Here is a 144179-nt window from a genome sequence, read left to right on the forward strand (position 1 = left end):
ATAGAGTTGAGAGGGAGATGAAGGGATGAAGATTGGAGGGTGAGATGGAGGGCTCTCCAAGCTCACACCCCACCTAAAACCCTCATCCTATGACTTTGAAAAGGCCCCTTCCTTAAATGCTGACAACTTCCCTTTCAAGAGTACCAACTACTCTCCTTAAAATCCTCCTAAATTTTGGGGCTCATGTCTTTGCTTTTTTGACTTTTCAAAATCACCCTTTTTTTTTAATCAATATTTTTTTTTGAAGTAGCATGGGCTGAACCCATGCTAACGTTGGCGTCATGCCAACCACTTCTTAAATTCCCAAAAACCAAACCCCTTTTCAAAATTTTAGAAAACCTCCCATTGATTTTGTAAAATTCTGTTTTGACTCTTTTCAAAAACCTCATCATTTTTCATTTCATTTTTCTTTTTGAAGTTATGCTTTTAACCTTTGAATGTATCATTTCTAATTTGTTATTTTTTTTTTGAAATCACACTTAAGGTTTAAATGAATTTCCTAAGTTCCTATTATTCACAAACATTTGAAAAAAGAAAAACTCTTTTAATAAAATCAAATATTAAAAAATTCAAGGTTCTAAAATCAATTGAATATATATATATATATATATATATATATATATATATATATATATATATGTGTGTGTGTGTGTGTGTGTGTGTGTGTGTGTGCGCGCGCGCGAAAATCCTCGTAACCATACAAAATTATTTATCTCCGAATTCACATAATGAATTAAAGTTTTCTCAGAAAAATCGCGGGTCTTACAATATGTATGATGCCAAATGAAACATGCCAAATTGTTTTTTAGGTTTTTTATTTTTTTTTTAAATTCTGACCATACAGATGTCATGTATGTACTTGATTTTATAGTGATCAGCAATTGAAGCATTCGATTCTGACACATGGGTGGGTTTTATAATGTTCTAAAAATAAACGTTCCAGTAGAGGTTCCAAATAATTTTTTTTTATTAAAAACACATGATCAAGGTGTGGATTGCCAATAAATCTACTATACCCAACACATTTATGGGGTCAAAACAACGAAAAAGCAAAACAAACTATTTAGCATGTTCATTTAGCATTGATGTATATATATATATATATATGTGTGTGTGTGTGTGTGTGTGTATGTTTCATGTAAAACGAATCAAGCTAAGTCGAGCTTGCCATATTCATGCTCGACTCATTTTACCTAAGCCAAACGGCTCATAGCCCAGCTCACCGAGCTTAAATTTTGAGCAAAGCCGAGCTAAACAATGAGCTTCTCGTCTTGTATACAAGCTGCTAGGACCACAATCTAGTCATTATTAATTTCTTTTTCATTACATGACAAAACTGCACCTAGAATGCCTTAACCAACAAAGTAAAACTGTAGGAGCACTCCCTTAACCCCAAGGAGTCTCCTGCTTCACTTTGTGGAAGGAATCATTCACATAAAGACTGGAACTCTGAGTAGGAGGAAACCTTCTTATCGCTGAGCCTGTTTGCTAGATGAGCTAACACAGAGTCAATATAGCCTCTCTGTTTGCTTAGCGCAGCACCAGACCACATGGTTGATCTACTAATCCCAGGTCGACTTACGATATCACCTAATCTTGCTTTTGGTTTGGGCACCCATACAAAATATGTTTTTTTTTTTTTAAATTTTACTCGTAGGAATTACTGCCCCAGGCAAGGAGACCTAGCCATGCTGGCTGAGCCTGCTGTACTAGGGTCTCTATCCATGTTGGCGTAAAACTCTGAGGGCTTACCCCTTGACCCCAGAGAGTCACCAAGCTTCAGCTTACGCGGGGGTGATGCCCATGAGATTTGAACCTAGACTGTTCATCTAACAGTCTAGGCCCCATTCCACTACACCAAACTCCTTGGGTCTCAAAATATGTGGTTTTACAAACATAAACTCAAACATGTGCTTACCTATTATTGAAAAGTACATTGAGATTCATAAATCTTTTGGAGTGTGATTCAGGTCAAAGGTTAGTGCAGCCCAAAACAGCATGGATGTATTCTTTTTATCTTAGATGGGCCCCACAAGTTTTTTATAGTCTAGATAATGAGATCTAGATAAAAAAAAATTAAACGGCTGAAATCAATCCGAAAACCATGTGTTTGGGAGGCCTTTCCTTCTATGAATGGACAGTGTTAGAGGCAACACTAATGGATTATGGTCAGATATGCCTATGACATGATACACTCAATCTGTTGAGAGCGTATCATGTCAGACGCAGCTCTTACAGTAATATGCCTCAGATACCGTTCATCCACAATCTATTCTGATATTTTTTGTAAAATTTTGAAGCTACAAACATCGTTTTTTTCATAAAAAACACATGATCTAGGTGTAGATTCTTAGTAAAATAATCATGCTCAACACATTTATGAGGTCGGAACCGCATAAAAAGCACTGGAGAAGCCTGAAAACCCCATTTAGCACACAGTTTAGCACTAAATGGGTTTAACACCGACGCATTTTCCTATATATATATATATATATATATATAAAAGGAAAAAGAAAAAGAAAAAGAAAAAGAAAAAGAAAAAGAGAGAATGAAGCATAGTTTCATACTTTTATTTGGCTTAGGAATGAAACATCATAATCCATATGATAAGATGAGATCTGCTGTCAGATTGCATGGTCCAAAATTTTACTTCTGCTGAGCACTCTAAATGAAGTAGGCAGTAATATGATATTGTCATAGGATGCTCATGCTAGTATGGATTCTGATTAGATATTCTATTTATCCAAAACTGTTTAGTTTGGTGTTTCTATGTTCACAGGATGCACCAATGCAGGATTCAAACGCCCCCTAAAGCGCATGGTGAAGAGGGGTTAAGATATTTGGAGCTCCATCAGCTTCCATTCCCACTCAATAAACCAGGTTTACCTGATCAAAAGTCACAATATAGACGTTTCTTCAAATTTGCATTTTAACTCAAATTATTAGAGATTTACTGGCGCATTGTTTATTGCACAATGGTATAAAACTCATGAGTCATACTATGAAACTTTGGGAGAGGGTGATTGAGTCTAGGTTGAGGAAGGTTGTCATGATATCGGAGAATCAATTTGGTTTTATGCCTGGAAGATCAACTATGGAAGCTATACATCTTCTTAGACAACTTATTGAAAGATATAGAGAGAGGAACAAAGATTTGCATATGGTTTTTATTGATTTAGAGAAGGCATACGATAGAGTACCTAGGGACGTTCTCTGGTGGACAATGATGAAGAAAGGTGTTTCTCTCAAGTACATTAGTATAATTAAAGATATGTATGAAGGAGTAGTAACCAATGTCCGCACTTGTGGAGGGGTGACAACCAATTTTCCGATAACGGTTGGGTTACATCAAGGATCTGCTTTAAGCCCTTTCCTATTTGCGATAGTGATGGATGAGCTTACGAGATCAATTCAAGAAAATGTACCGTGGTGTATGTTGTTTGCTGATGATATTGTTTTGATTGATGAGTCTAGAGCTGGGGTTAATGCTAAGTTAGAATTATGGAGACAGACATTGGAAGCTAGAGGTTTTAAGTTGAGTAAGAGTAAGACTGAATATATGGAATGTCGGTTTAGTAAGCAACGAAGTAGTGATGGGAGTGTAGTGAAGCTTGGTGAGCAAGATATACCGGTGAATGATTATTTCAAATATTTGGGATCCATCATTCAAAAGTATGGAGAAATTGATGGAGATGTAAATCATAGGATAAAGGTTGGGTGGATGAAATGGAAAAGTGCTACTGGAGTGCTGTGCGATCGTAGAATGCCATTGCGGTTGAAGGGAAAGTTTTATAGGACGACTATTAGACCCGCTTTACTATATGGTACGGAATGTTGGGCTGCCAAGAGACATCATATTCAAAAAATGAGTGTAGCTGAGATGCGGATGCTTAGATGGATGTGTGGAAATACAATAAAAGATAAGATTCGGAACGAAGAGATACGTAAGAAGGTAGGTGTTGCACCCATTGAAAATAAGATGCGAGAGAATCGTTTACGGTGGTTTGGACATATTCGGCGAAGGCCTAATGATGCTCCAGTTAGAAGGTTGGAGAAATGGGAAAATATATTAGTTAAAAGAGGTCGGGGTAGGCCTAGGAAGACTTGGATGGAGATGATAGGAAAGGATATGAATGCTTTGAACCTCACCGAGGACATGGCGTTGGATAGAAATGATTGGAGGAAAAGGATTCATGTGGAAGACCCAAAATGAATTTCTTTTTTGGTTCATATCGCTGACCCCAATTGTTTTGGGATGAAGGCGTAGTTGTTGTTGTTTGTTGTTGTTGTATTGTTTATTGCACAAGTGAAAACTAAATTTTCTAGTGCTAGGCCATAAAAACCGTGTTTTACTGACGAGTTCAAATTTGCGCTAGTAAAAGTATATTTTTACTTGCTCATCTCCAATTTGTACTGCTTAAAATGTATTTTTACTGGTGCATCTCAAATTTGCATCAATAAAGCCATTTTTATATACCAGATTCGCGGGGGGCAACCTCCCTTTTCCTTTTCGTTCCCTCTTAAGAAAACCCATCGGACCCCGCTCTTGATTCTCCTGTATCGTCTTCTCTGTCACTCTTGCTTAAGCCCCCTTCTCTCTCTCTCTCTCTCTCTCTCTCTCTCTCTCTCTACTGAACCTTGCATCCTCCCACGCCAGAATCGCATCTCCTCCCCCACCCGCGTCAAGTGCATCCGTTGCTCTCTCTCTCTCTCTAGGGTTACTCCCAAAACTCTTAAAAAAACATAACCCCTTGACTGAGAAAGTGAAGTTGGGGTTCTGATTTCACAGGGGTTCTGTTAAAAAAGTGAGAACCCCTTGGGGGTTTTGGGTTTGCTAAATCGGGTTAGTGCTTGGGATCTTTTAAGGGAAAATGGAGTTAGGGTTTCCTAAATCAAAAATATTTTTTAGGGGTTTTGCATTTTAATCTGATTTTTTTAATGAATGATGCAAAAAATTAAATCCCTTAAATTGTCTTTTTATATCTTGGGTAGGAATACGATGGAAAAAGGGAAAATGAAGTATGATAAGAAGGGAAAATGGATTCGGCCGGTAGAGTCTCATTGATTTATAATGCTCAATATCAAGTTTATTTTAAGTTTATGATTGGCCTTCGTCTCAAACATAGAAGCCCATGGACAATTAGGTATTATTCTAGTTTCCTTCTTGGGATTACATATTTGTGTCTAGGATCAAGCAGTTTTCATGTTTCTTAATTTTGTTGGTGGTTTTTTTCATTGATTCTTATGGGCGTACTCAAACAAGTTCTTTGATTTTGTACCAATTCTTTATTTATTGGCTATTTGTTATTCTTTTCATACTATTGATTAAATATTTTATAGATGTTGATCCAATCAGCAGGGTAAAGGCTGGGTGGTCCAAGCTCATCTCTCTCTCTCTCTCTCTGTATATATATATATATATATATATATATATATATATATATATATATATATATATATATATATATATATATATATATATATATATATATATATATATATATATATATATATATATATATTTTTTTTCTTTTTTAATTTGGTAAAGACAATACCACATTCTTTTTTAATTTGGTAATTAAAAACTTTTATCTCCTTGTGTCGTATTTTTCAGAAAATCTATAATTTTTTTTCTTTAAGAAAAATATGAGATTTATATTGATTGAAAGTAGCGCACACAAAGAAAGAGTGATGAGGAATCACTCTTCATAAGAACAAGCTAAATTTGATCAGAACATTTATACACAGAAAGCAATCCCAGACTTTGAAAAAAAAACCAATTTCAATTTGAAAGCCACTTTAAGTTCCCATTTAATACGATTTTCAACTTGCATGACTGAACGAAAATCTTCTTTGAAGTCCCTATTATTCCTTACAATCCAAATGCATCACCATGTAATGAACAACTAACATCTCCAAGCAAAGCTCAATTTCTTACCTTTTTTTCTTTATAAGTTGAGCAATAAGTAATTAATTGCCTTAAACTTTTCAGCCTACCTAGCTCATTGGATGAAAAATGTCACATACCATTGAATAACAAAATAGATGCACAATATTATCCTCACTACACATACATAAGATACATCTACTTAAGGTGAAATCCTTTCTTCTTTAAATTTTGATCTGCCAAGGAATCAACCATCCCGTGAGTGAACGTCTTATCGTGCCTAGATGTTGTAATCGGATGATCTAAGAGCCGATTTCTAAACTAAACATGTAAATCACGTCTGTAAGGTAAGTTAAATGAAAAGCAACAAAAAAAACAAATAAATGAAAAAGAAAACTCATTTGTAGGTAATGTCGGCATGAGCAAATACTACAACAATATATATATATATATATATATATATATATATATATATATATATATATATATATATATATATATATATATATATATATATATATATAAAGAGAGAGAGAGAGAGTATGTGTGTAATATTGAGAATATACATGAATAATATTGAGAATGTGCATCGAGAATCTTGTTAAATTTTGAAAAACTTTACTTCTTTACTAACATTTTCAAAACTAATAAGAATTAATCAATTTGTTTTTTATAAAATACAATATTACATTGATTATAACTATAAAATTACTATAAAGTAGGTCATATTTTTATATAAATGAGTGCATAATCAGCTTATTTTAATCAGGTAACGCTGGGATAGATATGCCACAGTGGCATGACATTTTTAGTGTGATAAGTCAGACACAATTATATGCTGAGACAACTTTAATAGGTATATACCAACAATACTTTCATATTTTTAGTTAATTAATAAAAAATATTCTTAAACTTTAAAATATCAAAAATTTATTAGTTTTTATTGTTTAAAAGATTAGAAAGATATGTATCCTCGTGTCTTATTTTTCACATGTCGAACTCCAGTTGTTTATCACATTGCATCCACGTTAATTACTATGACATAAATTTTAGGTGATATTAGAAACCCTCACATAGGGTGAAAGAGGATAAGGTCAGGGGCACCCCTATCTGTAGTACCTCAGAAGTCCTTTTGATGCTGTTCGTTCTTGTGATGGACGGCATCCCAAACACCACGGCACTTAGACTGGTCGCACAACATTTTTCAGAGCAATTGATGTCCTAAGTGGATGGTAATGCTCTGTTTGGCAAGTCTTCAATGGTTTGGCTTTAATAGTGCAGTTGATGGTGGTTGAGCTCCATTAAAAGTCTTCAATGGTTTGGCTTGGTCAAGGTCAACTAGGAAGTTGTAAGCCACAAGTTCACGTATGGACCCAAATTAATAAAGTACAAGAGGGACTGCTGAGTGGCTCGTATGGACCCACATGATGGTCCAAATGGATCTGCACCACCCACCAATGCTTCCCCAACTATTTATACTCTCACTCACAGATCGAGTGAGAAGGGGTTCTTGGACTGCTGAGTGGCTCAGTCATGGGGAGAGTGAAATTGTTCACTCTTGTAGTTTTCTTTATGCAATATTGGACTCTCTTGCTGTCCAAAGACGTGGGTCGTCCACAACAACTGCGAGCCCAAGCTGAAGCACTTATCAATTTCAGGGACAGTCTCAAGTCTCACCATCCCAACCTGAATTCATGGTCCCTGCACATCAACTCTACCAATAGTGACCCATGTGGTAATTGGTTCGGTATAGTCTGCGATGATAATGGAAGGAGCGTCGTCCAGATCGATCTTTCAAACACAACTCTGACGGGTACGCTCCATTCCATTAACTTCTCAGCCTTCTTGACTCTCACAGCCTTCAATCTCAGCAGCAACAACCTTTCCGGATCGATTCCAGAGGGGATTGGCAGCCTCTCCAGTCTCTCCTACCTCGACTTGTCTAATAACCACTTCTCTGGTGTCCTGCCACATTCTCTTGCCAACCTCACCCACATTTCTATGCTCCGAATGGCTCACAACATGATTGGTGGAGAGTTGCTTCCCAACTTTTTCACCATCTGGAAAAATCTCACTGTCCTTAAACTAAGTGGCAATCAAATCACTGGAACAATCCCTGAGGAGATAGGAAAAGTCAAGAACCTGCAAAAACTAGATCTCTCTAACAACTTCCTCGTAGGTTCCATCCCTACTTTGATAGGAGAACTTTCAAATCTCACCATTCTATACCTTTTGGGAAACAACTTGACCGGGTTCATCCCACCTATAATAGGAAACCTCAATACCCTCACTGATTTACAATTGTCTGATAACCTTTTTACCGGTACAATACCCGCTTCTATAGGAAAATTGTCCAATCTTCAGATATTATACCTTTCTCACAACCATTTGACTGGACCCATCCCTCCAGAAATAGGAAACTTGAAGCGTCTCACTGATTTAGAGTTATATAGTAATTCTCTTTCTGGTCTAATACCTGCCTCTATAGGAAACTTATCCAATCTTGTGACTTTGTACTTTTATTACAACAATTTGATTGGACGCATCCCTCCAGAAATAAGAAACTTGAAGCGTCTCACTGATTTAGAGTTATCTAGTAACTCTCTTACTGGTCTAATACCTGCCTCTATAGGAAACTTATCCAATCTTGTGACTTTGTACTTTGATGAAAACAATTTGACTGGACCCATCCCTCCAGAAATAGGAAACTTGAAGCGTCTCACTAATTTAGGGTTATCTACTAACTCTCTTACTGGTCTAATACCTGCCTCTATAGGAAATTTGTCCAATCTTGAGAATTTGTATCTCGATAAAAACAATTTGACTGGACCCATCCCCATTGAAATAGGAAACCTTTTGAACCTTCAAATTCTTCAATTAAATAATAATCATATGTCAGGATCCATACCAGCAGAAATCTGCAATGGTGGGCGGCTATATAGATTTGTTGCTTTGGACAACAAGTTTTCTGGGCTTGGACCGAGTGGATTAACAAATTGCAAAAGCTTATGGAGGTTGAGATTGAATGGGAACCAAATCAGGTATAACATAACAGAAGCTTTTGGAGCTCTTCCAAGCCTAGCATATGTTGATTTGAATGACAACCAATTCTTTGGTGAGCTGTCATCAGATTGGGGAGGATGTCACAATCTCACACACTTGGATATCTCTAGCAATCATTTAACTGGTATCATTCCATCATCAATTGTGCATATGGCACAGCTACAGGAGCTACAACTTTCTTCCAATTTTTTGAATGGTGAAATTCCTGCACAAGTAGGTGCATTGAAATCGCTATCTAAGTTGAACTTGAGCAACAACCGATTTTCTGGGAGAATACCACCTGAGATAGGAAGGTTAGTCATGCTACAATTGCTTGATTTGTCAATGAATAATCTTAGTGGAGACATACCACAACAACTTGGAAGTTGTGCCATATTAATCAGTGTGAATCTGAGTCACAATGAGTTAAGTGGAACAATTCCATTTCAAATTGGGAATCTAGCATCTCTACAAATTTCATTAGACCTTAGCGGGAATGCACTTAGTGGACAAATACCCGCACAGTTGGGGAAACTAAGAAACCTGATGAACTTCAACCTCTCTCATAATAGACTCGCAGGTGTAATTCCCTCATCTTTGGATGGAATGGTCAGTTTGACCTCAATTGATCTCTCGTATAATGACCTCGAAGGTCCTCTACCAAGCAACAAAGCGTTCTTGCAGGCTCCACCAGAGGCATTTGAAGGAAACCATGGTCTATGTGGAGAAGCCAAACAAGGCTTACATCCTTGCAAGTCTTTCATAGACATGAATGATCGAAAGAAAACAAGATTTCTTCGAGTGCTCAAGATAGTTCTTTTTTCTGTTGCAAGTGTACTTGTGCTTGTTAGCATTTGGATTTATGCCAAATGTTGTAGATCTCATATTAAGAAAGAAGGAAGCTACCCAAGAGAGAATAATGATGAGGGCTTGTTTTCCATATGGAGTTATGATAGAAGACTTGTTTATGAGGATATCATAAAGGCCACAGAGAATTTCGAGGACAAGTATATCATTGGAAGAGGAGGGTTTGGGACGGTTTACAGGGCAAACCTTAAAACAGGTCAAACTTTGGCTGTTAAGAAAGTTGATCAATCTGAAGGAGATGATATGATCAATCATGAAAGTTTCATAAATGAGATCAGAACATTATTGGAAATTCGTCATCGGAGTATAGTAAAGTTACATGGATTCTGTTGGCATGTTAAAAACATGTTTTTGGTATACGAGTATGTTGAAAGGGGAAGCTTGGCAAGCATGTTATGTTGTGATGAACGAGCTGTCGAATTAGACTGGGCTAAGAGGGTGAATATTATAAAAAATGTTGCCCATGCCTTAGCCTACATGCACCATGATCACTTGGAACCAATCGTCCATCGTGACATCTCCAGCAACAACATTCTGCTCCACTCAGATTTTGAACCTTGCATCTCTGATTTTGGAATTGCAAGGCTGCTGAAGACTGACACATCTCACAGGACCAGGCCTGCAGGAACCTATGGCTACATTGCACCAGGTATGTATTTCAATATTATTTATTTACTTCAGCAAGGCTGATTAAAAAACACGTCCTATCACCGATTACACATACGCTAGACTTGGAAGGTGGAATCCACTATGCTTTAATTTTTGATCCGTTAGTAACTTGTTTCAAAGAATCAACCACCTTGTTGTGAGTGAACGTCTTATTGAAAGAGCGTTATCCCAACGAGCCTTATCTGGTAACATGGGGGACCGAGCATATTGTAACACGAAGCCATCATAAATTCTCCATTATTAGACTGCTTAGGAGCTCACAGGACCTTGCTTGTTACTCACCATCTAGTATAGAGCTTCATAATTATCTTGAAGAATAATATCCTCAAACCATAGGTCTTAACAAAAAGATGTATGCCCCCCCATTGCCTATTTTAAGCGGGATCGCCTATAGGAAATCATCAAGTAATTTAATCCAACCCTTCCAGACTCCCGAACTACTACTCTTTTTGTTGTTGGGCCCCACAACTTGGTATATGTAAGGGTGTCAACGGGTCGGGTTTGGTTTGGACCCAGGTGGAACCAGACTTGGACTAGATTTTCAGGTATGGTAACAGGTCCAAACCCAACGGGTCTAATCAGGTCTACTATAAGAGAAACCATACTTGAACATGATATGAACTAAATGATATTTTTTTTATCATTTTTACATTGAAAATTTGCAGATCTTAATCGGAACTTGGGTTAGGCCCGGGTTTGGTATAAAATTTCATAAACTATACTTGGGTCCATGTATTAGACCCGAATCTTAATTAGGTCTTCTTATTTGTCACTATACCCGGACCCTATAGCGTTTGATCCACGTCGGGTCTGAGTAAACCCGACCCGTTGACACCCCTAGGTATATGGGAAAGATGGAGGGTGCTCAGGCATCACAAATGTGCAGTGCCCCCCCAACCCCCGCCTCCTTTTATGGAAGGGGGCAACCACTGCATGGCTCCCCTCGGTAAGTCAGAGCACTGGATCTGCTCACACAGACTAAGAAAGGGAGCAGATCCCGTGATTGGGCCCAAGTATTTTGTCTAGAAAATCGATATTAATGTAGCAATTTTTTGCGTTTTACAAAGAAAATCGCTAACGCTGGTAGCAACTTTCTGTGTTTGCATTTTACACAGAAGATTGCATTTACATTAGTGATTTTCTGTGTTTTGTGTGTCGGGCCTGATCACCGAACCACACGCCTCGACTAAACATGGTTCTAACCATTTAGCATTTGCATGTAACAACAGCTGCAGGGTTTAAAACCCATGTTTTCATACTGATAGCCATCATCAAAATGTAATTAAAGCAAAAGTAATATGATAAGAATGTATTTATTCATTAATCAAAGATGATGTTTGCTTTTGCAGAGATCGCATATACCATGCGCATAACGGAGAAATGTGATGTCTACAGCTTTGGGGTGGTGGCACTTGAGGTCTTAATGGGACAACATCCGGGAGAACTCATATCATCCATATTAAATCAACAAGAATTAAGGGTTGGAGATATTTTGGATCAGCGCATTTTGCCCCCAGTGGGTGAAGTTGCAGAGAAAGTGACCCATGCAGCAACACTCGCGCTCATGTGCATACAAGTGAATCCAAAGACTCGGCCCACTATGCGTGATGTTTCACAGCAACTTTCTGCGAAAAGTCTGCCACTACTACCTGCATGAGAGCCTTCATTTTCAATAAACTTGTGAACCAACTGTCCCAGTTCATGCACATGTAGTTCCATTCTATTGCAAGTTTGAAAAACACTATTGCACAATACCATTGGGGTAGCCTGTTTTGTACTTAGTGTTGGACATTGATCTTGCACTGTCCATATCGATCTATCATAGATATTTCTTTTGGAGTACTTCACACTTTTCAAATACTATTATAGCAATCAACTCATATATGGGTAAATGAGCCAAGCTTGGCCTATTGAAACAGCATAGCTTTTAGACAGCGCTATGATGAATTGGTCGTCTCAAGATGAAAGTGCTGGCAAATGAGCCAAGCTTAGGTATGCAAATGGGTCGGATCCAAGATGGGTTTTTTTGTAATTTATGGCTGTTCCAATCTGAATTCGATTTGAATCTCCATGTATTTAGATATTCTGGATCCAAATCGTTTGCATCCCTACAAGCTTGGAATATTTATGTTATAGCCTAGCTCCAGTTCGTCATTAGCCAAGCGAAGACACCTCAGCTCTAGCTCGTGATGAGCCAAGCCAAGGTAAGCCATGAGCATATCCCTACATGTACATGGAAGACAGTGAATGTGATGTGCACTGTATTTTACGTTTCTCGATCCCTCACCTTCAGAGCTTTCTGACTCCTCGTTTTCCTCTTGAATCGGGCTGATCAGCCATTGCCTTTTGCTCTGCTTTTCTGTTTTTGGTTTTGTTTCTTTGGCTTTCGGGCCTGTTCTTCGGTGTTCTTGGGCTCAACTATGTTGACTTTTTATCTTTAATGTCGATGCTTGTTTTTGGCTCTCTCTCTCTCTCATCCTTCAAATTGGGTCGCCACTTATCTTACATGCTCTTATCACTGAAAGTTGAGCTCCACACCGTTTTGCAAATGGAGTTCAGGCTTTATCTTTTTTTTTTTTGGGGGGGGGGGGGCATGCGAACTAGAACACAAGTTTCTATGGCGAAAGTGAAAGTTTCTTGACAGTTTGACCCTCAATGTGCCTTCTATTTTGAAGGCAAATATTATTAAAAATAAGAATTATCAATTGGAGCATCATTTACCTCAGATTGCCAGCTTCCACACCCTCTCTCTCTCTCTCTTTCTGAAAAACAACCATGGTTGCCGGCCTCTTCTATTCAAACGCACCGGCAACCATGGCTGACGACTCTCATTTCAAATACGATGGCTCTCAAAAAACAGAAAGACAACAAGAAAAAAGAAAACAGGGAGAGGGTTTACCTCCGGTGGCCATCGGCGGAATTCCGACAACTTCCTCCCTCTCCCTTGCTCTTTCAAACTCTCTCTTAATCTCATTGTTCAGTAAGACAGGGAAACTCACCATGAGGGCTCACTCATGGTGGGTGAGGATAAGACTCACCCTCCCCATAATGGGGGATGCGATTTAACCTCATCCCCCTACAGATGAATCTATGGAGAGCATGGCATCTTTTTGGGTCCTCAGTTTTCTGTCGTAGGAGGCTAGACTACCTCGTATCCTACATGATATGTCTTGAATCTCTGCAGAGTTTGAATTGATTTTGTACTAAACAATTAGGAGATTCTCTCGATCGTGGACCACTCCCTGTGGGAGTTTGCAGATTCTTTTAATTGATGAGGCTAATAGAATATATGGCATAATAGATACCTCATTGGATTAGTTGAATCAGAGTTAGAAACCTATGAGTGTACCTTCAGGACAAGAAAAGAAAAATAAAAGATCAAGAATGAAATCATTGCAATATTTCAATTTATGCATGAATTGTTATTACATTGGCATGATGCATTATAACATACACTATAGGAAAAATGTTAATTAGCGACAAAAATTTATGACAGAAATAAACCATCACAAATTTGTGATGGACTAGCTAGAGAAAATGAGTCATCCCTAAAATTGGAATTAGGGACGAACTTAGCGACGGAACAATTCTGTCTCAAAATCCATCACTAATTAGTGGTAGAAAAATTCTGTCTCAAACTAATGTATTACACATACATCATATGTATGTAATTTGAAGTAAACACCAAGTTACAATCATTATGAATCTAAGTCTCTCTCTCTCTATATATATATAATGTGTGTGTGATGCAAACGTACAAATATTGAGAATATCCATGAACAATATTGTTAAGTTTTGAAAAACTTTACTTCTTTACTAACATTATCATAACTAATAACAATTTATAAACTTTGTATTTTTATAAAATATAATATTACATTGATTATAACTATAAAGTTGGTCATATTTTATATAATCGAGTGCATAATCAGCTTACTTCTAATCAGGTATTAAGTATCATAAATAAAGTATTTAAAATAGAAGGGGGGTGCATGAAGTAGAGAGTGATCTGGTTTTGGCATACTCAATTGCTTTAATTAGGTGGTAGAATCAGATTTAATCTTGAAGTATAAATCCAATTAAATAGATTCGCATTCTTAACACAATTTTAACAGATTCTTGAACATTCAAAAAGTAAGAAGAGAAAATGCAGCCATATATTTGGGGTAGCATGAATGAACAAGGAGTGATAACAAAAAGAGACAAGGGATCATGACTTGACCTCCTTAAGCCAAACTTAATTATTGACTTGAAAAGCCATTTGAGCCAATTGTCGATCTCTGTCAAAATCGATCCTCTCTTTCCATTATCCTGTGACCATTTTTTTTCTTATTTCACTTGAGCTGGTGTCAGGCTTTATAGCAATGTATATCGTATAGGACCTAATGGTCTGGTCAACTTCTCCAAAGCCAGTGCTGAAATTTCTCTCCATAGGGACAACTCATTTGGTTGGTATTTTCATGTGAGCCCCTATGACAGTGAAACTTTATTGCATATACGAGTGGGGTTCGAACTTACAATATCATATCACATGGTGACTTGCACAAACTGCTCCTACCAGATGATTGGAGCCCCCGTCGGAAACTTATTTTGGAATTTGAATCAAGCCTTGGTTGTTAAGGATATGGAAGTCTTACATTTTTTACATGGGATTAAAACTATTTTTCGATGTCTCACAACCTCATGGTTTCTCAAAAGAAATTTATATTATAATAGTGGGAACACCCCTGTCTACATCTCCCACTCTTTTAGTAGGTGCTCTCTATAGGGCTGGACAATGGGCCAAGGTAATTGGACAGATTTGTTAATACCCCCTCCCCCCCTCTCTCTCTCATATTTTACCTTATGCTGTTAATAAAGTCAGCTAAGTCTATGCAAACTCAGATCACTGGAACAATCCTCCAAGAGATAATTAAATGCAAGCTCCTTTAAATGTCTTCTTCAATGGTTTGGCTTGGTCTGGGTCTGGGTCTGGGTCTTGGTCATTTAATGGTTCTTTTGTTTCTTTGTGCAAAGTCGTCTTTAATCAACTTCGTGTCTGTACCCAAATACTTGAATTGAGCTCGGAATCTAGTCAGTAAAACATAATTGAATGCCTAAAAGTTTAAATGCATACCTGCATGTAATATAAATTATATTACAAAGACGATATGTTTTTCTTTTCCTCCGCTTTACATCATGTCCTTCCGATATTATATTTGTGCCAACTTCTATGATCATGCATATGATGGACCCACATGATGGTCCTATTGGATATGCACCACCCACCAATGAATTGACTCCCTTGCCTCCCCCAACCCCAACTATTTAAATTCTCACTCACTGAGAGAGAGAGAGAGAGAGAGAGAGAGAGAGAGAGAGAGAGAGAGAGAGAGAGAGCTTGGTTTAATTGGTGGCACTCAAATAACTATGAAATCATATTTTATGGTAAAAAACTTGGTTTGCCACTCAAAACAAAGTAAAAAATCTGTTCTCGGTCTATGAATCCCAGGTCGACTTACGATATCACCTAATCTTGCTTTTGGTTTGGGCACCCATACAAAATATGTTTTTTTTTTTAAAATTTTACTCGTAGGAACTGCCCCAGGCATGGAGACCTAACCATGCTGGCTGAGCCTGCTGTACTAGGGTCTCTATCCATGTCGGCATAAAACTCTGAGGGCTTACCCCTTGACCCCAGAGAGTCACCAAGCTTCAGCTTAGGCGGGGTGATGCCCATGAGATTTGAACCTAGACTGTCCATCTAACAGTCTAGGCCCCATTCCACTACACCAAACTCCTTGCGTCTCAAAATATGTGGTTTTACAAACATAAACTCAAACATGTGCTTACCTAATATTGAAAAGTACATTGAGATTCATAAATCTTTTGGAGTGTGATTCAGGTCAAAGGTTAGTGCAGCCCAAAACAGCATGGATGTATTCTTTTTATCTTAGATGGGCCCCACAAGTTTTCTATAGTCTAGACGATGAGATCTAGATAAAAAAAAATAAACGGCTGAAATCAATCCGAAAACCATGTGTTTGGGAGGCCTTTCCTTCTATGAATGGGGAGAGTGTTACTCTTGCTTAGGCCCCCTTCTCTCTCTCTCTCTCTCTCTCTCTCTCTCTCTCTACTCAACCTTGGATCCATCGACGCCAGAATCGCAGCTCCTCCCCACCTGCGTCAAGTGTATCCGTTGCTTTCTCTCTCTAGGGTTACTCCCAAAACTCTTAAAAAAACATAACCCCTTGACTGAGAAAGGGAAGTTGGGGTTCTGATTTCACAGGGGTTCTGTTAAAAAAATCAGAACCCCTTAGGGCTTTTGGGTTTGCTAAATCGGGTTAGTGTTTGGGATCTTTTAGGAGAAAATGGAGTTAGGGTTTCCTAAATCAAAATTATTTTTTAGGGGTTTTGCATTTTAATCTGATTTTTTGAATGAATGATGCAAAAAATTAAATCCCTTAAATTGTCTTTTTATATCTTGGGTAGGAATATGATGGAAAAGGGAAAATGAAGTATGATAAGAAGGGAAAATGGATTCTGCCCGTAGAGTCTCATTGATTTATAATGCTCAATATCAAGTTAATTTTAAGTTTATGATTGGCCTTCGTCTTAAACATAGAAGCCCATGGACAATTAGGTATTATTCTAGTTTCCTTCTTGGGATTACATATTTGTGTCTAGGATCAAGCAGTTTTCATGTTTCTTAATTTTGTTGGTGGTTTTTTTCATTGATTCTTATGGGCGTACTCAAACAAGTTCTTTGATTTTGTACCAGTTCTTTATTTATTGGCTATTTGTTATTCTTTTCATACTATTGATTAAATATTTTATAGATGTTGGTCCAATCGGCAGGGTAAAGGCTGGGTGGTCCAAGCTCTCTCTCTCTCTCTCTCCTTGTAAATATATATATACCATGACCAGTAAAGACAATACCACATTATTTTTTAATTTGGTAATTAAAAACTTCTATCTCCTTGTGTCTTATTTTTCAGAAAATCTATATTTTTTTTTCAAGAAAAATATCAGGTTTATATTGATTGAAAGTAGCGCATACAAAGAAAGAGTGATGAGGAATCACTCTTCATAAGAACAAGCTAAATTTGATCAGAACATTTATACACAGAAAGCAATCCCAGACTTTGAAAAAAAATCAATTTCAAATTGAAAGCCACTTTAAGTTCAGATTTAATACGATTTTCAACTTGCATGACTGAACAAAAATTTTCTTTGAAGTCCCTATTATTCCTTACAATCCAAATGCATCACATTGTAATGAACAACTAACATCTCCAAGCAAAGCTCAATTTCTTACATTTTTTTTCTTTATAAGTTGAGCAATAAGTAATTAACTGCCTTGAACTTTTCAGCCTACCTAGTTCATTGGATGGAAAATGTCACATACCATTGAATAACAAAATAGATGCACAATATTATCCTCACTACACATACATAAGATACATCTACTTAAGGTAAAATCCTCTCTTCTTTAAATTTTGATCTGCCAAAGAATGAACTATCCCGTGAGTGAACATCTTATCGTGCCTAGATGTTGTAATCGGATGATCTAAGAGCCGATTTCTAAACTAAACATGTAAATCACGTCTGTAAGGTAAGTTAAATGAAAAGCAACAAAAAAAAACAAATAAATGAAAAAGAAAACTCATTTGTAGGTAATGTCGGCATGAGCAAATACTACAACAATATATATATATATATATATATATATATATATATATATATATATATATATATATATATATATATATATATAGATAGATAGAGAGAGAGAGAGAGAGAGAGAGAGAGAGAGTATGCATCGAGAATCTTGTTAAATTTTGAAAAACTTTACTTCTTTAATAACATTTTCAAAACTAATAAGAACTAATCAATTTGTTTTTTATAAAATACAATATTACATTGATTATAACTATAAAATTACTATAAAGTGGGTCATATTTGTATATAAATGAGTGCATAATCAGCTTATTTTAATCAGGTAACGCTGGGATAGATATGCCACAGTGGCATGACATTTTTAGTGTGACAAGTCAGACACAATTTTATGCTGAAACAACTTTAATAGGTATATACCAACAATACTTTCATATTTTTAGTTAATTAATAAAAAATATTCTTAAACTTTAAAATATCAAAAATTTAATAGTTTTTATTGTTTAAAAGATTAGAAGGATAAGTATCCTCGTGTCTTATTGTTTATCACATTGCATCCATGTTACTACTCTGACATAAATTTTAGGTGATATTAGAAACCCTCACATAGGGTGAAAGAGGATAAGGTCAGGGGCACCCCTATCTGTAGTACGTCAGAAGTCCTTTTGATGCTGTTCGTTCTTGTGATGGACGGCATCCCAAACACCACGACACTTAGACTGGTCGCACAACATTTTTCAGAGCAATTGATGCCCTAAGTGGATGGTAATGCTATGTTTGGTAAGTTTTCAATGGTTTGGCTTTAATAGTGCAGTTGATGGTGGTTGGGCTCCTTTAAAAGTCTTCAATGGTTTGGCTTGGTCAACTAGGAAGTTGTAAAGTCATTTATCAACAAGGAAATTGTAAGCCACAAGTTCAGGTATGAACCCAAATTAATAAAGTACTAGAGGGACTGCTGAGTGGCTCGTATGGACCCACATGATGGTCCAAATGGATCTGCACCACCCACCAATGCTTCCCCAACTATTTATACTCTCACTCACAGATCGAGTGAGAAGGGGTTCTTGCACTGCTAAGTGGCTCAATCATGGGGAGAGGGAAATTGTTCGCTCTTGTAGTTCTCTTTATGCAATATTGGACACTCTTGCTGTCCAAAGACGTGGGTCATCCACAACAACTGCGATCCCAAGCTGAAGCACTTATCCAGTTTAGGGACGGTCTCAAGTCTCACCATCCCAACCTGAATTCATGGTCCCTGCACATCAACTCTACCAATAGTGACCCATGTGGTAATTGGTTCGGTATAGTCTGTCTGTGATGATAATAAAAGGGGTGTCGTCCAGATCGATCTTTCAAACACAACTCTAACGGGTACGCTCCATTCCATTAACTTCTCAGCCTTCTTGACTCTCACCGAAGCAGGTTATATGTTTCCCCCCGGAACACGCAGGTGCGTGTTCTCGGTCTGAATGAGCGCCACATATGTATGCACGTGGGGTTCGTTTCCCCGTGTGTGTCTGCATCATTTAGCATCGAAGTTCGGCATGTTTGCAAAGACTTAAGTATCCTTTCCCGCCATTGGCGCCATGAAACGGTGTTTCTAGTACAACAACAACAACAACACCTTCATCCCAAAACAATTGGGGTCGACGATATGAACCAAAAAAGAAAATCATTCTGGGTCTTTCACATGAATCCTTCTCCTCCAATCATTTCTATCCAATGCCATGTCCTCAGTGAGGTTCAAAGCATTCATATCATTTTCTATCATCTTCATCCAAGTCTTCTTAGGCCTACCCCGACCTCTTTTTACTAATATATTTTCCCATTTCTCCATCCTTCTAACTGAAGCATCATTAGGCCTTTGCCGAATATGTCCAAACCACCGTAAACGATTCTCTCTCATCTTATTTTCAATGGATGCAACGCCTACCTTCTTACGTATCTCCTCATTTTGAATCTTATCTTTTATTGTATTTTCACGCATCCATCTAAGTATACGCATCTCAGCTACACTTATTTTTTGAATATGATGTCTCTTGGCTGCCCAACATTCTGTACCATATAGTAAAGCGGGCCTAATTGTCGTCCTATAAAACTTTCCCTTCAACCGCAATGGCATTCTACGATCGCACAACACTCCAGTTGCATTTTTTTGTTTCATCCACTCAACCTTTATCCTATGATTTACATCTCCATCAATTTCTCCATACTTTTGAATGATAGATCCCAAATATTTGAAACAGACATTCACCAGTATTTCTTGCTCACCAAGCTTCACTACACTCCCATCACTGCTTCGTTGCTTACTAAACCGACATTCCATATATTCTGTCTTACTCTTACTCAACTTAAAACCTCTTGCTTCCAATGTTTGTCTCCATAATTCTAACTTAGCATTAACCCCAGCTCTAAACTCATCAATCAAAACAATATCATCAGCAAACAACATACACCACGGCACATTTTCTTGAATTGATCATGTAAGCTCATCCATTACTATAGCAAATAGGAAAGGGATTAATGCAGATTCTTGAGGTAACCCAACCGTTATAGGAAAATTGGTTGTCACCCCTCCATAAGTGCAGACATTGGTTACTACTCCTTCGTACATATCTTTAATTATACTAATGTACTTGAGAGAAACACCTTTCTTCATCATTGTCCACCAGAGAACATCCCTAGGTACTTTATCGTATGCCTTCTCCAAATCAATAAAAACCATATGCAAATCTTTGTTCCTCTCTCTATATCTCTCAATAAGTTGTCTAAGAAGATGTATACCTTCCATAGTTGATCTTCCAGGCATAAAACCAAATTGATTCTCCGATATCATGACAACCTTCCTCAACCTATACTCAATCACCCTCTCCCAAAGTTTCATAGTATGACTCATGAGTTTTATACCATGATAGTTTGCACAATCTTATATATCACCCTTATTCTTATATAAAGGCACCAAAGTACTATTTCTCCACTCATTAGGTATCTTATTTGTCTGCCAAATCTTGTTAAAAAGATTTGTCAACCATTCTAAACTTTTCTCACCCAAGTATTTTCAAGCCTCAATAGGTATACCATCTGGGCCAACTGCCCTTCTTGATTTCATTTTCTTCAAAGCCTCTGCAATTTCTTTCTTTTGAATCTTGCGCATGAAGTCACGATTCATCTCATAAAAAGGAATGGAGAAGTCTCCAAGATCCTGAGCATGACTTCCATTAAATAGCTTATCAAAATAATCTTTCCTTCTCTCCTTAATCTCCTCATCTTTGACTAAAACCCTTTATATTTCATCTTTGATACATCTAACCATACCCAGATCCCTCGATTTCGTATCTCTCATCTTTGAGACGTTTCTAGTAATGTACCCAAATCTCCTCCAACCAGAAAATGGAGGATAACCTTTTGTTTTCGCCCTAAGTAGTCAACACCTCTGCTTGAAGAGTCTCAACCTTGAAATATGTTGCCCTCTCTATTCCAAATCACCCTTACACTTCCGGAGGAGCACCCTTTGCCGCCGTCTGTTGCCGAAGCACTTTTTACCGTCGTCTGCTGTCGGACCACCTTTTACCATCGTCTGTTTTCGGATCACCCTTTGTCGTGCAACTGAGGATCCATCCGATATTAAATCAACAAGAGCAGATGCAAAAGTATATTCTGCAGCTGGTAGCTCCATGTTCTTCTACACAAGTTCTATTCTGCAGCTGGTAGATCCCACATATCCTTTGCAAGCAAATGAGTTCATTTCTAATGGCAGCCCACTGCACCATTCAAATCGATATAGTTTCTCATATGTTTATTACGTTCAATATTGTTTCAATTGGTGGTTGTACATAGTCATCGAAGAGAAATAATTGAAGATCTTTACAAAGAATGGGTTGACCCTGCCAAAGGAAAGGTGATTCAGTTATTTGTAATGATCTTCGAGTTATTATTTACCATGCCAATAAAAGTAATGATTTATAGTATTAGCATGTTTTGACGCAATTCATATGACAAATATCATATTAATTGACACTAGCAAACACATAATATCTATTTACAATGATTCATACTTCAAATAATGTGCAACGATTTTAATAGAAATTGCTAACTGAGCAACGATTTGAACACACAAATCAATGTACATATCACATAATATACTACAAGTTGATACGACAATTCAGCATAATCGCTTATTCATATTACAAATTGATATGATAAACGTAATTACTGTTATGCCTCACAAACCCTGGACAACAACAATCGTGATAACTTCATAAATCAAAAATACAAATCGCGACGCCTGATCCATCAGATATTGAAGATGAAAATCAAACGAAGAAGAATGAGGAAGAACTAAAGATGATGAAGAAGAAAAAGGATGACGAAGACAAGGAAAAGCAAAGGAAGAAGGAGGAGGAGAATGAAAACTTGATATACATATCACATAATATATTATAAATCGATACGAAAATTCAGCATAATAGCTAACAAATCGATATTAACAAACAAAACAATATCTCTCAAATCAATAGTATATTACTACAACCGTGATTTGCGTTATACTATTCTAATATTTTCTATACAAAAGCAAATCATTGTGGTCAACATAGACGTCATTGCGTAAATCTCATAAATCGTCAAGCGGAATACACGCCTCACAAGGCATATCAATTTTTGACAACGAGCGGGATGTGAAACAATGTTTCTTTTACAAATGAATGACACATATTTTGGTAATAAAGCCAAATTGACACAATTTATAATTTATACATTTAAAGCAACAACAATTTATATATTTAACGCAGTAGCGATTTATTATATATAAAGTTACCAAGATTTGTACTCAAGTTTGATAAATCGTACAACGAGGTTTACTGTTGAATCCCAAATGTTACAACGATATGTACCTATGAAAGGTGTGATTTATACATCAATTTGTAAGTTTGAAGCAACGATTTGTACATTTAATTCAGGGATGATTTATATGTTTGATGCAATAGCGAATTATAATTGTTGATGATAGCGATTCATGTGATCCTAAACCCTAACCCTAACCCTAAACCCTAAACACTAACACTAACACTAAACCATAACCCCTAAACTTGAAACCCTGAACCCTAAACCCTAAACCTTAAATCATAAACCCTAAACCTCAATCCCTACAACATAAACCCTAAACCCTTAATATATTACTAAACCGTAAACCTTAAACCCTAAACCCTAAATATATTACTAAACCGTAAACCCTAACCCTAAACCCTAAACCCTGACCCTAAACCATAACCCCTAAACCCAAAACCCTGAACCTTAAACCATAAACCCTAAACCGTAAACCCTAAAACCTAAACCCTAAACCCTAAACCCTAAATCATAAACCCTAAACCCTAAACCTTAAATCATAAACCCAAAACCGTAAACCCTAAAACCTAAACCCTAAATGATAAACCCTAAACCCTAAACCTTAAATCATAAACCCTAAATCCCAATCCCTACAACATAAACCCTAAACCCTTAATATATTACTAAACCCTAAACCCTAAATATATTACTAAACCCTAAACCCTAAACCCTAACCCTAAACCATAACCCCTAAACCCTAAACCCTGACCCTAAACCAAAACCCCTAAACTCGAAACCCTGAACCATAAACCCTAAAACCTAAACCCTAAACCCTAAATCATAAACCCTAAACCCTAAACCATAAACCCCAATCCCTACAACATAAACCTTAAACCCTAAATCCTAAACCCTAAACCCTAGACATTGTGTCGATTTGTTCTTTAGTAAGTCTAAACATTGTGTCAATTTATTTACAACTATTTTTTTCCACCTTTTATGAATCAGTCATTAGGTAAATCGTGATACGACATATCGTTCACGTAGAAAACCCTCGTAAAAGCAAATCATGATAGGATATCGTTCACATAGACAAAGCTGGTAAACACAAATCGCGATAAGACAAATCATTTCCGATTTAGGTTCGCTACTGTACAGATCTTGATATAACACTTCTTCTATAAAACAGTGATAATGATTTTCAACTTTAACTTAATGTTTGTTGCTGTACAGATCATGATAGAACACTTCTTCTATATAATAGTGATAGTGATTTACAACTTTTTAATAGTTATCAAGTTGTAAATCGATTTGTACTTTACTAAGTCTAAACGTTGTGTCAATTTGTGTATATGTGTGTAAAACCCTATTCTATGTAAAACCCTAATATAGATCTGTGTAAAACCCTATTCTATGTAAAACCCTACTTGACCTATTGTCCATGTCTAAAACCCTAATCTATTTAACCTCTCTTTCTCTTTTCTGCGGCAGCGCAACTTCTTCTTCTTTTTTCTCCTTCGTATTCTTCTTCTTATTCTTCTCTCTTGTAATTTTCTTTCTTCTTTGTTCTTTTGTGTTCCTTTTACCTATGCTTGATAGATGTGTTTTAATGCTGATAACGTAGTTGTTTCACGTTGTGAGGAAAGATCTGTATAATCTTCGATGATGATTATGATTGTTATCTTTTGTGTATACATCGATATATTCATGACACATATGACTATGGCATATTTGTTGTGAAGTATATCGAAGCTTACGCAGAATACAATGACTATAATCATCTTCAATTGTTGTCGACATAACGGAGCAAGCACAAATATTCTGCATGATAGACAGGGGTGATGTTGATGTTCATCTATTTGATCTATTCCTACTGTTGGACCCTCCATTGTTCGCAAACTGTAATTCGTAGTTGGAAAAATATCTGCCTACGTTCGATATACTTCATGACAAATATGCACATAGAATCGGTTCCTTCAAGGAGACAGTGCCTGAGCTGGTGTTTGTAAAGCATATTCTCAAGAGTGCGCTCATTTTTTGATGCAAAATGATTTTATGTGTCGATCACATATATACCTCTCTAGAGCTCTTGCTACCCAGAATATGAACTCTGTGCCAGAAGTGATAACATTAGAGGATCTCTGAAAGCAAAGAATGTGCAACACTCTGAAAGCAAAGAGTGTTCAGCTGAGGATATTTGCATGAGAAGCAAAGAATGTGCAACACTCATATATTTTGTAAATGAATGTGATTGTAATGTATCGTTGAAGTTAACTCGATTTATAGTTTACTATGCCTAAACATCATGTCGATTTTTTTATTGTATTTTCCTTTCGACCTTTTATGAATTAGTCATTGTATAAATCACGGTAGGACATGTTCACTTATACAAAGCTCGTAAAATTAATTCGCGAAAGGACAATCAGTATCAAGCAAAATTTTGTATATCATCTTAAAAATCGATACTAGAAAATACCTACTATCTTACACATTGATATACATATCGCATAATATATTAATCATTGATACGGCAATTCAACATAATATCGATTTCTATTGTGATTTTGTATATCGATTTAAGATATTGTTTTGATTATTAATATTGATTTAAGATATTATTTTGATTCTAAATATCAATTTTAAGATATCAATTCGATTTTTCAAATCGATTTATGATATTGTTTTGAATCTTAATATTGATTTCTATGTTGATTCTTAATATGGATTTAAGATATTTTTTATTCTTAATATCGCTTGAAGATACTGTTTTGATTATAAATATTGATTGTTAAGATATCAATAGGAATTTACATATTGATTTAAGATGTTGTTTTGATTCCTAATGTCAATTTAAGATATTGTTCTGATTCAAAATATCGATTTTAAAGATATCAACACGAATTTTCAAATTGATTTAAGATATTGTTATGAATCTTAATATCGATTTCTATGTTGATTCTTAATATCGATTTAAGATATTGTTTTGATTCTTAATATTGTTTTAAGACATTTTTGTGATTCTAAATATCAATTTTTAAGATATCAATAGGAATTTTCATATCGATTTAAAATGTTTTGATTCTTAATATCGATTTATGATATTGACTTGATTTAAATATTGATTTCTATCCTGATTTTGTATATCAATTTATAAGCTATCAATAGTAATTTTTATATCGATTTGTATGATATTTGATCATCCAATTACGTTATACTATGACAATATTTTTGCAACAAAGGCAGATCTTTGTAGCTAACAATGATGTCATTTTAAAATCTTTTATTATAAGACTCAAAAACATGAACTAACAAAAAATCTTTGGCGGGTCCCATAAGCATTAAACTACTCGGCTATAAAAGGAGTTCTTCGCAATATTTCCCCCTAATTGTTCCACAAAAATTCTAACGCTTCATCTTCTTTCGCTGGATCACCCTTTTCTATCTCGGTAAGTTTTTGTGTTGTGCAGGTAACCAATGGCTTACATTCCTAAGAGAAGAAACGCTTCGTCGTCAGCGGGAAAAACTCTTGACAAAATCGTCCAAGAGTATGCCTTGTATGAGCAAGTAGAAGCGTACTACAGATTAATAAAGATTGAGAATGATAAAGAAAGGGAGCAATTGCTGGTAAAGTATAGAGCGAAGCCTAATTCGTCAGATATTGAAGATAGTAATTCAATGATGAAAAAGAAGAAGAAAGATGACGAAGAGAAGCAAAATGAAAGGAAGGAGGAGGATAATGAAAAAAAAGCAAAGGAAACCAAGGCAAAGGAATGAGGAGGTGGAGGATAGGGGAAAGCAAAGGAATAATAAGGAGAAGGAGGAAGAGAAGCGAAGGCAAAAGGAGGAGGAGGAGGAGGAGAGGGAAAAGCAAATGAAGAATAAGGAGAAGGAGGAGAGGCGAAGGCAAAAGAAGGAGGTAGAGGAGATGAAAAAGCAGAGGAAGGAGAAGGAGGATGGGGAAGAGAAGGAAAGACAAAGGAAGAAGCAAGAGGAGAGAGAAAGGCAATTGAAGGAGGAGGAAGAGAAGGATAGGCAAAAGATGAAGAAAGAGTTTTTAGCACAACAAAAGAGGATAAGGCAAACGAAGGAGGCGAAGGAGAGAGAAAGGCAAAAAAAGAATAAGGAGGAAAGAGAAAGGCAATTGAAGAAGATGGAGGAAGAAGAGAAGGAAAGTCAAATGATGAAGATGAAAGCAGAAAGGCAAAGGAAGAAGCATCAGGATGAGGAAGAAAAGGAAAGGCAAAGGAATGAGAAGGAGAAGGCGAACAAGGAAGAGAAGGAAAGACAGAAAAGAGAAGGAGAACGAAGAAGAGAGGGAAAGGCAAAGGCAAAGGAAGGAGAAGGAAAACGAGGAAGAAAAGGAAAGACAAAGGAAGGAGAAGGCGGACGGGAAAGAGAAGGAAAGATAAACTAAGGAGAAGGAGGACGAGGAAGAGAAGAAAAGAGAAAGAAAGAAGCATGACGAGGAAGAGAAGGAAAAAAAGGGAAAAGCATACGATGGTCCTGAAGGACAGAAGGAACGAAGAAGTACAAAAGCAAAGAAAGGAAGGGGATGAAGAGGAGAAAAGTGTGACCAAGGTACGTTAATCACTACTGTATGTCGCGGTGTACTGTTATAGGTATTATTATCTATAGTGATTACTCTATATAGCGATTACTATGTATAATGATTATTATGTATAACGATTACTCTGTATAGCGATTACTGCGATAACGATTAATGTGATAATGATTACTTTATATAGTGATTACTCTGTATAGCGATTACTAGGTATAGCGATTAACTATGATTTGATATTTTGTGTTACAGGCAGGTCAGAAGAGAAGCAGAGCAACAGGTAAAAAACTGAAAGGGTGGTTTATGTGGCTTGTAGTTCTATCGTGGTTCAGAAAGTTAAGTAAATATCAGAATAATCGATTACGAAAGATGCACTTCGGCGGCCTTCTGGACCAACATTATTTTGAAAATTGTAGAAACACCATGACCCACATGGTCAATAAGTGGAACCATAAGACAAACACGTTCCAGTTTGGGGGTTTTGAGATGACCATGACCCTAGAAGATGTGGCACAGATTTCGGGTCTTAAGTGCCATGAAAGTGTTGTCCTACCACGGGATTTAAATTATAACCCAAGAGACAATTGCACGACCCTTCTAAGAATGTCGATGGAGGAATGACGTGAGTGTATTTCTGGTGGAGGCAATTCCTCATCGATGAAAGTTTATTTTTTCCCTAATAAATGGGAAGGCCGATCCGTTGCATGTGCATCTGAAGCAACTGACCAAGAGTTGAGCGACTTCCTTCTTTATTTTTTTGGACTAACTTTATTTTCCGATTGTTATGGTTTGAGAATAAGTTACTTGTAGCTACAGTTCCTGGAAGACTTAGATGAAGTCGACAACTGGGCATGGGGTGCGGCTATGCTCTCACACTTGTACAGTCAACTTTATCGTGCGAGTATGGGTACGAAAATCGTAGGGTGGTTTTGGCCATTTGTTCAGGTATTTGTTTATTACATATTTAGTATTTTTGGACTAAGCTCGTTAAAGGTCGTAGTCTTACTAATATATTATTTTTTGTAGGCCAGGACTTAAGAACATATTGTCGCCTTGCGTCCTCAAAGTGGCCCTGCGGTTTGTGGTTTTACCATAATCGGTGCGTGGGCTTCAATAAATGTCAAGTGCGAAAATACTCAATTCATTTTAGATGGGCTGCAATTAAATGAGGTAAATGGTTTAAAATCGTTGTAATGTTTAGCATTCTTAAGTAATCATCACTTTATGATTTTGTCTTCATTAGTGCAAATTGTTATCTCCTTTGCATCTAACTTTCATTAGTGTAAATCGTTATATGGTTCAATATTCGTAAGTAATCACCGCTTTAAGAATTTGTTTTCCTTAGTAAAAATCGTTATCAAATTTGCATCTAACTCTCATTAGCGTAAATCATTGTAATATTTAGCATTCTTAAGTGATCATCGCTTTAGGATTTTGTCTTCCTTTGTACAAATCATCATCGCCTTTGCATCTAATTTTCATTACCCTAAAGCATTGTAATGTTTAGCATTCTCAGATAATCATCGCATTCATTATATCATTTTCTTTAGTACAAATTGTTATCGCATTTGCATCGTACTTTTATTACATTAAATCGTTGTAATGTTTAGCATTCTTAACTAATAATCACATTCAACATTTTGTCTTATTTAGTACAAATTGTTATCGCATTCAACATTTTGCATGAATAATTATGTCTATATCTAAACCACAATTTTGATTGTACAGGTTGTGTGAAGACCTTATGGGGATGGGGAGGACAAGGACGATGAGGTTGTTGCCAAGGCTGCGAGACTGTCTGTCTACGATATTTGGCTCTTTAGCAAATGTGAAGCCGAGATGCAGCATGATAGTCGAGTACTCCTACAAGCTGGCTTGGGACAGTCGATACCAAAATTGCCTTTGGCATTGAAAATGAAGATGAATAGTGGTGGGGCCACAAACGTAAATTGGCACAAACGCTTCATGAAATAATTGGATAACTGGAACAAATGAAGTGTTTGTGCCATACCATATGATTATAAAGAATGACAATATGACCCCAACTATTTCAAACAATACTAGCAACCCATGCATGGAAATCGACAGATTAAGGAGAAGCAACCTGAAAGTGAGATCACTCTTGTCCCCAAGCATGTCGTTCTCTAGCATAGACGTAACATCCATCGTGTCCATTTGGCGGATACTATGATTCTATTTGTTGCAGTACACGATAAGGAGCAAACACAACTTTCAAAAGATAAGGTAATGTCCGACCAAAGGTTTGCGATGCTGGAGAGTGTGAATAAGGAGTTACGGAAGGATGTGCAAAATTTAAGTAAACAAATTGGGTCGCTGGTTGAGATGATTACCAGTGGGTTATATAAGATTAAGGGAACGAAGAGGCCACCGAATAAAGAAACTCCAACAAGTGCAAGCAAGAGACGAGTTTTATGTTTATCTAAGTCGTCAAGCTCAAGTGAATAAACATATGTGATTTGTGTATCTTGATAATTCTATGTTATAATTCTGACATTCTTTGTTGTAATTATATATTTTTTTCCTTAATAAGTGTAACACAAAAGTGACACTAACTCTTTCATGATTTGTACTTATGTATAGCGATTATTGGCTTAGGGTTTATTATGTATCGTGATTCCTGTGATAGTGATTACTCTATATAGCGCTTAATATGTATAGTGTTTAGGAAGTTACAACAATTTGTACTTACGTTTACTAAATCGTATAGCAATTACTAGCTTAAAGTTTATTACTTTCAGCATTTCTTGTGATAGTGATTACTTAATATGTCGATTACTCAGTATAGCGATTATGAAGATACCATTAATTGTACTTACGTTTGCTAAATCGTATAGCAATTACTAGTTTAAGGTTTATTATTTATAACATTTTTTGTGATAGCGATTACTTAGTTTAGTGATTAATAGGTATAGCGATTATGCAGTTACCACGATTTGTACTTCCTGTGATAGCAATTATAGCGATTAGTAGTTTTGAGTTTGTTATGTATAGTGATTCCTTTAGTTGCAAGAAACGTCGCATAACATTAGTATAGGGTTTAGGATTTGACACGCTACTGATGTTATTCTATATGTCATTCATTTACATGTACTAACATCGTGTCGATGATACTAGCAAATGAAACATCTTTTAATCAATGCATAATATAATTTATTTATTTGTTAATATTCTTTTTGTGTGATTTTTGAAAACTGACGGGATGTGAAATGACGTGAACAATAAATGAATGAATCGCCGTGCTCTGCAAGGCACACAAGACGTTTCCTTTAATAGAATGAAACAAGCGACGTTTCATTTAAAGAAGAAAAGGAGCCTTTCCTATAACCTTCTTCGTGAGCAACGAACAGAAAAACTGACGTTTCCTCTAACCTCCTTCTAAGTGCAAGCTGTATCGATGTCGAAGAAGAACACTACGAAACTTCTTATCATGTGCATCATTAGCGCACATATTCAATTCTTTAGGTGCATCGATGGTACGGATGTCCGTTGCGCCATGACTTCCCAATGATTGAGATGTGTCATTTTCACTACAACTAGCTAATATGCTCAACATTGTCATGTGCAAAATATCAATTTGCGTTAGCGAGCACATATGTTTACTACGATTTATTCAAGATGCATATAACAACGGTTATTGATTAATTAAGCATAATAGCTTACAAATCGATATTAACAAACAACACCATATCTAACAAATCGATACTCAAAAACATATAATATCTTACAAATCGCTAAACGACAATTCAACATAATATATTATAAATCGGTAGTAACAAACAAAACAATATCTCACAAATCGACAGTAGAAAACACATAATATCTTACAAATCGATATATGGCAATTCAACATAATATATTACAAATCGATATTAACAAACAAAACAATATCTCATAAATCCACAATAGAAAACACATAATATCTTACAAATCGATATACGACAATTCAACATAATATATTACAAATCGATATTAACAACCAAAACAATGTCTCACAAATCGTCACTATAAAGCACATAATAGCTTATAAATCGATATACGACAATTCATCATAATATTACAAATCGACATCAACAAACAAAACAATATTTCATAAATCGACAATAGAAAATACATAATATCTTACAAATCAATATACAGGAATTCAACATAATATATTACAAATGAAACAATATCTCACAAATCGATATACATGTTATTACAACTGCAATTTGTGTTATATTGCATATAATGAGTGAATGGACAATACCGGGTAGGGTAGAGACCCTTGCTCGCATCTGTAACCAAGCATTCTTGTCAACATGTCCCAGCATCTTATAAATGTCTTCAAGTTTCCAACCGTTTAAACGATATAATCTACTTGCAATAACAAAACAACGCCTTAATGACACTCACGATGACATATGTTCTTCAACAATAACATGATGACATGAAAAGATACTCACGACGCTTTAATGGCACTTGTTGGAATGTTTGTGCGTCATTGCTTTTTTCCATGCTGCCTAACAAAAACGAAGAAGAGAAGACTGTAAAAAGAGATGGCCGACAAATCCCCCTTTGACGCCCACCAATGATCGAACCAGTCGTTCGATTTATAGTTATCTCCACAAAGTAGGAACGAACCAAGTTAAGTTTTCTATCTAACACATGGTAGGAACGAAAAGGCGGCCATGTGTTGTAGCACAAGCTAAAAACAAAGGCGAAACGTGCAAATCTATATACGGGGAGCGGGAGGACATTTTCGTCCAACGCATATCTATCTTACAGGAGGACATTTCCGTCAAAAGCATATCAAACTTTTTTGTATGTTATTTTATTATAAAATCATCGTGGGCAACATTGCCATATGAATTATCGTGGGTCCCAAGATATTCTTCCGTACACACAAGAACATGTGAATTTGTGTTTCGGGGAGAACACACAACACCCTCTCACATCTTAGTGAAACATTCCTATCCTTCAGCTAAGCCGCAATGCACAGACTCTAGTTTTCTCAGAGAAGTCCTAACGGTACAGACACCAAGTCCCCAACTCTGTGAGCTCAGTAGAGGCACCGAGCGGCCACCTTCCAGTATACAAGTAACTTTTCTATCCCTCTTCCAACCGCATTGGATTAGTATTGAGAGAGAGAGAGAGAGAGATTTGATTGGTTCAAAGGGTGGATTAATAGTCATTAGTGATCTTAGTTTTAGTATAATAATGAGATGTAATAGAATGTGTAGTTTCAGTATTTACAGCATAACATATGCGACTTAGCACTGGCAGAACAAGATATATGATTGGCATCATGGTATGCTTTTTACGGATGGCCATAAAAATGATCGGTGATAATACTTTCTTTCTAAAGCTGAAAAAAGACTTCGTTGTCGGATCCATACATTGTTAAACTTGAAAACAAGATTCAGACCCAAAACAGGGTAATTGGTTTGATATGTTTAACACAAACCAACCGAAAAGAAAAACAGTGGCTGTAAATTTTGGATTGAAGGTCCCATGCAGCATCTGCAAGAGAACCATAACACATTTGCTGATATTACCAAGTAATAAAGGGTCGCACTAAAGTAAAGTGGATGCCAAATAAAGGCAGTAGTAAAAAGCTCAATATTATGATTTACATTATTGGCAAACAATTCAAGATAAAAAAAGGTCGAAGAAAAAAAAAACAGCATCTTTTTGCTGGATCATGCATTATAGTGTAACATACAAAATGGGATGCTCTTATATAATTCTCTTCCAGTCTCGCTTTTATCGCTATGCGGCTGCATAATGTACATGTTGCAACAAAAAGAATGAGGATCTATATAGAGATATATCCAAGAAATGCTTGGAAAAGGTCCCTGCAAAATATCCAAGTAGCACACTTGCCACCACCATGAAAATTCTCTGGCCTTGACAATTTCAGAATAAGCTTTGGTCTCCTTGGTCACTAGCTTGTTATAATAGCCACTGAATTACTCGTGCAGTCTCCTGATTCAAGCATTTCTACAGAAGATGTGCCCATTGGATGAACTTTGGCAGTTTAACTGTTTGCAGCACCGCTGGTATTTTGTGAGTTTTTATTTCCTTGAACTGAAAAAATTGAGTACAAACAATAACGACGTCGCAGGAAAATAACATCTTGAAACAAGAGCACTGGTGCTACCTATATGTGCTGATCAACCAAAATGCTGCCCCCAATATTATTGATTGGGTTGGTTTCCTGATGATGGATGAGGCGGAAGAGACTTATTCCATCTTTCATTACCAAACTGCCTAGTATCTCCAGGGCCCCACCCTAAAATTCCCACTGAATTCGGATCATTCAATCTATTATGATTATTAAATGGTTGCCTATATCCTGTGTTTTGGGAATATGCATCCATGTCATTTCTCCGCCGCCGTTTCCACGCTTCTGATTTCCCTGTCTCCTGATCCCGGTGGATGGTGCCAGATGTGTTTACGGTGTACTTTTGGAATGCTCTGTCTATTAAAGCACCAGCATCATCTCGGCCACTTGAACCTGGGGCAGAGCCACTGAACTGAACAGAGGAAACCATGTTTTCAAGCTGCGGTTCCTGCTTTAATTTTGAATATATCTGAGAAAGACCATCCCCTGGCAAGTTTGAAAAGCTAGCAACATAGTTCCACAGCCTTGTGGACATTCCTGTAATATAGAGTTATTTCATAAAGCACAAAACTACAGGAAATTACTTAAGCTGGGAGGTAAATATTTACATGTAGAGCAATTCTGTAAATGCAAGCATCTCAGAATATAGAGAAATTTGCCACATTCAAGACACTCGTTACCAGAATTGCCCAGGCTGCGACAATGAGGAAGCATTCCATCAAGACATCTGAAACTGCTATAGATACTAACGTATTCTTGTTTTCAAAATCACATGAAAAGGAAAATGATGTCTTGACCAAGCGGTATCTTTGTAGAAAGTCATGGAAGTACCTAAAGTATCCATAATCTCCTCAAAACTTTGGCCAACGCCAACATCTCCTGATTTTGTACAGCTGACAGCATGACATGTCACAGACTTTGACTTTTAATTTTAGGTTCTACCTGAATAATCCTATGACTGCTCATATATGGCACACAAACTACCCACGGTCTCAATGTTCCAGACAGCTCCATTCAATCGCAGATGATGTCAAATTAGATCATCAACTTTTCAGTGACTTTGAAAAAGAGACAATCACATAGTCTCAACATAAATCAGGAGAGCAGCAATGCTGAAGAAATTATGTTGGTGGTTATTATAAAGCATAGTCATTTTCTAATATTTGAATCTGTTTAATCTATTCATATTCAATCGCAAAGATATTGGAATATACTCTTCTACAGAAAGATGAGTATTTAGCATGGAAAAACATGCACCCCATAAATTGTGAAGTGCAGGCACACTGCAAATAAAAAATAGTGCTTCAGAAATGCTCCACAATCCATATATCCATGTTTATGCTGGTACTTCAGAGAGCTGAGTGCTTTTGGGTGCTGTTATATCTACATGCACTGCAAACCACATGCATTTATATTATAAACCATTATATATATAGGTATTGTAGTTTCTTATAATTGATTTGTTATTTACATTTTTTCTTCATTTACAACTATGTTCTCCTATCTAAAACTACAACCTAAATCTTCATATTTCTTCTGACAGCATCCCTCCATCTTCAACAGTGTTATTCTTTTCCTAACGCCTTTTATTGGCATGACATCAACTTTTCTCATTGATTCTGTGACAGGTCACTTTACATGTTAAGGTTAAATATTGTAAATGTAAATGTGTGTGTGTGTATATATATATATATATAGTAGCAAATTGCAGATGCGGTAGCAATTTATGAAAGCTGTAGTTAGCTTATGCGAGACCTGTCAAGTTCCGGCGCATACTAAAAGAAAGGGGAGTAAATGATGGAGACTAAAAAAGTGATTTAAGGTGGCATGGTCCACAGAGAAACCACCCCAAAGCCAAGTCACTATGGTATCTCCTACTACAGGTATGGTGCTAGATAAGCTTGTAATTACTGTAGCTCCCCAAAAAGCTCATCTGATGGCCACTCTATTAGTTAAGACATTAAAAAGATGCCTTAAACCATGCCCGTTAGGAGGAAGCAGCCTCCCTCTCGACAACATTCCGCTCCTTCTCCTCTTGTCCACCACTTATGAAAAGCGATCTATGGTCTCAAGCAAGCCCCTTGAGTGTCGGTTGGAAAAGTTCAACACAGTGGTTATCCATTTGCTTGGAGTGATCATGATTCGGCCATGTTCGTCTCAGTTTATCCTTGAGGACGTGAGGTAACACATGATCTGAATGACCAAGCAATGAAATCCTCCTTTGTCCGCCTGAAGTTGAAGTGAAGAAGGGAATGAAACTGTAAATCATCTTGGCTTTTGTGAATCAGCAGTCGCATTCATTTAATCCGGCAAAGCTGGCCTGGCCTATATCGGCATATTTCCCATATGCCTAAGAAAGGCCTCTATTCAGCTAGAACTTAGAAGCTTTTAAAGGACAAGGGCTAGATAGAAAAATATCTCCAGGGATACAATGACAAATTGGTCCTGAGTATGGCGGTGTTATCCCAAAAAAAACTTAGTTCACTCTGAGACCGATATATGGATGCAGATTGGGCTAGTCCAGAATGAGGATCCAGTCCTGCAGGAGGTGCTTGAAAAAGGAATTTTCCTGAGACATCATTCAAGTTGGTATCAAAGTATGCGTATGAGCTCACAGGAGTTATAAATTCCAAGGCCTTTGGTATTGTCCTTTATTTAGGCGAGCAGAAACATGAATGCTTATATGCTCATGTGGCATTAAAGCACAATGAGATCCAGAAAGAGTATCTATTTAGGTTAATGCTACGGTAGTAGCTCGAGGCCTAAATCCTATCAGAGAGGTAGCATGAAAAAAAGGTTTATGGATAATAACCAAAGAGTATCTCTGTGGTGGACTTGATTTTATAAAGGATGATGAAAACGTGATCTCCCAACTATTTATGCGTTGGAGACCGTTTCTTATTTTGCACTGAAGCTATTTATTAAGTGCAGGCCGAAACAGGTGAAATTAAAGGTCATTACTTGAATGCTACTGCAGGTACATCCGAAGAAATGCTCAAAAGGGCAGTATGTGCCCAAGAGCCGAGAGTTCCTATCATAATGCATGACTATTTAACAACAGGATTCACAGCAAATACTAGCTTGGCTCATTATTGCTGATGGCGGGTGAATAATCTCACGTGAGAAAATTCTTTTGGCTCGCAATAAAGCATTGTCCCGATCAAACAACTAGTCCTATCTATCTACCCCTCCAGACACAATATCTTGAGTACCAATGATGCCCTTGGGACGTACAACCACCCAGGTGGCGAAGAGCCGACATTGAGGTGCCAAACCTTCCCGTCGATGTGGACACTTGGGGAAGATCATCCTGTTATCCCTAGAGTAACTTTTATCCGTTGAGCGACAACCCTTCCACTCGGCACTGTCGGATCACTAAGGCCTACTTTCGTCCCTTCTTAACGAGTGGTTGACCTCATCCCTTTTTTAAGGGAAGGCACTTACTAGCCCTGTTGATATATATACACACACACAATACGTGATATGGCATAAGGAGAGATCTTTTAACTCTCGAGGAAGAGGTAGAAAGGCTTCTCGGAGCCAGACTCGAGTGGGAGAACTGATTGCACAATGGAAAGAATAGGCTCAAACATCCTAACTAGCAAGTCTCTCTAGCAACATCTGAAATGAATTGAGAAAAGTATGGTTGCCTAATATATGTTGCGGCCTATGAAAGGCTTCTACTGCTCGCCTTTGTTTGAAGCATTCAATTTGTACCAATACTAACTATAGCTACACCCAGGCCACTATAGAAAATAGAAGTAGCTTATAGTAGAGTAGTCAGCCTGCGAAAACAGAGGTTGTCATATCCCTTGAAGCCTTACCTTAAGCTAAAGATTAGAAAACCCTTTGCCCTACTAATAAAATCAAAGGCCTTGTCTTGGATTCCTTAAACTTTCACTCGAGCTTGAATCTTGCAGTCGCTTTCCGCTCCACCACTCGCTCGCTTCGTCTAGCTCTTGTAGTGGAGTGTAGACAATCACTCAGGGGGGGGGGGGCGAGCACATCTTTCATCATGACATTCTTCTCAGTATATTTCTCATTAAACTTGCATTTCATATATTATGTTTTTATTCCACCGAGTCTTAAACTATTTTTAACTATATTATATACACAACCACACCTGCACACTATTGATATGAAAACAGATTGTGTTGTACCATATGCCTATACCCACATCCATGTGGCATGAATGTAGACAAAGAAATACATACCACACACGCAACCACGTGTAGACATAAACAATCACACATATGAAGGGATATTCATAGAGCAGAATCTTGTTTGGACAGCAACACTTTGAGCTGGTCAACAGTCTAACAAAACCTGTGGAGAATTGGCAGATCCATTGAGCCCATGTATCAGGTCTATAATTCATAGTGAAAAAATTGATTATTTGTGCATTGAAAATATGAAGAATCCTTTTAACAGATGTAATCAAACTTTTCTTAAATTACTAAGATACCCTTTTTATGACAATCAATGTAGAGAACAACCTAGGATTTGAATGAACTATTTTAAGTGGGCAAATAGACGTTAACAAGTTTACCACAAATTTACATCCCTAACAAACATTTTGATAATTTTATAAAATAAATTTTCTATTTCCAAAGTCCAACTAATAAACCTATCGTTTGTACATAATAAATGTGTTATTTACTTTTATTAGCAAATAACACATTCATTAGCTGTATATGATACATTTATTAGGACTTTAAAATAAAAAATCAATTATATGCTCATGGTGGTGACAACTAATGCATGCCATTTCAAAATCTGTCAGGGATACAAAGATGTGGCGAACTTAATATCCACATATGGTCACTTTGTTGGTGATATTTGAAGACTTCCATAACTTGACATCTACCGACCTATATGTATTATTTATTAACACATAATATATGTATATATATTTATTTATTTATATTCATATATACATATATTATGTGTAAACAAATAAATAAAGAATATATAGATCAGTAGGTGTTAAGTTATGGAAGTCTTCAAATATCACCAACAAAGTCCACTAAGTTGATACAAATGTGGACAATCACCAAAAAGGGAACCCAATATAGAGTTCACTCACAAACCCACAAAGGGGCACATTCACAAAAGCCACACAAGGGTGCACAAGAGCATAAAAATAATAATATGTTATTGTTGTGCAAATGCAAGAAGCATTACATAGAAAGAGGGGGCTCACCCCTATTTATATACAACAAGGGAGCTCAATAGAGCTGTTGGAGCTGGTCCAACAGATCTATTTAGAGCTGTTAGAACAGTTCCAACAGCTCTATCGACTAGTCAACTTTATGTTGACTAGTTAAAAAAGAACCAAACTAAAAGAAAAATAAAAGGTAAAAAAAAAAACAGTTACAACAATAAATAGGAAATTAGGAATATATATAAATATATATATATATACATACATACATTGGTATGTATACATATAAATACACACATATTATATATATATATATAATATATACAGATATATACAATTTAACACTCCCCTTCAAACTTATGGCTGGATGACCGAAAGTTTACTTAAGAGAAAGTGAAATCTAAGAACGAGAGGTTCGTGAAGCAATCTGCCAACTGGACAGATCCTAGGATGTAGCATTGAAAAAGTAGTTAATGATATAGATCCTAGGATGCAGCATTTATTCCTTGTTCTATTAAATATTAAAGCTATGTCACAAGGATGTTCCATTTTCACTTGTGTGCCTTATCCTCTTATATAGTAGTTGTATAGAAAACTTCATAGAAATGGCTGTATCCTTATATCTAAAGCCATATCCATGAAAATTCGAGGACATACTACACGTCATAAACAGCTTCATCAACACAAATTGTCAGCCTAAAAGAACAGGTAGCAAGGTGCCCCAAGTCACAGACCAAATAAAACTGATTCCCTATAGAAAAGGTTAAGAGACCAACATCCACACAAAAAATAAATAACTAAAATAGAATAAAAAATAAAACTATAGAAAGGGTTAAGAGAATCATACTGGTATAATTTTTATGAGAATTTGCATGCTCCTCCAGAATAAGGTCTATTTTATGTCCAAGAACTTGTAAATATTTCCTAACCTTGGACAGCACCTGTTAAGGAAACACAGATAAGAAAAGACCAAGCATTTCCAACACCTAGTGAAATAGGTCATAAAACAAGGAAAACTGACAAAAAGAACTAACCTCTTCCTTTGGAAGATTCCCACTGGTAGTCTGCAATTTTTCTAGACGTCTAAGTGTACGCAACTCATCAGACATGACGTCTGCACACCACTCCCTCCACTTCTCTTCCTTTGTTTCTTGATCAATCTTTTCCTTGTACCGACAATACTTTTCAGGCTCCTCTGACTCAGAAATTTCTCCTTCCTCTTTGACTCTAGGTTCAGCTTTCAAAAGTTTTTGAGCTTTGTTTATCTTGAGATTCTTCTTAGCAACATCAGATTTCCCTTTTGCTCCATGAGCACTCACACTAAAAAGGCTATCTCTCCCTCTTTTTGAAGATTTACCAGACATCTTTGAGCTCTTCTCACCATCAACCTCAAATTCCTGAAAGAATGGATAAGTCATGGGCAGATGGGATTAGTTAAGTAAAATAAAATATGTTTCACCTAATTTGCATTAAATGAATAAAGAAATAATAGAAGATCACAGTATAATACAATTGAATGTAGTAAATTGATGACATCATCATGCAGGATACTTGACATCCCTTTATGAAATTTCTTCTTGCATGATCCAGGTTATGATAATAACATGGTAGGACTTGTACAGAATATAATATTTCATGGTTTATGAGAATCTGTTTTGACATAGCAGAAGCAAGAATTTCCAGATCCTCATTAAGGAGCAGTTCGCAATTTCATAAAACCTATGCCTCCAGAAGGATTTCGTGAGACTTTCAAGAAGACTTACTCATGGGAAAGCTTGAAAAATATTAAAAACAATAGGAAAAACATGGAAAAAGACTTCCTTTTGTTGGGAATACTACAGAGATAATATTGTAATATTATTATGATAATGGCATCCAATATATCATAAATTAGACTTGGGAAATTTTCAAAAACATTGGCATAATATTTTCTTTTTTTTCTTTTGTGAAAAAGTCAGCAGAAATATAAAAAAAATTCAAAAACATGGATAAAATTTTAGTAGAGCCTAAAATCAATGATCAATGAAGAACTAAAATGAACTAATGTGGATAATTATGATGACTAGCAGAAAAGAAAAGACAATGCAACTACACATGATGGACAGAAGAAGGATTTGAAGGTGTTACAAAGTGAGATGCAAAGCACTATCCAGAACAAACAGAAAAAAGGTGTACGCCATCAACACAAACTTGAATATAACAAATTTGTGAAAATTAAGTACCTTTCGGAGAAGAGCAGAGGCACGTGCATCCAAGCTGGGTGGGCGTGGAAGTAATGTTGCAGAAGCTGTAAGCCCTGCTGGAGCAATCTTTCTTGTTAGACCAAGCCTTGAGTCAAGCCTTATCTTTTCCCAGTTACCATATCCATGAACATGTATTCCCAGAAGCAGTCTAGCATCATCAACTACAGATAGAACGACAACACAAATCAGGTATTACTAAAAGCAATAGTGACGGTTGGTCAGTATAAACCCATCATATTTTACCTTTACCTGCATAAGTTTTTCACTAATCATTTTGACAAAGAGACATTGTAGCCTTAACACTAAGCAACAACTAGAAAACACATAATCAGATACATCCCCTTTTACCTTGACGCCAGCCACAAGATTTTGACCATGGTGGATCTCGTGGGTGTGTTTTCAGCCGAAATTGTGCAAAAGGATCTTGGTACCGTTTAATACGTTTAGCAAGGAGCTGAAGTTCTTGTGCACGGGCAAGGAGTTCATGAGCTTTTACAGGAACCCCAAAAAAATCCAATAGAGAGCCCTGAAGGTGAAAAAAGACAATGCAGTGTTGGTTTCAATGAACCAATAAATATTCAGAATAATATTACCTATGACAACATACAAAACACACGTACAATATGCACACACACATATGATCAGTCTGACCGATGACAAACCTTATTTTCAGTTCGTCTTACTACTTCCCTACAACCATCCATCAACAACTCAAAGAGACCTATCTTGAAATCAACAGAAGCAATTTCAATTCCCCCACCAACTTCAGAAACTATGGAACTGATACGGCTCTTGTCCCCAAACTTTTTAACCTAAACATACAAGAAAATTATAAGCGAAAAAAAATTTATTTTAGAGGTGATAAACAGATTTTCATAATAGCAGTTAAAGCCAACAACACTATTAACTTCTATAAAACCCTAACGATTTGCTTTTCAGTTTTAAGCCTGCCAAGAAGACGTGTTATTAGTAATTTAGTGGCTGCTGAATTTTAAGTCAAGAAAAAAGTCAAAAACTTCCACCATAGCATTAGAGAGTTTAAACAAAGATATCCATATTAATACATGGAATAATCTGTAGACGTTTGCGCACCAACAGGTCAAGTATTTTGACCTCAGCCATGTAGCATATCTTGTACACATTATAAAATGCTCTAGCAATAATTGTCATCATTTTTTACTGTCAAAATGCTGATTAGGTCTAATATACTTTGTGTGATAGTCATAATATGAGATTATCTCCAGCATCTTCATATATGCGGGATAACTTTGGAATTTAATATATGTTGCATGAACCAGGCCACTAACTAAAGAATATGTGATGCACAGCACATTTTGCATCATTAAATATTGAACTTATTCCAACGTGCATAGCTAACTCATGCAATGCCAAAAATCAATTTCACAATTTCTACACTTTTTTCTTTTGGGCTAAGCCAAGGGAAAACCAACACATTCCCCCCTGCCCACCGGGGAGTACACCCAGCTTCAACCTTGCGGCAAGGGATGCCCCCCATGCCAAACTGCAGCCATCCCATGTTAGGTGACAAACTACACATCACCCCTAGTGAGAAAGATGGAGCCCATGTGAGCAAAGACTACACATTTAGGCAAAACTAAAGCTGCTGTATTGCAATTCTTCTCTTGCAAACAAAAAAGAAATTAACCTGAAAAGCATGAGACAGAGCTCTGGTCATAATATGCCACCCAATTTTTATGTCGAAATGAAGTCATTTTTACTTGTATCCATATTTCCGATAAACTATTCTTAATCGAAAACTTCATAACAACTACATTTTGTATCTTGCAGACACGTGGCCTATTCTCATATTAGTTAAATACACAACTACGTCATTAGGCCTACTTTGCAAGTGTTTGATCTCAGTATAAACCTAACTTGGAAGGAGGTGTGAGTGAACTGCATTGTTATCATCGGCAACATGAGGCAGCAGTGGTGTGCGGACCTTGCTGGGTGGAAACTCAAGCCATTTCTTCTGCCAGCTTGCGGCTGGAAAGAAAAATGAAAAAAAAAGAACCATATATTACAATAATTTTTCAGCCATGGCTGAAAAGTGGCTTGGAGGCAAGGCTAAGGGTAGCCGCCACCTATCCACCTTTTGATAGCTTGTGGCTGAGTACTGTTTTCAAAAGCCAACCCAAAGACTCCCACCATTTCCATGCCGAGGAAAGTTCATGGTCTTCAGATAATGGCTTTCTAATGCAGCCATAAGATGGTCAAACAGCAGTGGAAGTCGATGCAATGCCACCCACCAAGGGCAACATCCATCAAGCTGCTTTTCAACCATGGGGTCAGAGAGACAAGTGGGATCCAACCAGAATGGAATCATCCAGTCTGTCCTACAACTGGACGATCCAAATCATATTGCAAATGTTAGATCAACCCCCATCTCTCCTTAGATTTGCTTCCCACTGTATATAGAGAAGAATGTTTGGCAAACAAAATAACCACCACCATAGCTTCAACTTTTATTACAGTACCCTTTTTTTGTTTTTTCAAAGTATCATGTTGTAAACACATTAAAAACATGTTCCTATGTTTTATGGCAATAGTTTTCTAGCCTTTCTCACTTAATCAGAATTGTTCATACGTTCCCAGCACTCAGCTGTTGTTTTGCTGCTATAGATGTGGAAAACATAAGTGCTATTCTAACTGCTTTTTCTGATTTGCTACTTTATCTTCGTTATAACATCCAGTAACTGGAGACTTCCAAAGGCATGAAAAACTCTCATCTTCGCTTAAGGATCTTAAAGCACAAATCTACACTTAAAAAACTTAATTGAAAAAAAGCAAAATGTCTCCTCTTTGTTTATGGAATATATAAAGTGTTTTTCATAAAACCTTAATTTCTAGCAAATATTGCAAAAGTATTTCTTTTACATTTTCATAGTTTCTCCTCTTACTCATTCATGCCGTCTTCCGTCTCACCCCATACCATTCTGCACCTCACGACCACCACTTTTGGCTTTGCACCACCAAAGCAACTATTCCACCACCTCAAAAATTGCACCCATCAATACAACTACCAAAGAACTTACTCCTGAGCAAAACATCGCCATCTTCACCATTCTCAGACCCACCATTATAATCATTACCTCTATCCTATTCATTCACAATCATTTCCTTGACTAACAGAGAACAGCTGTAACTATGCCTCAAAAAAATGTTTAACAAAACCACGTTATAAAGAATCAAATGGCCTATGCTTGCATAGGATTTCACATTGCAGAGCAATCTTTTGTTTCAGGAATCAAAATATAGATGAGCATTCTGGTTGTTCAGAAGCTTCGTCAATTGAAAGGTGCAAGATGAAGTATCCAAATCTAAATATTTAAAAGTACATTGAACTCCAATTCATTAGTTTGGACTCACAAACTAGAGCATATGCATGACTGAGCTCTAATTTGTGCAAAACCTACAAATATTAACTTTTTCTATGCAACAAGAAGCTATCTCCTTATACGATCAGAAAGACAAAGATGACCATATTAAAGCTACCTCCACCAAGACCTAAAAAAGACTGCAATTTATTTAAAGTCCCAAGGCCAAAAATTGGCTGGTTAGTATGTACAAAAAGATAATATTTCAATGGAAAGAGAAAGTTTGAAGACAACTTAAAATGAAGACTAAAGATATTTACCGCACGAACAAAAGCATTAGCATCTTTCTTGGAGACATTGCCACCAAACCACTCCCTAAGATGAGCAGTTGCCCCCTCAATTGCGGGAACCAAATGAGTTGACAAATCTGCAGTTTTGCTCTGCCGCTTTGGTACTTTGGTATTTAAATTGGCACCTCGTTTTTTTCTTTTGACACTTGTGTCATCCTGTCCAGCTTCAGTGTAGCTTTTATTATTTCTTGCAGCACGAGGGGCCAGTCCATCCTTAAAATAAATATTATGCACAGATGTCAAACAAGATAAGATATTAAGTACCACCATTTAGGCTTCGGAACTAAAGCATGCATAAAATTGGACAAATTAAAAGATGCATCCATGGATCCAGAAGACATACTTCAGCTTGAGCCACTGCCTCTGGTTGAATCAAACGACTCCAAAATGTCACATCATCTTCAGCATTGCAGAAATTGGCAACCTAATTAAGATTGGATCAAATAAGGGACAGTAATATATGCTTACTGCTAAGGTTAATATTGCTGACCAAAATTAAAAATCTACTAAACCAAAAGAAAACAAGCAATAGCAATTGAACACCAACCTTTTACAGAAACCCAGAGTCTTCAAAAAGATTTAGGCTCTGTTTGAGAGCCAGCAGTCGGAGGTAGCTAGATAGGCAACTACGAAATCCACAAATGTTATGGATTTGGTATTTCTACGTCACTTGTTTGGGAGCACCCAAAAATTTCTGGTTAAGGATTTTACAAATCCATCAGATCAGTTTTTTGGTAATCAATTTGAAACCCAGATTTTGCAAATGCCACTGGCTTCCAAACAAACGTCCTTAGCATGGTATTTGTGGATCTGGACCATGTTCTGCACTAACTATGGTCCAAGTATTGTGTAAGAGAGAGTGATTGAGTCCGGCCAAAATAACAAAGAGAGAGAGAGAGAGAGAGAGCTAAGCACTGTGACAGATTGGCCGGAAAAAGGCCAGACTCAAGCCCTTTTCCAGCCCAAAAAACGGGGAGAGATAGAGAGCGCTGTGCAGCCACCAGCATGAGTCCCTTTGGGCCAGAGAGATAGAGTTTAGAGAGAGAGAGGCCCTTTTTCGGTTAAACACAGTGATAGAGATTGGCCGGAAAAAGGCCAGACTTGGGCCTTTTCCGGCGAAAAAACAGAGAGGGCTCTGTGTGGCCTCTAAGGGCTTACAAGAGCACAAACACAAAGTACCACTTATGGGCAAAAAACAAATCCACACAAATCACAAGCCACTAAGGGCCACAACATAAAAATATAAAAGCTTTATTAGTGAGAAAATGCTTGGAGAAGCATAACCAATACATGGGGGAGGAACCACTTTTATGGATACAAAGAGGAGGAGGGCTAGTCCACTAGCCAACGGCATATATACACACACACACACATGACATACATATACATTGACAGTCCATTCTTGGATTTGGAATCGGTATTTACTATCTCAACACCATCTGTGACCAGTTTTCAACACTTCCAAACGGTGTTGGATGATGTGGAATCCACGACGGTGGCCTCCGACGGTCGGCTCCCAAACAGAGCCTAATAGAAAACCATTTCCCCCTTGTTCTTGAGAAATGTTTTCCCAATCCATTAAAAGAGCTATTTCTTATGCTTTTCCCTACTTATGGCTTCTTCATTAGGTGTTCATATTGGTCAACTTTTCCTATTAAAACTACATGTCCAGAAAGAACTTTATGCACTAAATTCCTCTTCATTTTTCTGCGGATCATAAAAAAATATCCAAACAAAATTCAAAAAATTTGACTGGATAATGAAAATATGTCCTTATCTTGCCTTAAAAGCATTTAGCAGTTCACTTTTTCGCTCCCCATGCTCTTCTTTCGACTCCACCTTCTCAGCCCTCTCAAGAATCTCATCAATATCCATATTTTCGAGTTTCTTTTTGTTCTCCTCGTCATTTTTTTCTTCCTTAAATAGTTCTTCTGCCCCAAACCTTAAGATTGCTGACAGCTCATTCTGCAAAGTATTATAAGCAGTCTGTAACTGACAAACCAGAAAAACCGCAAGCAAAAAAAAAAAAGAATCTCACAGAACTTTTAACACATTGAGTGACTAAAATTTGACTAAAGCAGACAGGTATAGATATGATGGAAAAGGAATTTCAGTTAGTATCCTCACTTTATCAAACATTGAACTTCCCTTCTTTGCTTCTTTTTTTTCAAGTCTACCATCTGTATTGAGCTTTTGAATAACTAGGTGATCAAGAACCTAAAAAAAGACATGCAAGTAAATAATAACACAAAAATGGGGGAAAGACTAACTCCTCTCTGACAACGTAAAATAAAAACAGATTGCCTACCATCTTTTTCTTAGCACGTTCCAGGATGTCTTCTTCAACACTTTTGCTTGTCACGAATCGATATATGTTAACAACTTCTTGCTGCCCAATTCTATGAGCCCTACTCATTGCCTGTGACATTATCAAACTAGTGAAATTAGGGATAACCGGCACAATGATTAAGGAGCATCAAGTTCAAACCTATGTCACAGGGATTCGGCCAACTAGGTGCCGCACCCGCATCGACGTGACGCGATGCAGGTGCGGCACCCGGTGCGGTCAACACACCCAGGGTCATTTATGTCCAACTTTTGGACTTTATAAATATATAATTTTTTATATTTTTGCCGCACCCCCGCACCCAAGTTTTTTGAAAGTGCCGCACCCCTGCACCCGCACCCATGTGACACAGGTTCAAACTATCTAGATTGCTAAGCTAAATCAATTCCACTCTTTAATTTTCCACAAGTTCAAAAAAAGCTGTAGCAAACATCCAGAGACTGACCTGCAGATCATTTTGTGGGTTCCAATCTGAATCAAATATTATAACAGTGTCTGCAGTGGCTAAATTGATTCCTAAGCCACCAGCACGAGTCGATAAAAGGAAACAAAAATCATCACTCCCAAATGCATTAAAATGCTCCATGGCCTGGTGGCGAAGGTCAGCCCTTGTACTACCATCAAGCCTTTGAAACTGGAACCCTCTTAAGGACAAATATTCTGCAAGTATATCAAGCATCCTGACCATCTGTAGAAACACATTAAACAAGTTATGAGAACAAAACACTAAATTTAAAATTCAAAACACATATTATAACAAATTAACAAAATAACAAAAAAGGAATATGTATAACATTACCAAAATTATCACATCAATAAATCACTTAATAATCAGTTCACATTAGCTAAATGTAAAATGTTCATATGTACTAATCTGATGTAGCCTAAAGGCAAACATACAACCCTCCCAGTACTTGGGAATATATATTGTAACCTAGTAAGAGATCTGCTTAAAGCCTTAAACCAAAGCTCAAAAATTATACACACACATGTATGTATGTGTGATGCTGAGAACATCGAATTGGTCATAAACCTCAAGAAGCAGGAAAGATTGTCATCAAAGGTCTCTTACTTCATTTTGGTTGGCCAACATTGGTACGAGGATCTAGTAGCCATGCCCCTATTGACTATGCCTACTTTTGTATTGGACGATATTATTTGTGATGCTAATCATTTTGCATTGTCAAATAATGGTGTTTGTCAGTTTCAGTTACCTGGTAACAGCATCATTGATAACCATGTAAAGTTGTCTGATAATGTTTTGTTCGGTGACTGTTTTTCAGTTCGGTTGATCACCTGGTTTTTGGTGTGGACACTTTTAGGGCAATGCATTCATGATCAAATGGTGCCTTTGATGGTACTTGGATCAATCTTAGATCTAATCGATCATGAATTTCATAAGCAGGAGATTTATTAAATGTTACAGAAAACTTCATGTCTTTTGGAACAAACACTTCTATCAAGACTTTGATGATAAGGCTCTTTTAAATACCCAACTGATGGAGAAAGAACCGGACATGGTGTATGTTTCCTTTGAGCATGCAAAACTTCAAAATCTATAAAAACTGAAATTCATGATACAGAAATTTGTCAAAGAATTTAGTAGTTTACCTTTTAAAAAAACAATAAATTCCTAACTGTTATTCAATTATCCAGGAACAAAAGCTCAAATGGATTTTTTTTTTGTTATTCTGGAAATGTTTGTGGTGGAGAATGATTCAATCAAATGATAGCAACACTTAATTATCGAATGATGAATGATCCAGTGTAAACTAAGAACTACAGACCTAGATACAAAGAAGAATAAGCATAAAATATATCGCTTGATTTATCAGTTTACTAGTATTAAATTTTATGGTTTTCAGGAACTGAAAGACAGTGAATGTTTTTCCAAACCTATGAACAATTCATTACCTTTCTCCTATTTCTAAATTTAGATGCTATTCAAGAAATAAGGAGACCACATTGACAGATTCATTGGGACCTTGTCTATGTAATGTTCAAGAACAAGGCACCAGAGATCATATCTAAGGCACTAGATCTTGATTAATTGCCTTCTTTGTTTTACGTTGCATCAGAAATTGCATTTTGAATGAGATGGTTCTCACATTACTACAGCTAATTAACCCTTACAAAAGAATAGAAAAACTAAAGTTAAAAAAGGCTACAAACAGACAGCTAAACATGGAAATATGCATCAAAAGTGGTGTGCAGGAAGCAGGAAAATCTGGTTGGTTAAAATATACCATAATAAAATAAAGTATATAAGATAATGGTTCTCATTTAGATGTAGGGGATGCAAGGCTGCATATGAAAAACTAGATCATTGATGATTTTACAATTTTAGTATTCAGACTTCAACAAGCAATATAAGATTTCTTTATTGTGGCTGGTTCCTATGCTCGAGAATTTAAAGAGTTTTAAATTTCAGAGGTAAGCATACAAGCACACTATTTTAAGACAAACCTGAGAAAATATCAAAACACGATGGTTCGTCTCGCGTAACCTAATCAGAAGTTTGTCAAGTATAACGAGCTTCCCACTGCTCATAATGATACGTTGAACTTTCTGATTGACATTAAGGTTGGCATCCCTACCATATCCATGGTCTGCACTTTCAAACAGGAATGGGTGGTTGCAGCATTTTTTCAACTCCACAACGATGTTAAGCAATGAAACCTGGCAGCTCATAATGTCGATTAACAAATATTTTCCAACAGATTATCAAGTAGGGGGCAATTGATATTAGACATAATTGAACTGAGACATACTTCTGATCCACTCAAAGAAGTAGCTAACCTGGTTTCCACGTACTCCTTTGTTTAGATCATGGAAATTCCTCTCCAAAATCCACTTGTAGTATCTTGCCAGATGCAACAATAAATAAACAGGGATGTAAGTTACCGGAAACAAACATATTTTCTACCTAGTTTTAGGCAAGCATCAGTCCTTACTGTTTTTGAAGGGGAGTCATTTCAACCCTAAGTATCCGTTCAATCTTTGGAGGCAATGATTTCTCAACATCTTTGATAACTCTCCGAAGAAGGTGAGGTCTCAATTCTTTATGAAGACTGGCAAGCTGGAAAGTGCCATGAAGATGGTAAATCAGAATATCTCAAGAAAGGTTAAAATGTCAAAGGACACAAATGTAGGATCATTTGATCAAAGTGTACCTCAATCTCATTGAATGAGCTCAAGTTCTTGTACCTCTCAACAAACATATCCTTATTCTTGAACTTCTCACGCTCAAGAAAATGTAGTAGAGCCCTACATGATCACAGCATTGATCTAGAAAGATTGATTCAAAGCTCCAATAGCATAATCATAAACTTGAACAAGAGAGCAGCAGTAAACCATGTCCTCTCTAAAAGAATTAGCAAAGAAATAAAGCCAGCCTGTCAACCAAATACAATGATGACCACTAATGACAGTAAAGCACCAAAAACTACAAAGTAGAAACACCATTGGAATATAAGCAAACAAAATTCTGATAATTTTTTTATTTGAAAGAATGCACACAGAGTTCCACATCATCTATGTCTCCACTAATCAATTACCACCAACACTACAACATGGTAAATACCTGTACAACAACAGGTATCCAGCAAATATCATGATCACAGCCAGTTGTGCACGAAGCAGTAGAAACACAAGGTCTACTGTAGAGGGCACTGACTCAAGATCAGCAGAGAAGCTTCAAGGATGGCATGTGTATAATAACCAAAGGAAAATGAGTGGCATGTAGACTCAGAGTCTGGTGTGACGTTTGAGGCTGATTCAAGGTAATTGATAAAAAATGAAACAGATCTACTTGAATATGATTTAGGTGCATTTCCTATTAGAATATAGAAATCACACTTCATCGTGATAAGCAAACAAGGAAAAGCATGGGAATATCATATCTACCTGAGTCGTGTGCAAGTGAGTATATGCTAAATATATATGTATATATATATATAGAGAGAGAGACAGACAGACTATGTCACACAAACTCTTCTAACAGGGGGCACCGCACCCGCGTCGCACCCAGGCGGGTGCGACACTTGGACACAGATTCCTTTGTGTTAGGTGAAGTCAGCCACACCGAGGTCCATTTCTATCCAAAAGTAGATTCAGTTAACCCTAATCAAGTCCATTTTTATCTATACTATATATATATAAATACATAAATGCACACAAATACACATAGTGTTAACTTAAAACTGTTAAAATGTATATATATATATATATATATTCCCCGCACCCATGTTTTTTTAAAGTGCCACATCAGCACCCGCACCTATGTGACATAGCAGACAGAGTGATGTGTAGCTGTGCAATCCATAGGTGCACGTGCAACTCAAAAACGGGGTGTCGTTGAGCGTCCATTGCGCGTGTGATGGATGCTCAGCATTTTTTCTGCAAAAAATGCTGAAAAGCGTAAAAAATAAAGCAAAAAGGCCTTTAGCTGCGGTTCTGAAGAGCAGCTAAAACCTTTCTACAAAATTATGTGTGTCCCTTAGTGGAAGTTAGCAGCGCTTCAAAAGTGATGCTAATTCCAGAAAAAATGCAAAAAAACATGTTTTTTAGCATTTTTTGAACCGTTTTTGCATGCTGGCCATCCATGACACTCGTGATAGATGGCCAGCGTGATTCCACTGTAGCTGCACACCTAAAGATTGTACAGCTACGAAATATATATATATATATATACCACTGTCACCGATATATATTGAAAATATCATGATATTATCGGCTATTTCAAGGTAGCTGATAATATTGAGAATATATCACGATATTTTTGGGAAAAATCTCTTTTTTATTTTAAGTATGCAGTTCTTTTTTTTGTTTCTTTTATATTTTAAAACCTTTAAAACATGTTTTGTTATATTTTTGGAAGAAAAATAATGCAAAACTTATTATTTTCTTATCTTTTTTGTTGTTATTTATAGTTTTTTCAAATTTTTAAACTCCCAAAAAATTCCCGAGATTTATCAACTTTTGAAAATCTCTCCGAGAAAAAACCTCGCCGAGAAATTACCTTTAACGATACAGGTGAATATGGTGTGTGTGTGTGTGTGTGTGTGTGTGTGTGTGTATATATATATATATATATATATATATATATATATATATATATATATATCTTCTTGTAATAGGTCATGCCCTCTAGGGTCATTTTGGTCTTTTTACTAATTGTAATAGGTCATGCCCTCTAGGGGCATTTTTGTATTTTTGTTTTTCTATTTTCTATTTTCTATTTTTTATTTTTATTTGTATTTTTTTACTGTTTCTAGCTGTTGGGACTCTAGGCCAACGGCTAGCAGGACTAGCCCTTCTACCTCTTTCTTCTCCTATTTAAATGGGGTCTTACTCATTGTTCAAGTATGTTTCTCTAAAGCATTCTTTAAGTGAATAGTAATATTATTTTTACAAATATTGTGCTCCTTGAGTGTTGTTTGTGAGGTGCGACAAGACCCTACCATTTAAATACACCTTACATATTCTTCCATTGAAGAAGTCCAAAAATTTAGGTTGGCACAAAAGGAAATTTGAGAATGACTAGTTAACTCTTGTTGGACAAGCAGCTAGAGAGAAGAGATAGCTGTGGAGGCATTTAGGCAAGCTCTAAAGAATCAGCAAGCTAAAGCTCCAAACGCCATGGAGTAATTTGGATGTTTACATATGTAAACAGCTCAGGTGATATCTTTACTACAATCGCAGCAAATATTTTAGAAATATCACAGCATTTTTGGCATGATTTTACACAAATTGCTGAGACTTGAAAATATCACCTAAACTGAATTTTAATAAAATAACATCAGATCATCCACAACAATCTATAGGCATGTTCCCTTTTTTAAAAACATGATTTCACAAAATTTTCCATACTTTTTGACAACCAGTGACAAATTCTCAAGAGAATCAATAAATTAAACCTTCCTATATCTTTTATAACCAGAAATCCCAAGAATGACAAATTGTCATCTACCACTCTATATCCCAATTTTCCTACATTCTTCATCGGAAAAAAAGTGTTCTATTACAGTCATTGTACAAATGCCTAGATATGGAAAATATGTAGGAATTCAACCATAAGTCCCCATCGAAAGTCTTAAAACTAAGAGTAATCCAAATCTTTTTCAAAAAATTTCAATATCCTTTTTTTATAGGCAAGCAGCAGGCTAGCGTCCACAGAATTCAATGTCAAATGCAAGATTCCTTAGTTATGATAGTGTGACTCTACCATCCAGCTATCTCATTTAATGTTAATGCCCACAGTAAACAAAATTATGTTAAAAGTTACAAGTGCATATTTACCTGAACTCTAGTTGCAGTTTATGGGACTATTAGAACAACAGGCTGTATAACCAAATTTTTAGTTCTCTGAACCACGGGAGTGCAGTGCAACTACTCTATGATGCCCAGTACATGAGTGTGATCTGAGAGCTGAGGGTGGTGAATTTTCCATATCTCATCCCCCGGTAATTGCCCCTGGTCTGAAAGCTGATCTGCTAACTCCAACCAAAACTATCTCATTGCCTGGTTTCATATTTCACATCCCTAGGGCGGGTAAACAAGCTGAATGGCCTAAGCTTTTGGTCATTCTGGCTCAGCCCCTTTAGGTTCAGATCCAGCTTCAGCACAGGCTCTTCTTGCTCTTGGCGGGTGGTGCCAAGCTCAAACTGGAGCTGACTTTATATATGTATGTGCTTGTGTGTGCACGTGGGTGTGTCTGTGTGTGTGTAGAGAGAGAGAGATGCAATCCTCCTAACCAGAATACTAAAAACTATCATGCCAACTGGCATTTTAAGGGTTTTTTCTTTTTCTTTTTCTTTTTGGAAATCTGACCAACAGGTGCTGGAATTTTCATAAATAACAAACCTAAAAAGATTGTATTTTTTCATAAAAGAAGCACAATCCAAGAGTCAATTTCCAGCAAATGGACCATGTGAAACACATCTTCAGGTTGGCTGAGAGAAAAAACAAGGAAATTCCAGTTCATACACAGTTCACATATTTGGTGGTTTGTGTGTGTGAGTGCGCATGCGCGTGTGTGAGTGTGTGACTATATATATACTTGAGCAGGGAGCTAAACCCTTTTTTCATGCTTGGCTCATTTATGCTAAACAAGCTGCTCAGAGCTCAGATTGCTGAGCCTACTTGACACACCCAAATGAAGTTTATGTGAGCCAAACTGAACTGAGCTGAGGCTTGGTTTATTTTTCCCACCCTGCATATCCTTATAGAGTGTATGTGCTCCATCTTTCCACCATTTGGACAACAATTCAAGTAGAAGAATCAAAATGACATTGTCAAGTTTTAATCTAACAATTTTAAATTGTGGAAGCTGATAGAAAACCAACAAAGTGTCAATAGGGTAGAATCTTCCTACACTTAGCTGAACATATCTAAGAAGTTTGAAATACGCTACTACTACAACAACAACAACAACAACTACGCCTTCATCCCAAAACAATTGGGGTCGGCGATATGAACCAACAAAGAAAATCATTATGGGTCTTCCACATGAATCCTTCTCCTCCATTCATTTCTATCCAATGTCATGTCCTCGGTGAGGTTCAAAGCATTCATATCCTTTCTTATCACCTCCATCCATGTCTTCCTAGGCCTACCCCGACCTCTTTTAACTAATATATTTTCCCATTTCTCCATCCTTCTAACTGGAGCATCATTAGGCCTTTGTCGGATATGTCCAAACCACCGTAAATGATTCTCTCTCATCTTATTTTCAATGGGTGCAACGCCAACCTTCTTACGTATCTCCTCGTTCCGAATCTTATCTTTTATTGTATTTCCACACATCCATCTCAACATACGCATCTCAGCTACACTCATTTTTTGAATATGATGTCTCTTGGCAGCCCAACATTCCGTACTATATAGTAAAGCGGGCCTAATAGTCGTCCTATAAAACTTTCCCTTCAACCGCAATGGCATTCTACGATCGCACAACACTCCAGTTGCACTCTTCCATTTCATCCACCCAACCTTTATCCTATGATTTACATCTCCATCAATTTCTCCATACTTTTGAATGATAGATCCCAAATATTTGAAAGAATCATCCACCGGTATTTCGTGCTCACCAAGCTTCACTACACTCCCATCACTACTTCATTGCTTACTAAATTTGAAATACGCTACTGACTTCTAAAAATATTTGAGATAGGCTGTTATCTGTGAAACATTGAGAATATTTTAAACAACTTGCACTTTATAGAAACACACAATATTCTACAAGAAAATAAAGAATTTAAAACCCAATTAGGCATTTCAAAATTTTAACAAAAAAACTAACTGAGCTTATAAAAGGTTCTTAGGTTCTATATGAAAATTTCCGCACAGTTAACCAAATTTGTTAAGTTTCAGTCTAACAATGTAAACAAAGCTTTGATCCCGTTTAATCACCAAATTAATAACCAATCAATCATCAGTTATCGAAGGAGTTCAACATTGGAGGCACCGTTGGAGTCAAAGAATCCTCTGGAGGAGCTAGGCAACCAATAAGTCCTCATGGATCTTGGCCACTGACCTCCCACATCTTAAGGTGAGGGATCTCGTGGAAGCAATTTGGGCATTAGGAGCCAACTGAAATTCAAATGTGAATAAATTGATTGTGAAAAACTAAGGACTTTGACCATAAATTTCCCTACAAATTTGATGGTTATTATCAATCCTAATCTATCGGGGATGGAAAGATAGTACCACGTAAAACAAATAGGTCTCTGTTCACCATAAACTATGTGACTTATGAGGTGACCTTAACCTTAGAAAAATATCCACAATTCTCAGTATTTCTTATTTCATTCTTTTCACCAACCCCAATTTTAAGTTTACATAAAGGCAATGTACACATATGCACACACACCAGCCTGAACACACGTGCATGCATATACTGTAATGAAATATGCAGAAATAAAAACAATGTCCTACAATGGACATTCACATATAGAAAGCAAAGAACAAGTCCAAAAAGGACATACACAAAAGCCAACAATGGCTTGCAAACATAAATTCTTATAAATGCAAGAAAGGGCTTCAAGAAGCCAATTACTTTACAAAGGGGGAGACCCCACTTATTTATAGGCAAGGAGGAGCGAGAGAGAAGGAGAAAAATAAGAGAGAGAGACCACATTGGGAGGCCCAACAAGATGTCGTTGGGCTCCCAACGGTCACAATTGTGACAGTTGGGGGCCCAACGACTCCTAATTGGGACCCCCAATGTGAATGCATTAAATGCATTTTAGAAAAAAGAAAACAAAAAAATAAAAGAAAGAAAAAGGAAAATAAAAAGAAAAACAAAAATAAAAAAAGACTACAATGCCCCTATTGGGCAGAATTACAGGAATACCCTTATCGGGTATGATTGAATATATATATATATATATATATATATATATATATATATATATTGATTACTTGTATTTTAACGCCCTCCCTCAAGCTTTACAGGGATATAACCGAAAGCTTGTTGAGAAAGAACATAAAACGAGGAGCAGCAAGGGCTTTAGTGAAGAAGTCCGTCAACTGGTACTCGGATGTAACGTAAGGCAGTGCTATGGTTCCTTTTAGGTATTCATCACGAACGTAGTGGCAGTCCATCTCGATGTGTTTAGTACGCTCATGGAAGGTGTGATTGCTTGTGATATAGATTGCGCTTTTGTTGTCACAACACATCTTCGAAGGAGTAGAGATGACTATGCCCATATCACTGAAGAGACTTCTAAGCCACACAAGCTCCATGGTTGTAGTGGTCATTGCACGATACTCCGCTTCTGTTGAAGACAATAATACTTTGTGTTGCTTCTTGCATCTCTAAGAAATCATAGTCACCTAAGAAAACACAAAAACCAGTAGTTGAGACTATCATTAGGATTTCCTTCCCAATCAACATCAGTATAAGCAATTAAATCAAGTGATGACGAAGAGGAAAGAAAAACTCTCTTAGTTATGGTGTTTTTGATGTATTTGACTATCCTTAAGATTGCACTCATGTGCACAGTTGTAGGTGCATGTTGAAACTGACTGAGTGAACTGCATGAGTTGTGTCTGGCCGAGTGATGGATAAGTAGGTCAGAGACCCAACAAGTTGGCGGTAGGGAGTAAGATCCTCGAGGAGTGTTCCATCTTCCAACATTAACTTTGCATTGATAACTTCAAGGGTTTTTGTCTTCTTATCATCGGAGATGCCAGACTTGGAACAAATGTCAGCAACAAGTTTCATTTGAGAGAGAATATACCCTCGGAGAGAGTACGCTACTTTAATTCCTAAAAAATATCTTAAGAAACCATGGTCCGACATGTCAAAATTCTCTTTTAAAACTTTCTTAATATCATTGATTCATTGCTCATCGCTTCCAGTGATGATCATATCATCAACATAAAGTAGTAGAATAACTACTGAAGACCCTGCACTTTTTACAAACAAAGCAGTGTCAGTATAGCATGAGCGAAAATTCAAACTTGTCATTACATTGTTAAATCTATCATGCCAAGCCTTTGGAGCTTACTTTAAACCATATAATGTTTTTTTAAGTTTGAGAATTTTATTTTCACCAATACATACTCTTGGAGGAGGATCTATGTAAACCTCTTCATTTAATTCACCATTTAGGAATGCATTCTTAACATCTAATTGATAAATAAGTTATTTTTAACTAACGCAACCGCAATAAGAGTCCTAACACTAATCATCCTAGCTACAGGAGTGAAGGTTTCTTCATAGTCTATACCGTATTTTTTAATGTATCCTTTTGTTACCAACCGGGCTTTATAGCGTTCTAATGACCTATCACTTTTAGTTTTAATTTTGAAGACCCATCTACATCCAATAAATCTCTTTCCAGTGGGTAATGAGGTTATTTCCCAAGTTTTTGCCTTTTCAAGGGCACTAAGTTCTAAGTTCATGGCTTCAACCCACTGGAGAATGTTTTTGGCTTCATTATAATGTGAAGGTTCATGAAAAGAGTGTAACGCAATTAGACATGCTTTATACTTTGGTGTTAGACTCATAGGAAACAAACTTATTAGGAGGATTGGAGATTCGGCCGGATCTCCTTAAGGAGGTTTCTTCTATGTTGGAAGAGTATTTTTCTAAGGCACTCATGGGAACTTGTTGACCACGCCTAACATACGTTTGGATGGATCTATCACTTTCATTTTCAGCATTGTTAAGAGGAATATCCTCTAGATCATTCAACAAATCATTTGAGATTTCCTTTTCTTGAGGAGTCACATCTTCTTGAGAGAGAAGATCAAATAAGAAAGCATATTCGCTTTTGTCAATATCTTTAGTTTTCTCAAAACCATTTTCATTTTCTAAAAAGGTTACATCTTTAGATACATATAGTTTGTTGTTTTTAAGGTCGAAGCATCTAAAACCCTTTTGATTTTCTCCATATCCTAAGAAAACACATTCAATAGCTTTAGAAGATAATTTATCTCTTTTATGTGTAAGGATAAAACATTTACACCCAAAAATTCTTAATCTATTGAAATCAAGTGTTCTTTCAAATAATTTTTCATATGGAGATGTATTTTGTAAAGATGAAGATATCATTCTATTTATCAAGTTGAAGTTAAAGCGGCTTCGGCCCAAAAACTTTTTAGAATTTCTTTAGAAATAAGAAGTGTCCTAGTGGTTTCCAAAATGAGTCTATGCTTTCTTTCGGCTAGACCATTTTGTTGAGGAGTCCTAGGACATGATCTTTGATGACAAATTCCATTTGTTTCTAAATAATTTTGAAATTCATTTGATAGATACTCTCCACCCGAATCAAATCTAAGAGTAGAGATATTACTTGAAAATTGATTTTTGACTATCATATGAAATTTCTTGAAGAAGTCAAAGACTTCGGATTTTAAATTGAGAAAATAGATCCACACATATCTAGTGTAGTCATCAATGAAAGTAATATAAGAGGAGTATCCTCCTTTCGATATGACCGGAGAAGGGCCCCAAACGTCCGAATGGACTAACTCAAAAAGTCTTTTGGATACAACAGTTCTATTTGGAAAGGAGTGGATTTCATTTTTCCAAAAATACAATTCTTGCAAACAAAATGTTTCTCATTACAAAATTTCTTTCCAAAAGGAAAGGAGTACATTTTTGAGAAACTTGGATGTCCAAGTCTTTGGTGTCAAGTTTCAATATTTTTATCTTGGACATGATTACAAAAAGAGTTTGTGGGAAGTTTCAAGTTGCTCATGTAATAGAGATCTCCCCTCCTATGGACTTGCCCAATCTGCTCCCCGGACCGAAGATCCTGTATAGAGTAATCCTTAGTTGAGAAGAAGATTTCACATCCATGATCACATATTTGAGAAACAGAAAAGAGATTTAAATTAAGTTGAGGTACCACTCTTACGTTTGGCACAAAGAAATCTTTGGAAAAATTTAAAGTTCCAAAACTTTTTACTTGTAAAGATGTACCATCGACGGTTGAAACATAAGAGTTTTTAGAGTTATTACACAAATCGGAAAGCCCATTTTCAAGAGGGGTCATATGAAAGGAAGTTACAGAATCAAGAATCCAAGAAGACATACCTGAAGGAGAAGAAGAAGCTATGGCGGCACACGAAGTTGATGGCGATTTGAGTAGAATTTGAAGTGCTTTCGATAGTTGAGCAAGAGAGGACTTCTTCCCTTTGATAGTCTGCTCCTTTTGAGTAATTTCTTCAACGAAAGCAACCTTACTTTTGGTGTTTCATTTAGCTTAGGGCAATTAGGTCTTATATGACCCGGTTATTGGCAATGATGGCAAATGGTTTTTCTATAGTTGCCATTATAGTTATTTTGCCTCCCAAAGTGTGGAGGCTTATAGGCTTTCACATGATTGTCGGGTTTAGACACGGCCAAAACTTAATATCCTCCCTTAATCATGCCAAGACGAGCTTCTTATTGGCATATTTCTGCTATGGCAGCTTCCAAAGGAAGAGGCTTAGATCTATGAAGTAGGAAAAATCTAACTTGTTCATATTCGGGCCTAAGCCCATGTAGAAAATGGAAAAAGTGTTCTTTTTTCATTTGTTCTCTTCTTAGTTCCACATCTTCACTAGAAACCCACTTTGGTTCTAGTAGAGATAGCTCATCCCATAAGGGTCCAAGGGTGCTAAAGTAATCTCTTACACCCATTTCCCCTTGCTTATAGTCTGGATTTTTTCTTGGAGAAAGAATTGATGAGCAAGGTCTTTTTAAGTATACATACCTTTCATAAAGAACCATGCTTCATTTGCCATCCGAAATTCAGCAATGTTGGCGCAAATTTTAAGCTTCACATTGTTCATGAACTAAGCAAGAATTTTTGTATGCTTGTTTTCTCAATCTTCCACTTTAGATTGGTGATCTTCAATGGCCTTCATTCGGGCATTTCCTTCAAGAGTTTTTTCTTAATCACCATCCATCTTGGTGAGTTGGAGTTGCGGTTCCGGAATAATGCCCATGACGTATCCCTAAAACTTTTTACCCTTGAGGTTGTTCTCCATAGCGGCGGCCCACATCATCTAGTTGGAACCATTAAGTTTGAAGGAGAGATCAATCTTTTGTTATTCTTCTATTTTAAACTCAAGAAGACAAACCAAGAAAGAGAAATACAAAATGAAAAATATAACTAGTCAACTAGCTATATCAAGAATCAAGAGCATACACTTGGCTCTGATACCATGTAATGAAATATGCGAAAATAAAAACAATGTCCTACAATGGACATTCACATATAGAAAGCAAAGAACAAGTCCAAAAAGAACATACACAAAAGCCAACAATGGCTTGCAAACATAAATTCTTATAAATGCAAGAAAGGGCTTCAAGAAGCCAATTACTTTAGAAAGGGGGAGACCCCACTTATTTATAGGCAAGGAGGAGTGAGAGAGAGAGGGAGAAAAGTAAGAGAGAGAGACCACATTGGGAGGCCCAACAAGGTGTTGTTGGGCTCCCAACGGTCACAATTGTGACCATTGGGGGCCCAACGACTCCTAGTTGGGACCCCCAATGTGAATGCATTAAATGCATTTTAGGAAAAAAAAACAAAAAAATAAAAGAAAGAAAAACAAAAACAAAAATAAAAAAAGCTACAATGCCCCTATTGGGCAGAATTACAGGAATACCCTTATCGGGTATGATTGAATATATATATATATATTGATTACATGTATTTTAACATATACACACATGCATAATTGCAAGAACTTAATAGGCATCACAGACAATGAAGACAGCTAGTATTTTTTTTTCTACCCCGACTTCTTTCTATTGATTTTGTATCTTTTCCTTATTCCCATTTCCTTGCTGCCCTAGTTCATTTATAGGAAGCAATGAATGGCAAATAAGTTTTTCTGTTCCCAACCCCTTTTAAATTATTTTATCTCTTCCATATTCCCCTTGCCTTGCTGCTTAATCTATAAAATTCCAGATATCACAATAAACAAGACCTTTTTTTGTTCTTATGAACTAAGATGGATCATCTACCATGAAATAGCACTGATAGACTCTACTCATTTCCCAGATAATCTTAGAGCTAAATGCCCTTTCAATTATTTGACTCCTGCCTGCCGCTTTACTCAAGTTAGCTTCATCCATTCCAGTAAAGGCAGGGCTTTCCGTGTACCACTATCCCTTCTACACATCATGCACTAGTGTTGATTCCATTATTGAGTATTCTGGCAGAACAACATCAAATGTGTAGAACAGTACAATGATTATTGTGTAATTAATGACAATTGATGGAACCTCTTGAAATGTCAATGTTTATATCTGTGATGATAATGCTTTATTGCATAGTTGGAAAATATGCTGATGTGGCCGCTATTAGTAGATATAAAATGATTTCTTTCATTGTAAAATTATAATCCCAAATGATAATGTCAGGAGTCATTACATGAAGATTTAGAGTCTTAGTAGATACGTTTTATGAACCAATTGTGCACTGCCATCACCTCACACACACACACACACACACACACAAAACAGAACAAAAGCCACAGAAAACACTAATGAAACAAGCGGAAAGCAAATACAAAGTGCACAAGCACAAACACAAGTCCTACTAAAGGACGATACAAATGTCAAAAGGCAATACACAAGCACAATAGTGCATACAAGGCTTACAAAGAGCCCAAAAAAGAACACAAGAACATAAAAATATATATGTATTTTTTATAACAAATGCTTGGGAGAAACCATCTTACAAAAGAAGTGAGAAGCCCCCTTTTATACACAAAGAAAGGGCCTTGGGGAGCTCCCAAGAGACGTTGGGAGCATCCCAATGGCTCTATGGTCATTTGACCAAAATGCCCTTTCACAAATAAAACAGGAAAAAATAGAAAAAAATACAAAAAAAATAAAACTGTCCCTAGTGGACAGTCCCTATTACACAGGTAAAATTACCAAAATGTCCCTAGAGGACATAACCTATTACAATACAAAAAGTATATTATATATACATATAGATGTATATATATACTTATATACATAAGACAAAGGTAAATACACACACACACACACACATATATATATATATATATATATATATATATATATATATATATTAACACCCTCCCTCAAACTGACGGTAAGATCACTGAAAGTTTGCCTAGAAGAAAGGAGAACCGGGGAGACAACAATGCTTTGATGAAGAAATCTGCAAGTTGATATTCTGATGTGACATACGAAAGTTCAACAGTGCCCTTCAGATATTCATCATGAAAATAATGGCAATCCATCTCTATGTGCTTTGTCTGTTAATGGAATGTATGATTGATGGTAATATAGATCGCGCTCTTGTTGTCGCAGCACATCTTTGAAAGAGTAGTGATGATGACTCTAATGTCTTTAAGTTGACTTTTCAACCAAACAATTTCAATGATAGTGGTCCCCATCGTCCTATATTCAACTTCAGTGGAAAACAGTGACACTTTCTCTTGTTTCTTAATCTCCATGATATTAGCGAATTGCCAAGAAAAATACAATAACCTATGGTAGAAATACGATCATTGGGGTTATCACCCCGATCAGAGTCGGTATAAGCAGTTAAACTAGGAGATGAAGATGAAGATAAGAAAAATCATTTTGTCATTGTCTCTTTCAGATATTTGATAATACGCATGACTGTCGCCATGTGAACAGTGGTAGGTGCATGATAAAATTGGTGGGCATTGTGAACCACGTGTTATATGTGGCCTGGTGATAGATGTAAGAGGCTCAATCAACTGGCGATAAAGAGTAAGATCTTCTAAAGGAGTTTCATCATTGACCCTCATTTTTACGTTGATTACTTTTAGAGTATTCACCTTTTTTCGTCAGTTAGTCCAGATTTAGCAAGTATATCATATGCTAGTTTCATCTGAGAGAGCACATACTCCCTAGGGGAATATGCAACTTCAATACCTAAAAAATACCTTAGAAATTAAAGGTCAGACATAGCAAAATTTCTTTTAACAATATTTTTAATTGTTTCAATGCATTTTTTATCACTTCTGGTGATAATCATATCATCAACATATAATAACAAAATAGTTATATTGTTTTCTGCATTTCTAATAAAGAAAGTTGTGTCAGTATAACAAGAAATAAATTCACTATCAATAACAATTTTACTAAACCGGTCATATCAAACCTTTGGAGCTTGCTTAAGAGCATAAAGAGCCTTTTTAAGTTTAATAAATTTTCTTTTTTCAATGTCAACCCCAGGCGGACGATCCATATAGACTTCTTCACAAAGATCACCAGTGAGAAAAACATTTTTGACATCTAGTTGATAAATAGGAAATTGTTTAATGGATGCTAAGGCAATTAGCAAGAGGGAAAAAGGTTTCATCATAATCAATATCATATTCTTATGAATATCAATTGGCTACCAGCCTAGCTTTATATCTTTATAAAGAACTATCACTTTAGTTTTTACTTTAAAAACTCATCAACACCCAACAACCTTTTTTCCGAAGGGTAAACTCATTATTTCTCATATGTTGGTTTTGTTAAGAGCTTCTAATTATTATTTCATGGTATCTATCAAATGAGAATGTTGTTTGGCTTCATGAAAATTGAAGGGTTCATGATAGGCATGAAACATCATCAAACAATCCCTATATTTTGGGGAAAAGGAATCGTAGGATACAAACCTTTGAGGAGGCCTAGAAATCTTAGGAGTTTTTCTAGGTAATGATTCCTCTAGACTAGATGTTTCACCTATGGGGAGAGATCTTGGGAATATTTTTCATAAGCACATGGTTGATCTCTTTCCTCACGCAGGGTATAGACTTGAATATGTTGGAAAGAGTTCTCAATTAAATTGTCACTATTAGGAGATAATTACATACTACCACTATCATGATTTTCATTAAGATCATCAGTGTCCAAAGCATGTTCTAAAATGACGCTATTATCATGATTCGATTCATAATCATTTGATTAACAAGAATCAACTTCTTGCCTTGACAAGAGATCAAACAAAAATTCATAGTCTACTTCTTTATTTCTTTCTTTATCAAAACCATTTTCATTTTCTAAGAAAGACACATCCTTAAGCACATAAAGTTTGTTGTTTTTAGGATCAAAACATCGATAGCCTTTTTGAGTTTCTTCATACCCCATAAAAACACATTCAACGGCCTTTGGTGATAATTTATCCTTTTTGTGAGAAAGCACAAACCATTTACAACAAAAAATGCATAATCGTTTGAAATCGGATGTCATTTTAAAAAAAAATCAAAGGGAAAAACTTTTTGCAAAAATGAAGAGGGCGTTCTATTTATTAAATATGTTGAAGTCAAAACAGCTTCAGCCCAAAATTTCTTAGGAATATCTTTAGAAATAAGTAGTCTTAGGGGTTTCCATGATATGTCAATGCTTTCTTTCTGCCAACCTATTTTTTTAAGGAGTTCTAGGATAAGACCTTTGATGACAAATTTCATTTTGTTTTAAATAATATTGAAAATCTTTTGACATATATTCTCCACTTGAATCAGATTTAAGAATGGAAGCATCACTTTGAAATTGATTTTTGACTATCATGTTAAATTCTTTAAAGAAAGAAAAAACATCCAATTTGAAGTTAAGAAAGTAGACCCATGCATATCTAGTAAAGTCATCAATGAATATAACATAATATGAATAGTTACCCTTTGATATGACCAGAGAAGGTCTCCATACATCTAAATGCATCAACTCAAAAGGTCTTTTTGAAACGAAAGTTCTATGAGGAAAAGAGATGGATTTCATTTTTTCAAGGATACAATCATTACAAGTAATATATTTTTCATTCCAAAAAAGTTTTCGCAAACAAGAAAAGATACATCTTTGAAAAACTTGGGTGTCCAAGTTTCTTATATCAAGCTTCAATATCCTTTTCTTGGATATAATTACAAAAAATCTTAGAAGGAAAAGATAAATTCATGTAGTAAAAGATCTCTCCTATAGCCTTGCCCAATCCGCTTTCCGAACCGGAGATCTTGCAGAGAGCAATCCTTAGATGAGAAAGAGATTTTGCATCCATGATCGAAAATTTGAGAAACCGAAAAAGGATTTAGGTTATGTTTCGGAACAATTCTAATTTTTGGAAAAAAGAATTTTTGAGAGGTTTTAGAATCTAAAATTTCAATACTTTCAATTTTTAAAGAGGTCTCATCAATGATTGAAACATAGGATAAATTTGAGTTAGTGCATATATCGGAAAGGGAATTCTTAAGACGAGTCATATGAAAGGAGGTCCCTGAATCAAGGATCCAAGAGTACATACCTAGAGAAAAGGAAGAAGCAATAGTGGTAACCGATGTAGATGTAGATTTGAGAATTTGTTGAAGTGTCTTCGTTAGATGAGTAAGAGTATCTTTAAGATCTTTTCTACTTTTGCTTGCTTCTTCCTTTATATATATATATATATATATATATATATATATATATATATCACATGAACTCTTCTAACAGGGCACCGCACCCGCATCCATGTGGGTGCGACACTTAGACAAGGCTTCCTTTGTGTCAGGTGAAGTCAACCACACTGAGGTCCATTTTTGTCCAAAAGTAGATTCGGTTAACCCTAACCAAGTCCAGTTATATCTATATTATGTATATAAGTACATAAATGCACACACATACACGTAGGTTAACTTAAAATTGTTCAAAATTATATATATACCCTACCCGCACCCCCTCACTCGAGTGCCGAATCGCTGCACCCGCACCCGTACCTATTGACATACCAAATCCCCTTGCTTGGTGGTTCTAACATTTTCTTGCAAGAAGTATTGTCTTGCAAGATCCTTTTGTATATACATGTCTTTCATAAATGATGGCCTTTTTAAATTTTGCAATGTTGACATATATTTTAATGTCAACATTGTTCGTAAACCATGCAAGAATCTTTGCATGATTACTCTCTCAATCTTCTACTTTGGATTGATAGTCATGAATGGCTTTAGCATGACCATCTCCTTTAAGAGCCTTTTCGAGATCTTCTTCACGCTTGATAAGCTTTAGTTGAGGCTCGGGAATCGTGCCCATCACATAACTCCAAAACTTTTTTTTCCTTTGAGATTGTTTTTCATAGCGGAGGCCCACATCATATAGTTGGTACCAATAAGTTTGAAGGCGAGATCTATCTTGGCATCATGATGCTCTATATTGAAGATGAGAAGAGAGAGAGAGAGAGAGAGAGAGAGAATGGCAAAGATATGTCCACCACAATCTTTGCGAGCACACGATCCCTTGATCACCAGGAACAACTTATTCTAAGGTCCTTCGGCTCTGATAACATGTAATGAAACAAGCGGAAAGAAAATACAAAGTGCACAAGCACAAATAGAAGTCCTACTAAGGGACGATACAAATGCCAAAAGGCAATACACAAGCACAATAGTGCATACAAGGCTTACAAAGAGCCCAAAAAAAACAAAAGAACATAAAAAATAGATGTATTTTTTATAACAAATGCTTGGGAGAAGACATCTTACAAAAGAGGGATGAAGCCCCCTTTTATATAAAAAGAAAGGACCTTGGGGAGCTCCCAAGAGACGTTGGGAGCTCCGAACGACTCTATAGTCATTTGACCATAATGTCATTTCACAAATAAATAAATAAAAATAAATAAATAAATAAAACAGTCCCTAATGGATAGTCCCTAGGGGTGGCAAAACCTGACACGACCCGCCAACCCGCCTCTTAGGCGGGTTCGGGTTTGGAAAAAACGAACCCGTTTAATAAACGGGTCAACCCGCCTAACCCGTTTATTAAACGGGTCGGGTTCGTGTTAGGGGTATGCCAACCCGCCTGACCCGTTTAATAAACGGGTTAGGCGGGTGGGTCGACCCGCCAACTGCCAACCCGACCCGTCAACCTGACCCATCAACCCGCCAACCCGACCCGCCAACTTGAGAACCCGTTTACCCGACCCAACCCATTTATTAAATGGGTTGGCGGGTCATGTCGGGTTACCCGTTTATTAAACGGGCCGGGTTCGTGTTTGCCACAGTCAACCCGTTTAATAAACGGGTCGGGTTCGGATTGAGGTATGCTGACCCACCAACCCGTCGGGTCGACCCGCCAACCCGACACGATTTCCACCCCTAATAGTCCCTATTACACAAGTAAAAGTACCAAAATACCCCTAGAGGACATAACCTATTACAATACAAAAGGTATATTATATATACATATAGATGTATATAAATACATAAGACAAAGGTAAATACACAAATATATATATATATATTAACAAACACAACATTTAACAATTTCTGTATATGCAAAACACATGAAGATGAATCAGATAAAACACATACCATAGTTCCTCCACATTGTTCTGCAGTGGTGTGCCAGTGATAAGCAGCTTGTTCTTGGTGCTCAATTCCTGTAGAGACACAAATATCAATGTTCACACACTCCCCATCCAGCATTCTAAACTGAGTTGGTGTGCTTATAATAAATTCTCAAGCATACATATAGAAAAAAATAAAAAATAAATAAATAATGCAAAAATCCTGATTGGAGGAGAAACTCACTGAAAGGGTGGTATATAACGAAGCTTCACTGTTCTTCAACCTATGAGCCTCATCCACCACAAGGTAATTCCATTTAATCTTGGAGAATACAGCCTTATCTTTCAATACTACCTCATATGTGGTCAATAAGCTGTTAAACTTGATCAGTCGGCCACTTCCCTTATCTGTGTAAAACTCATGCTGCTGACAGATCTGCAAACACCGCAAAATGGTGGGTTTATTATGAGCAGCTGAACTAGGCAATGTTTTCAAGCCCAAATCAAGGTTTCATGAACCACAACAGTAAGGAACACTGGATTACAACCGAGCTGCTAAGCTAATGAGGCAGCCCAAATTGAATCAATAAGAAAATAATATAAATATAGGAAAGGCATCTCTAATCTATAAATGTGTCAAAAAAAGAGTATTTCGAACCATCAGCAAAATCGTTTTCAATCCCAATTGACAGAAATATGCAGAGAAAGAGTAGGAACTATCAGAAAGTTGCAAAGACTAGGAGCTGATGTCCAAAAGCCTACATGGTTCAATAAAACCATAACGGTAAGTTACTTTACATCTTTCAAAGCCATGATTACTTCAAAATACAGCACACTGGGATAGGAATATTTCAGGTACCACTAAAGAGATGACGGTTGATTCATGAAGCTTCCTTACATGACAGAGTGAGGAACAATGAAATTCAAAGATTAACAATGAAATAAATGACAATTTATTAATGAATATTTGCAACGAAACAATAAAGACAAACACTAAGGGGCATTTGATATGCTGGAAAGAACCCATGCGAGAACAAAGCAGCCCCATGAGGGATTTGTCTGCATATGAAATACCGGGACAAAATGCTGCCCCACAGGACAAAGCGCATTCCGCGGGGTGTGGTTTTATTGATGCACAGCAGAACTCACCAGTTCATGTGGACCATTGTGTTCCTTTCTGTGTGTGCCCCACACTGAAAAGCAAAGAAGGGATGCAGGTGCCCAACACCCCCCCCCCACCGGGCGCATTACGCCCCTGTTTTTCAGGACAAAAGAACCACACCCCAGGTTGAGTTGTCCTGGACAGTGGCATGCTGACAAGCAAATACCATCTAAAGTATTGCTAGTTTATGAAAAGGATATTTCATATACTCTTCTTCATGATGGGATAGATGGCAGGAAAGATTGAAAACACTGCATCCCATTATATTACCAATCATATTATATCATACACACAATTTGCAACATGAAATATCTTCAGTCATCTCTTTATAGAAATGCATATACATCAACTTATGGATTACTTGATCCAATCTCCACTTTGTTATTTAACACTAAAATAGATAAGATTATTACAAACCCTTTTCATCAAATTGTTGTCACATAGAACATCTAAAAAAAGCTGACGATGCAAATACTTTTGCAGAATTGCAGATAACTTGCATACAGATTCAGATGCATGACCAGAATGGAAAAAACTTAAAACATACCACAGTGTAATTCATGTTACAAATAAGCATCATGACACATGAGTTGAAAATGATTTGAAAATAATGTATCTGTACATCATCCTCTTTCAAAGACAAGCATAATATAACAGGTGCTCCACCGCAGAAACATTCCAACCCTCTTGTAGTCCTATAAACTTTCAGCTCCAAACAATTCTGATTTCAGACAAAAAATGTTATCTACAGCCGTTTTGCTTATCACCCCTTGCGAATTATTCTTCATGAAAAACCCCACAAAAGTAGTTGCCCGTATCTACAGCTGTATCCATGTGAGACAGATGCCGAACCACAAAATCATACCATGAAATAAGGCATCTTATCAAACAGAAAGTACAGTTGGATTATGGCAGAAATTTTTGCAAAGCAATGGTGTACAGCATGGGGAAAAAAGAAGAAGATGCAGAAAAACCATATGCAAAACAAGTATTATCAATTACCAGAGTTTCCAATACACAAGGCTACAAGTAAACACCACAAAGATGGGCATCATATCTGTCAACAACATTATAGTCTTTTAACAGTTACCATTGCACAGAAGGTAAACACACAATGTGAAAGTGAAACAAAGAAGAGCATTCAACAAGCCTTACTTCTCGACTAGCACGGTTTCCAACATACATGACTACATTCATTTCAGGAAGCCACTTCCGGAATTCCCTGGCCCAGTTTGTTATAGTTGATAAGGGGACTACAACAAGAAAGGGGCCATGAATTTGTTGAACATTCTGTAGAAAAGATACAACCATGTTATAAACAAACAATGAGAAAAAAAATATTAGCACAAGGAAACAAATAGGATATAGCTATGTATACCTGTAGAAAACCAAGCATTGAAACAGACTGAACAGTTTTACCAAGCCCCATCTCATCAGCTAAAATGACATTTGTATCATTTCTCCAACTGCACTGGGGTAAAGAGTGATAAGCAATTTACTCTGATAACAAGTTATCATCTATGTCTTTCACAAACAAGATAGAAAATGATAACAAATTATGGCAAAGAAGATGCTAGCAAGAACAACAACAGCAAATATGGCCAATATAATATGTAAAAGGCAACGGATACCTGTTAACCAGAAAATTCAAGCCTTCCAGCTGATAGTCACGAAGTGTACCTCCTCTCAACCATCCAGGCTGCTGATCAAGCTTACGTAAGCTTGCTGGAAAAAGAGAAACCTATGGTTACTTGAATTTGCAAATCAAACTACGAATTCAGTGGGCCATTACTATTCTAGAGCTTACAGACTGAGGAGTGCAAGCTATGTCACAGGGATTCGGCTAGCAGGGTGCCGCACCCGCGTCGACGCGACTCGACGTGGGTGCGGGTGCGGTCAACCCGATCCTGGGTGCGTTGACCGCACCCAGGATCATTTAGGTCCATTTTTTTTGGATTTTTTTTTTAAATTGCCCTTTGAAATGGGCTGCGAAGTAGTGATGGGAGTGTAGTGAAGCTTGGTGAGCAAGATATACCGGTGAATGATTATTTCAAATATTTGGGATCCATCATTCAAAAGTATGGAGAAATTGATGGAGATGTAAATCATAGGATAAAGGTTGGGTGGATGAAATGGAAAAGTGCTACTGGAGTGCTGTGCGATCGTAGAATGCCATTGCGGTTGAAGGGAAAGTTTTATAGGACGACTATTAGACCCGCTTTACTATATGGTACGGAATGTTGGGCTGCCAAGAGACATCATATTCAAAAAATGAGTGTAGCTGAGATGCGGATGCTTAGATGGATGTGTGGAAATACAATAAAAGATAAGATTCGGAACGAAGAGATACGTAAGAAGGTAGGTGTTGCACCCATTGAAAATAAGATGCGAGAGAATCGTTTACGGTGGTTTGGACATATTCGGCGAAGGCCTAATGATGCTCCAGTTAGAAGGTTGGAGAAATGGGAAAATATATTAGTTAAAAGAGGTCGGGTAGGCCTAGGAAGACTTGGATGGAGATGATAGGAAAGGATATGAATGCTTTGAACCTCACTGAGGACATGGCGTTGGATAGAAATGATTGGAGGAAAAGGATTCATGTGGAAGACCCAAAATGAATTTCTTTTTTGGTTCATATCGCTGACCCCAATTGTTTTGGGATGAAGGCGTAGTTGTTGTTGTTGTTGTGTTGTTGTTTGAAATGGGCTGCGAATTTTTTTTTTTAAAAAAAAATCTGCTGACAGCTGCTGCTGCTCCTGCCTTTTCAATCCTGATCCTTCTTTTTCATAAAGGATTTTCTCTCTGCATAATAAATGATAATGATGGTGGTAGCCTTGCTGATCCTTCTTTTTCGTAAAGGATTTTTTCTCTCCATAATAAATGATAATGATGGTGGTAGCCTTGCTAATCCTTCTTTTTCGTAAAGGATTTTCTCTCTCCATAATAAATGATAATGATGGTGGTAGCCTTGCTGGCTATTAGTATTCACTGTTCTCCTGACGAGATGGGTGCGCTATGCAGCTGTATATAAAATGAAATTTGAAAAAAACCGTGTCGGGGAACCCCGGACCCCCTTATATATATATATATATATATATATATATATATATATATTTTTTTTTTTTTTTTTGCCCCTGCCGCACCCCCGCACCCGGGTTTTTTGGAAGTGCCGAATCCCCGCACCCATGTGACAGAGTGCAAGCTAACAGGAATGGAAAAAGGTTTAAACACAGCATCAATTGCATACATCTGGCTCAAATTCATTATAAACATGTGTGACTCATCTAAAATGCTATGTTTTTGGCAAAGCATCTCACACAGGAGTCGGTAAATGACCTCAAGACAATGTTGGCTTGATACATTGGCGCCAAAATAGAACTAAAAAAAAAGAAAAAAGGCTTTTCACATTCTAACTAGATGGACCATGCTAAATCCACCAGATGGAGCTAAAGTTCAACATTTTAAATACAGTATTTATTAGTTTATGGTGGTGTGGAGAGTTCAAAAAGAAGTTTGTAATATGCATATCTTGAAAACGGATATATTTTTGTATTTTAGTTGTGGGAAACGAGAGAGAGAGAGAGAGCAACAATAGTTTAAATCATATATGACAATGGGAGATGCTTTGTTTCTAGAGCTCCTTCAAAGGATCTTCGGATGCATATGTTTGTGAATTTATTTATCAACTCTGCCTTCAATGGAATACAAAAGCATAACCTCAGACTGCAGTATGCAAGAGTACAACAGACCTCTAATCTTTTTCCGCTGGGAATCCACTGTTTTTCCAAGGACTGTCATTGCTGCTTCTCGAGCCTGTTGATGTGGAAGAAAAAGAAACAAGATCCAAAAACAACACATGTAACATAAACCTTTGTGCTCAAATAACAGATGCAAAGACAAAAAAGCTAAGTTTGAATTCTAGGACAGGCAAGTGAGCAGGCACTGAAGACATTTGTTGCTAACACTAGTTTCCCAGCCTGTGTGAAAACCAAGTCGCTTGAAAAGAATTTTTATGGTCGTTATGGTTGTATTTTGTGCAATTCATCATTGTTTCATGTGTTATAATTTTTTTAGAATTTTTGCTAATTTTTTCTAATTTTTCTTGGTTTTTTGGATTTTTTAGAAAATTTTTATTAAAAATTTATGATATGTTTACGATACGATATGATACGGTGTAATTTGGGCCCGAACGATATGGGCAACGATACAATACTTACAACCTTGCACGGACCTACTCCCAGATGGCATATGGCGTGACCACTATGGAGCCATCTGGCACAACGGAGAGTCAGTATGATGTCTCCATGACAAAGAAACCAGCACTTCCTCCAAAACCTGGTGGATCCAAAAGACTGGTATTATCAAGGTTATGCTTCTCCCATTTCTGTTGTTGCATCTCAGTGAGCATGATCATGGAAATCAGTCTCATCCGGTCCTTCTATTCAACGTGTGCCAATCACTCTTACAAAAAAATTCAACAACAGATCTGGTGGAGCAAATATAGCTAGTGTGAGGAAGCATTTGGAAATATACAGAAGTTGGTGGGGGTGGATGCACCTCCCCATCAATAAGATGTCTGTGGCCTCCATATCTTTATCTATTCCCATCCCATGTCCCACGTTCATGTGGCAAGGTCAATCTCTTCTGCACAAGACCCATATCCGTCCATTCTTTATAAGCAGCAGATGAACTACTTACCACTAGTTGGCCTCCTTTTTATGAATAGGAAGGTTTGAAGGGGCATAAGAAGGTGGCAGACAAGTTTTTTTACCCTTAGGGCTCGTTTGATTGTCACGAAAAATGGGTGTTTTCCCCGGAAACACATTGATAGGGGTGTGTTTCTGCAGAGCCTAAAATGTGCAAGCAAACATGGGAATGAGGATTTGCCTCAATGAGTGTGCAGAAATACACGCAGGCAGGACCCCCTTTTTCGGTGGAAAGTGTTCCCGGGGGGGGGGGTCCGATTCTGTTTCTGTGGAAGAGGTGCCACGGCTTCCTCCTCTGTGGCATGCAAACGAGCCCTTAAACCAAAAAAAAGCAGAGTCTTACACTTTCGTTAGACAACTGCAGTAGGTTCTTACACCTGAAATGAAAACCTCTGAAGTATCACCTTGTTGGATAACAGCAAAATTAACTGGAAATAAGTTTATGACCTTGATAAATCATAGGGGATAACCCCAATAATCCTTTGTCATCTCTCCAATTGTTAACGCCAACATATGCTGAATAATAAAGTCCTTTATAAAACGTTTTAAAAATTTTGTAATAATTCTAGCCAGAAAGTTGTCGTCTATGTTAGCAATAGCTGTAACTGACCCTTTCATTTTTACGACTATGCATATGAATTGAACCCAAGATTTACCCGAAACCAAGCAGTTAAAAACTTAAAAGCTACATAAAATTTTACATGAGATGTCATTGAATCGTGGCTTTACCAGTATAGTGATATCTAAATTTTAATGTTCATAAACTAGGATGTAATCCTTCCCCATAACCTTCACTTCTAAACCGTACCAGATCACCATGTAAGCAGGTCACACTGTGCCGACATAGGCAATTGGACCATCTTCAAAAGGGAAATTCAACAATAGAAAGCAATCCCTGAAAAAAGAATGTTTTGCAAATGGAGCAAACACTTCTTCATGGACTGCATTTGTTACATGGACTGCATTTGTTAGCACAACCATCATGAAAGTACATGGACGATATCCAAAAAGGACTTTGAAATAAAGCTTTCACATTAACCAAGGGCCAAATGAAATGGCGCCATATTCAGCACTTAAATCATTTTATGTGGGATCTGATGTTTGCCCATTTGTAAAGGGTAGGATAATATTCAGAAAACAAATTCAAAGTCTTGATTGCTGCTAAAAGACTGATACCAGCATCCTAGTAAATAGAACTTACAACTGCTGGTTTATTCCACATATACCACAACTAGTTAACCAGATAGCCCAATAATTGACCACATTTTAAAGGTGGGAGAAAATTTCAGAACCAAAATTGTATATAGCCTCATACAACTCCAACACCACATTCCATCAATAAGAAAATACATAAGAGATCACATTTTTCTTTTGCATCTTGTTGATAAAGTTCAAATATCAGTGTTATCAATGGATAACTGCAAAAGATGATGAACACCCCCAAGCCCCAAAGAAAAATGGTTCATATTCAAGTACAAAGAAACTAACACATTCATGTGATCAGATGTAAGATTACTATATGTGGAAGAGAATTGTACCTTGTACTCATCAATAGCATCTTGAGCAAAAGAAATATCAGTATCTTTCTCCCTGCAAAGAAAGAACCCACTAACCATAAAAACCAGTAAAGGAATCCCTCATTCAGACTTTAGAATAGACAAGAGATAATGAAAATCACATCATTTAACCAATAAGCAGAATTTGTTTTTAACCAAAACACAAGTATCTAAAAGTAATTCTAAAAACATTGATTGAGCAGCTGTTATTTAAATCTGGCCATCAGACTAACAATCAGTTACAGTTGGCAACCAACAACCTCAACAGCCCGTTGGCCTTTGAACAAAACCACTAACAGGATAATCAGTTTTCAATCTGTCACTAAATTCATCTTCATATACCAAGTTGCTTCAGAATAGGATAATCCTTGCCACTTGACTAAATACTCTTGATTCTCTTCATCAATGCCACCTTTAGTGGTCCTATCTGCAAATATTCTTTCTACCTGATAAAAAAATAAAGACTAAGATGCAGTTAAAAAGGGACAAGACAAAGAGACACACACAAAGAAAAAAGCTTCATGCTATGACATGCATAAAGGGAAAAAAAGGGCAAAACAACCTGACTATACCGCTTGAGAAGGTCCAACTCCATTTCCTTGTTCACATCATGAACCTCAACCTGAAAAAAGTTACAGAGTCTTGTCAATGCAAAACTAAAGTTGCAAGATAAGAGAAAAAGAGTTAAAAACAGAAATATAACTATATAAGAACACGAGAAGCACAGGAGAAATTGCATCTGATATACTAACTTCTGACACCACCATCATAGCAAAATATTGGGTCTGAAAGCCCTAAAGAAATAAACTTAGACAAAGACAATGCGGGAAATAAACATAAAACTAAGCAGAACATGATACAAATAGAACAGTCCACAAAAAACATTAACACAACAAAGAATTAGCAGTCTAACAAAGTTTATATCTGAGAGAAAGACGTCAAATATATCATCCATACAAAGAGCTTGCAGCTCAAGATGCCAAAGCAAAAGCAATGCAGCTCTATTTCCAGAAAATGCAGGTATTTGAAGTAGCCCATACAAAATGCAGAAAAGTTAGATCATGAATCCCCACAAAATTGGTAATGTAACAAGCAAACAGCCCCATCCACCCCATAGTTGAATAACTAATCAAAATGCTTAACCACATGCCCACACCAACACATGCATACATGCCAATAAGAATGTACTATGAGTCAGACCGATCACAGATGCCATAAAGGATATTTCAGGCATTTTGACACTGGAGGTATGAAGGCAAATTGTTATATCGTAGTAGTTGAAAATCTAGAATGGAAATGCTCCCAGACAAAACTGTGAACTGCCTTCATAATTCCCATTATTGAATAGATCAAAAAGGTCCCTGGCCAGACATTGTTCTTTTTCCTAAGAAACTAATAGCAGGGTACAACAGATAAATGAACAAATGTCATATTTTTTCTTTCAAAAAGAGAACACAATAATGGCTATACTATACAAGTTAAATATTTGTTTTTTATACTATAATTGCCATAATGTCATTTTAGCAATTCCTTTTCAAAAGATGATTTAATTTTCAAGCATAAATGTAAGATGCAAATTGAAAGAAATGAGTAGCCACTGAAGGATACATAGACAGCCACATAATAGATGAAGATGGAGTTCTCAAAAAGATCCAAACGCATAAGAACAATGCTGACAACAACACATGCCAAACTACAACCATAGGGGTTAGATACCTCCTACTATCCCAGATTCCAGTATTCAGAATCGTTTTCCTCCCAATAAGCACTGAAGGCTCATTTATTCACATTGTAGTGAACAAGGTAAGGCATCAGATAACTGAACATCACTATTAAGGCATGTTCATGGAACAGTGATCAGTAATCACATGCTCTAAAGATTCGGATAATCTAGGACCCAGCACCATGTAGCACCAACATGTACACATTCTCTCTAGACTGTAGCAGCAACTAGGTCAATAAAGTTACTGCATTAACTTCAGGAAAAGGTAAGTATCCTAAAAGGAATTGCCGCACCTGAAAAAGATCACATTTGTGAAAACCCTTTTAAACTGGGATGTTTATCAAGCGGTTTCCCAATCACCAAGCAAAGATGTTAGCCCTAAGAAAGGGAATGATATTCAAGATTCAGGAAGGAAATAAAGTATTGGCATCTATTCCCTGTACATGTCCAAAAGCCTGAGTAGCCCCACATTAAGCAGCATCTGCAATGCTCAATCAATGTAGAACAACCAATTCAATCTTCATAAAGCAACAAAACTAAGAGTCAAACAGGCATCGATATATGACCAATCCCAAAACTCACATATGCAGCCTGCTCCATGAGCAAGCCCAAGACTACAGTCAAGGAACCCAAGTTTGTGTATTCCATCTTGCTTACTTCGAGAAGTAGATTAGGTCACATCAAACACCATCTCATTTCTTAATGGCTACAAAACGGGTGAAGTAGGTGTTTCCCATCTCCGCTTGTAGCTGTTCATAATAAAGTTTCATATAATAGTCAGACCATGTCCCAAAGTTCCAATGTCATACATTCAAGACTCCCAAGAGTCCATGCAATCATAAAGCAGCATTCAAGCAAGATTGTCCAAGTAGCTCAAGCTTTAAGTCAATTAGATCACTCAATCAATGAATGAGAGCACCAACTCTGGTTTGACGAGCACCTATTAAGCCTGTGATAATTATAACTTGATTGATCAAGGGTTCAAGACTATAAGTCCATGAATTCTTCTATTTGGATCATGTTCTGGCTTTGGGTTCATGGTCTGGCAAACCGAAAATATGTCTCACACTTCAACACACTGTCAACTAGGGGAATGGTTGCTACAAAGTACAAACTAGACAAGAGCACACTCCCAAAAATTATATACTTACAACCAGCAAGTAAGCACTGTAATTGTTATGTAATTGACAAAAATAATATCAACAAACCAAAGTTGATTGCTACAAAGTACAAACTAGACAAGAGAACAATCCCAAAAATTATATACCTACAACCAACAAGTAAGCACTCTAATTGTAATGTAATTGACAGAAATAATATCAACTAAAGTTTACACTTTCCAAAATCAAGAATTATACCCAAAAATTCACATAACTTTGTGCATAGGTGGCGAACTCACGAGTCAATTCATGATTGATGATTCGACGTGTCAGTGTCATGGATCAAGTTTGACTCAGTTGAGTTCTCTCTCTCTCTCTCTCTCTCTCTCTCTATATATATATATATATATATATATATAGAGAGAGAGAGAGAGAAGAATGAAAACCCTCTCAAACCTACCCAATGGACGTTGTATTGGATTTTTGTTGTTTTTTTCAAAATTCCGACCGTACAAATGTGATCGATATGCTTGTTTTTATAGGAATCAGTTCTTGGAGCATTTGATACCAATGCATGGATAGATTTTTATAAGTTTCAAAAATCAATGGCATACAATTTTTATAAAGTTTTGAGGCTCCAAATACCATTTTTCTATCCAAAATTCATGATCCAAGTGTCGATCTCTAGTAAATCAATCATGCTGAACACATCTATACAGACAGAATTTTGAAAACAACAACAAAAAAAATTCATTGGGTAGGTTTGGGACCGTTTTCATTGGGGTATATAAGGTGTGAATTCACATTAACCCACATAGAGCATCAGATCCTGCTAAAGGTCACCGATTTTTTGCAGCACGCACACCACCCGATCTGTGTGTTCAGATCGGCTGCTTTCAGTCCACTTTTTAGTTTTTTCATATATAAGGAAGGGGGGACCGTCCAACCAAAGGAAGGTTCAAAATCTACAACCAACAATGATCAGATAGAATTCCTTCTTTAATGATTGAATTTTTCATTGATCGGACCCTACATGTTGGATTTTTATCATTTATTTAGTAAGAAACACGTTTTATATTATGATTTTCAATATTTGGTCATATTTTTTAAAGTGCTAAAAGTTAACTGCTTGTATTGTAAAGTTACAAATGCATTGTGAGCCATTGATTTTTCGCATTTTGAAAAACATGTCTATATGTTGTAAAATCATGTAAAACATAAGAATGAAAATATTAATAGTAGATCTGGTCTGATGAAACACTCAAACATTGGAGAAGGAGAGCCGTCCAAACATCATTGGTTGTAGATTTTAGAGCTTCTTTTGGTTGGACGCTTCTCTCTCTCTCTCTCTCTCTCTCTCTCTCTCTCTCTATATATATATATATATATATATATATATATAGCTTGGCCGATCAGATACCTAGTTCTGTGTTATACCCAACCATGTTGTTAAGTAACCTGCTCAAGGGAGAAGTGTGCATTCTATAAGAGCAAAAGGATTCCAAAATAGGGATTGGAAGCTGATACACATAAGATTGATGTACCAACCTTAGCAAGAAACATACGCATAGGCACATACACTGATCCAATAGAGAATTTTCTTCAATTTCATTAGTTTTGATATTTTCCCTTTATGTCGTTGTGTGTGTATGTCCATGGGTTTTGAACCCAAGACCCCCCATTTATGATAATGCAACCTTAACCATCTAGCTATCTCATTTGACCTCATGTGTATCAGTGGATGCTCCTATGCAGATCCACTTTTTTATCATTTGCTCTTATACTCACATTCACACATGCCCTCCTGATTACTATAGTCAAGACATAGGCTTAATATCACATATCATCTAATAAAAAACAATACTTTAAACAAGTGGCTTGCATAACCTGCCACATGTATTCCATTTCGTCAATGAAATAGCATATTGCCAGATTCTAAACTCATGGCTTCAACTAAGTATTTAACAAAAGAATGACTGTTGCTCAGATCATACCACCCTGCTAGGCACATCAAATCATCACTGCTCCACGCAAGCATGCAAAACAAGATCAAACTATACAAGGAGAACCTATCACAATCAAACAATTGGAAAGCACAAACAGAAATGGAAAGAAAAGGGGCTTATTGAGCTCAGAGATAGTGAATGCATGTAACAATAGAAAAGCAAATTGTTTACATAATATGCACTCGCTGAAGGCAGAAATAAACATTTTGATTCACAGCCAAATTAAAAGGGAGGTCTCCACTACCTCCTCACGTGATAATGCCTTCCTAAACTTCCATTCCTCTTTTACCCTCTTCATGTAATTTAAAACCTTCTTGAAACCACTAAGCTGCACAAATATCACATAATACAGGGCAATGTTATTAAAAATGTAGAAAGCATGATAACCAAATAATGGCACGAGTTGATCAGGAATCCCGGTTCTGACTACTACTACTAGCAGTATAGCTATAAAGAGCAATCACCAAGCATACATTTTGAAGTTCAGATAGTGGTTGCCACTGGCAGTGCAAATATGATTGGCCTTTCCATTTTATGAAGAATTCCATATTATCCCAGTCCAATTCAGAGTCTAACAAGAAGTTTGACACAATTGGCTGCAATGAACTGACAGTTGCCAAGGCATCCTGTGCCACTCCCTTTGGCTGGTGCCACAAGACCTTCTCAATTGCATCACCGTCTTCTTCTTCAGCCTCCTCTTGGGAAACCTGATATAGAAAAATCCACAAAGACTAAATCATTGTCATCTAAAAAATAGGTCAAGTGGATTGTTTTCATAAACTCCATGGCACAAAGTAATATATCTAATTGGCTAAAGAAGTTGTCAACTTGGACCAGTGGACGACTACAAAGATTGGAAACAACAGCCAGTGCAAAGCTAAACTGAGATCATGTCACGACTCATGAGGGTATAACACTGAGTAGGAACGCTAAGTGGATAAGCCTAACAATAAAGAAATGTAAATTCACAATATGCATAACGCATTTAGCACTTACCTTTTGACATGACAGATCAGACACCAAAATAGACAAGGGAAACAAACTACTCTTACAAAAGATTAACCCCAGCCTATTACTGTATTCAGGTTTTCTAATGATCCTTCATCTTCGGTTTGCTTATCCATATGCATCAACAGTTCAGACTGTTATACACTTAGAGGGAGAGTGTGAGTATCGAACACACACACACACACACACACGTGTGTGTGTGTGTGCCGGGATAATGTTGTTAAAATGTATCTAATATATATATATATATATATATATATATATATATATATATATATATATATATATATTCTGTATATTACAAAATACCCGATAGAGGTAGTTTTGTAATTTCACATAGTTGTTTTAGAAAACAACTATTTTTCAGTTTTCATTAAAATGTATTTTTCTTTTTTTCTTTTTTTCTTTTATTTTTTGTATTTTTTAAATAACAAAAAGGGGCTCCAACATAGAGTCGTTGGAGTGGCTCCCCTTTTGAGGCATTTTGCCTTCTCTTCTCTCCTCTCCCTTTTGTATAAATAGGGGTGATCCCCTTGTATATTTTCATCCTTGAGAGCTTTCTCTCTTCTCAATAAGAGGATTTTTACATTGTTGCCTTCTTAAAGGCTTGTGCTTGTATTGTCCCTTTGTGGACTTGTGATATTGTCTCTTTTATTCATTGGTGTAAGTGCTTGTATGCACTCTTTTTATTTCCGCAATATCTCATTACATGGTATCAGAGCCACTCGATTCTTGAAGGAAAGGTGTGGTTCGTGTTTTTCATATCTAGTAGATATCTTCTCACTTCTTGGCAACATCATGGAGACAAAGATTGACCTTTCTTTCAAGCTCAATGGAAAGAATTATATGATGTGGGCATCGGCAATGGAAAATAATCTCAAAGGGAAGAAGCTTTGGGGTTTTGTCATGGGTTCCGTTCCGGAACCTAAGCTTATGCTCACGAAGATTGAAGAAGGTCAAGAAAAGGCTCTTGAAGGAGATGCTCGCCTCAATGCCATTGAAAGTCATCAAAAGGAAGTGGAAGATTGGGAAAGCAATCACGCAAAAATCCTTGCGTGGTTTATGAATAATGTGGAGCTTAAGGTATGTGCTAATATAGCTAAATTTCGTAGAGCCAATGAGGCTTGGTCCTTTATGAAGGGTATGTATACCCAAAAGGATCTTGCAAGAGCATACTTCTTGCAAGAAAAGATTAGAACCACCAAGCAAGGTGATTCTAGCATTCAAGACTATTATAGTGCTTTAAACCCACTATGGGATGAATTGGCTCTCTTGGAGCCAAAATGGGTTTCTATGAAAGATATTGATTTAAGACAAAAACAAATGGAACAAGAGCGATTGTTTCAATTTCTTTTTGGGCTACGTCCCGAATTTGAGCAAGTGAGATCTTCACTTCTCCATAGATCTATTTTTCCTCCTATTGAGGATGCTATTGCCGAAATCACTCAAGAGGAGACAAGGCTTGGCATGAGTAAGCATGTTGATGAAGTCCTTGCCGTATCCAAACCGGGTAATAATGTTAGAACCTATAAGCCTCCTCATTTTGGGAAACAAGGAAACTACAATGGAGGAAGAAAAATGATTGTTTGTCATTATTGCAATGAGCCGGGTCACATTAGACCCGCTTGTCCTAAGCTTATTGGAACCTTCAAGCCTAAAGTGGCTTCTCTTGAGGAAACCACCACCAAAGAAGATGAAGGCAAGAACAATGACATCAAAGAAACTCTTGGACAAATATCTATGGCTCTCCAACAAATGCTAAAAGTTTCTTCTTTCACATCAGGTGCGGCTATTGCTTCATCATCTTCACCCGGTACGTATTCTTGGATCCTTGACTCCGGAGCTTCTTTTCATATGACCCCTCATGAAAATGCACTTAGTGATGTTTGCACCAATTCAAAGGACTCTTGTGTCTCTACGGCCGATGGAACCTTTTTAAAAATTTCAAGTATTGACTCTTTTAAAGATTCACAAAATTTTTGTGTTCCAAAAGTAAGAGTTGTTCCTAAACTAAATTTAAACCTATTTTCGGTTTCTCAAATTGCCGACCATGGATGTGAAATATCTTTCTCATCTAATGGTTGCTTTGTGCAGGATCTCCGGTCCGGGAAGCGGATTGGGCAAGGCCATAGAAAGGGAGACCTCTATTATATGGACCATCTTGATCTCCCTACAAACTTTTTTTGTTCTTATGTCCAAGAAAAAAACATGGAAACTTGGCATAAAAGACTTGGTCATCCAAGTTATTCCAAAATGTATCTCTTTCCTTTTGGAAACAAATTTTGTAAGGAAAAAAAAATTAATTGCAAAGATTGCATTTTTGGAAAAATGAAGTCTATTCCATTTCCAACTAAAACTTTTCTTTCATCAAGGCCTTTTGAATTGGTGCATTCGGATGTTTAGGGGCCTTCTCCGGTTATGTCTAAAGGGCGTTATTCATATTATGTTACGTTTATTGATGATTTTACTCGGTATGTTTGGATTTATTTCCTTAGTCATAAATCAGAAGTATTTACTTTCTTTAAAGATTTTCATAAAAAGGTTCAAAATCAATTTCAAAGTAACATATCTATTTTAAGATCCGATTCCGGTGGCGAATACTTATCTCACGAATTCCAAAACTATTTAACCCAAAATGGCATTTGCCATCAAAAGTCATGTCCTAGGACTCCCCAACAAAATGGCCTAGCGGAAATGAAACATAGGCACATTATTGAAACCACTAGAACATTACTTATTTCTAAGAATATTCCAAAGAATTTTTGGGCCGAAGCCGTCTTAACCTCAACCTATTTAATCAATAGAATGCCCTCTTCTAAGTTAAAAAATGCTTCTCCCTATGAAAAACTCTTTAAATTTTCACCCGATTTCAATCGTCTTCGTATTTTTGGTTGCAAATGTTTTGTCCTATCACACAAAAGGGATAAGTTATCTTCAAAAGCAATTGAATGTGTTTTTCTAGGATATGGTGAAAATCAAAAAGGGTATAGATGTTATGATTTTAAGAATGATAAATTATATATTTCAAAAGATGTAACATTTCTAGAAGAAGAAAACGGTTTTGATAAACTAGAAGAAACAAATGAAATTGACTATATATTCTTATATGATCTTATTGATGACATACAAGAAGATTTTCTTGAAAACATTGATGATTCTCGTGAGGTATCCCCTCTTGACATAACACCCTCAAATGATAGTGATTCTAATATAAATGATCATGATAGCGATACCAGGATAAATGTTTACTCAAGAAGAAATCAAGAAAATCTTATTAGTGCCCTCGAAAAATACTCTCAAATTTCTGAGGAACCACAAGTTAGGCATTCTTCTAGAATATCAATACCCCCAAATAGGTTTGTATCCTATGATTCCTTAACTCCCAACTATCGGGCATGTTTAATAACCTTACACTCTTATTTTGAACCGGCACACTATAATCAAGCTAAATCTATACCTCATTGGGTTGAATCAATGCAAGTTCAACTTAATGCGCTAAAAAAGGCCGATACTTGGGAAATAGTTAATCTACCCTCACACAAAAAACCTATTGGTTGTCGTTGGGTCTTCAAAGTTAAAACTAAAAGCGATGGCTCTTTAGAACGATATAAAGCTAGATTAGTTGCTAAGGGATACTCCCAAGAATATGGCATTGATTACGAAGAAACATTAGCTCCCGTAGCTCGAATGACCAGTGTTAGGACTTTAATAGCTGTTGCATCAACCAAAAAATGGCCTATTTATCAACTTGACGTAAAAAATGCTTTTTTAAATGAAAGTTTAAGTGAAGAAGTTTATATGGATCCGCCACCCGGAATAAATATTAAGCAAGGTCAAACTCTTCGGCTTTTGAAGGCATTATATGGCCTTAAACAAGCTCCTAAGGCTTGGTATGATCGTTTCAATGATATCATGATAAAGTTAGGATTTCACTCTTGTTATACTGACACTGCTCTTTTTGTTAAACATGCAGGTTCTAGTATCGTAATCTTGTTGCTTTATGTTGATGATATGATTATCACTGGGAATGATCAAAATAGCATTATTAATGTTAAAAATATGTTAAAAAATAATTTTGATATGTCTGACTTAGGTTTTCTCAGATATTTTCTTGGAATTGAAGTTGCATATTCTCCTAGAGGATATATTTTGTCACAGATGAAGTTTGCTGCAGATATATGTTCTAAGTCTGGAATTTCTGATGATAAGAAAGTAGAGACTCCCGAGGTTATTAATGCCAAATTGCGGTTGGAGGATGGGGTTCTTCTGGAAGATCCTACACCTTACAGACAACTTATTGGATCTCTTACCTATTTAACCATCACCAGACCAGATATCACTCATGCGGTTCACTCTGTTAGCCAATTTCAGCATGCTCCTACAACTGTGCATATGAGTGTTGTTCTCCGAATCATCCGCTATATTCGGAATACCATCAATAAAGGGCTATTTCTATCATCTTCTTCTTCCTTAAATCTTCTTGCTTATACTGATGCAGATTGAGGAGGTAATCCCAATGATCGAGTCTCAACTACTGGTTTTTGTGTTTTTCTAGGAGACTCTTTGATTGCCTGGCGATGCAAGAAGCAGCAAAAAGTTTCACTATCATCCACTGAAGCTGAGTATCGGGCTATGGCAACCATGACAATGGAACTTGTATGGCTTCGCAGTTTGCTTAAAGACATGGGAGTTGATATCACCGAAGCCTCAAAGCTATGTTGCGACAACAAGAGTGCCATCTATATTGCGAGCAATCATACTTTTCATGAGCGTACAAAACATATCGAAATGGATTGCCACTATGTCTGTGACGAATTCTTGCGATGAACTATTGCTCTTCCATATGTCACTTCAAAATATCAGTTGGCGGACTTCTTCACTAAAGCTCTTCCGGCTCCTCGCTTCATGTTTCTTCTTGGCAAACTTTCTGTCATCTCCCCGTAAAGTTTGAGAGGGGGTGTTAAAATGTATCTACTATATATATATATATATATATATATATATATATATATATATATATATATATATATATATATATATATATATATATATATATATATTCTGTATATTACAAAATACCCGATAGGGGTAGTTTTGTAATTTCACATAGTTGTTTTAGAAAACAACTATTTTTCAGTTTTCATTAAAATGTATTTTTCTTTTTTTATTTTTTCCTTTTATTTTTTGTATTTTTTAAATAACAAAAAGGGGCTCCAACATAGAGTCGTTGGAGCCCCCAACGGTCATAAATGTGACCGTTGGGGGCTCCCAACGACTCCATGGGAGCCCCCTTTTGGGCTCCCCTTTTGAGGCATTTTGTCTTCTCTTCTCTCCTCTCCCTTTTGTATAAATAGGGGTGATCCCCTTGTATATTTTCATCCTTGAGAGCTTTCTCTCTTCTCAATAAGAGGCTTTTTACATTGTTGCCTTCTTAAAGGCTTGTGCTTGTATTGTCCCTTTGTGGACTTGTGATATTGTCTCTTTTATTCATTGTTGTAAGTGCTTGTATGCACTCTTTTTATTTCCGCAATATCTCATTACAAATGTTGGCAGGAGCTCTTGGGAGAATCTTAAAATAAATATTATCAACCCATTATTATTCTTTCCACTCTTTAATTCTCCTTCCTATACTTAAGGATTCCTCCATTGAATAAGCTAAACTAGGTTCCATTAATGCAGATATTGATAACAAGTACTTCGGATTTATTCAGACGCAGTGCATTGATGAAAGAGACATAGACCTATCCTTTTTTTTATAGGCAAGCTGGGGTTAGGCAGACCCCACCAGTTACACAACATAACATTGGGTTTTGAACTTGCAACGTCCCAACACATAGTGACTAGCACTAACAGCTCCTACCAAACAGGCGGAGCCCCTGTTGAAAATTACAAGCACAGAACTGCAGCAAATGCTAAAACCATCACATGGAGTAGTTTATGAAATGTACCCGTGCTGCAGAACCATGACACTACAAATTAAATAGCAATCATTTACCAACCATAGTCACAGTTCACAAATATTGCCATTTTTGTTTTTCAGTACTTATGTTTTTAAATGCTCTCTATAGGAAAATGTTACTATGAATAAAAATAAGATAAATTTATTCAATTAAATCACAAACAGAATATTTTCTCAAGAAATTGCATTTTCAAATCACATTTAATTTTTTTCCATTATTCTTTAAAAGGAATCTCAAAAGTTTCCTAAGAAGAAGAATCCTTGCTTATTTTATCGCAAACATATTGATCTTGCCCAAGAGTACTACGTAAATGAATGAACAATTTTTGAAATAAATGAATATATATATATATACATATATATACATGTATATATATACATACATATATATATGCGTATGTATGTATATATATATATATATCCAAAAACAAATGATAACCTTTGGATCATGTTTAGCGTGATCTATTTACAATTTTCATATGCTTAAGTTGACTCCAGCATGATGTTTGGACCATTTTTAACCATCCTTCATGAGCCATTAATTTTTCACTATCTTGAGAAATTGAATTATGCAATCTTTATAGATGATTAAACCAACAAATATGGTAAATAAATCATGGTAAAAAAACCTGTATGGTTAGTGTGAAAGTATCTCCAACAAGATACTAATATCAAGACCTTAATATTCTTGATAATGAACCCACCACGAAAGCACAATAAGAACACTTTAGAACACTTGTGCACAAAAAGCACAACCCACAAATAACTCACAAATGCACAAAGGCATAAAAACAATGGAATCAATTTATTGAGAACTTGGGCTTTGACTCAAAGCCATGAGAGAATACAAGGGGAGAGCCCCTATTTATAACAACCCAAAAGGGAGCCTTGGAGGGGCTCCACTCATAGACGTTGGAGCCCCTCCAACGGTCACAAATGTGACCGTTGGAGGGGCCCAACGTCTATTTGAGTGGGCCCCCCAAGGTTCCTTTAAGTACAAAAATAAAAGAAATAAAAATAAAGAAAAAGAAAAACTAAAAAGAAATTACAAACACATTCAAAAGGTGAATGTGCGTAAAATGGAAGAAAAGACGAAACTACCCCTATGACTAAATAATAAGAAATATATATATTTTATATATATAAAAAGTAGATACATATACATATATATTAATATATGTATATGTATTACCTTATATATATAAAATATATATATATTACATTAGGTGATAAGGTACATAATTTAACACCCCCCCTCAAACTTAGGGCAGGATAACCGAGAGTTTGCTAAGAAGAAAGTTGAAACGCGGAGCACACAAGGCTTTGGTGAAGAAATCCGCCAATTGATATTCGGACGTGACATATGGAAGGTCAATGATTCCCTTGAGGTACGCCTCTCGAACATAATGACAATCCATCTCTATGTGTTTGGTCCGCTCATAAAAGGTGTGATTTTTGGCGATATAAATCGCACTTTTGTTGTTACAGCAAAGCTTGGTAGGTCCTTCAATAGTGATTCTCATGTCTTCCAGCAATTGGTGAATCCAAACAATTTCCATGGTAGTAGTTGCCATGGCACGATATTCGGCTTCAGTTGATGATAGAGACACCTTTTGCTGCTTCTTGCATCTCCATGAGATTAATGAGTCTCCTAAGAAAACACAAAAACCAGTGGTGGAGTGACGGTTATTTGGGTCACCTCCCCAATCAGAGTCAGTATAAGCAATTAACCTTAACTCAGAAGAAGAAGACAGAAAAACTCTCTTATTAATAGTGTGCTTTAGGTATCTTACGACACGTAAGATAGCACCCATGTGAACAGAAGTTGGTGCATGCTGAAACTGACTTACCGTATGCACCGCATGAGAGATATCTGGTCTGGTGATACTTAAATACATCAACGATCCTACTAGTTGCCTGTAGGGAGTAGGATCAGAGAGAGGAACACCATCATCAATCTTCATTTTAGCTCCTACTATAGCAGGAGTTTCACAAATTTTATCATCTGTAATGCCTGACCTGTCAATAATCTCAGATGCAAGCTTAGTTTTAGACAAAAAATATCCTCTATGAGAGTAAGCTACCTCAATACCCAAAAAATAAGTTAGAAAGCCTAAGTCAGACATTTCAAACTTATCCTTTAAAATGGATTTTATGCTTTTAATCCCTTTAGAATCACTCCCAGTAATAAGCATGTCATCCACATATAGCAACAGAATAACAATCCCTGCATTAGACTTTCTAACAAACAAAGCAGTATCAGTAAAGCATGAGGAAAAACCATTATCTAACATCACGGAGTTAAACCTATCATACCAAGCTTTGGGAGCTTGTTTTAAACCATAAAGTGCTTTCCGAAGACGAAGCACTTTTCCTTTAGGATACTTCATTCCAGGAGGAGCATCCATATATACTTCTTCGTTTAGATCTCCGTTTAAAAACGCATTCTTAACATCCATCTGATAGATGTTTCATTTATTTATTGAAGCAACGGTTATAAGACATCGGACGGTGACCATCCGAGCAACGGGGGCAAAAGTCTTCTCATAATCAATCCTATATTTTTGACCATATCCTTTTGCAACTAAGCGGGCCTTATATCTCTCAAGAGACCCATCACTCTTAGTTTTGACTTTAAATACCCATCTACACCCTATTGCTTTCTTATCTTGAGGAAGGTCTTGAAACTCCCAGGTTTTTGCTTTCTTTAGGGCTTCAAGTTCATTATTCATAGCAATTATCCATTTCGGGTATTTTCGTGCTTCCTCGAAATCCCTAGGTTCTATGTACGAGTGAATGGCGCTTAGACAGGCTCTATATTTTGGTGAAAAAGACTCATATGAGATGAACCTAGAAGGGGGTTTTCTTGATCTTTCGGTCCTACGAAGATTTCCTTCACTTGAAGGGGTAGACTCACTATCATATCTTTCGAGGGCACTTCTAAAAGTACTCCTATCTCTATGAGAGTAGGTAATAGGATCTCTATGTGGTTCTTCATCAATGGGTTGATCAGTATGAGTTTCATCATTTTGATTTGTTTCATCATCGCTAGTATCATCATCTTCAGTTAACAAATCAAACAAAAAAGAATAGTCTATATTCTAGTTATTAGTTTCAAGTTTTTCGAAACCACTAACATTTTCCAAGAAGCTTATATTTCTGGAAACATAAAGTTTATCACTCTTAACATCATAACAGCGAAAGCCTTTATGAGTTTCAGAGTAACCAAGAAAGGCACAAGGAATGGCCTTAGGGGAGAGTTTGTCATTTTTATCAGTAAGGACAAAACATTTACAATCAAAAACCCTTAACCTGCTATAATCAGGTTCTTTTTCGTATAATTTTTCAAACGGGGAAATCTTGTTCAAGTTCTTAGATGAAAGTCTATTTATGAGATAGACATAAGTAAGAACGGCCTCCGCCCAAAGTTTTTTCGGTATATTTTGAGAAATGAGCAAACTTCGTGTGGTTTCAATAATATGCCTATGTTTCCGTTCAGCCAACCCATTTTGTTGGGGGGTTTTGGGACAAGACTTTTGATGGAGAATTCCATAGTTTTCAAGATAGCTTTTAAATTCATTGGAAAGGTAGTCGCCACCCGAATCGGTTCTAAAAATTTTAAAATTTCCATTGAATTGATTTAAAACCATCATATGAAATGTTTTAAAAGTTGAAAAGACTTCATATTTATGTTTAAGAAAAAATATCCAACTAAACCTAGTGAAATCATCCACAAAGATAACATAGTAAGAAAAGCCTCCCTTGTATATCACCGGAGCTGGACCCCATACATCGGAGTGAACGATTTCAAAAGGTTTTGTTGTAAACATGGATCTTTGAGGAAAAGGAAGACTTCTCATTTTTCCAAGAATACATTCATTACAAACAAAATTTTCATTACAAAGATGCTTAATAAAAGGCAAATAAGAGATTTTAACAATGTTGGGATGACCCAATCTCTTATGCCATACATGAATATCTTTGTTTTGAGCAACATTACAAAATTGATTCTTGGGAATTTTAAGAAAATCAACATAGTAGAGGTCTCCTCTCCTAGAGCCTTCCCCAATCAATTTCCCGGACTGGCGATCCTGTATCCAACATTTATTAGAAGAGAATTTTATATCGCAACCATAGTCCGAGAGTTGAGAAACGGAAAGTAAATTTAAGTTTAGTTTTGGAATAAGATGAATTTTTGGAATAAAGAAGTCTTGTTTTTCAAAATTGCCCATTCCTTTAATTTCAAGAGGGGTTCCATCCGCGGTTGAGACAAAAGATGGAAGACGATTTTCAGAATAATTAGAAAGAAAACAATGATTTTGAGTCATATGAAACGAAGCACCAGAATCAAGTAGCCAAGATGTCTTACCAAGAGAAGAAGAAGATGACATAGCGGCTCCAGAAGTGCCTCCTTTGAGAAGAGGTTGAAGAGCATCCATAATTTGATGAAGCGAAAGAGGTTCATTTGATGTTGAAGGTCGTTCCTCCGATTGGGATGCTAAAGCCGCGGCGAGGAATTTCTTCCATTTGGGACAATTGGGTTTGATATGTCCCGGTTCTTTACAAAAATGGCAAGTTAATTTGCTATAATCTCTCTTGCCATATCGATCATTTTGCCCTTGATTTTTGAAATGAGGCGGTTTTTAGGTCTTCAAATTATTACCGGGTCTTGACACGGCATTGACCCCTTCATAGTCATTTTGAGAAGGTGTAGCAAGAATGCTTGGGTTATTTTTACTAATCCACATACGTGTTTCCTCACCACTTAGCTTGGTGATGACATCTTCAATAGATGGGGAGGTAAAAGCCGATAGAAGGGAGGACCGAATTTGCTCCAATTCAGGTCTAAGACCATTTAGGAAGTTGAAGAACCGATCTTCCTCTAGTTGTTTGTGCCTTAATTCAATAGCTTCTCCGCTCCATTTTGGTTCGAGCATGGCAAGCTCGTCCCAAATAGATGATAATTCGGCAAAATATTTCTGAATAGATAAATCATTTTGTTGAAGAGTCAAGGCTTTCTTTTGAAGGTAGTATTTGTGAGACAAATCCCTTGACATATACATTTTTTCAAGGTATAACCAAGCTTCGGAGGCCCTTTTAAACTTGATGATGTTGGCATTGATCTTGGTTTCCACGGACGAAAAAATCCAAGACAATATTTTAAAGTTCTTCATTTCCCACTCATCATCTTTTTGGAATATTCTTCTAAGGCCTTTTGTCTATCTTCTCCTTCAAGAATTTTAATTTCCCCTTTCTCTATAATGGAAAGCTTGGGTTCGGGTTCCGATATGGAACCTTGAACATAACCCCAAAGACCTTTCCCTTTGATATGGGCTTCCATGTTGCCGGCCCAAACATGGTAGTTCGAACTACTAAGTTTAAAACCGAGGGAGAAGTGGGAGTCTTTTTCACCCATTATGGAGAGGAGAAGATGGAAAATAAAGCGTACCTTAATGGATTTTCAACCTTTTCTTGACAAAAGTTGCTTCTAAAATATTGCCCGGAGCAAATGCTTTACTCAAAAACTTCACTAGCTTGAGGGCACGATTTTCGAGGTGCTTCACAAGAGGCGAGATACACGATCTTCTTTCTTCCAACGAGGCTTTGATACCATGTGAAAGTATCTCCAACAAGATACTAATATCAAGACCTTAATATTCTTGATAATGAACCCACCACGAAAGCACAATAAGAACACTTTAGAACACTTGTGCACAAAAAGCACAACCCACAAATAACTCACAAATGCACAAAGGCATAAAAACAATGGAATCAATTTATTGAGAACTTGGGCTTTGACTCAAAGCCATGAGAGAATACAAGGGGAGAGCCCCTATTTATAACAACCCAAAAGGGAGCCTTGGAGGGGCTCCACTCATAGACGTTGGAGCCCCTCCAACGGTCACAAATGTGACCGTTAGAGGGGCCCAACGTCTATTTGAGTGGGCCCCCCAAGGTTCCTTTAAGTACAAAAATAAAAGAAATAAAAATAAAGAAAAAGAAAAACTAAAAAGAAATTACAAACACATTCAAAAGGTGAATGTGCGTAAAATGGAAGAAAAGACGAAACTACCCCTATGACTAAATAATAAGAAATATATATATTTTATATATATAAAAAGTAGATACATATACATATATATTAATATATGTATATGTATTACCTTATATATATAAAATATATATATATATATATATTACATTAGGTGATAAGGTACATAATTTAACAGTTAGATCCAATATTTAGCGTCTAGATCTGCCCATATGATGTTGCAGAACAGAACCACCATAGACTCTCTCTCTCTCTCTCTCTCTCTCTCTCTCTCTCTCTCTCTCTCTCTCTCTCTCGTATTTAGCTAGAAGCACACTTGCACACGGAGACCCAGGTTGTTGTGCCAGCCAGCTCTGCTTCACGACAAGAATCATACTCCTCAGCCGGGGATCCATGATTCCCAAACCCCCCTATTTGGGGGAAGTCGAAGAGTGTCACACCCTATTAGATGGCGCTTGTTTTTGGAACCTCGCCCAGACCACAGGAAGTATGTCACTACCTGAGCTATTTTCTTACTAACCCCCATAGGCATCAGGAACATAGACATAAAAAATTCTGGCATAGCAGAAAGAACGTGCTTGATGAGAGTTAGTCTACCCGCGATAGAAAGGTAGGATGCTTGACAGCCCGATATTTTTTTCTGAACCCTTTGGATAGTGGTGCTCCAGGCTGCCGTTGATACACGACTGATTTGAAGCGGCAGACCCAGATAAGAAAAAGAGTTATCCGAAACCGAGCAACCGAATATCCGTTGGCCCATGTCCAACATTGATGGAGGGGCGTTGACCATGGATAGACAACACTTCTCGTAGTTCAAGGATAGACCTGACAACGATTGGAAAAAAAGAAGGACAAGCTTGAATCTTAACATTTGTTGGATGGAGGCCCTTCCGAAGATAATTATGTCATCAGCGTAGGTCAGGATCTGACTACGACACTCTTGAATACCGAGAGATTCAATGAGATCACCCTCCACTGCCCTCTTAACCAAAACCACCAGGCCTTCAGAGACAACGTTAAAGAGTAACGGAGACAGAGGACATCCTTGTCGAAGACCACGACCAAGTTTGAACTGTTTTCCTTTGACCCCATTGATCTGAAACTGTGATTGGGCATTGGTTACCAGCTCATGCACCCAGCTAGAGAAACGCCTACCGAAGCCCAAGTTTGCCAACGTGTTGAAGAGGAACGGCCAATGAACCGAGTCGTAGGCTTTATGAAAGTCAAGCTTCAGAGTGAAAAAGGCCCCCCCGCTGATCTTGAGAGAGTGCAATACTTCTGTGGCCAGAATGAAGGAATGTTGAAGTCTTCTGTTAGGAATGAAGGCGAATTGTGCCTCCGAAAAAATCCTAGGAGCAATTGACCGCATCCTGTTAGCTAAGACCTTGGCGATAATGCGATATAAACTCCCTAACACTGATATAGGTCTAAATCGCGAGATATCTGATGTGGCTTCCGTCTTAGGAATGAGCGACACAATTGCTAGGTGAGAGTGAACCGGCAATCGGCCATTACGATGAAACTCGGCGAAGACATTAAGAATGTCACTCTTAACGCATTGCCAGAATATGCGAAAGAAATCCACAGGATACCCATCAAATCCTGGAGCTTTCCACCCAGACGACTCCCGCACCGCCGAGACGATTTCTTCTTCGGTGAACAACCCCTGAATCGAGTTGGATAGCGCTCGATCTATGGCCAAAAAATATGTTGAACCCATATTGCCACCTACAGCTTGGTTGCAGGAATACAGGTTAGAAAAATAGTTGGAGACAGCATTGATTACCTGATCGCCCGAAAAGGTGTTTCTTGTTTCTTTCTTCCTTCTCTCCTTGCATCTCTACTTTTCTTTTTTCCTTTTTTGGGGCTTCTTGGCATGTCTTGGGCCCGTGTTTGGTTACCCGGTAGGTTCAATGTTGGTTGAACCTGTTTTTGTATCGTAATGTTGATGGTTATAGTTCGGCTCTCTCTCTCTCTCTCTCTCTCTCTCTCTCTCTCTCTCTCTCTCTCTCTCTCTCATATAAGGTCATTTTTTATGCAGCATTAATGCATACTTAGCATTAAATTCCACTATGCTAACCATCCATCTCAAGATGGACACTCCACCCATCTCAAGAAATGCCAAGATGGGTGGCTCTCAAAGAGGGTACTGCATACCTATCATGCAGCGACGCTGCATATAATGTGAGGTACACACACACACACACATATATATATATAGAACTGAACATATTAGGCCCCCTTTTTCATTAGGTTTCGTTAAGCCCCATAGTTTGAAGTGTTTTATGATAAATCTGAACCGTTAGATGTGTTTAGCATGCTCGATTTAGTAGGAATCGACTCTTGGATCATGTTTTTTCGACGAAAAAATGTATTTTTATGAGCCAGGAAACATTGATGCCTTCATAGCCAATGATTTTTTTATCACCGGAAAAAACTGTATACAGGTCAGATTCCAGCGATCCAAAAGCTGATTTCCACTAAACAAAACCTATAGATTATATCTATGGTGTTCGATGTGAGAAAAAACATTAAAAACTATGATTTTTGAAGGGGCCTAACGAGACCTAACGAGAAAAGGGGGCCTACGGAGCGTATATATTATATGTATATTATATATATATGGTTTAATATTTGGTGCTATTGAAGGCATAGAACTATTGAGCTGGAAATCATAGGTTCAAGCTTTATCGACTCGATCTGACCACATGGATGTGTTCAGCATGGTTTGTTTGCTAAGGATCAAACCTTTGATCATGTTATTTCAATCTAAAAAAATGATTTTTTGAGTCATGAAATTTTATTGCATTGTGAGCCATTGGTTTTTGAAACCATTAAGAAAACTTGCTTACATGTCACAATCACAAGAATCAAAACTCATTTTCTACTAAACAAACAATGTAGATCACATCCATAAGGTCCGATCCACAAAAAAAATCTAAAAAATATGAAAAGAATGTGATTTATTTATACTCAATAGTTATGTGCCTTTAATAGCACCAAAGATTATCCATATATATATAGAGAGAGAGAGAGAGTCACAAATATCGGCTATATCTTGGAGAGGCTATTTCAGTATTTCTCACGATATTATAGGTTTGGTGATAAATCTCGGGGCTAAAAACTATAAAAAATAACAAAATTAAGTAAGAAATATCATGTTTAGACAAAAAAAACATAAATAATAAAAGAAATAAGTAAAAAATGTAAAAGAAAGAATAAAAATATATTTAAAATGTAAAAATAAATAAAAACAGTAAAACTACTAGATAATATCATGGTATTCTCGTGATAATATCACGATATTATCAAATTGGTGATATTTTCAAAATATCATGATATTTTACCTATATTATCGTTTGCTAAATTTACAGTGATAATATCACAATATTTTGAAAATGTTGTCGATATTTGTGACTATGATATATATATATATATATATTGTAATAAGGGACCAATCCCTTATTACATAACAATAAGGACTAATAAGGACTTTCAACTGCATTGTCCCAATGGACCCAATCTATGTAGTCAATCATATACATCATTATTGAAAGAACTTAGAGCTTTTACGTACAACTTGCCACAACACAAGCCCCTAGCGCACGACCCCTTGTCAATTCCTTCAAGAAAACATATGCAGGAGTTACTAAGAACAACATATAGTTTTCCTTTGACATTTGAGAAACAAAAATTATTTTTTTGTTGGAATTATAACAAAAAAAAATCTTTATAGCAATGAGACCTTTAAAAAAGTAATAGCTGACAGCATCAATATAAGTATTATGATGTATTATACCATCTCCTGTAATTAGGGGAGCAAGTGGGCCGAGTCCAAAACAGATATTCAAACTGGCCAAAGGTATTTAAGGCAGATACAGTCCATAGAAGCGCCCCTTTTATAAACAGGTTCAATATGGAAAATACTGTATGATATTATCAGATCTGAAACCAAAATCGGTCTTAACTATAATGTCCAATTGGATCTTGTAGATACTTGGCCACGCTCTGTTAAACAATTCCAAAATTGGAATCAGAGTTGAAACCGGTTGGGGTATTAACTCACAGTTGTTAAAATAGTAAGTTGGTTGTGCTTAGAGGCCAAATTTGGTTTGGCTTTAGAAGTTTTTGAAGGCCATATTTGTGTTGGTGAGTTTTCTAGTGACACTCCTATAGTTGCAGCATGTCCACTACACCAGAAAACGTTTCCATTAACCCTCTGATCCACGAATGGTAGCAAACCTCTGCTTACATTACTACGATAAAACTTTTTTGGGCCTCTACAACAGTTGCCACATTTTCCATAATTTTGAAATCCATGACTATCAAATCCACCATTATACTGATTATTAATTTTGAAATCCATAACCATCAAATCCATATTTTCCATAATGTTCAAACAATTACTAGAATAAGAATTATTAAATGTTCCTCTTCCTCAATTGCCAAAATTATTTCTTCCATGTCCTCAACCTTCTTGAGGTGCATAACTATTAAAAAGAAGCACATTGTGGCTATTACGGATGTCATTTGAGGATTCTTCTTACTATAAATTGTGCAATAGAAGAGGGTGCAGCTTTACCAAGAGGGCTTTGTGGTGATGCCATCTACTAGACCAGACAAAGCATAAATACCTTATCCGAGTCAGTCATCAAACCCCACATCATAATCATTTGATCATATGTACCTTTGATTTTGTGAAGATACTACAACATTATTGTATTAAATCTCACATGATAAATATATCCATGTATGTATATTTAATGTAATTTTCTTATTAAGGCAACTTATCGAAGAATTTAAAGAGATATTTAAACATGGTGTTCAATTATCTAAAGAAAGATTATGACAATGTATCAACGCAACTGATTTCATCAAGACAAACAAGAAAAAAAATCCACATGGATATGTTGAAATTATTCGATTTATGTATGAAGATTACATGCAAAGAGAAAATTATGCTGCCCATTAAAAATGGGCTACATTAAATAATTGTACTCTTAGTTTATAATTATTTACATTAATCATAAACAAAGTGTCATCATCCATTTAAGATGAAGCCCGATGATGTATATTATATGTGAATGATATAATACATGTTAGTTAAACTAGAAAAATGTACATAAGATTGAACTATGTGGAAGTAGATCAGAGAAAAATGATTTCAAAGTTAGCATAACAAAAACAGAACATTTGGAGTTCAAGTCTAGTAAAAAAAGTAGTGAGGAAGATGATACAATCAAGATGGAAGACCTTGCAATACAATATAATAAATTTCTTAAAACTCCATGTCACACAGGTATAGGTGCCCATGCAGGTATGTAGGGCATGAAGGTACAGATATACATACAATATACATACATATATACATATGTATGTAATTTATGAGAAAAGGTATGTAAGCTCCAATGCATGTTAATATATATATATATATAAAGAGAGAGAGTAGAGCGTAGGTGCTTAATGATGCGTGCTTAATGGGTTATTCTGCTCTTCCGGTGTTTTTTTTGCAGTTCCAACCCCATAAATGTGTTGGGCATGGTCGAATTACGAGGAATCCACACCTGGATCATGTGTTTTCGATAAAAAAAATGATATTTGGAGACTCAAAAATTTACAAAGATTTTGGACTGTTGATTTTTCGAACCTAATAAAAACTCACCCATGTGTTGTCAAAATCAAACACTTCAAGATCTAATACCTATAAAATCAAGTACATAGATCACATCCGTACGATCAGAATTTAAAAAAAAAACAAAAAAAAACTGAAAACCCCATTAAGCACGTATCATTAGGCATATTTCATCTCTCTCTCTCTCTCTCTCTCTCTCTCTCTCTCTCTCTCTCTCTCTCTCTCTCTATATATATATATATATATATATATATATATATAGGGAAGGGAGAGCGTCCAACCAAAGGAAGGTTCAAAATCTACAACCGATGATAATCGATGGTGTTCCTTCTCTAACGATTGAGCTTTTCATTGATTGGACTTTACATATTGGATTTTTATCATTCATTTAGAGAGCGACATGTTTTGGATTATGAATTTTCGATGTTTAGATGTGTTTTTCAAAGCGATAAAAATCAACAGCATGCATTGTGAGTTGTCGATTTTTCACGTTTCGAAAAACATGTCTATACGTTGTAAAGTCATAATGTAAAGCATATTTCTTACTAAATAAATTATAAAGAACAAATATATGAGGTACAATCAATGAGATGTTCAAGCATTGAAGAAGGGGAGTTGTCCGATCGTCGTTGGTTGTAGATTTTGGACCTTCCTTTGGTAGGACGGTCCCCCCACTAAATGATCCAACCCTTTGTTCTCACCTTCAAAAATCATATCTAGCAGTGTTTTTTGATAAACTTGACCGCATGGACGTGACCTCCATGGTCGAAAACCTATGAACCAACTCTTGGATCAGATCTTTTCGAGGTTATAAGTATTAGAATACAGATCGGATATGGATCCAGTACTGGATCCATATCCATACAGAATAGGTTCATGTGTATTGTACATTACTAACCAGGGGCAATCTTGCCATTGTAAAATATCATTGTAAACCTATTTTATATACTAATGATGTTTTAGTGCAGCACACAGAAAACAAGTGGCTGCCGATTCAAGAAAGTCTCTCCTCTCTTCTCCCCTCCTCCTTCTGGGTATTCACGTGTACGAGGTTCAGGCTGAAGGTACGTGATTTCTCTCATGGTATCAAAGCAGCGATTGGTCTGGGCGTAAAGATATCTTCATCAGGGATCGTGAAAGGGCCTGCTCCTTCTTCCCTTCAGACAATCTTCAGTCAAGTTACAAACAGGTCACGCCTGCTCCTTCTCCTCTTCAGAGGGCCGAGTTCTCAGACAAGATCGTGAAAGGGCCTGCTCCTTCTTCTCTTCAGAGAGCCGAGTTCCTGTACCTGCTCCTTCTTCCCTTCAGACAAGTCGATCTTCAGTCAAGTTACAAACAGGTCACGCCTGCTCCTTCTTCCCTTCAGACAAGTCGATCTTCAGTCAAGTTACAAACAGGTCACGCCTGCAAACAGGTCACGCCTGTTTTATTTTTTTTTTTGTCACGCCTGCCGATCTTCAGTCGAGTTACAAATAGGTCACGCCTGTTTTATTCCTCTTTTTTTTTTGTTGTCACGCCTGCCTGTTTTACTTCTGAAATAATTCATCTCTGTCACGTCTGTTGGTCTGAAAACTGCTTTGTCAGACTGCTGCTTTATTCTCTTCTACTTAGCCTTGCATTGTTCTATCGTTTTTTCCCTTTTCTTCTTGTTACTTCATTCGAACCCTTTGTTCCACAACAGGAACCGAGTCCTTGGTCTTTCTCTTCTGGAATTTTACTTCCTGTCACGTCTATTTTATCTCTTTCTGCTTCAGCCACAAGTGTTTTCCTTTCAACTTCAGTCATTAATACTTCAGGCAAGCCGTGTCTTCCCGTTATCAACCAGCTACCAATGGATACTTCAGGAAATTCGGGTCTTCCTTCCAGCTTTCTTGGACAGCTAGTTTCAGAAAAATTGACTACTAACAACTACCTGACTTGGAAAAGGCAAATTGCCCCTTTTATTCGTAGTCAAGACCTTTCAGGCCACTTGGATGGGTCTACTCCTATACCTCCAGAATTTATCATAACCGAAACCAAAGAAGATGGAGGATTGCCGAGTACTATTCACAATCCTGCATTTGTTTCTTGGATGAAGCGCGATCAGGCTCTTGTTGCATACATCACTTCCACATTATCTCAAGAGATATTGATTTTCATTCCTGATGATTGCACATCCAAAGTTTTGTGGGAGGTTTTAGCTCAGACATATTCTCAGATATCAGAGGCTAAAGTGTTGTTCCTCAAACGCAAATTTCAGATGTTAAGAAAGGGGGCAATGAGCATTATTGAATTCTTAAATCAAGTTAAAAGCATTACGGACCAGTTAGCCATGGTTGGATATCCAGTATCAGATAAAGAAAATGTGCAACAAACATTGAATGCCTTGGGATCAGAATATCATGTCCTTGTGACCTCCTTATTATGCTTACCTACTTTACTCAGTTTTGAGGAATTACGTGCCAAACTGCTCCAATACGAAATGACTCTGAAGAGCATGTCTGATACTTCAACTGGACAATCATCCACGCATGAGATTCTTGCCACAGGGATGATAGTTGATCGAGCACGAGGGGGACGTGGCAGAGGCAGGGGAACTGCCAACCAGGGTGGACGCGGATTACTACCCACACCAAATTCCACAGCCAGTTTTTCAAGGAATGTTCCCACATGCTATCAGTGTAATAAATGGGGTCACATCAAAGCCAATTGTTGGTTCAACCCGCAGAATCGAAACAGATCGCAAAATAATAGAAATATTGCTACACCAGGAACTGCATGTACCTTTCGAGTCAGTGATGATGCTAAGGATCTTCTCCTATCTGTGATGGCCAATTTGAACTTGAAGCAGAATGATGATGGAATATGGTATGTTGACTCCGGGGCAGCGACTCATGTTACTGGCAATGCAGGTAAATTCTCTACTTTGGTTCCCTATTCTGGAAAATCTAATATTGTAACTGGAGATGGGACTCACCACCCTATTTCAAACATAGGCAATGTCCTTATTCCTTTGACTGAGTCATCTATTCCTTTATCTGATGTTGTTCATGCACCAAATATAAAGAAAAACATTGTCTTTGTATCTAAACTTGTTGACTCTACCAATTCATCTGTGGAATTTACTCCTACTTCTGTCTTTGTCAAGGATCTTCAAACGAAGGAGATGTTCGCTAAAGGAGAGCGACGCGGAAACATGTATGTCTTCAATGAAGATCCAGCCTCCAGTGTCTTGAAGCCCAAGTCTGATCACGTTTCTGAAAATGTCCTAAGTTTATCCAAATGTAATAAGCCAGATCTCTGGCATTCTCGTCTTGGTCATTGTAGTCAAGTCTTTATTGAAAAGTTAGTGTCCAATGGTTTTCTTTCAGAGTCTGTTTCAGTTTCATTAAAGAATAAAATATGTTCCAGTTGTCAAGTTTGTAAGAGTCATGTACTTCCCTTTCATCAAATAAATAAAAGATCTTCTATTCCTTTTGAGATAATATGTTCTGATGTTTGGGGGCCAGCTCCCAATCCTTCTTCTTCTGGAAGTAAATACTATGTATCTTTTATTGACAGTTTTTCCCGTTTTACCTGGATATTCTTCATGAAACACAAATCAGAGGTTTTTCTTATCTTTCGTCACTTTCATGCCTATGTTAAAAATCAATTCTCCCAAAATATTCAAATTCTCCAATGCGATGGAGGTGGTGAGTATTCCTCCAAAGAATTTTTAGATTTCCTCAAAGATAATGGGATACATCGTAGAGTTTCTTGCCCGTATACTCCACAACAAAATGGAATTGTTGAGCGTAAACACAGACATATTGTGGAAAGTGCAATGAGTATGATGCATGGTTGTAATTTGCCCATCAACCTTTGGACAGAAGCTTTTCACACTGCCACTCATGTGATAAATCGTCTTCCCGTGCCTATCCTTGAAAATCAGTCTCCCTATTATGTTCTCTTTGGTATGCAGCCTAATTATGATGAGTTACGAGTTTTTGGATGCACATGTTATGTACATGTTGACAAATCCATGAGAAACAAATTTCAAGACAAAGCCTCTATATGCCAGTTTGTAGGTTATGCAGATGAACACAAGGGGTACAGGTGTTATGACCACATCAATAAACGGATCAGAATTTCCAGAAATGTTGTCTTTGATGAAAATAGCTTTCCAGAAAATAAAGCTAATTATGATCGTGAATATGGTGATATGGCTGATAATTGGTATAATCCATGGCTCAGTGCTGAACTTATTTCGCATACTGCTGAATGTACCACTTTGGCTCCTGAAGACATACATAATGAGACAGTTTCAGATAAGGTGTCGGAAACAGAATGTCAGAGATACAAAGGCAATGTCTACACCAGAAGACCTAGAGCGCAAACAGATGCACCTGTTGGAGAACACATGACATTCCCCAATAACGTGGAAGCCCCAAGAAGATCAAGCAGGATAAGGCACCCAATTGAAAAATGGGTAAGTTACGATAACTTCTTAATGGATTTTCAGATTTTTCTTTCCAAGGTTGAAAAACATGAAGAACCAATTGGATTTTGTCAAGCTGTTCAATCTGACATATGGATTGAGGCGATGAATGAGGAAATAGAGGCACTTCATGAGTGTCGAACATGGAAAATAGTTGGTCGTCCCCCAGATAAAAATGTTGTTGGCTCAAAATGGGTGTATAAAATTAAATATAAACCGGATGGGAGCATTGAACGATACAAGGCACGTCTTGTTGCCAAAGGTTTCACCCAAGAATATGGTGAAGACTATGATGAGACCTTCAGCCCAGTAGTGAAAATGGGAACCATTCGCATTATCCTCGGCCTGGCCATTGAGCATGGATGGAGCCTTAGTCAGCTTGATGTCAAAAATGCATTTCTTCATAGGGACTTAAAGGAAGAGGTCTATATGGAGCAACCTCAAGGTTATGCAGAGGGAGACCCAAAAGCATATGTATGTAAATTAACCAGAGCATTGTATGGTTTAAAACAAGCCTCCCGGTCATGGTTTGAAAGCTTCTCCTCAGAGATTCAGAACCACGGTTTTATTCGTTCCCAAATAGACCATTCTTTATTCATATACAGGGATGGAATCATTGTAGTTTTCTTACTTATATATGTTGATGATATAGTGGTCACTGGTAATGATCCAGAGCATATTCAACAAATTAAAGTTTTGCTGAGTATGCGATTTAAGATGAAAGATCTCGGAAAACTAAGGTATTTTCTTGGTGTAGAGGTGGACAGACAGGGTGGAGAAATGTCATTAACTCAACACAAATACACTCTTGATCTTTTGGCCAAAGCAGGAATGACAGATTGCAAACCTGTGCCCACACCCAGTGTTGTCAATCAAAAACTCAGCATTTGTGATGGTGAGTTGTATCCTGATACAAGCAAGTATCGCAGTTTAGTGGGCATGTTATAGTATCTTACTTTTACTAGACCAGATATTGTATATTCTGTAAATCAAGTATCTCAGTTTATGCATGAACCAAAGACTGGTCATATGGATGCCGTCAAGCGTATTCTCCAATATCTAAAAGGCACGGTGGGTGATGGCCTCAGATATGCTCAATCTTCATGTACAACACCGAAACATGACATATTGGCCTATACAGATGCAGACTGGGCAGGAGACCCAGATGAAAGAAGGTCGGTTTCAGGATACTGTGTTTTCATTGGAAGCAATCTTATCTCATGGAGTAGCAGAAAACAGAAAGTTGTGGCAAGGTCTAGCACGGAGGCAGAATATAGATCTATGGCAGCTACCACAGCAGAAGTAACATGGGTTAGGCATCTCCTTACAGAAATGGGAGAGAGTATCTCAAGCTCAACCCTCATGTGTGATAATAGAAGTGCTGTACAAATTGCGTTCAATCCTGTTTATCATGGACGGACCAAACATATTGAGATTGATCAACATTTCATCAGACAAAAGATAGCAGACAAAGAGATTGAACCGATCTATGTGCCTTCAGAAGACCAAGTTGCTGACATGTTCACAAAAGGTCTCACAAGTAACCGCTTTTGGTATCTGAAGAACAAGTTGCACATGGTTCAATCCCATGCACAACTTGAGGGAGGGTATTAGAATACAGATCGGATATGGATCCAGTACTGGATCCATATCCATACAGAATAGGTTCATGTGTATTGTACATTACTAACCAGGGGCAATCTTGCCATTGTAAAATATCATTGTAAACCTATTTTATATACTAATGATGTTTTAGTGCAGCACACAGAAAACAAGTGGCTGCCGATTCAAGAAAGTCTCTCCTCTCTTCTCCCCTCCTCCTTCTGGGTATTCACGTGTACGAGGTTCAGGCTGAAGGTACGTGATTTCTCTCAATAAGGGTCTAAAAACCAATGAATATGAAATTTGTTTCCATTATAAAATCCTACCTATATCAAAAAGTTTTGATCCCAGACCTGGTGCATGAGTTTTTGACCATGAAGATCACATTCATATGGTCAGATTTGCCTTAAAACACTTTAAATATGATTTTTGAAGGTGAGGACAAATGAGAGGACCATTTAGTAGAACACCTCTCTCTCTCTCTCTCTCTCTCTCTCTCTCTCTCTCTCTCTCTCTCTCTCTCTCTATATATATATATATATATATATATATATATATATATATATATAGGGTTCTCTAGGAGCACCTAGCCTCCCACCTAATAGAAGGTTTAAATTTTCATAATTCTTGAGCTTTTTTTGTTGATCAGACCCTATAGATATGATCTACATGTAATTTTTAGTTGAAAACAAGTTTTGGATCATGTGATTATGACATACATGTAGGTTTTTCAAGATCTTCAAAAATCAATGGCTCATAATGTACCAAAATTTCATGACTTAAAAAAACCTATTTTTGTGTCCAAAAAACATGATCCAAAGCACAATTACTAGAAAACAAACTAAATTGAATACATCTACAAGGCCTGTTTGAAAAGATGCAACCTACACCTATGATTTCTAGTAGGTGGGTGTAGGGGCTCCCGGAGCACCAGAGCATTACTCATATATATATATATATATATATATATATATATATATATATATATATATATATCAAACACGGCACAACAATGGAAATAACCCCTTTTTGCATCTTAAAAATGCATGACAATGATCCCACATAATGGGAGTAATGAGTCGGATATGAATCAGGCCAGATCCAAAACTGGTGTGACCCAAACCATGATGCACAAATAACAGTGTCGACATTGATATGGCGTCTTTTCAGAAGTACCCACGTAGCATAGCTAAAACTCTATTATGCAACAAGATTGCGAATTTGATAAATATAGCGATATTAAAATTTATGCTAGTTAGGTGAAATACAGCCAATTCGGCAGAGTGTGAGACATGACAGCGAGTGCCTTTGCAATTAACGAAACAGTATGCTAATACCTTAGTAAAACCAACATTACCTCTGGCACTGTATGTTGGACAACTAAGAAGTGCCGAGTGCATACAGAAAAAATGTGCAAGCTACAAGGGATATATAAAGTAATATGGATTAGATTAGAAATGAATATAAATAATTTAGGAGCAATTCCAATCGAAGAAAATAAAGTGTTAATTAATAAAGTTGGAACATGTATGAAGACGTACCACATTAATACTCGGAGAGAAGATATAAAGCGGATATGAGAGACTGTGGAGTGCCTCGAGTTGCAGTTCTAGTCATACGGAATGGAGAAACAAGATGCATAAAACTAACCCATCCAATTGTGATAAGGCTTGACAATGATGATGGTGATACAAGCATATATCCGCATTTTGACAATAGCAGCTTCCTCTATTTAATTTCTCACTAAAAGAATTCCATACTCAAAACTATTAGACACGCTTCTTAAATTCCGTTAAGGCTATCTATATAAACTACAAATATAACCAACCTGGGGTTTATCTAAGCATGCAATTAACAAACTATTATAACTCCTAGGGAAAGAGGCGATATTGACATAACCAAGTCATTCGTGCTGGCTTCAAATCAAAACCAAAACAGAACTTAGTTCTGCAATGAAAAATGAATAAGCACATGAAATAATGATTATCTTGAAATAGTGTGTTGGCCATACTTTATGGGATTTTTTCATACTTTCTTCTTTTGCCTCTTCATCACTTTCTTCACTTTCAGCATATGACACCTTACGCACTGGCCTCCTAGAAGTCCGCAGCTCTCTACCATGTGATATGCTGTCTTCAGGTACAGTGACACGGCCTCCATGCTTTTTATGAAGATGCAAAACCTTCCTTTTACCAAGATCAAAGTCATCATCACTATCTTTTTCTGAATCATTAATGGATGAATCTTCCCCTTCCGAACATAGTTGCTGCCTTTTCTGACGGGTAGATGCAGAGAAAGGTTTTGATCCTTTAGAAGATTTTGGTTTTCTTCCTCTTTTCCTTTTTCTTTTATTGTAACTGTCAAATAACTCCTCATCACTTTCATCTGAAATATCAAAATCATCATCCTTTTCCTCCTCTTCATCAAAATATTCACTTGACCACTGTTCAGCATGACATTTTTGGAAAAAGTTAGTCTAACATTATCCGAAAGGAAGCTGCCTGCTTAACACTTCAGCACATATTTGTTTCTAGAATCTAGATAAGGCAGGGTGGCCCTGCAGTATGATTACTGCAGCAGCATAAAGAGTATTTTCAGCTTGATCATTATAACAAATCTTCTTACTATACCGTGGATGGAACCCAACATAAAGGAAATTTCATCTTATGAAAGCGAAAAAAAAAGCAGAAAGAACAAAGAATTTATCTCTTCAGCAAACACATGAGTTTTTCTCCAATGACAAAAAACAAAAAGAAAGATGACAAAATAAAAGTCAACTATCCAGAAAATAAGTAAATGGAAGTCAATTATGATACAGCATGAAACCACCATAAATATCAGAAAAGAATAGAGTCAGATCAAATCATCTATAGTCCTTTTTTTCTCATCAAAGAACTTGACATCCCTATATGGTCACTTCATAATTGTGCAGTGCCCTAGTCAGCATTAAGCTATACTGACAATCTTCCATAAAAATATGACACGATGAGAAATCTCCTCTCACGCTCTATTACCAATGTTGATATACGAAGAAAAAATATGATGAAAGAAAAGGACAAAGAGAATGAACTCAAAATTCAACTGTAAACAACATTACATTTTTTTTTCATAGAACACAAACTTAACAACATAACCGAGATCAAATCAACCACATGAATGATTACAAAGCAGATCGTCATGAACCTATAAAAATAAATAAATAGTAGAGAAAATAAGGAGACTGCCATCTATGAAATTCAGAATATAACAGCAAAGATCAAACAAAATGATTTGTGTCCTTATATGAAGACTGACCACTAAAAACTTAGTAATTAACTGACCCCAGAGATGCAACAAGAGACAAAAATTTGATATGCAATAAGTGCATAGACTACAAGAAGTGCCAATAAGTTTAAGAGTGCAATTTTCCTCTCCAGAACAGAGAACAAGAACTTTCACAACGAATATCAAGGTCATCCCTGTGCATAAAATAAATCATCAAATGAACATTAGTACATCAACAAAAATTGATGACACCAGAGAAATTCAACGTTCAGTTATGTTCAATTGAGCTTATATAGCTTAGAATCTGCAAGACCAACCTCTTGCCTAGTGTCATTGCCTTGTTCACCACTATAATTAGGATCAAAATCAGCATCATCAAGGTCATCACCTGCAGTCGGGGAAAAACAAAATCTTAGGTGCTTTTTCTTTTCTGAAGCATAAAATGATTTGACATAGAGTTTAAAGAAAAAAAAAGGAAGAAGAAGAAGAATGAACAACGAAAAAGAAGAAGAATGAACTGAGAACAGTGCAACCTGGCTTGCCTCAGCACAAGCCAGACATTCCCTAACAAGACATTGACTTAGAGTAGGTAAAAAGTAACTTGGTACCATCACCTTTATTATCAGCAGCATCATCATAGTCTGAATTGTCAGCCTCTGATTTTCTTGAAACGTTCCTTTTGATGGCAACAGATCTTGACAAGGCCCCAGCATTCAATGCACCAGATCTATTTGATGTATTTGTTCCTCTATAGTGCAATTGATCACTGTGTTCATCCCCATCCTGCTCATAATAATCATCAGATGACATCTCATCTGCAGGTATATCAACAGGACCCTTTTGAGAATCTTCCTGGTCCTCCAACTCCAGATGATCTGACCTCCCATCAGAAATATTATTTTCAGAACCATCTTCAGCTTTATAATCTGAATCCATATTCTTTGAATCTCTTCTAGATTCAGATCCTTCCCGAGAACAAGGAGGTTGACAGTCTTTCCAGAAAGAAGAACCCCGCTTTCCTATTAGAGCTGTTTTCCTTCCCGTGGGCTGAGAATTGTGTGTGCTGCCAAGTTCACCCCCCCTGAATCCATTTTCAGCCGTATCTGTGTCAATTACTTCCTCCTCACTTTGGCATTCATCATCCGGCTTTACATTGACATCCTTCTCGCTAGAGCTTGCACTTACTTCATCATTATCTGATAGGCTAGGGAACCCTTCATAATCCGTACTATTAAGGTCAATCATTTTTTCTTCCAGTAGTTGGTGGGAAGAGTCTGTCTCATGAGAATATTTTCTATAAAATGCCATTCTTTACATGGACTTTATCAAGCATAGAATTCTATATACTGCATGAAATCCCCCCTAGTTTATGATATCCTAAAATTCCACTGCAACAAGAGAACAGGATGGATCAAAAAGAGCCGTCAAGTTCTACTTATAGAATCAAAAAGTAAAAAAGACATATTCAGATCACTTCAACAGAGCAAACCATATGACAAACTCAAGCTAGAAAGTGTTTACCAATGAGAGACGATAACTAAAACCATCAAAACCAAACATGTGTCAATGCATGAAAATAAACAAAAAAATATGTATTAAGTTAAAAAAAAATGTGTGAATCAAAAGAATGGGACCAAATAACTCGAAGCATCCAAAAAAGTAACTGTTGTATAACATGCATGCACTATTCCAACGTCGAGCAAGACAACCTGAAACAACATAACTTGGACAATCCAGAGAGATTATAATCACAACTTGTAGAACTATACTTGTCGCCTGCAGGAGTGCCAAAAAAAAGACACAATGTAAACCGACTTCGAGTGAGAAGAACGTTTAGTCTCAAAAGTAAATGTGAAACGAATTCAGTTGACACAACTACCACCAGTTCCTCAATGCCCGCCAGAGAATTTCATAGGAAACCTCTCGCGAACAGCTTTAGATGTAAAATTGAACACATAGAACTACCCCTGGCATGTAAAAACGAGGAAAGAAAGCTCAAACAAGAAATTGCGAATGCTGGTAATTCCCCGTTACATCAGAACAGAGAGTGACAACAATGCAACAGCGACCCCTTATAAAGATTTCTCAACACAAACATCGAAAATAAGCAACATGACAGGAATCGAACCATATCTTACAGACAGTGAATAAACTTAGCCTTCGATCAACAACTACACAAACAATCAAAGAAGCAGCATCTGGTACATGCCCAAACCATTCAGGAAGCAATCAATAAACAATTGAAACCGAAAAAACCCGAACAACCATATCGCCCAATAGCACAAAGACGATCGGCATCGACGAAGACAATCACCGCATCGAACAAAGGCCCGACCAGATCAACACTGGTAATTCCAAACACACTTTTCTCCTAAAACCCTTAAACTAACCCATGCGAAAGAAGAAAGAGGGGGAACCGACAAAAGATAAACCCCCCACAAAACACGGCAGAAAATCGAGCAACGGAAAATTTAGATCAAACACTACCGAATTAAGAAAAAGTAAAGGAGAAGGCCAGCATCGAAGAGAAAGAGAAGGCGCTCACCAACCGAATTGCGTACTGCAAAGATCGAGGAGTGAGCGAGCGAGGGCCGGTAGGTGGTCCGAATCCGGACGCGAGAAAATGGCGCGGAGGGGACGGAGAGGAGTGACGAAGCGAGGGAAAATAACGCGGGAAGCGGATTGATCGCGGCGGATTTCCGGTGGGTTGTGGCAGCGTTCGGCCGCCGGCAGAGGGAGGGGCCAAGTGGGGGGTTCCGTCGTCTTCTCGACGACGTCCGCAGAATCGGCGAAGGCAGGAGGTGGGGATGAGAGAGAGAGAGTCCAAGCCCTTCTCCCACCAGCAATTAGGCGAAAACCCCACTTAGCCTCTCTCTCGCGCGCGCGCTGACCTTATTGGGTAAATGACCTAAAATTGAATTTTATCAGATTGCCAAATTAAGCACATAATCTGCAGCCTTCTGAATGCGTGGGCTATGAATGGGTCAGGTTTGTGACCCGGTTCTCGGACGTTGCAAGTTCCAATCCCAATGATACATGGTTGTACAACTGGTAGGGGTCTGCCTAATCCCAACTTTCTCAGTCGAAAAAAAAAAAATGGTGTATCGAGAGGTGCAAATGAATTTTGCTAAAAAACATCAATTGTTCGTTATTATTAATGTGTTATTTAAAGACTTGAAATAGAAAGCATTCATGATTATCTCAACAGAAGTATCGAATAAAATTGAAATGATACACATGAAATATCAGCTTTACTTAGGGACATATTAAGATACAATTCAGATATTTTATTCACCATCTAACGTTTATTAGACCATGTTGAACAAATGCTGAGAACAAATAAGGCACTACGTTTTAATATATAAATACAAACTTGTGGAACTAAAATGATGTATTTATCCAATAGTTATATATATATATATATATATATATATATATGTGGTAAATATTAGTTATTAAGCAAGGTAAGGAACTAATGAGTAAAAATCACTCTTTTCTTCAAAAAAATTCCAATTTTTTGTAGATCAAATGTTACTAATGTGATCTACATGGTTTTTTTAGCAGGAAACTTGTTTTGGATCATGTGATTATGACAAGTAATTAATTTTTAAAGGGAACCAAAAATCAATGGCCCACAATGTGACAAAATTTCATAACTCAAAAGATCATATATTTACATTAGAAAGGCAAGATACAAGGCTTGTTCCTTAGCAAGCAAACAGTTGTGGAACACATATATGTGGTTAGATTGAGTCGATACAACTTGCACTCATGATTTCTAGCTTATTAGTTCATTACATTCATTAGTATCAAATATTTTCTCATATATATATATATAGAGAGAGAGAGGAGAGAGAGAGAGTGAGAGTAATACATTTGTACTAAATGAGCTTTTTGGGGTTTTTCCTTTTTTTTTTTTGAAATTATGGTCGTACAGATGTGATCTATGTACTTGATTTTAAAATGATCAACTCTTGAAGTGTCTGATTTTGACGACACGTGTGAATTTTTATAAGGTTTGAAAAATCAATGATCCAAAATCTTTGTAATTTTTTTAGGCTCTAAATATACATTTTTCATTAAAAATACATGATCCAAGTGTGGATTCCTAGTAAATCTATCATGCCCAGCACATTTATGAGGTCAAAACCTCAAAAAAAACAATGAAAAAGCCGAAAAACCCTTTTAGCATGTTTCATTTAGCATATATATATATATATATATATATATATATATAACAGTCTTTCCATCAAGGTAGTGTCGGACGAGTGTGCCCCCATGATCGCAGGTGCTGTTTTTTGCATTAAAATGGGCTTTAGGGTGTTCTTTACTACTGCTAAAGTCCCTTCAGTTATAATGTGTCATAACTGAAGGGGCTTTATCAGCGGTAAAGAATGCTGCTAAAGCCCCTTTTTGAGTTTTTTTTTTTTGCATAGCTGATCACACACACGTGATGGGATTTGGACAATACGCCCTTTTCTCTCTCTATATATATATATATTCATTCGGTCACGTTAGGACCCTTCAAAAATTATAGTTTTAGGTGTTTTATTATAGATCACAACCGTTAGATGTGTTTATCATTGCTTATTAATTAAGAAACAATCTTTGTTTTGAATTGATTTGATGAAAAAAAGTAAATATTTTATCATCAAAATTTAGTACAATATCAAACATTGACTTTTTTACCTCTTCAAAATACACATCTGAGCATAAAGATATGCTTAAGCAAAAACATGTTTTCTATTGAATAAACAATGATAAACTACCTAAAACTACTATTTTTGAGGGTCCTAACGTGACCTAATGAAAAAGGGGTCTTAACAATCCCCATTCTCACGTGTGTGCACACATAATGCTATGAACAAATAAGGCACTACATTTTAATATAAAAAAACTTGTGGATAGGTAACTAAAATGATCTATTTATCCAATCGTTATATATATAGTGACAAAAGTTTAAAACGGCAAGTTATCACCAAGATTTTTCCCATGAGATTTTGAACATTTTTATTTATCTGAGTTTTTTTGGGAAAAATATCAGCTAAAAATAAATGAATTAGTATTTAATAAATATAGGGAAAAATTAGAAAAAGATATGGATTTAAGGTCATGTCCAAAATTTAAACTTTTAAATAAAATAATTTAAAACTTCAAAATATGGGTTTAATTTACACATTGGACTTTAGGAGACCTTTCCTATTCTTAATGCATTTAAAGATTTTAATTTTGAAGATATATTTCAGGAAACAATTTTCTATTATCAACACTTTCTAAAACTACCTTGTTGAGAAACTCTTTTTATGTTTTTGGTGGATGAGAGGAAGTTTTAATACTATTAAATGAGAGAGAGAAAGAGATGAATTAAAAGATAGTTTAATGATAATTTATTCACTTGATAATGTTGTTCAATGCATTTTAAACGAATTTAAAGCAAGGGTCTCTTTTTTTTTTAAATATTGTGCTAAAAAACATGATATTTAGGTTTTATAAAAAATATCACAATATTTTTGAAAATCTCATGAGATTTTAAAGTTTTTTTCGTATAGGAAAGGGGAAACCACCAAGGAAGAGTGTAAACCCAGGTGCAGGCCTTGACCCAGGGAGACACCAGCTTCGGCTTACACAAGGGGAATAACGCCTGTGGGAATTTAACCCTGACTGCCCGTCTAACAGCTGAGGCCCGTTCCAACTACGCTACCCCATCGGGTTGCGAGATTTTAAAGTTTAAAATGGTAAGCTAATATATCATGTTTTTTTTGCAATATTTTTAAAATATCAACTATATTTATCATTATATATACATACATATATGTATGTAGAGAGACTAAGGGAGAAATTGCTCCATCATAGATCCCACATTGGCAGGCTTCCTGTTGATAAAACTCTTAAGGTCCCACTTACCCATTGAGAGATACAGCCAGCTTGGACCTTGCAGCAAGGAATGCCTGTCGTGGGTTTCAAACTTGTGATGTCTTGTGATCATCGTGACCTTCACAAGTCGTCCCTACCAGATAAGACGTGCTCGTGAGTCGTCCAATCATTGTAATTGGAGATGACAATATGTGATTTTCGAAGAATCTCACTTGAAAAGATAATTTTTGCAAATTTGAAAGTCGTGCTCTTTCAACCAATCACATTTATGTTTATGATTGGAGAAAGAGCATGTCAAAAAGCATGATTAGAAGTAACTATTAATAATATAGATCACAATAATAGTTACATAAGCTAGTGATACGAGCCGAACTCTTACTTAGCGCAGTGCAGCGACTGGTGGCTGATCTACAGACACGCGTGCAGCTGAAATGTGTTCTCAAGGTGATCGGTAGACCCTTGTGCACAACTTTTCCACCTTGCCCAGGGTGGCTTCCATTGCTCTCCTTCTGCAGTCCCCAACTTAACCTTCTTGCTTATCTTAGGGAGAACCTGCCTCCATTCAGGTAGCTCGTGGGCTGGAGGTATGCTAGAAGGTGTGTTGCGGACTGGTTCCCCATTCGAGTCATGACAGTTCTCGCAATTGCAGTGAGCTCGATGGATTATCCTTCGTAGGCTCGAAGGTGACAATTACATCACATGTAGGTACTCATCCTGGCCTCTTGCTCCTACTTCCACCCTATTAGGCCAGCGTGTTATGAGCATGCTTGCCCCTTAGCAGACTTGGTGTGACCCAAAAACAGTCGTGCACGCCTGTTGCTGCAAGGTGATGTTCTAATTCTAAAGTTGCTGGCCGCACGTAGGGAAATTGATAGGTGCAGGGGCTGTGTTTCCTCCTAAAATGCAATGTGATCTGCACAAGTGGAGAAACAAGTGCATGCAAAACGCTTCTACTGAATTCTGCCCATTGTGCGCTTTGAGAGGGTGCAACTTGTGCTATGCTGGTGATGGTGTTTTGGGCAGGAGGCAGGGTTGGCACTGCGCAATGCTGTCCGCAAGTGTTTGCACATCTGGTACGTGCAATTATCGGGGTTCCGTCATGAGTTTCTGCAAGGAGAGTGCAGGGCAATGCGAGAGGTCCAAGCTGCTGCACTCGTTGTTGCCTAATGCAATGCTGGGTCTCCTTTTCCTACTCAAATTGCACCGAGGATCCTTGCAAGTCAGCATGAACGAACATTGGATAATGCAATTGCTGACTGGGTGCAAAGCCCACATAGGCTTTATTGCTCACAAATCCCACGAGGTGGCCGTAAAAAGAGATGGCCAAGGCAGAAAACGAAGAAGAAGAGAAGACTTAAAAAGAGATGGCCGACAAATCACCCTTTGACGCCCACTAATGATCAAACCAATTGTTCGATTTATAGTTATCTTCACGAGGCAGGAACGAACCAGAAAAAGTTTTCTATCTAACACAAGGTAGAAACGAGAAGGCGGCCATGTGTTGTAGCACAAGCTAAAAACAAAGGCAGAATGTGCAAATCTATATACAGGGAGCGGGAGGACATTTTCGTCCAACGCATATCTATCTTACGGGAGGACATTTCTGTCAAAAGCATACCTACCTTTTTTATATGTCATTTTATTATAAAGTCATTGTGGACAACATTGGCATATGAATTATTGCGGGTCCCAAGATATTCCTCCGTACACATAGAAACACGCGAATTTGTGTTTCGGGGAGAACACACAACACCCTCTCCTCACAACAGGTGTGGTGGCTGGATGCAGTTTTCAGGCTAACAATTGTCATTTCTGTAGGCTCTATTGCTCACAACAGGTGTGGTGGCTGGAATCTGGATGCAGTTTTCAGGCTAGCAGTTATCATTCTTGCAGCCTTACTGAAATGAGCAGGGAGGCTTGATTTATCAAGAAGTTCTACCCAACTACGAATTGTCTTAAAAAACAAGAAAGAGATACGAAAATACAAGAAATTCAAGGAAATTATTGGATTTTTTTATAAGCGTTGGGGTTAGGCAGACCCCTACCAGTTATATGACTATACCAATGGGTTTTAACCCTGCAACATCCTGATAGCTACTCCTACCAGACAAGTGGAACCCCCTGTCGGTGGAAATTATTGAAAATTTCAGGAAATAAATCAAATAAACTAAAAACTAACATTTTTCAATGTTGTTAATTATGAACTTTGAACTGCCTAACCTCATAAGCCTTCCTTATATTTATAGGGAAGGAATTTTAATCCTAGTAGACTCGTAAACTCAATCTACTATTATTGATAAACATTAATTAAGAAAGCAAATCTTAATTCTACTAAATTACTAAAAAATAATATGGATCAATTACTAAGATCCAATATTTATTACAATGATCTAAAACAAAAAAATATCTAAACTAAAATAATATGGATATCAAATGATTCAATAAGCCATATGAATCCGGATATGAGTCGCTCGACTCCTACATATCATTCTTCTTGGGTTAAAAAAAGACTCGGCCTCAAGCTTAGTCTGCTTTTGTTTCTTTCAGTTTCATTCAACTTCTAAGAACCACGAAAGTGATGTAGTCCCCAACAGGCGTGGATCTATTAAGCATCGATCCAAAGAAGCTGACATTGGTAGGATTTATTTTGTTAATGATCCAAATAGAGAGTATTTGGACTTTGTAACTTCCTGGTGATTGGTGCAAAACAACTCCAAACTGATCTACTTGTAATATATAATTCAAGGTGGAAAGGTTCACATGTAAATGCTTTTGGACCCAATTGAGACAAATCATATCAGAATTGGTTTCACCTATGTCAAATGGGTACTCTGCATATTTTTTAGGTAGTAATTAGGTTTGCATGGGTATTGGGTGTAAAAGGCTTGGTTTAGACCTTATCCATCTTTTAAGAGATATTGGGTTTGGCCTTAACCTGATCCAAGTATGAATTCAGGATTTGTCTGGGTCTAATAAGACAAAACTTGGGTTTGGGCCATGGGAAACATGTTTAAATTAGGGTTTTGCATTCGACCTGGTGGGTTTGGAATTGAAAATGGATCAATTTGGGTAAGACGTATTAGGGTTCGATGTGGATCTGATTTTAGAACCTCAACAATCAAGTTATGGAGTCTTAAATTGAGTTGAATCAAGTTTAGGGTCCCAAAAATCAATCCATACCCCGTACCATCTGATTGAGTAGATATGTGACTAAACCGGTTCACAAGCTGATTCACATGTGAACCGATCCAAGCCAAACACGATAGCTTGGGAGGAGACCCACCCGAGTTAGGGTATGGGGGAGGAAGCCCTACCTATGTCCGCAGAGTGTGCACCTCAATGGGAAACACTGTCCACACATCCCACCAATTTGGGTCAGTTGGTGCAGGGTCGTTGGATTTAGCTCAGTCGATGGCGGTCGTGCTACTTATTGTGAACAACCCCAAAGGGGGTAAACCCAAGGAAAAGAGGGGTTTTACTGTGGCATTAAGGCAATGAAGCCCTACCTCCACTGCTGCAATTGAGAATGGAGAGGATGATCCAACCAATGGGATGGGATCTCACAAGTCTAGCTTGATTGATGTAAGGTGGACAACCATTATTTGGTCAATGGAGAACCCTCTCAATGACGAATTTAGGTGGGAGTTTGCCCAGGGTTTAGGAGGCAAGAACGTGGGTGGTGGTGGACAAGCCAAGATGAGAGGAAGAGGAAAGCAACGATGGATGGTGGGTTGTTGTCTAGGGAGCGATGGTTGATGGATGGTTGGTGGTGGTTAGTGAGGAAGAAGGAGGAAAGGAAGATGGTGGAGATGACCCAAGGATGGTGGCCAAGGGTGCTGCTTGCTAGGAGAGGCCAACAAAAACCTGTCAGTTACATTATGGTCAGTGAACGTCCCCTAGTCCATCTAGTCAATTGCAATGCAAGGGGTAGAGAGGAGGATGTCGATGGCAGGGGCTACTGCTGGTTCAGCTAGCAATGGTGATAGAGGATAATTTTTTTTAATGTTGCTTCCAATACTTTGCATGATGTTTTACTTCTATAATCAACACTTTCAATGTTTTCTCTCTTTATAGCTCATCGCATGCTTGCTTAAACAACTCTAAACTTGTTTATGTCATTCATTGTTCTTTGAATTGAGTGTTTTGAGACTGAAGAAATCAACAGGATCATCCCTCAAATGGAATCGAGATGATAAACCTTGCTCTGATACCACTTTGATGTAAACTAGGAGGGCCTGATTTATGAGAAGCTATACTCAACTACGAATTAACTAAAAAATAAGAAATATATATAAAAATATGAGAAATCTAAGAAAATTATCGAAAATTTTAAGAAATAAACCAAATAAACTGAAAACTAACATATTTCAATGTCTCCATGAACTCTCAAATCGCCTAACCTTCTAAGCATTCCCTATGTTTATAGGAGAAGAATTCTAATTATAGTAGACTAAATGTACTATTATCAATAAACATCAATTAAGAAAGCAAATCATACTTTTACTAAACTACTAAAAAGGAATATGGATCAATTACTAAGATCCAATATTTATTATAATGATCTAAAACAAGAAAATATCTAAACTAAAATAATATGAATCTCAAATGATCCAATAAGCCATATAAATCTGAATATCAGTCGCTTGGCTCTTGCAACACTTCCATTTAATTGAGTGCAATGAGGAGCCTTGCATAGGACCTTGTCGGAACCACCTACCAGGATCCCACTTACTGCTCGACCCCCTCCTATGCCAAAAAGCAAGCCTAGCACCCTCGATGGCCACTCTCTCTCTCTCTCTCTCTCTCTCTCTCTCTCTCTCTCTCTCTCTCTTTCACACTCTGCAACCTCGCTCTCCCCCTGCGCTCTCTTCCTCCTGCTCTCCCTCACTACGACCTCCCATCTCTCTCCCCTCTGCAGATCCCCCCCTCGCCCAACTCCTCCTTTCGACAGACCATCTCGCCTAAGCCTCTCACTCTGCTAAAACCACTGTCGCAGTCATCCTCGACTCGTCGGAGGCGTCGCCTCTCGCAGATATGCACGCTCCCTTTCTTCTCCCTATTTCCCCCCCTCTCTGGTTTAGCTGGCAAGAGAGTGTTGCCCCTCCTACTGTCGCCTCTCTTCTTTTTCGGTTGAAAGGCAGGGGTGTCGCCCCCTGCCTTCCCTTCATTTTTGGTCTATAGGTAAAGGTGACACCTCTATCTCTTCCTTTTTTGGTCAGAAGGTAAGGGCACCGGCCCCTGCCTTCCTTTCTTTTCCAGCCGGCAGGCAGGGGTGATGCCCCCTACCTCCTCCAGCTGGGGTCGGTCTCAACCAAGCCCAACCCATTTTGTACTTCAGCAGGACAATGCCTAAGCTCGGTCTCGTTCTATGGTAGGGCTGGGCTTGACAGCCAAACCAAGCCCAACCCGATTCGTAGTCTCTTGAGGATCGAGCTTAAGCTTGGTCCCATCCAGGGATGGGAACAAGATCGGCCTAGCAGCCGAGCCCACCCCTTCCCCTTTTTTGTTTTGTTTAGATCGAAACTAAGCCTGGCTTGGTTGGGGGGTACAATCAAGTCTGGCTTGGCTAGGGCCTACCTAACCCACTCGACCGAGTTGAGCTGGGTCCTTATCAAGCCCAACTCGACCCCTCCCCGCTTGCGGCTCAGTCGATCCCCGTTAACCACGGGAACCATAGTGGCTCGCCCCGATTTGGGACCCGTCTCAGCCAGGCGACCCAAACTAGGGTCGGGTTCAGCCCCTACAACGCAAACCTAGCACAAATGTGTAATTTTAAAAAGGAATTCCCTTATTCTTATTTTAGCAGTACGACAAATACTTTAGTGCACCCTATCAATGCAATGGACTCTATACACGCATCAATGCATGAGTCATTTATAACCTATGCTCGAAATCGTCAGCAAATTCGATAATCTCTGAGGTATGCAAAAGTTGCATACAAGGACAATCGCAAGACACTTCTATATATATATATATATATATATATATATATATATATATATATATATATATATATATATATATGCTTTTAACTCAATGACGCAGTTTTGCGTATCCTTGTTCATTTGAATTTATGTCATTTACTTTGCTGACACAATATTATGTGCACAGGTTACTTCTTACGCATTTATTTAGCCGAGATACAGTTTCGTACCTCATGCACTACTTAAGCAATTTATTTAACTTGATGTGTAGTTTTGCACATCGAGTCTTGCTTTATATCATTTACTTTACTGCTACCCTGTTATGTGCACAAGCTATTGCTTACGTAGTTATTTAACTGAGGTACAGTTTCATACCTTTTGCAATGCTTGTGCATTTATTTAGTCGAGGTACGATTTCGTACCTCATGTATTTATTTAGCTGAGGTACGATTTTGTACCTCATGCACTGCTTACGAATTTATTTAGTCGCAGTACAATTTCATATCTCGTGCACTGCTTATGCATTTATTTAGTCGATGTATGGTTTCATAGATTTACACATGCTCTCCCATTTTTAAAAAAAAGAGGATTTCATGCAAGATTTCAATGTTTGAAATATTCATTATTTTGAAAAGCAAAAATGGATATTTGGTGGTTGCCTATTCTCAATCAGGTATTTCCGTCAACCTTGTGTAACCCTAAGATGTACGTACGGTCTTTTGTTGTGATATATGAATAACTCGGATATCCCCAGCCTAGATCACGAGACTTGAGATTTCAAAATAATATTGGGGTTTTTTGCTGAGAAATTGATACCCCTTTCATCGTAGTGGTACTATCAGACATGTGCGACATGTTAGTACTACGATGATTTGGATGAAAAGTTTATGGTAACCTCGTAGCATGCAAATACAAAATTTTAAAAAGAAAACCATATAAATAGTGATAAACAAAACATTGAAATTTCTAAACGTTGTTGGGGTTTCTTGCTGAGAAACTGATACCCTTTTCATCGTAGCAGTACTATTAGACATGCGCGACATGTTAGTACTATGATGATTAGATGAGAGGTTTATGGTAACCTCGTAGCATGCAAATACACAATGATGAAATGAAAATCGCATAAATGGTTAGCATTGCCTTCATAGGTAAGATGCTCGAGTTGGTTTGAAATACCAGAGCATGTAGAATGGGTCATCAGTTAAAATAGAACCTGACGTACCCATTCATCTCTTAGTTCTATCAAGAGAGAGGATGGGATGGTACTAAAACTCTGATGGACAGATTGTTAACAACCACCCCTCGAGCAAATGACTCAGTGTCCTCAGTTATCGGAGTTAGGGAACTAGGCTACCAAAAATTATCCTAGGTGGTAGGTTTCAATGACTTCTGCAGAAGTATGGATGCATCCCCTTGAACGAGTGACCTCTGAGGAATTCTCTCTCGGTCATTGACTGTCCCCTTAGGAGTAGACTCAGCTAGTTGTCTGGGGTATCAAAATACATAGCATAAAAAACTCCCGAGCAATCTCAGTTGCTTTTACATTTCTCCTATACGTACCCTCAAGACAGTTTAATATAAAAACAAAGTTATCATATTCATTTTACTTATTTTGACTTGCACACTGCGAAAGGAACAACGTACATGTTAGTTTAGTTCTAAATTATGTTAGCATGCTCATTTTGCTCACTCTTCGAAGACATCTGATAAAATTGGAACGATACAAAAACAAGATTAGTATACTCATTTTTGCTTATTTTGAACTGCATATCACAAATGAAACCACACATATGTTAGTCTTATTCTAAATTGTTATATTTATGCACCTATTAGATTTTTATCGATCTGACCCCGTTTCATGGGTACAGGTGATGATTAGGTCGGTATGGCAAGCGATGAGACAATGGCATAATGATATCAAGATGAGACTCTTTCCCTGATGTTTTGCTCCTAAAGACATCTTTTATAATTCGATAAAAGTTTTTTTTTTAATTTTACTTTTCGTATAAACTTTAAAACCTCATTTTGAATTTATTTGGTTTCAATGAATGTACAAAGTTACAAATCCTTTGTGTAAAGAAAAAGTTTGCAAGTAATGCGCCCAAGGTCCATTGACTTATTATTTCAAAACACCATTTTTTACTGAATTACTATTTAAAACTCTGATAAAGGAATGATTACAAGGCTTTCAAAATTTTCCTAACAAGTTACAAGTCTAGGATTTTGGGGGCGTTACAATTATTATCCTCCAAAACATTTATCCATATTTGTTGGTTGTCTACGTTTGAAGAATAACTATATTGAAGGATCATTAACTCTTTTGCATATCCATTTTTTTGAGATATCAAATCCACAAATTCATTAAAGCTATTATTTTTTAAGACCACTATAGATTTCTAAGTAGAGTGATTTGTGTTATGATATTATACTTTAAGCCTTTTAGAGGTCAACATTAAGTGTCTACACCAACTACACAATATATTATTCATCCAATGAAAATAGCATGAATAAAATACCATCCAAATTAAAAAAATAATGGATTCATGCATGAAATTTAAAAAAATAATTGTTTCAATCATTAACGATGTGCTTACCAAAATATCTAACCATTGATGATGTCTTAGTTGCTTAAATATACTACAACACAAACAAATATATATCTATGAAAAACCCTAAATATAGTAAATGCTAAATGGTAAATCCAGTGATAAATATTAAATAAAATACATAAAAATATACAAAAAAATATCCATAACAACAACCAAACACAAATACACATGTGGCTATTAATGCTCATATCTACAAACAACAACAAAAGTCTAAAATGAAATAAAACAATATGCATATATATATATATATATATATATATATATATATATATATATATATATATATAAACTTACCTTTCAACCTAACTTAAGAAGTTGATGCGAATGATACTGCAACCTCGTTAAAATATAGCAAAAAGATTTCATGAGAATCGTCGTAAGGGGAGAGAAAAAATATTGAGAGTTCTAGAGGGAAAAGGGTTAGGGTTCTTTCTAGAAACAAATGAGAAAAATAAACAAAATAAACAAAAACAACTTTATATATGATTCAACAAGCATGCAAATGTAAGAAAATTCGCACGCAAAAAATGATGCAGATCACCCCATATTTGCATATCTCCTTGATGATCACTTGAAGGAGATCTACACGTCTTTTTGTAAATTTCGTACTATATATGCAAACTAAGTAGAATATTTAAGAAAAAAATTATATATTTAGGAAGAAATTCACATATTTAAGAAAAAATCACATATTTAGGAGGAAATTCGCATATTTGGGAGAAAAATCGCATATTTTCACAAAATTCACAAATATATAATGATGCTCACATAATTGATTTTGCAAATTTACTGTAACTAAAACCTATCAAAACTTCACAAATATTGCACTTGAGATTTGCAAATTTTTTGAAGACTTAAATGTGAACCTCACTATATTTTTGCAAATGTCCCTACTAGCATTAAATGTAACACTTTAATATTTAAAATGATACTTCAATATTTAAAAAGTGATGATTTACATTTGAGGGTTTGTTTTCGCTTTTAAAAAATGATAGTAAGCATATGTTTAACGGCTAAAACAACAAGAGGAGGATGCCATGGTTGAGGTGAAGAAGATTTTGGAGAAGATAGGCGGTAGAGATGTTAAAGTAGTGAATGATGTTGATGGTTCTCAACTGAAGGAGAAGACCTCGATTGTGAAGAGTACACAGGAGGATGTTGAGAAGTTTGAGGAGGTGGAAGATAAGCCCTTGGAGGAGCAAGTGTATGCTCTGAGTCGGATTACAGAGGACAAAACAGTAATCTGACTGGCACCAAGAAGCCAAAGATCGAACCCCTTGATATGGAGCTATATACTGTGAATGTTTGTAACATATTCATTTTTTTATTAAATAAAATAAATATATGTACGAGCAAGTTCATTTTCAAATGATTGGAATAAATATATGATTGTATGAGAATATCCATTTTTTAATAAATGCAATGAATATATGTATGACCAAGTTTGTTTTCAAATGATTAGAATGTACATATGGTTGTATGAGAAGATCCATTTTTGAATGAATGAAATGAAGTTGTATGAAAAAGTTATTTTCATGTAGATCTCGTAAGTTTCTAGTGGTTTCAGTTACACGAAGTTCACAAATTTGGTTGTGCAAACTTCACACTATGTATGTGAAATTTCAACTATGAAAAAAATCGCTGATATGGTTATACGAACTTTGAATTATATATGCAAATTTAATAGAATATTTACAAAGTTTCTATAGGTTTATTACTGAAAGTTCACATATATGGTTATGAGAACTTCATACTATGTATGTGAATTTAGTAAAATATTTGCGAAGTTTCAGTAGTTTTTTCTTAACAGAGAAAGCTGGGGTTAGGCAGACCCCTACAAGTTCAAAGTTGCAACATCCCAACACAAGGTGATGTGCAGTAACTTCTCCTGCCAAACAAGAGGAGCCCCGTTGGTAGTAAGTTTCAGTAGGTTTGAGTAAGCGAAAGTTCACAAATATAGTTACGCGAACTTTGTAAAGTCTGCAAAACAATTTGTGTGAATCTGCCTTTTAATGAGAGGGTGTGATACCCAAAGAGCGCACCGATATATCATGCGAATCTCAGGAGGTCCGCTATGTGAAGGTTAAAATGGTCTTTTTAAAAGCAGACATTTGCGATTTTGAACATCGGGTGAATTTAAAAAATTATAAGGTTTTTCGAGAAACACATCATTTTATCATATAATATGATCATTTTCTGTTTTTAACCCCTAAGTAGATCAATTGGCAAATCAAAATGTACCACCTCAAATTTCTTGCCAATCATATTTAAGTTGCTATAAGGCAATTGAATTTAGATATCTTGGCCTAGAAGCACCTACACTAGGTCCAAAATAAGTAGAAAACCTATAAATACAAGTCCAATTTCCTAGTCTAAGCATCTAGAATTAGAAGCCCTAACACCCTAACCCTATTAGTGTTAGCAACCTAATGCACCCACATTGAGACCCTAATGAAGTGTTGACCCTAGTTAGATCTAAATCCCTATTTAACCAAATCGCTTCAACTTAGCCGAAGCTCTGTCAAACCACCACTGCACTTGCCATTGTCCTAAAAAAAGGGCTACCTATAAGGCATCACGAGTTGGACTCGTGCTCGGATCATTTAAGCCCAACCCAGGATCATCTAATAAGTTGAATGAGTTGATACCGTACATCCATTTAAGCCTGATTAAGTGTAGCTTTATGTTAAGTGGTTGCATGCCCAACTTCTCAACTGCTCTGTCAAGTCACTGGCAAAGCTTAACAAGGAGGTGCAGCAAGGAAGTCAAGGAGACCAAGTTTTATAAGACTAAAGATGCCAGACTGTTGAAGATCTGGGATGTAAGCAGACTGGATTCAAGAGGACACAAGTGAATTTAGACTAAACAAATTAAGAGTTGGACTTAGATATAGAATAAGAAAGCCAAATGAACATAGAGCCAACAAAACATTTATTGTAAAGGATATATGTTCACATGTAAACATAGTATGACCAAGTAGGATATAATGTCAAATTTGGATTTCTTAGAAAAACATAGGACAGAATCCAACACATCTATCTAGGTCAGGTCTAAAACTCTTTACTGAATTCAACTGGATAGATTAAGTCAACCAGACAACCCATACCACTTCCATCAGTGGTTGGTTCATTATCATGAACCTGCGTTGGTAATGGTAGGACGTCCTGTACAGCAGAACGTGGTGCAAAACAGGAAGGGGCATGACTCATTCATCATCATTCACTCAGACATGGTGACATAGTTTATGAATGGTCCATTTTTTAATTGCACCATGTGTGAACATGCATCATGCATCATGTAGACCACTTTGCATTTAGAGCCAATCCGGTCTCGAGTCTCCTTATTCTATAGTTTGATTCTGATAGCTGAAACTTAAACTTAGGCTCCGAATCACCAGAATGCTAACCATCTCAAGAGTGTGACAGCATTTGGAATAAATTGATCAGGGAAATCAACCAACATCCAAAGCACCTCGTGGAAATATCAACAGAAGTACATATAATGAAATAAAGCAAATGAAACAGAGCATTCACCTAGGAAGCAGAGCAGTCAGAGGTAAACCTGAGGGTTGCCCTCAGATGTCATCCATCTTGAACTCAACATTCACCGTTGGATGGCCCCTAAAGCAGATGTAGCTAACAGACTTGCAACTGTTCATGTTCATGGCAAATGACAACTCTGGTTTGTGTTATCAACGACCAAGATATGTGGTTAACCTTGAAGATGGGGGGATTCAAGATAGCACAAGTTATGATTGGTAGGGGATACTTCTCACAGGATCCATAAATTCCGATTGCAATATCTGTAGATGCAGATAAGAAGGCTGTGCTGGACTACTACTTAATGCAAGACCTCCTGGTCAGTCTGGTTTACCACAAATGGCTACTCTGGTTGGTGTTATCAACGGCCAAGATAATCAGAAGATGCCTCACCATCGAGCCATGGGTTGCAAATGCAGTTCATCTTGAAGGAAGGTATCCAAGATAGCACAAGTTATGATTGGTAGGGGATACTTCTCACCGGATCTATTAATTCTGATTGCAATCAAGGTAGAGGCAGATAAGAAGGCTGTGCTGGACTACTACTTAATGCAAGACCTCCTAGTCAGTCTGGTTTACATTCGAATGGTTTGCTTGATGCATACAATCTTAAAACAAGTAAACCATAAATCACAGAAGGAAAATAGAAAGTGATTAGGGTGGCTGAGAACATCCTGACCTTTTAGGTGTCCATAAAATAGTGTAAAGAATCAACAAACAGAACCATCATCTAATAACCATGCAGACAGAATTGCTAATCGATGTAGAAGTGCTACCAAAGGTCAACTACAGCATATTTTAGTAGTTCAGGAAGTGTGACAAAATACAAAATTTTAACTGCAATGGAATTCAAAAGGTTCTACCATGGTTTTACCCTGTAAAATTGATCTACCTCGATCATTCGTGTCTCAAACTTGCCCATGAAAGACAAACTCCTGTTGTATGCAACAAGGAGGGTAATGCATGCATAGTATTTGATCACAAGTTCTTGAAAGCTGATTCGTGCATTGGTCCCTTGGGTGTCAACCTTGCCAAGAGAGCCTTGTTTCGACAGTGCTCTTCATTGATGAAGTAATACTTATCATTGGCTTTGAAAGTCACAAATGGCCGTTTGGTGTCTGGTGGTTTGACATCAATAAACCTTATTGTCCTAGGAATGTTGGTCGCCAACCACGATATCATCTCAACCTCAAATGTATCTGAACCAGGCACCCATCTGAGTTTGTGAACATAAGGGTTCACAAACCAGTGGAGTGCGGCAGTGGTGGAAGCACTAAGAAATATGACTGATGAAGCGACAGCCCCCTTGAGAATCACATTCATCTCTGGTGCGGTTAAGAAAGTTATCACAGGGCCCAGTGATACTGACAAGCAGCATGTGGAGAGGGAGAGGAGTTTCACTTTCTTGATGGTTGAAGAAATGGGTCCAGAATAAACAACCCCAACTTCTTTTCCATCTTCATCAGATCCAAATTTCCGGAGTCCTATGCTTGTTTTGCTGTCACTTTCTGTTACCATTGAGCGTGTTGCAGCTTGGGAGGCCCATCTCTTGCAAACACTCATCACAGATGTAAAATCCTCAGGATTGCACAAGGATGTTTTAACAATAGAACATCTGTTCCACATTGCAGCCTGAGACCAGAAAAAAGTGAAGCATGTAATCCAACAAAATGAGAACCCAGTCTGCACAAAAGCAAATGGAGACTGATATCAGGTGTAAAAATGACAGTAATTTCAGGCCTTATGGTTGTCTTTAACACCTGCTTCAAGCTTCAGCTGCAGACAATATGTTAGAGCAGATTGACAGCAGATTAATGCTTCATGTGGCAGATTCTGCCCTTAAGATGATAACCAGACCTCTTTGAAACATGCCAAAGAGGTGATGAATAAGTTTACATCCATTTCAGTTTGACAAAGATGCTGAACATATCAAAGAGGGAGATATTTTCATTCCAAATAAGAACCATATCTTCCCCTTCATAAATTTTAAAAAATTACTTCATTCTCTATAATAGGGGAAAATCCACCAGAGATAGAGCTTATTCTCTTTTCTTCTTTGGTAAGAATATATCCACAACATTATATAATTGCTTTCTAATTAATGGCATATGCAAGCACATTTATATCTGAAGGTATAGCTTTTCCTCCAAGGTTTATATATGTATGAGAGAGATTTTTTGTTGATTGTAAGGTCATCATTGGTGTGAAAAAAGTAACACCCCATTGATAAAGTTCAGCCCATTAGCTTTAAGAAGACAAGAAACAGAAAAAAAGACTGTCCAGTTGATCAACTAATCAACAGACAGCGCATTAGACAGATCATATTAGAAGCATACTTATTTTCACCTTCAAGAATAATTGCTGTGAATATTCTAGTACAAAGTGCCAACGAACTTTTTACATCATGAATTTTTTTAAAAATTTCTCATACTTCCTGGATGATCAAGTATGCATGGTGCTGAATTACCTCACACGTCCTAAAGTTGCATGACAAAAACCAACAAAAGCAGCTACTGGTGGTGTTTCAATGGATACAACTGAAAAAGTGAAAACGTTTTGAACTTGTTTGAGAAGCAAGCATCCTAAACAAAAATATTGGGAATAAAAAGTTCCAGCCAAGGTTGTAAATGGAAAAACATGAATCTTCTGAATGTAAACAAGAATAGCCAAAGCACAAAGATGATCATGAAATATACAATGTGAAAGGCCTTAACAAACTTTTAAAACGAAATAAGACATGCTTAAGCCAATGTAGCTCAATATACATCCAAACACACCCCTTTTCACTCAAAAAAGCCTTTATAAAAGACATGGACAAATGTATGCAGATTGTGAGGATCCTTGAGTTCTCCCTTTATAATGTAACACCCCAATTATATCCAACTATAGAGGTTTTTGTGAAAGTCAGACCAATGTCCTTACAAGTATTATGAAAGATGTCCATAAGGAAAATAATTGTTAACAAATAAATTCTGAAAAATTTTCTCCCAAACTTTTGAAACAAAGTAATAGTATATCTAAATACAAAAATCTTAAATAAAAGAAAAACTTAAGCTTTTGAGATGGTTAATCTTGTCTGATTCATAGAATTCTGAAATTTATACTGAAATGAAGTAGCTGACTTTTTATTCCTTAAGAATTTAAACTTTGAACTATTTTTCAATGAATGAAAATAGGGGGATATTTTCTTATTTACATGTAGTATCTTAAGTAAATGAAAAATAAAAATAAAATAAATATAAATGAGGACATAAATAAGTTGTGAGAATAGAGATGACAAAGTAGTTACATAGTAATAATATTTTCCTACCAAATTGACTTCCCTGCTCTACACACACACACACACACACACACACACACACACACACACACACACACACACACACACACACACACACACACACACTCTGCCAACTGCCTTACCTCCTCCATAAATACCTCTAAGGGGTAAGAAAAATAGACGAGCAAAGAAGATAGAGAGGCCAAAAGCAAGGGAACCAATAAGGTTTGGGGAGTTTCGTGAACAGATACATAATTAATTGTGGTTTTGATACTTAGGATTTAATTTGTCATAATCGATTTCCATAATTAGAGTTAGGTATTCTTAAATTAGTTCTGTAAATAAGTAGTTATGGCTTCCAATAGTTATCTAAACATAGTATTTTCTTATTTATTTTTCCTATTCTTATATTTTCTTACTAAGCATTATATCTTATTAATTGTTTTAGAGTGAAAATTTGTTAGAGGTAGCAAAGATTTCTGAGAAGCACTCATAGGATACTTCAACAAAGATATATTGTCTTAACCTACAGTTGAGTTGTTAATCTGTCAAATTTGAATTTTAAAAAGCATTATAATCATGCGACTTGTATTGGAGATTTTAATGAAATTTAGTTATATGATACACTATTTGATGCTTATATTCTTAATTTCTCTTTAAAAAGTTGTCAGGTTTATTCGATTCACAAAGACCCCACAACAGAAATGAACAACCTGATAATCGCATCCTGAGAAATGATCACAGGTCTGTTCACATTTCCCCTTCATTAAGATAGCTCGATTAGTCGAGACCGTTAGTCTATCTAAGGTCTTCCGTCAAGCAAAGTGTAGCTGCAGCAAGACAAAGAGAAAAAAATTTCAACACGCTCTGTAGAGCACTGAAAATCCAAGCTTTAAGGTAAGGAATTTGGTGCGCTAGCGCGCACTTATGAAAGATTTTCTGGCGGGGCCTACAGCCAACCTAGGAAGAGTCATATGAGGCAGAAGCTCCACATACGGTTTGGAAGCCGAGCCTTTCAAGCAATGGGGCCTAGGGACCAATATGATGATTGGTTTAGGTAGGGCAGCCGGCCTACTACGGGGCACCTGTAGAGATTAGTGCATGAGACCGCAATCCACAAACTAATGCATGGGACTCACCCTTACTTGGAAATGGAGAGGGGAAACATTTTGATTATTTATTCACCTTCATTATTTCAACATATAGGTACACTCGTAATGAAATTTTAAGATGCCACATTTATCGAAGTAGTCAGAACTTATGTGGGATAAAATGTGACAACCAGCTGACAAATTTCTAAAGCTTCCAATTGATGACCGCTTATTTGTTCCCAATATCCCATTAGGAGACATACTAAATTTTTTCCACAGAATTGTTAATGACCTATCTGATCTCAGCAAAAGAAAAATGGGGAAAAAGATAAAAAAACAGTTCTTGTAAATAAATAATCAATCTTTGGACTGATAAAGATTCAGTTGAAGTATTTATACTTGCTTGTTTAGAAAAGCTTTAGCTAAGACTTTCATCAACATCCTGAGACAACTTCAGTTTGATTTGGATACTATCACCTTGCTTCTGGTTTCGTTGCTACTGCACATGGACATGGTCACAAGGCAATGGTAAGACAAGCACAACCATTTTACCAAAAAGTACGACAGAACACATTTATATACTTGTCAAACCATACATTGTAATATGAAATAATGAATAGTGTATTAGGAGCTAACAACATAACTTGTCACTTAGTAATTCACTTTTCATTTTGTCGGTTTATTATGTAACATTAATCAAGGATATAACTGTATTTGCTTGAGATAGTTTAATATAGAAAGGATAAGGAGTATAGCAAGCCTTTTTCTTTGGGCCTAACAAACATCTCTTTGCCTAATGACTCCTCTCCTTTTTCTTTATTTATGAATGTCCATATTTCTACTTTAGTATCAAAACACTGTGATTGGATCTGATTCAGGTAAATGAACGATTTGATTTCTGATCACTTCCTTATATCTTTTATTCAGTTCCATCCTTTTGTACTTCTAATTTTTTCTAGTTTAATATATTCTGTCTTTTATTCAACAAACTTCTGTTTTAGTATTTCTTCACAATTACCAAAAAACACTTCTAGTCCTTCCACTGATCTTCTGGTTTTCAACCCTGCACGCATTTCATTACATTTTTTAACTTGAGTCCAGCCTTCAAATCAAAAGGACAAGAATAAAAAGTTTTGACATGTGTGTACATCTAAATAAATAAACACAAAGACATCACACACACACACACACACATAACATCACAATCACAAAAAGTGTTAGATATGATCACTCTTTAACTATCAAAAACAAAGAAAAGGCATATGCAGTCATATGTACCTATTCTAGGCATGAAGGGGATCAACTTGGGCTGCTTAAGGAAACGTGGCCAACAAGTTGTTTATACTCACCACCCTAAAAAGGTAACTAAATTTTAAATCAATCACAATGAAAAATAACCAATAGCAAACTAACATGAAAACATGCAACTTATTCTTATATTTGAAACAACTTGATGTTTGAAAGACCCCTTTAGGCTTCTACAGTTTTTTGTGACAATGAACTAGGAGTATCATCAAGTACTCTACCACCAAAATTGAAAGCTGATTCTGAAGCAACTGTGGTAATAGGTATTGTCGATATATCACAGGACAGCTTTGAAGGAATATAATATTTTAATTCCTTATCCTTCCACTATCCCAAAATGTCAAAAGGTTCAGATACATCAAGGTTATGATTGACTAGTCCATTATACAAATACATGGCAAGATCTGATTTTAAAACTTGGAAAGGAATATTGTCTGCCTTATTAAAAAAATCAAAGAAATCAACGCTACCACTACTAGTGCTATTTCTGGCCTTAGAGTTGCTACCACTATTGGCAAACTTATTATTGCCCTAGATCTTAGAGGTACCCATACCAAAATTTGTTGCTGCCATATGTCGACTCTCGTGCCGAGCAACATAATCATTATAATGCTCTTGCAACATGGTCTTCACTAATTAAGCATAACACATAGCTTCTTCCTTGTTAGGATAGACTCATGGAAAATCAAAATCTATCAAAGTTTTCTTTATCCTTGGATCTACACTGATGCAACAGCCATCAACAAGTTGAAACTTCCCCAATATTTCCCAAAATTTTCTATCATTCCATCAATCTCATAAAGCCGAAGCCATTGTTAGCCCTTTCATCCATTTTCGCTTTCATCCTTCAAATTTCAAGAAAAAATAAATTTCAAGAAAAAATAAATTTCAAGAAAAAATAAATTTCAAGTCAGATATTGGGTTCTTGAGGAAGTTTGAGAAACATTATAAAATATTTAAAAAAAACTGCATATAATTCGAACTTCATCCCAATCTTTTTTTTTCAAGCACCTAATTAAAACATGCATCTTCAACCTTGTGTCGGGGAAATACATCTTTGTATATCAAAACTATCTTTAACATTAAGTATATCGAATTCCATTGAATTGAGACATCCAAAATTAATTTTGTTGATATAGGAACGTCTATTTCTTTTGTTGCAACTTTGAAATTATAAAACCTTGAAAGTGAGACCTTGATATACTTGGTGCTTTCTCTGATGACGTGAACCACCTCTTTGATTTCCTCAAGCCCGTTTTGCACCATCAAATTCAAAATATGCGTGCAACATCACACATGAAAAAATTTGCCACCATACTGCAAGTCTAAACCACTTTTCTCCAAGTTATCCTTTAATATCCTAACAAGAACATCATTGTTATATGCATTATCAATTATAATTGCCAATCTCACAAAAATTAATGATGCACTTCTGTACCTTCTATTCCTTATCAATAAAGTGGGCTGTCAAACACAGGTCTGCAAAAAATTGATTAGGTGTCCAAATATCCGTGGTCAAACTTATTCTATCAATGCCAATGAGCGCTTCTTTCATCTTCTTCTTTTCTTCCTCACATAACTTCATGCAGTCCTCTTTAATGGTAGTGTGCGATATTGGTTGAAGCATTGGGTTCAAAGTTCTACTATACATATTGAAACATTGATGTTCTACCATTCTAAAGAGGTACTCATGGGTAATGATCATCTTTGCCATTACCTTCTACACTATGTCCATGTCAAACTTTCCACTTAGAAGAACCATATTGTTTGGATAATCTAATCCTTGAGCACTACTGAAACTCAAATTTTGTTGCTTTGCTTTTGCATCTTTTCCTTTGATTTTTTCTAAATGCCTAAACATTTAGTCATGCAACCATCCTTGGAATGTTTAAAGCAACATCACAATGTCTGCACTTAACCTTTTTCACACTTTTGATTATAATTTCATCGAAATCATCCCATGCAGAAGATTTTCTTATCTCTTTCTCTTAACTACATCTTCTTGCTCTTCAAATTTGACATTTTCTTTCTAACAACCATCATTTTGAATCTGTACCAGAACCAAGTTCTACTGCACCAAGATTAGCCACATTCTGTTGTTCCATTGGTTGCTTTCCCTTCTTAGCATATCTTTCATTTGTTGTCGTCATCCTTAAAATTGCTGCAAACAAGGTTGTAAAAAACATATTGTAACCTGTATCGGCCAGGCCCAAAATAAGATACACATCGTATCCTAAAAAAATGTATGTTTTAAATAAACAAAATCCAAAAAACAGGAAAAATCTAAAAAATTCATAACACAAGAAACAATGATGAATTGCATAAGATAAAACTATAATATCACATATCAAACAATTATGTGCGATGAATGGCATGCATAAGACATCGAACATTCAATAATGAAGATAATATGCTACAAGTGGCAAGCATATCTCACAAGAAAAATACAAACTATGAAACAATATGCATATTAAATAACAAATCTAAGTTAATAAGTCACAAAATTCATAATAATTCTGTTTACATATGTTGAGTCTAATGTATCATATGTATATTACCATCCGTGTTTGTTGCCCCTTTTGTATTTATATGTACATAGCATTATTTTCAGGGTTATTTTTGCACTTTCTCAGGTAGTGTAGAGTCAACAGCTTTTGTTCTGTAGTGGGGTAGAGGGGATGTCCTCTTATATGGCTGTATTCTTCTCATTTTAGATGTAATGAAGTTTCTCTTCTCATCTTCTTTGTTATCTCTCTCATGGTTGAAACTTTATTGCTTTGATATGGTTTCAGAGCCATACCCAACCCTAGAGAGAGATCTATAGTGATCATCTGGAAGGAAAGAGAAAGAAGAAACTTCATTCTGGTGTGTCGGGTATGTGACCTGTTTTGTGTGCTCTACTAAGGAAGTCCCTACATTTGATGCGGTTTTGTTTGATTGAGTTGGGACTTTGCTAGCTGTTGATTTTAGATGATTTTTAAATCAAGAATCATTCTGATCGGAGGTATACTCAGTTTTATACAGTTTTTTATTTTATTTTCTGAACTGTGAATATTGTTTAGATTTGAGAAATCAGTTGGTGTTGATCTCATCGGGGGTTTTCAATATCTAGATTTGCATCATTTGGGTCATTTTTGTGTTAGAAAGCTGTTGGATGCAAGGTTGTAAGTATCGTATCGTTACCCGTATCGGTTGGGCCCAAAATAAGTTATGTATCCTATCGTATCGTAAAAAATCATAATTTTCAATAAAAAATTTCAAAAATTCTAAAAAAAAATCATGAAAAATCAGACAAAAATAGCAAAAAATCTAAAAAAAATCATATCCTATGAAACAATGATGAATTGCACAAAATACAACCATAAAATCACAAATGAAGCACTTATGTCTCTATGAGCTGCATAAGACATCATCAAGTATTAACTATCTCACAAGAACAATGCAAAATATTAAATATCTTGCAATTAAGAACATGCCACAAGACTCATACTTTCATATTACATAAATAAAAATATTATGACAATAGTTGCACTCGGTTTTCACTCATTACTTGAGTGCCCTATTGCCATGCCGGATCATCTGATGTGGTCTTTGTTAGAGGGTGGTTTTATAATTTTACTCATCATAGAGATATTTTATCTTAATCCACATCATTAAGTGAAAAAATGGCGGAAAGGGACTCTTACTAGAGCAAACAACAAAAACCCTCTCCCTTGTGCACTGATTGGCCCCCAAACCGCTCTCACGACTCTTAAGGTGTGTGGATACCCCTCTAATGGCCTCTACACATATGAAGAAGTCAGCCCTCAAGAGATCTTTAAAAAAAAGCTCAATTCGGCCCTTTTAAAGTGCGTCGAAGGTATATCATACGATACATTGATGTATCGTATGATACACACTCGTATCGGGATACGAGTGTGTATCGCGTTGTTATTTTCCATAGTAACAATATGTATTATATTGTATCATACGATACTTACAACATTGGTTGGATGTGTTTTGGTAGAAGTAGAGAGATTTGAGTAGTTTTGAAGGCTATATTGTTGGTGATAAAGTGGTTCTCCACTATTTTGGCTATCAGGTTTGAGTATTTTGCCTACTAATACGAGTTTTTCATCTTGAACCCGATAAAAGTATGTCTTGGCTGTTATATGCATGAAATCTGAAGATTATTGAAAGCTTTGTGGGTCGGTACATTAAATCTTGGTTATCGGTAGTGTGCATTTGTGCCTTGTTCTATTTGTGCATATTGGAGTGGTTTTTTGGCATTGCTTTTGTTCAACATATTTGGCACTGTTTTTGCTGTCATCAGTGTTTGTATGCAATTTTTGAGTTGTACTTTGGGGGTTTTGTGGTAGAAATGGAGAAGGGAGAAGGTATTCGGCTTGTTCCCGTAAAATTTGACAGGACTAATTTCACATATTGGGGCTAATATTGTGCATACCGTTGTATTTGGGGTGTATCTTGTGTTGACACAAATCATTTAGAATTGATATAGATTTGTGGCCTGGATGGTGTGATGATTGGAGTTGATGTTTAATTGTATTGTTACCTTCTCTCCTGTTGATTGTATTGTGTAGGATCATCCATCAGGAATAAGGATTGGGATTGACTATAGGAGAGGAGACTTATATTGCCTGGACTGGGTGGATGAATTCACAAAAAAGATACAGTGTTAGTGGACTGGGAGTTGCAATTATGGATGACTCAGTTTTGTGGCACCAGAGATTAGGTCATATCTCTAGCTCTAGGTTGTGACATTTGGTATTTATTGGTAGTTTAGGTGAGTCAAAGTTAATTGTGTCAAGGCATGTATAGGAGTGTGAGAGCTGTAGGTTGGCAAAGGGTCACACATTGCCATTTGGGACAAGAGATAGAGAAGTTGAGTGTCCTATCGATCTTGTTCATTCAGATGTGTGGGGTCCCTCAACAGTCTTGTCCAAGGGGGATATATTTCATGAGATGTAGAAGTGAACTCTTTGAGATCTTTAAAAATTTTTATGCCATGATTGAAACTCAGTTCTTAGCTAATTATGACTCTTCGAACCAGATCTTGTGGTGAATATGTCAGTTTTGTGTTTGAGAAGTTTTTGCAGGAAAAAGGAATTGACCATAAAAAATCTTGCCCTTATACTCCTGAGCATAACAAAGTAGCTAATAAGAGCTCCTCTCTTTGGAAGTTGTGTGTCAAAAGCTTATTGGGCTGATGCGGTTCAATTGGCTATCTATCAGATAAACTGTGTGCCATCAAGTATTCTTAAGGGTACATCTTATTTTCAGAAGTAATATGGAATGGTTCCAAATTATAGAATGATGAAGGTGTTTGAATGTACCTATTTTGTGTCTATCTGTTTGACAAAGAGACAAATTGTCTCCTAGAACTATTAAATGCTGCTTTCTTGGTTTTTCAAATGGTCAAAAAGGCTATAAGTGTTATGATCCAGTTGAAAGAAAAGTTGGGTATCTAGAGACGACGAGTATACACCTTTTTTTAGTCTGATTGAAGATTAGATGAAAGATAAATCTGATTTGTCCTTTTTAGTGCCATTTCCTGAAAAGAAAAGCATGAATGAGCATGTGGAGGTTCAGGAGGAGCAAGTCCATTTGAGAGACAATAAGTTTGAACAATCCTATTATAGAAGCATGAAAATATTGTTGAGATTTCATTCTTGGATCAAGTGGAAGCGAAGTAAAAAATATACAAGCCAATCCTGATCCAATTTCTTCTTCAGTTGAACCTAATCGCTCAAGCTCAGAGGGTGTCTTAGGAGTTTTTCTCTCCTAAACATCGTTCATTTTTTACATTTCTCATATTGAGTGTGAGTCCTATTCAGAGGTAGCTTTGAAAGAGGAGTGACAACAGATAATATTTGGAGAAATGAATGCACTGAAGAGGATACATGCATGGGAGTTGGTAAAGCTTCTTTCTGAGAAGAATATTGTTGGGAGCAAGTGGGTTTATAAGATCAAAACAAATGCAAACGGATCGATTGAGATACAAGGCAATATTAGAGGTGAAGGGTTACAGTCAATAGTTTGGACCAGGGTTACCGGAAGCGCCTAGCTAAAAGGGGAAGCGCGCTTCGGAAGCGCGAAACGTCGCGCTTCCGAAGCGTGGGGGGAAGCGTCCCCCTTTTTTGGGAAGCGTGTTTCCCTTTAATGGGGGACGCGCTTTCCTTTAATGGGAAGCACGCTTCCCATCACGCTTCCCCCCTCGCTTCCTCCTCGCTTCCCCCACGCTTCCCCTGTTTTTTTCAATTTTTTGTATTTTTTATTTTTATTTTTTTCGCTTCCCCCTCGCTTCCGAGACGCTTCCTAGGTCGCCTCCGAGACACTTCCCGAATCGGTCCTAAGTGGTCCCACGCTTCCCCGCTTCCTAAAATTTTGAAAGTGCCTCGCTTCCCGCTCCCGCTTCCCGTATCGCTTCCTCAACTGGCAACCATGGTTTGGACTTGATTTTGCAAAAATCTTTGCACCAGTTGCTCATATGACCACTAATAAGGACTTTGTTGGTAGTAGCTTTAGTGATACAATAGAATTTGTGGCAACTAGATGTGAAAAATGCCTTCTTAAATGATGATCTAGATGAGAAGGTTTATATGGAATTGTCACAAGGGTACTCAGATCCTGAGAGTAGAGTTTGCAAGTTGAAAATGGTACTATATGGACTCAAACAAACACCAAGATCCTAGTTTGAAAAATTCAGTTTTGTTGTTAGATCGCTTGGTTTTGAGCACATTTATCATGACCCAACCTTGTTTGTGACATCCTCCATACAAGGAAAGTGCATATTACTCCTGTATGTTGATTATATGATTATTACAGAAAATGATTTGCAGATGGATGATACCAAGAAGAAATTGACTGGTATTTTTAAAATAAAGGATATGGGAAATCTAAAGTATTTCCTTGGTTTAGGGATTGAATACTCGAAGGAGGCACTATACTTATCTCAACAAAAGTATGTAACTGATTTGGTTGTGAATGCGAGATTGGCATATGATTCAAAGAGAGTTAGTTCTCCTATGGAAGCAAATTTAAAGCTAAGGGCTTTAAATGGAGTGGAATTAGAAGATCCAGTGGCATATAAGCAGTTAGTTGAGAGTTTAAAATACTTGACTATATCCATACCAAATATCACTTATGGAGTTCACGTGGTTAGTCAATTTATAAGCTCTCCTAGGACGATTTATCTTGCTGCAGTTATCAAAATCATTAGATATGTGAGGGACACCATGCATTATAGAATGTTCTTTTATTTTCTTCTTCTATAAAATTGAAAGCTTACTGTGATATTGATTTTGGAGGCTCTACTCGGGATCATCTTCCTGCTACTAAATTTTGTATTTTTCTTGGTAGCTCATTAATCTCATTAAAAAGTAAGAAACAACAAAGAGTTGTCTTATCTACAGCTGAAGTAGAATATATGGCTATGACTCAAGTTACAACTAAGAATTTTGGATGAGGTGGCTATTGAGAGAGTTAGGAGTTCTTGTTGATGGTCAGACCTCCTTATATTGTAACAATACGAGTACCATTCATATTGCAAAGAATTCAGAGCTTAATGAAAGAACTAAGCACATTGAGATAGACTGTCACTTTACAAGGACCTATGAAGATGGAGTTATCTCACTTGAGCATGTGGGCTCTAAGGATCAGATTGCAGATGCATTCACCAAGAGTCATGCTCATTTACATTTTAGTTCATTCCTTTCCAAACTTGGGATGATTCCACTTGCATCATCTTAAGTTTGATGAGGAGTCTTGAGACTTATGTATCATATGTAGATTACCATCCTTGTGTGCTACCCCTTTTTGTATATATGTACATAGCATTATTTTGAAGGACATTTAGGTAGTGTAGAGTCAATAATTTTTGTCCCGTAGTGAGGTAGAGGGGATGTCCCCTTATATGGTTGTATTATTCTCATTTTAGATGTAATGAAGTTTCACTTCTCATCTTTTTCTTGGCTATCTCTCTCATGGTTGGAACTCAATTGCTTTGATAACATAAACAAAAAAATTTATCATAAAGTGTTTTTTTAATGCTTAAAATTTTTACATAACCAATCTTTTTCAAAATTCAAACAAAAATGAATTAGATAACTTCAATCATGAGTATCATCATCATCTTCTTCTTTTTTTCAAAAAATCTCCTTAAATCACTCTTAAGCTCTTTAGGGATGAATATGAACTAGCCCCAAGGGGTCTTATGTGTTTTCGAAAAAAATTTGAAATGAGTGAACTTAAACTGCATTTATAATATATCTAAATATACACCCTATATCAGAGTGTATCATAAGATACAAAGATAAAACAGCATATCGTAAGATACATGTATCAAGATATGGGTGTGTATCACATCGGAACACCCCATAGATATGATACTATGATACACTATAATACTTACAACATTGAATATAGTAAACAATTTCAAAGGAAGCAAAGAAAATTATTGCAAATTACAAATAGACAAAGGAAAAGTAAATGTTGAATTACAAGTGAACAACATAAATGGAAACATTCATCAATTTATGTCAAATAGTCCATAAGATTATAACAGACATATATAAGTGCATGCATATCATAAATAATTCATAAAGAGGCTAAAAGATCGCAGGACTTCAAAGTCATACTTAAAAACAAGTCCTCTAATTTCCTACTACCATATTAAAATCATAGATACTTTTTTCCAAATTTGTCCTCAACCCTTTTCTAAGTCCCTCATAGTCCATGGCATGCATACAAAAGAGCTTTTCTTTTCCATTTTTTTGACTTCTACACATTTGCAGTCACCATATTGTAGTAGCTGGTAGCAGCAGTAATAATACTAAGAAGAAAAAGAAGCAAAACAACAAGAACAATACAAAGAGAACTTACGTTCATAGAAAAACAAACTCATGTTTTTTGCCGAAACCAGCTTGCATTGTTTTATTCAGAACTTAAGTCAACAGAAAAGGATTTACCAACGTTAATTGGTTAATAGGCTGGAAGACAGTTAAAATCCAACCCATAGTAAGCATTTACTGATTGTAGCAGCACATTCATTCAAAAGCTCAAATTGGATTAGTGATCACGAAGCCACAAACAATAAGAGAGAAAAGTAAAATTATAGAATACATATCGCGATGAAAGCATTGAATACCATTACTGTAGAACATGATGAGAGAAATCGGAATCAAGGTTAAGACAGCTTATATACATGCATTCACATAATCAGTCCATATACAGTGCATATTTACATATATGTGTGTCTGTGTGTGCATCCTCAATTGTCAATGCATCAATATATTCAAAAAGAAGAAGATGATGATAATGAAAAATATAAAAAGATGTCAAAATTGCATCAATGACAAGAAACCCTAATACCAATCACCACGATGCCATGAAGCATAAACCTAATACCAGAGGAAACCCTAACACCAATCAGGAAATGATAGGTGTGGATCAATAGGGGATTGTTGGAATAACTAGAGGTTAGATTAGGAAGTTATTAGGGTAGTAGCCGTACCAGCTGCACAAAGGAGCAAGAGCAAAGCAAAGATTGTGGGTGGGGGGAGAGCTGGAGAGGGAAAACCAAAAAGGAGAGAACGCTCTCGAATCCTTAACCCAATCCCTAGAGGCAAAGGGCTACAATCAATAGTTTGAAATTGATTTTGCAGAAACCTTTGCACCAGTTGCTCATATGACCACTATAAGGACTTTGTTGGCAATAGCTACACTGATACAATAGAGATTTTGGCAACTAGATGTAAAAAATGCCTTCTTAAATGGTGATCGAGATGAGGAGGTTTATATGGAGTTGCCACAAGGGTAATTAGATCTTGAGGGTAGAGTATGGAAGTTGAAAAGGGAACTATATGGACTCAAACAAACACATTGATCCTGGTTTGAAAAAAAATAGTTATGTTGCTAGATCACTTGGTTTTGAGCAAAGCTATCATGACCCAACCTTGTTTGTGACATCCTCCATACAAGGGAAGTGCACATTACTCATGTATGTTGATGATATGATTATTACATGAAATGATTCGCAGAAGGTGGATGATACCAAGAAGAAATTAGCTAGTATTTTTGAAATGAAGGATTTGAGAAATCTAAAGTATTTTTTGGTTTAGAAATTGAGTATTCGAAGGGAGCACTATATTTATCTCAACATAAGTATGCAACTGATTTGGTAGTGAAGGCGAGATTGGCAGATGATTCAAAGAGAGTTAGTTCTCCTATGAAAGCAAATTTAAAGCTAAGGGCTTTAGATGGAGGGGAATTAGAAGATCCAATGACATATAAGCAGTTAGTTGAGAGTTTAATAATACTTGACTATATCAAGACCAAATATCACTTATGTTGTTCATGTGGTTAGTTAGTTTATAAGCTCACCTAGGACAATCCATCTTGTTGCAGTTCTCAGGATAATTAGATATGTGAGGGACACAATGCACTAAGGAATGTTCTTTTATTGTCTTTTACAAAATTGAGAGCTTACTAATGCTGATTTTGGAGGCTCTACTCATGATCGTCTTTCTACTACTCGATTTTGTATTTTTCTTGGTAGCTCCTTAATCTTACTAAGAAGTAAGAAACAACAAAGAGTTGTCTTATTTATAGTTAAAGCAGAATATATGGCTATGGCTCAAGTTACAAATAAGATTGTTTTGGATAAGGTCATTATTGAGAGAGTTAGGAGTTCTTGTTGACGGTCAAACCTCCTTATATTGTGACAATATGAGTGTCATTCATATTGCAAAGAATTCAGAGTTTCATGAAAGAACTAAGCACATTGATATAGATTGTCACTTTACAAGGAAGACCTATGAAGATGGAGTTATCTCACTTGAGCATGTGGGGTCTAAGGACCAGATTGCAGATGTATTCACCAAGAGTCTTGCTCATTTACATTTAGTTGATTCCTTTCTAAACTTGGGATGATTCCACTTGCATCATCTTAAGTTTGATGAGGAGTATTGATACTTATGTATCATATGTATATTACCATCCTTGTGAACTACCCCTTTTTGTATTTATATGTACATAGCATTATTTTCAAGGGCATTTTTGCACTTTCTCAGGTAGTGTAGAGTCAACAGTTTTTGTTATGCAGTGGGGTAGAGGGGATGTCCCCTTATATGGCTGCATTCTTCTCATTTTAGATGTAATGAAGTTTCTCATCTTCTTCTTTGCTATCTCTCTTATGGTTGAAACTCTATTGCCTTGATAACATAAACAAAAAAACATCATAAAGTGTTTTTTTAATACTTAGAAATTTTACATAACCAATTTTTTTCAAAATTCAAACAAAAATGAATTAGATAACTTCAATCACGAGTATCATCATCATCTTCTTTTTTTTTAGAAAAAAATCTCCATAAATCACTCTTAAGCTCTTTAGAGATGAATATGAACTAACCCCAAGGGGCCTTAAGCACTTAATCTGCATTATAGTATATCTTAAGATACACCTTGTATCAGAGTGTATCATAAGGTACAAAGATACAAGGGTGTATCGTAAGACACACGTATCAAGATATGAGTGTGTATCATATCAGAACACCCCATAGATATGGTATGTATCCTACGATACACTACGACACTTACAACAGTGAATATAAAAACAATTTCAAAGGAAGCAAAGAAAATTATTGCAAAATACAAATAGACAAAGGAAAAGAAAATGTTGAATTACAAGTGAACAACATAAATGGAAACATTCATCAATTTATGTCAAATAGTTCATAAGATTATAACAGACATATATAAGTGCATGCATATCATAAACAATTCATAAAGAGGCTAAAAGATCGCATGATTTCAAAGTCACGCTTAAAAGCAACTCCCCTAATTTCCTACTACCATATTAAAATCATAGATGTTTTTTTCCAAAATTCTCCTAAACCCTTTTCTAAGTCCTTGATATCATTTGGCATGCATACAAAAGAGCCTTTTCTTTTCCATTTTTTTGACTTCTACACATTTGCAGTCACCATATTGTAGTAGCTGGTAGCAGGAGTAGTAAGACTAAGAAGAAAAAAAAAGCAAACCAACAAGAACAATACCAAGAGAACTTATGTTAATAGAAAAACAAGCTCACATTTTTTGCCAAAAAACAGCATTTTTTTTTGGATTTATAACCCGAAGAAACCGCACCTGGCACGAAGACCTGGTTGCACTGGCTTAGCCTGCCATACCTACAGTCTGCCGGCAGCCTAAAACTCTGAGGCTATGACCCCTGCCCCCGGAGCCTATGCTATGCATTGGCTTGGGCAGAGGAGCTACGCCCATTGGAATCGAACCTTCACTGCCCATCAAGCAGCCAAGGCCCCACTACGCCAACCCCCCTTGGGGCTGCCAAAACCAGCTTGCATTGTTTTATTCAGAACTAATGTCAACAGAAAAGGATTTAAAACGTTAATTGGTTAATTGGCTGAAAGACAGGGTTAAAATCCAACCCATAGTAAGCAGTTACTGATTCTAGCAGCACATTCATTCAAAAGCTCAAATTGGATTAGTAATCA

General features: G+C 36.7%; 3 protein-coding genes across 5 annotated transcripts in view; 1 reads left to right on the plus strand and 2 right to left on the minus strand.

Moving 5' to 3' along the window:
- Positions 1–8303: 8303 nt before the first annotated feature.
- LOC149814444 (MDIS1-interacting receptor like kinase 2-like) lies at positions 8304–12308 on the plus strand. Its single transcript, XM_089988801.1, has 2 exons — positions 8304–10445; positions 11815–12308. Exons 1-2 carry the CDS (start codon positions 8780–8782, stop codon positions 12120–12122), a joined length of 1974 nt encoding a protein of 657 aa, XP_089844927.1. The 5' UTR covers positions 8304–8779; the 3' UTR covers positions 12123–12308.
- Positions 12309–32993: 20685 nt separating this feature from the next.
- Positions 32994–110902, minus strand: LOC149814445 (protein CHROMATIN REMODELING 5-like). 2 transcript variants are annotated; one of them, XM_089989419.1, is made up of 31 exons: positions 110591–110902; positions 108660–109433; positions 108363–108433; positions 106793–107224; positions 80546–80779; positions 80317–80400; positions 75806–75865; positions 75586–75689; positions 75226–75277; positions 72731–72794; positions 70613–70706; positions 70360–70447; positions 70137–70271; positions 68064–68255; positions 67845–67912; positions 50240–50333; positions 50021–50145; positions 49866–49929; positions 49533–49745; positions 47512–47754; positions 47028–47138; positions 46847–46936; positions 46502–46684; positions 45063–45143; positions 44690–44932; positions 41694–41843; positions 41380–41557; positions 41011–41192; positions 39823–40185; positions 39636–39729; positions 32994–34161 (listed from the first exon to the last, which is right to left on the minus strand). In XM_089989419.1, exons 2-31 carry the CDS (start codon positions 109351–109353, stop codon positions 33698–33700), a joined length of 5250 nt encoding a protein of 1749 aa, XP_089845545.1. In that variant the 5' UTR covers positions 109354–109433; positions 110591–110902; the 3' UTR covers positions 32994–33697. The 2 variants fall into 2 exon arrangements, with proteins under 2 accessions (XP_089845545.1, XP_089845546.1); XM_089989420.1 differs by lacking the exon at positions 41694–41843.
- Positions 110903–126740: 15838 nt separating this feature from the next.
- LOC149814446 (uncharacterized) overlaps positions 126741–144179 on the minus strand; it is an 18041-nt gene continuing 602 nt past the window's right edge. Inside the window, exons 2-3 of one of the 2 annotated variants that reach the window (XM_089989228.1) lie at positions 130762–130861; positions 126741–127623 (exon numbers count right to left, since the gene is read on the minus strand). In XM_089989228.1, coding sequence (XP_089845354.1) covers positions 126970–127623; positions 130762–130803 — 696 coding nt within the window. In that variant the 5' untranslated portion in view covers positions 130804–130861 and the 3' untranslated portion in view covers positions 126741–126969. The remainder of the gene's footprint in view (positions 127624–130761; positions 130862–144179) is intronic. The other variant, XM_089989229.1, reaches the window with a different exon arrangement.

This window comes from Nuphar pumila, chromosome 15 (assembly GCF_984573655.1).
Source record: "Nuphar pumila chromosome 15, dmNupPumi1.hap1.1, whole genome shotgun sequence".
In the NCBI taxonomy this organism is placed as follows: domain Eukaryota; kingdom Viridiplantae; phylum Streptophyta; class Magnoliopsida; order Nymphaeales; family Nymphaeaceae; genus Nuphar; species Nuphar pumila.

Bases quoted from the DNA above. Each gene is read 5' to 3' on its own strand.
- LOC149814444 (XM_089988801.1), top strand. From the start codon at position 8,780: ATGTCAGGATCCATACCAGCAGAAATCTGCAATGGTGGGCGGCTATAT. The intron at 10,446-11,814 runs GTATGTATTTCA...TTGCTTTTGCAG, and splicing joins CTATGGCTACATTGCACCAG to AGATCGCATATACCATGCGC.
- LOC149814445 (XM_089989419.1), bottom strand. From the start codon at position 109,353: ATGGCATTTTATAGAAAATATTCTCATGAGACAGACTCTTCCCACCAA. The intron at 75,866-80,316 runs GTAGTGGAGACC...AACTTTTTTCAG, and splicing joins AGGCATTATCACGTGAGGAG to GTTGAGGTTCATGATGTGAA. The intron at 41,193-41,379 runs GTAAAAGGGGAT...TTCTATCTGTAG, and splicing joins ATCTTGTGGCTGGCGTCAAG to TTGATGATGCTAGACTGCTT.